At 39.9% G+C, this 121,896-nt stretch overlaps 1 protein-coding gene and 1 long non-coding RNA gene across 5 annotated transcripts; one reads left to right on the top strand and one right to left on the bottom strand.

Annotated features, from left to right (window-relative positions):
* The first annotated feature begins 555 nt into the window (after window positions 1-555).
* On the top strand, window positions 556-105,911 carry ttll7 (tubulin tyrosine ligase-like family, member 7). 4 transcript variants are annotated; one of them, XM_084723342.1, is made up of 23 exons: window positions 556-806; window positions 9,346-9,723; window positions 11,086-11,217; window positions 16,380-16,501; window positions 19,650-19,717; window positions 21,324-21,482; window positions 26,571-26,787; window positions 30,546-30,710; window positions 36,477-36,635; window positions 51,190-51,284; window positions 54,835-54,982; window positions 57,143-57,216; window positions 61,229-61,364; window positions 70,069-70,155; window positions 75,058-75,307; window positions 77,957-78,252; window positions 80,903-81,037; window positions 87,448-87,528; window positions 90,523-90,683; window positions 95,258-95,431; window positions 97,947-98,050; window positions 103,259-103,334; window positions 104,895-105,911. In XM_084723342.1, the coding sequence occupies exons 2-23, from the start codon at window positions 9,699-9,701 to the stop codon at window positions 105,013-105,015; spliced, it is 2,985 nt and encodes a 994-aa protein (XP_084579468.1). In that variant the 5' UTR covers window positions 556-806; window positions 9,346-9,698; the 3' UTR covers window positions 105,016-105,911. The 4 variants fall into 4 exon arrangements, with proteins under 4 accessions (XP_084579468.1, XP_084579464.1, XP_084579466.1 ...); XM_084723338.1 differs by having other exon boundaries at window positions 103,259-103,363; XM_084723340.1 differs by lacking the exon at window positions 97,947-98,050 and having other exon boundaries at window positions 103,259-103,363.
* Window positions 92,403-95,377, bottom strand: LOC146324078 (uncharacterized). Its single transcript, XR_014771214.1, has 3 exons — window positions 95,239-95,377; window positions 94,287-94,420; window positions 92,403-92,988 (listed from the first exon to the last, which is right to left on the bottom strand). It is a non-coding gene; the product is annotated as an uncharacterized LOC146324078 (long non-coding RNA).
* Window positions 105,912-121,896: the final 15,985 nt, after the last annotated feature.

Here is a 121,896-nt window from a genome sequence, read left to right as displayed (position 1 = left end):
ACAGAAATGCAATAAGCGTTGCAACAGTTCCGCAGTCTCCCTTAATATTATTATTTTTTTTAAATAAACGGGTTTATGCATATGTATATGTAGTTCACAAAATATAAGCAGGAAAACAAGAGTCTTTTGTGGAATTTTGAATCATATTAATTCTACGTTATTAAAGCGAGAAATAATTGAATAGCGAATGGCAAGTTTATGACCTCTGAGCGGGTCGCACCCATAATCGACAGGGTGTTCTTTAGCACCATGGTCAGCGACACAGTTGCTAGGTAGCTTCCGTGTGTTTGTATCAGCGACTTGTGGAGGAAGCGCTGCACCGAAACCTACGTTTAATAAAGACCCGAAGGTGTGCGAAATATAACTGGCAGCAGCGGTAAGACTTTTATCTTCAGTCACAACCAGTTTAGAGTTTGAAATGATATGTGCTGATTTAACAGGTACGCTCTACAGTACAGTAAACGTCACGTTGAGACCAGATTGAGAATGCAAACTTCAGCAGTTCTTCTGGGTTCCCCCCTCTCATAGCGCGAATGGTTTCGCCCATGGACTCGCTCCAGCACTCATAGCACACAAGAGGTCTTCAAGATACTGATTTTTTTTTGTGTCTGTCAACCAACGTCAGTCTTAAGTAGTAACGCCATTACATTCTATAAACACTGTTATAGTCTTGAAAATACTGTTGGGACTGGGCGGTTTCTCTGGAAAGACCCCAGTGTTAATAACGTTAATAACGTGTCGTGAATCTGTGTCGTTCGGATGAGACCAGCAGAAGAGCTGCACTGCCAGTGCCTGGAATAAATAAGGTAACGCTAACGGGCTACTTCGCTTTCGCCTCTCCATCCCTTGCTAGGTAGTGCGGCTAAGCTAACTGTAGAGTAGCCCAGGGTCATTGTGTTTCCCTTGAATTATAAGACGTTATCTCATTCAGGGACTTGTTATTTAATTTTGAAGCAACGTTGAATGAAAACGCCCTCATTCGCAGGGCAGTTTAATGTTAACGTTGCTGTAACTGTGCATTTGATGGTTGCAACTTAACGCTTATGGTAGCTCTAACTGAATAGCAACACAGATTGTTCCCCTGTTTGATCATTGCACCTGACCTGTACAAGTGGCTAGCAACCTTACGTTAGCTACTGTTTGCTAGCAACTAATAGCAATAATGCACCTGCTAAGGCTTTCTGACATAAATGTGTGAGCGCAACAATTTCCTGAAAAACCCTGATATCCAAGATATTACATGTGAGATTTAAGACCAGTTTATGCTAATCCTGAAAAGATCTGTAAAAGGGGATGGCCTGCTATCCTTCCAGTGATCTGGAAGATACCATATTGACTGCTATGCTGTGACATGCATAGGTCCCCTCGCTGCTCTTTTGATAGCATAGCATCTTAGCTCATTTTAGCTTTGCAAATACCCTTAAGAAATCTGTCTTGGCATGCAAGCTTTGGATGCTCAGAGCATGGTTAATTACATAAAGGATGTGGTGCTTGTTTGAAGAGCCATTTGATTTAGTGTAGTCTGTTTGTAGCCCAGTGTGCCACTTAGAGACCACATGCTGATAGAGCACCCTGTAGATGACCATTCCCAACAGAGCAGATGGATTACATAATAATAAAAGCATAACATATGAGTTCTGCATGGCATCCTGCCTTCTGGACATATCCCAGAGATAAGGCTATTAAGACGGATATGATATGTGTAATCTTTTACTTTCATGCAGGCTACAGTTGGCATCCTAAAGGTTTTGGATTAATACAGGATATTTGTTGCAGTATTGCACCTACAATATTTAAGTGATTAGGCTTGGTTGCTATTTGACACCTCTAAGGTGAGAAAAGACCATAAATGCAGGTTGGTTTCGTCTATTTGCACACTCCAAAGACTGGACTTTTACATTGTTTATCACATTTCCATTTTGAAAATTAAATGCAATATGTTCAACAGTTTTTGACAAAATACTGTAAGCCCTGAAGTCCTTTATAATGTGTTTAAATTCTCTTATATCTAAAGACCATTGCTCTGTTTTCTGACTGTATACAATATACTGAAACCCAGTCTTACCTGGCAAGGATTACATATGAATTTATAGCAAAGTGTCTGATTTACAGTTGAACTCATATTCAAAGGTGTTGATGATATACTTCTATACATAAAGCTGCAACAGTGCAGTGCTTTTGAACACTTTTGCACACATTGAAACAACTATCTAAGTTATTTGCCATTCTTTACCAAAAGTAAGGTCAGGCAAGATTGTAGTTAACATAAATGTTTAATAGCATTTTTAAGACAGTGACTGAATTGTACATCTGACATTTTGTATGTGTTTCTGTAGATTTTCTCCGATAAAGCTAAGCTTAACACTCAGCTGTTTGTTGGTGTATTTCAGTACCCCGTGGGCTGATGGCTCCCACACTTGTTCCTCCTCGTATCTGGAAGAAGGCACGAAGCCAGAGTTGGGTCACTGGTTCGAGCTAATTTTAGAACTGCTGGCAATTCTAAACCAACTACTTTCCTGTGAGAGAAGTCCGCAAACTCAGCTATCACTTTTCCCTGGGAAGACAATGTTGTGGTAGGGGCCAAATAGACAATGATAGAAGCAGAAACAGTTTTTACAAAAGGGATTTTGCAAGTGTACTATATGTTTTAGACCTTGAAGATGCGCAGAATTACTTTGTCATTGTGCCTTTTAAGTGTAAGAAAATATCCAGTGAAAAGGTTATACTATTTATATGACAAGAGGTCCATTTTCTAACAAAAACAAAAAAAACTCTTTTGTTTACATTTGCTTTTCAGTCAAGCATGTGTAATAGTAGGCCCACAACATGCCTCAATTCTTAGCCAGTGTCTCTGCCCTTTGAAATGGTTATACATTCCCTGAGGTCCCGGCAGTGCTGTAATGGCAAGACCGGGGATATTGCATACAGAAAAGAACTTGTGTCTGTAAATCCTGCACTTTCAGCACAATATGAAGCTAAGTGGTGATTCCCCAAGCCTCTCTATTGATTCTGTTTTTTGACGACTGCTTTCAAGTTTCATGTAAGGCAGGGAGAACATAAAACAAATCCCTCAGGGATGTACTGTTTGTTGTTGAAGGGACTGTAATAGGTGTGACACCACTTGTCATGAATAAACAGTCTACTGCTTTGGTTCAGTTTTTCCTTTGGCGCACTTCTTGTGAAAGTATTTTCGCTGTCTTTTTGGATTTGGTTTTGATATAAAAGGGGGTATCATATTTTTGAAGTGCCATTTCCTTATGATAGTTGGATAATATCTGTGTGAATATCTGTGAGTTTTGAACTAGGAACACTTTACGTCTTGACATTGTTTCACTAAATGTTTGTGATGTAGACTAAATGTTGCATACAAGATATATATGTTCTTGAGAAATATCGTACCATAACGTGACACACACACATTAACACACAAGGGGAAAACTGCATAACAATGCTCTGGAAGACAGACATGCATTTGTCATGCATTTAGAGCCTGTGAAACAGAGAGTGGTGCAGCTGAGCAGCATGAAGAGCTGACTTCTTACAATGAAGCCTTTCTGTGTGGTGTGTGGCAGAGGGGAAGTGCATGAGCTCAGCATCCATAGGAGTTCTCCCCATTCATTTCAGCTCTGTGGTGATGGCCCTCTGGCTCTCTCTGTTGGAGAAAAACTGTCATTGCATCAGAGGATTAACAGTACAGTCTAGTTTGTCGAGGGGATTTAGTTAAGATTTTGTTGTTAATACTTCACTGAGGGATTAGTGGTGATCATTCCAGCGGTAGAATGTATTGTTAAATAGAATGTATTGTTAAATAATGTAAGTAAAGTCTGAACCTAATTTTATTCAAATTTTGAGTTCCTTAAAATCAGACAAAAAGTAAACAGATGATTGATAGAAACTACAAAATGGGGAAAAAAACATCTAAGGGCACAGCTCAGAGATGCTGCAGAATAATACAGTATAGTATATATGACTGCAGTTAATGGAATAAATAGTACCTAACAGTGTTAAGCTTCTTTCATAACCATACCATTTTTTTACACATTCAACATTTGCAATAACTTTTAAATCACAATTTTCAACAACAAACATGTTTTCTTACATGGAGAACAAGACTTGTAGGCCAGAGCATCTGTGTAGCATGATAGTACTTCAGTATAATGCTGTTTATCACACATTTTTGCTTTATCCAAAAATTGCAGCTTCTGTGATTTGGATATTACACTGGGCCATATTGTGATTTCAACAATATTTTTAACAATATATTAATTGTGCACCCCTATTCCAGAGGATGGTAAAGTCCAAAAGTCATTATTAATTGAAAAATGATGGATGTAATACTTGCCAAAGTTCACAACATGTTTTTATCTAATGCAGTATTCTTCTTCAATCCATATTTGTTGATGTTTAGCCTTTGAAAAACATCATTTTCACTGTGGTAAAAAAATAATTTAAAAAATTCTGTTTTCACTTGCTGCACACAAAAGGAGGCATACCTGCATTAACAGGGTGGGTAAGCAACAATCACAGCACCGTAAATCACTCTATAAGTCACTTTATTCAAATTGTATTCAAAAGGACTCTTTTTTTAATTTCATGGTAATGACATCACAATATGTAGAGGCTTCAAATGTAAAAAAAATAACAAGTGGTATTCTACTAAGCATACATTATCTGGAGTGTCTCTTTTTAAAGTTGTTATCTTTTCCGACTGATTAGACAGGAAATCTTAAATGTACTGAAGCCATAGGAAGGATATAACATGTGACATTGGTCACTGAACTCAGTTCAAGCCTGTTTTACAACAGGATGTCCTGCTCACGTCCCTCTATCTGTCAATGATTACAGTCACTTTAATCTGTTGTCTGCTTACATTGAAGTCTCACTCTTATCATGTGAATGCAAGAAAAACTGGATCATCTTGTGGTTGATAACCACCACAAACACCAAGATAAAAAAGCAAAACACGACAGAGCCGTTTTTGCCAGTTCATCCATCATTGCAATAAATGCCTCAACTGTGACCTTATGGTGGTCAGTCAAACAAACATAGATAGAAATCTGTGTTGACATTTTACACTCAGAGGCATGAGGAAATACATTTAATCACATCATCAGATATTTGAAAACAGATTTTCTGTTTTTGAATGTGCATCTTTTTAGTTATTTTTGTAGCATGTAAGGCAAGGCCAGACAAGGCAAGTTTATTTGTATGGCAGATTTTAACATCAAGTCAATTCAAACATAAAATGCATCAAGACAAAAGCCACAGATGTGGGTTAATGAAAGGCAGAGAAAAACAGAAGGCTGCAACTAACAGTTATTTTCATTACTCATCAATCTGTTGATCATTTTCTCAATTAATTGATTAGTTGTTTGACCCATAAAATTTCAGAAAATTGTGAAAAATGCTGTCACTGTTTCCCAGAGCCCAACGTGATGTCCTCAAATGTCTTGTTCTGTCCACAACCAAAACATAATCACTTCACTGTCATAGAGGCATAAAGAAACCTAAAACATTCACATTTGAGAAGCTGAAATCAGAGTTGAGTTGGACAGAGTTGGAGATTTTTTCTTAAAAAAAAAAAAAACACTCAAAATTATTAGTCAATTATCAAAATAGTTGGAGATTAATTTAATAGCTGAAAACATATTGATTAACAGACTAATCGTACCAGCTCAGTGACTTAAAAGTTTTGAGTGCAAGTTTCACTGAAAAATATTAGCACTTTGAAATTGAAAGTAAGAAACAACGTGGGTGTTAACACTATTTAATATGGTTAATATTGGGATAAATAGCAACATTAAAACTTGTATTTAATTTAGACTGTGTACTGTTGCTGAAAACAATTAAGACACTGATACTCAGTGTTGATGAAACACAAAAAGAGCAATGAATAATTCTTTAAATTACGAAGATTAATTGTTCTGCAATACTGTGCAGAATAATTAGGAATAACATTGCAGCAATGTATTACGATTACGTATCAGTGATTACTTGCATTAGAGTATGCATGTGTGTTCTTGTTGTATGTGTGTGTGTTTGTAGGTGTTTAGTTGCTTCATATATGCCCAACCCCCTCACCCTGTTCTCCTGAGGGTTTACACGACACCAAGGTCCAGTGCTCCTCCTATAGAGACAGTGTGCCCTGGCTCCTGTACAGAGAACCAGTACACCACTGGGAGGAGGGGGCAGGTTGTCATCGGCACGGCTTGCCTCACTTTATCACTGTGACTCTTTGTTGTTGCTCTCCCTCCTCTGCACTGATCTCATTCCAGTCTCTGTCCTCCCCAGGATCAATGTCTTGTGCTTACCACAGGCAGACCAAGAGGCTGACAGTGAAGACTACTGAGTGATCAAGTAATGCGATTGGATTGTTTCCCCATTCTAATTTGTCCAGGGGATGCTGATCGAATCGATAGGATTGCTTTTCAAGTCAGCGTGTTTGCATATTTTCTGATGTGTGTACGTGTACACTAAAGATGTGTGTTTGTGTGTGTATAGTAAACCTTGGTAAATAGGAAAAGGGCTTTTCAGTGTATTCTCACCACTAGAGGCCACTGTTGATCTCTTTATGAAATACAAAAGATTCACCATAAGCCAGTGTACTGTAGATGTAGCTGGTGTGTATTACCCTGTGATTTATAGTTCTTGTGATTATATCTGTCACTATACTTCATGGACTTGATAACCTCAATTTTTGAAGTTTTTTGATCAGAATTTTCTTTTTCTTTTCAGCTATAGGAAGAGGCTGAGCAGGAAGTGATTTTGCATGCGTGCAATATCATGTATGTCATGAATCATTCCAAAAACGTTATTATAATTGTAAAGAGGAAGTCTTCGGAGGAAACTGTTCCTAAACTTTTTGGCTTATGGCACCTGAAATGGTTTCTTGCGACCTTAAGGGACCAGTGTGTAAAATTTAGTGGCATCTACCAAAGAGTGTTCAGATTGTAAGAATTGGCCTCACTCTTGTATTCCAAGTGTGTAGGAGAACCTATGGTCAGGGCTCAACAATACAGATTTCCCACTCTCCTGGGGCAAAGAAGTGAGTGGTAATAACAAACTTAAAACTATTAAAACTATTAAGCTACTTTAATTGTTACCGTAATTTGTCATGCAAAATGACAGAAAATGCTCTTTTCACTCTCTCAGATATGGAAATTTTCCACTTTTCTTTATCATATTAAACTGGATGTCTTTGGGTTTTAAAAAGACAAACTGAGCCTTTTTTTTTACCGTTTTCTGACATTTTAGTGATGATGCAGCACTAGATTCAATCTTAGTCTTTCTTATTTAATAACTGCTAATAAAACAGTATATACAGGGGCAAGTAAAAATTGGCTTTGGGCAAGTAGATTTCAGGCAAGAAGATTTCTAACCCACTTATCCAGTTGGGCAAGTGAAAAGTGAAACTCTGATGCTGGCTGCAAAACTCAGAAAAAACACAGAAGGCTGTATCTAGAGCCTCTGTTGACAACAACAGCTCATTTTAAGGAAACAGAAATTATTTTCAGGTGATTGTATATGAATGAAATCACACTTATGAATATTATGTTGCATTTCTGCTATATTCTGCCAGTAAATCCCTGTAAGTCTCACATGCTGGACCCTTAATGGGCTATTCATTTTCTTAACTTGGAAAATCATGAAATAAAGAGTTTTATGCCTGGAACCAAACACACCAACGATAAAATGAATTGTGACCAGAAAACATTTGATTCAGATTAAAAACCAGATTGGAAAACAGAATAAAAAGGCAAAGGTACACGACTCTGTACATAATTATTTTAAGAGTGAAAGAACTACTCACCCCATAAACCACAGAGAATGACAGTGCCTCTTTAATTTAAGTTTTGTCATCATTATAGGGTTTATATTGTTAACAACATTGCTGTAATATGTTGGAGTTTGTGTTGTGTGTATATAAATTATATTCAGTGCAGCACAATGGCATTATTAGTATGACATATGTTAGCTACCTAACTAGCCAGCCTGCAAGCAGAACTACCCAATCATGTGGGTGGTAAACATTTCCATGGTAAGAGGCTGTTACACTTCGATTGTGGGTAGTGTAGTGCTTCTCTGTTTATTGTGAATATAACATATTTTTCTTTAAACAAGGTTAATATCACACAGACCTGTGGCTTCTACTGGAACATATACCATTATTTCACAGTCTCATAGCTCATATTAAGTCTACACTGGATGGTTACGACATTATGACTAATTATCTAAATCCTCTGTTCAGAATATGAATGAGATCTATACTAGAATTTTATACTTTGATACAATACTTGTAGAGCCTATAAAATATACTAAGTACCTCTTTTGATACCATGGAAAAAATCCTTGGCACACAAAATAGGATATATTTATTTCTTTTTTAAAATTCACAACTTGCACACAGTGCTGGTACAGAAAAAAGTCTCCTATGCTGCAAGCCAAATTTCAGGCAGGAAAATAAAGACTAAACTGACTTGAGGTCTTAAATGAGCATGTCGATCTAATCTTTTGTCATCGCTTCAGTACTTTGGATACTATTGAGTGTTAGCATTGCATTGTTTTAAACGTGGTATTGAAAAAGTATTAGTATTAGTATTGATACTTTTGACAACTTTAGAGCCCACAGTGACAACTTGCAAACCTCACACAAAGAAGACAGACTCAACCACAGTCTGTTCTTGCTGTGAGGCAACAATGCTAACCACTGAGTCACTTAGTTGTCCCAGCCAACAAAAAATTAAATGCGACAGGACATCTCAACAATGGTGTGTTGCATCCAAAAGTGGTTTGAAGACACACTCTCAGACCACAGCCAGACAATAACAGGATTTGGCTGATGACTGGTGTTAATTTCCCACACTGTTCATAGCCCGCAGCATCCTTTTAACAAACCACTGTAAAGATGCCATCTGTTTGAATGAAGTGACCTCTCAGCCATACAGTGAAACCCAGCTGGCACAAACATGAGACACAACGAGATGCTGCAAACCCGTTACTCGACAGCCACATTAATATTTCACAGTGGTTTCATGGAATACCAATTAGTGCAGTGGACATCACATAGCTTTAGATTATTTCATTAGTAGTACTGCAATGTCAGAACTGAACAGAGTTCTCACTGGACTGGTAGGCTGAGTGTCAGGTTGACTGATGTAGCCTGTGATAGGCCTTTGTGCCGTGCTGTTTCTGCTGCTTTACATCAAAAGCATGTCCAATGCTCTCCAGTCCAGTGAGAAAATACACACCGATCCACAGCGTACTCTGTAGTCACCCTCTGAGCAGTCATCCCACTACTACTACTGTTTTGCAGCTGTAAAGTATCTTTTTTCTTCTCCTCCACAGGCATTCCTATCCATCCCTCTGTCCACCCCCCTCCCTTCCTATCTCCTCTTGGGGCTGTAAATAAGCTGGGGCTGTGTAGACCCTTGAGAGGCCTTCCCCCATCCCACTCTTCCCCCCTGCCTACTCAGACTCTGCTGCTGCTCTTTATGCTGCTGAAAAGCGCCGGGGAGATGCTCAGATGATCCATCGGGCCATCCTCAACCACATCGTCCACACTGCCCAAGACAGGGAAGACTAACTAGTGCGAGTGCGAGAGAGCCCTTGGAGGGTGCTGTGAGTACCCTGCGAGGCCCACCCGCCCGCCAAGCCTGGCAGAACGCTTGGCTTGCCCCTCCACTCCTCCAGCCCCTGAGATGCCCTCCCCTCCCAATGAAGGAGGTGAGTAAGAGAGGTCCAACTCTCTCAGGACTGACAGGGTTATTCTGTTAGATGCTGTAAACACACACAAACACACACACACGGCCACCTGCTAATATACACAGAGGTGGCAAAAGTACCCTGTTCTTTACTCTAACAGAAGTACAGATACTTGTGTAAAAAAGGACTAGTAAAAGTAGAAGTACTGATTCAACTTCTTTACTCAAGTAAAAGTAAAAAAGTACAAGCTCTGAAATGTACTCAAAGTATAAAAGTAAAAGGTGGCCCTCTGAAAAACATTTCTACCGGCTGTTTCTGTGCAAAGCTAACTGAACATCACCTATGCTCCGGTAGGTCCCCCCTCTTATGTCTGTTTCATCTTGTTATATCTTTTTTATCTTGATACGTTGTTTTTGTCCTGTTGTGTCTTTGACTGAATTTTTAGTGTTGTTATGTCTTCTCCGTCTTGTTACATGTAATACATTGTCTGTCATTTTGTCTTTTTTGTCTTTTATGAAGTTTTCTTTTTCTTTTTCATCTTGTTAATTGTATTACATTGTTTTTTATCTTTTATGTATTTCTCGCTTTTTTTTGTCTAGTTACTACTTTTTCACCTTGTTAAGTTGTTTTAAGTCATTGTTTTTTTTTTTTTGTCCTGTTATGTTTATCACATTGTTTTTCATCTTGTTGCATCTTTTTTGTCTCGTTATTGACTTTATTGTCTTGTTATGTAATTTTTGTCTTGTTACATCTGTTGTGCATGATATGCCCTAATAGATACACCAAGGAATTGTTTTCTCTATGTGTTGTCGTCCCATCCATTTAGGCTGAAATCAGTCTTGATGTTGTGAAGGCAGCGTGCATCACTCAAATGCATTAAACTAAAGTAACAGGTCTGTTTTGAAATTGCAAGGAGAAGAAAGTATAGATACTTGTGTTAAAATGTGAGGCGTAAAAAGTTGTCAGAAAAATAAATACACCAGTAAGGTACAAACACATGAAAAATCTACTAAAGTACAGTAGCAGAGTATTTGTACTTAGTTACTTCCTACCTCTGCTTATACAGCATGTACTTGCCTGCCTACTCATCAGTATTATTCTCTCCAGGATAGACCCACAGACCCACACTCTCGCTCTCTCTCTCTCTCACACACACACATACACACACACACACACAAATTATGATAAAAGGATCATGATGCATGCAGCTATAACAAACTAGACGCCTAATTCATTTACACCCTATAGCCCCATAAACAAACCCCACTAAATCCCCTGCAGAAATGGAAATGGAAAATATATTAGAGTGCTCCTGCTCTCTCACAGTCTGGAGCACAAGCTGTGACTGTATCTAGCTTTCTTATATGCTGTCTCCTCCTCCAGAGGATCAAGGAGCGTCCCCCGTGAACGGGCCATCTGTGGGCTCCTACCAGAGCAGTGGGAAGAGGAAGGTGCGCACCAAAAAGAAGAAAGGCACTATTACCGCCAATGTCGCTGGCACCAAATATGAGATTGGTACGGTAAACTATTATTAATGATATTAAAATACTTTTGAGATTACAGCAATGTCAGCAACACCTAACACTGTTCATTAAAGATTTTAGACACGATTAAAAACAGGCCTGAAAATAAGTTAAAACAGGCACATTCACTACAGAAATGTCAGTCTGCAAAGCTAAGATATCTTTTGATCAAAGAGTTCATCTTAATGGAGAAGCTAGTGTGGAGTGAAAAGCAGCTTTCTTTGAGGTGGCTGATGAAATCCTTTCATGATAAACATTATCCTAGTATTGATGTTTTTTGTTGGAACATATGCCTGAAATGGTTCAGTAGCATTGTATGTGGTTGTAGTTTCAGTTGTAGTATTGGTATAACTTCAGGCATTCCTTTTTTCTCACATATTACTTACATTGACATGCTGGATGCACTATTAACATTTAAGCTGGGAAAAGTAGGCAAAGTTCAATAATAACCTATAAAGGGTAACTTTTATTTTTCAACCTGGAGTCTATATTCCTGTGCCTTTGTGTGTAGGTGACAAATGAGCACAACAATTTGTGAAATTGGTCCGCTTTTGATGGCGATGCTGCAGCTGGCAGAAGCAAAACTGAGCTACAGCCTAATACCTTGGGCCAACTGCACTATGTCACATTAAGTCCACTAAAAGTTCTTGTTTTGCCACTGACAGACTCAGTTTGTTATTATAACTGTCTGACTACATTATTGAAAGGATCCATACAGAGATTATTTTAAGAGTAAGACATGATTTGCTTAACCACACACAGGTGTTTTATTTCTCTCACCAAAGTAACCAGATTCCTTTTGCAAGACTATCATTTTAACAGTGTTATCTTCATTCAAACTCAACAGAATCAAAATGAAACTTGCCAAAAATGTAATGGTTCCTCTTTCCACTATTCCCACAACCACCAAGTTTGGTTTGGTCCAAATAAACCCTTAATTCACAGAGTTAGGTGTGAAAATATTCTGGCTCTATAGGCCATTTCTCCCAGCTGCTTCTCTGATATCCGAGCTCCCTCTTGCTCCTCTCCATCTAAGGCTGTGAATTAATTAATAACAGTTTTGCAAAGGGAGTGTGGTTAGTGTAGCAAAAACAATAAAACAGCTGTTTGTAGTTAAACAAAGCATATCTTAATCTAAATGCACTCAAGGCATCTGACGCTTGCATTTTGAAGTGCGTCTATTGTTTTAACTGTCAGAAGATGTACTACAAGCATTATGAGGGTCATCAAACTGCCTTGACGCTCCCACTCAAACCTTGTTTCGATTTTGGAGTGTCAAATGAGGACCAAAGCTGCAGCTGTCTGTCTGTTTGTACAGAGCTGGAAGGAATGAAAAAGGCATTAACATGAGAAGTGGGTCCTGACAGGGCTGCAGCACCTAAAACCAGGTAAGGGAGAGAGAGGGAGGGACATATGTAAACTAAAGACAATTATTATTATTATTATTTTTTAACTCAAAAGCCCTTTTGTGTACTTTGAAATACTCCAAAGCCCTGTGCTAATTAATCAGAAATAATTACGAAGGAGGAGAGAAAGGCAGCAGACAGAGAGGGCGGAAGCGTGTGTGTGAAGTGTCAACATAAAATAAAAACTTTTTTCATCATGAATCTAAATGTTAATGTAGAGTTCTGTGGTTTATACACTGAAGACTGGAGTCAGAATTATATTGACACCCAGACAAACAGACCCCCTCCTCCTCCATGAAATGTTTGCCACTGGACTGCATTATTCTAAATTATAATGAACTGAGCTGTTCAGATGCTGTCTCTCCCTCTTCATCTCCTCTGTGTATGTTGCTGTCTGCTATAGTGTAAAGCATTCTCGCTGATCTAAATTGTCAGAGTGAAACTGATGTAAATTACCCTGGCTGCCATAATACAGAAACATGAATATTGTGCACCATTTAGTCTGGCCTCAAAAAAGGTGAGAATTTTTTTCCCCTCAGAGGACAATAGTTTATTAAGTAAATAAATTATTACTAATGATAGTACTAAAGAAACAGATATAGACGTATAAATAGCACCCTTTTCCCAAAATACTGCTGGTTCTGTCGTGTTGGCATTTCAAATGTGATGCCTGATCTGATGAGCTGCAGTGGGCCTTACCTCTATTTAAAAAAAGGGGTATCTCTGTAGCGTTCCTTTCTCTAAAATTGTCACACACTTATAATTACAATCAGAGCCTGTCAGTGGCAAAAACAAGCACTTTCAGGCTGGAGCCATATGTGTATTTTACATGGTGCACATCCGTAGAAATTAGTGCTGTGCATACACGAACCCATGATTGAACAGCATGCAGTATATCTCTGGCTGTAGTGGACTTAATGTGATGGTGCGTTTTAGCTCAGTTTTGCTTCTGTCCCCCAGTACTGGGCCAATTTCAAAAATTGTCGTCCCCATTAGTAACATTAGTAACACAAGAACATGGTAATAAAGATTCCAGATTAAAAAATACCAAAGTTACCCTTTAATCCTAATAAAATTCAAATGATCTGAGAAAAAACTAGGCTTCTGCTCCCTCTCTTGGCTCTTTTTTCAGGCTTTAGAAAATCTAGCCTGTGATGGGAGACTTTGGCCAATTGGAGGTCGGTAAGACAGCTGATTACTGAGTGTCACTCCCAAAACGGCAGTATTTGATGACCTGGGAATGAGACTCAATAATCAACCATCTTTCTCCAGAACCTTTAATGGACACACAGTAAAAGATTATTGGTCTTGTCTGGTAAGCTAACTTTATATCTGATATAGCTACATTGTTTATGTAGTAAAATACAGCCTCAGATTCCAATCTCTGTACACAGTGAACTGCATATTAATTTTGGATACAGCTCTCAGTGTGGCTCTGTTGGTCCCTCCAAAACACTACAAATCCAATCATACTGTCGTCTCAACAATAAAATCTAATTTGCTGTGGTGGATTGTTTGAAGGAGACTGTAGTTATTTAATGTCTTAAATTAAACCTAATAGAGTTGCTGTGCAGCCTAACAGTTCACACAGAGACAGCTCGAGCCTTACATACATACATAAATCTTTATTGAGGTAATTTAACTTGGCAGCGAGGCTTTTTTGAGAGGGGCCAAAAGAGCACAGTAAGCACTCCTCACATGTTCAGTATATTGTGTGGCAGCACAGCTCTCAGGGGTGAACTACAACCTATGAAACTAAGGAGTCAGCAGCAGCAAGTAGAAGTTGGGGGCTGGCGGGATCCTGTAGGTAGATGGGAGTCTAGCTGTGAGTCAGTTTGCTCGCTGTGACGAGACCCTCACAGTGGCCATTCTGAGGGTAGTGCAGGGGCTATTTTGAAGGGAAATTAACAGTAAGGACCAGATGGATGGCTCATTTTTGCTGTTACCTTTTTTGCAGCTGTCTTTTTTTGTTTCAGAATTGATAGTATTACAGGTAAAGGTTAAAGGTCAGGGAATATGCTGTTGGAAATTTGCTTTACACCCACTGAGAAGGGAATGTAAAGGCTGGCTGTTTGGTCAGATGTGTAAGAAAGGATTGATTATAGCTTTGCACTCTAGCTAGGTGTAAGCATAGGCCTGTTGTGTTATAAACCCTCCGTGTTCCAGTTAGCAAAACACTGTTAGCCTCCTCCAGTGTTAACCGATGGATGACGTTACATCGGAAACACCTTTTTCCCATTCAAGTGCCATCATGCAACATTAGGCAAGCCTTCTCCAGGTTTGTGAAGGCTTTCATAAAATTAATTAATACCTCTTTTCGTTAGGGCATATGAATTTTTCATTACTCACTGAATAATGAATTGTTGTCAGATTAATGTTCAAATGGACTTGCCACCTATCTCTCATACTGTGGGGTTTCCAGTGGGATTTGAATGCATTACAGACAATTAATTTATCTTTTTGAAGAGAGGCATTACGATTGGCTGCTCTGCAACCAGTCCATGAATGGTAAATATTGCTGTGGGCTTTTTGATCTATCATCTCCTGGACTCTCTCTTAATGTATGCAAAAACAGAATTTAAGCCTAGCAAAATGTCTTGCTCTCATATGTTGTTTTGTCATCATCAATATGGCTACTAAAAATCTGTGTTAACAGTTTATTTAAAAGTCCAGTCTGAAAGATTTTATGGAGATTTATTGGAAGAATATGGCATAAATTGAATAAAATATTCAGTATGTGTTCATTAGTGTTTAATCACCTGACTATAAGAATTGTTGTGTTTTTGTTACCTTAGAATGAGCTATTTATTTCTACAGAAGGTGTGGGGCCTCTTCCAGGGAGGCCAACATGTTGCACCCCCAAGTGTCTACAGTAGTCGGGTGACATGGTAGCTCAGGTGGGAGAGCATTTGCCTCATGTACTGAGCCTGAGTCCTCTGCAGCAGCTGTGGGTTTGAGTCCCACCTACAGTCTTTTGCTGCATTTCATCCTCCCTCTTTCCTATCCCCACTTAAGCTGTACTATCAAAGCCCATAAAGTATTTAAGAAAAAAAAAATTCTACAGTAGCCCAGAACCATTGACTGTAAATAAAGATGGACACCACGACACCACTTCCGTCCACTGTACAAAAATGGAGACAAAATAACCCAGAAACAGGTTCTGCTATCTTGAACTGATGATGTCATTTGGAGCCAGAGTCTGCACAGTAGTGATCAGGGATGGAGCCACTGTATCGAGGTCAAATGTCAAATGGCAGGACAGCTCAATTGCAAGCAGGTCTCAGCTTTCAATAATGATGTGAAACCCCCTCTTATAGCATCAAATAACAAATTAGAACAAAATGGATTTTAAAAAATGATCACTTGAACGTGCATTAGCAGGATAAGAACTATCTTAAATTAGAGAAACCGTCTTTGGGACAAAATGTATTTGATATCCTTTAGTTTGGGAGAGTTTATGACCTATAGTGCACTCACCAGAGGGCAATCAAGATTTTTGGGGAGCTATTTTGTTGTCTATCTTCATATACGCTACGTCAGTAGCCAGAACAGACAAACCAAACACTGGCTCTAGAGAAATCCTTTCACATTTTGGAACCCAAATGCTTGGAAGGGGCGAGTAAGATGAGGTGTTTACAATCTGCAAGCTCACTGCAGATGCCACCAAATTCTACACACTGGTCCTTTAAATGAATACATAGCTAACTCTGTTAATTAAATATCATCTAATGCGAGTGTTTTTCCCCAGTTCGTATAGTCATCAATGAGATGGACTTCATCAAGACCCGGGATGAAGACGAGACTGCCAACCTCATCTGGAATGACTCGGCCGTGCAGCATGAGAAAATCGCTGAGCTCAGGAATTATCAGGTACAGTGCATGGCTGCCATGTCAAGTCAGCACACCTTGTATGGTAGCCTAGAGGTTAGAGAAGAAAGCTTAAGAATGAGGGTGTCAGATCCAATTGCTGCAGTGAACAGGAAAATCTGGATCTTAACCTTTACAGTATGCTCCAATAAAGCCGCTCAGTGGCCAGCAGCCAGAGACCATGATACTGATTGGCTGCCAGTAGCGCTAACTGGAAATGAAAAGTCTTGAGGAGCAAATCTGAGAGAGATCATATGTGTTCAGCGGGCTTTGAAGGTAAACCGAATGTTAAAACCAAAATAACCTGCCTCTAATACTGTATTGGTAAGGTGAGGAGGGATTTACCCCAAGGATTCCTTAAAAGAAAAGGTGAAAGAGATGCCTCTGAAATTAAATAGTGCTGTGCAGCAGAAGAAAGGGATTTAAAGGATGAAATGAACATGACAGTTACTTTAACTCTCCTGTGCTCTGAGAATTTTTATTTAAATGATTTTCCTGTACAGAAAACCAAATCCCCTCCTTCGAATACTCCTTTAGCTTTAAACATGACATGGTTTTCTGCAGATTCTTTGAATTTATTAGAACACAAAGCATTATTAGATTGCTTTTACACTCTTACAGAGTGAACGAACCACAGAACCACAATGTTTCAAGGCCTTCTCCAAGCCTTTAAATATTTTGCACTTAAATGTGATTAAATCTCAATTGTAACAATTGTATTGGAAGAACAACAATTACACCCTAAATTAATCCCTGTTACCATTTATCACAGTTATTGTGGCATATACACAACGTGAGGACAACAAAGTAAGATTCAGCATTAACCATGGCCCTATGGCCTTTGGCAACAAAGAGTTGCTCAGTAAATAACGCAACAATATTATATATATTATAATAAATATTCCATGTCAGAGGCTCCCTGAGGCCACCAGTTTGATAGCAATAATGCAACCCTTCACCAGCACAATTTTACAATTTCACAAAGAAGAAAAAATGTAAAACGAAATAGAAAATAAAATTTAGGAGTGAATCAATTGAAGCAGGAGCGTAAGTGCCTACAATCAGACACATCTAAGGATGTAATGTGCTGCAGAAACAGTGCCTTCAGCAAACACCACATGACAATTAATAGAACAAGTGGATAACACAAGTGTCACAGTTAAGGAAGGCTGTGTTAAGTTGTATTAAATTGCCTTTTCTGTATTGTTTTTACATAAATTTACATTTGAGCCACCAAAAATGTACTTCGGCCACCAAATTAAGGAGTTTGATGGCCTGTAGGGCCAATGCTTAACAATATTAGCAACTATCCCTCCAAAGCCACACATATATTATTGCTGGCTAACCTCAGCAGTGAGCATGTGCCCTCTGCTTACAAAGTGGTTTGTCAATAATTAAGAAAATGAATTCCCTTTTTATAATTAAATAAATAAATAGCTGACTTTGTGACACTGCAGTTCAAATAAGAATAATTAAAACAACACAATGAAGAGTTTTTAAAGTTTCTTATTCTCATTGCCACAATACTTGTTTATTCCTTACTCACAGTTACATCAGTCTACAGGAAGTATCATATGTGCACACAGTTTTATATAAAATGGAACAGTTTTCATTAAAACTATGGCTTGTGCTTTTGAATGTTTGAACACCACCATGCCTTACAGTACAGTTTTTCTACCCATCACGTGTGGTAGCAGAGGAATAGGTAAAGGAAAAAATTAAGAAAAAAGAGATTAGAGCACATGGAAAGATGGCTGTATGTAGAGAAATTTGGAACAGATGGAGTCAGGAAAAGCCATGGAAATGGAGAAATATTCATATTAAATATAGTAAATATCAGACTGAAATAAAACAGAGCAGAAAGAAAGGAAAAAATGAAGATGGACAGAAGGCTGAATCTGCCCATTTGCTTTTCTGCAGACCCTGGGAGGTAAGAAAGAGACAGCAAATAGGATAGATGGATGGGCAGAGTGAGAGGAAACAGCAGAGCTTACATAGACACTGATGGGAAGATTGACAGGTAGACTGACAAGTTGTGAGCAGCGGGGGGTGGGGGGTCAGGTTTCAGATGTCACTGGTGATGTTGACAAGACGGGCCTAAACAACAAGGGTTGTTCTGAGCTCTGTGTACTAGTCTGAATGATCTTACCTCTGTTTGACCTCCCTGTCCTGCAGAGTGAACTTGCTGCTGCTGCTCTGAGCGTTACCCATCCATCTTCTGGCATGCTTATTTGATTAGACTGGGCACTAATGATTGATTAAATCACAAGCAAATAAGAGTATGGCTTGTTAGGACAGGGGCAGCAAGAGTTCAGCTAAATAGAGTGAATATTACAAGTACTGTAACAGCTTAACATGTAGCAATGCGGCTAATGTTTCACATGGAACTGGTGATTTGCTGTCAATTGTTTTCACTTGCTCTTGCGTGCTGCTGTGGTGTTTCATGAGATAATTTCTCAGTAGAAAAGTAGAAGTCCCTCAACAATTGGTTTTGATTTCCCCTCACAAGCCACGCCGTCTCGCGGCATTGGCATAATTGTGCAATCTCTTCCGAATCCCTAATTACGTCTGTCTCGTTTGGATAATAATCACGGGATCCTTTTACACTCTGCGTTCTTTTTCTCCCCCTCTCCTCTCTTTTTCTCCCTCTTTTAATTTTTCCTTTTTTCCGTTTAGTGATGTACTGTGAGAGTTTGCTGTCAAGTTTCAGTTCATACGAGCCTAATTAACGCCCCTGTTCAGGCTCATTTGGTCAAAGAATACAGAAAACCCAGAGTTTTTCCTGTACCCCCCACCCCCCTTTCGGCGCATTCAAAGCAATTCATTCAACTGTCACTGCAGGAGCTTGCGATGCAGAACCAATTACCTCGGCCCCTCGGAGTTGAGATTGATCGTTTTTTTTTTTTCTCGCCTCTTCCCTCCCCAACCTTTAAATAGTATAAAAAAACCCACGGTAAACTAAATAAGGGTTGAGAAAGGTCTCAGCGTCACCTTTTTGTTTTGAGTCCGTAATTGGGCATAAATGTCAGAACATTGTAAGCTCACTTCAGGTTGCTGCCTTTAATGTGCTCATTTTTATGAAGGGGTGGGGGTGGAATTGAGTGGCGTAATGGCCCTAACAACATTATTATGTCTGCCTGTCCCTCTGCAGAGAATTAACCATTTCCCTGGCATGGGCGAAATCTGCCGGAAAGACTGCCTAGCAAGAAACATGTCCAAGTAAGTTTTCTGTCTGTCTTAACAGATAAAATGACAGGACTTTGGTTCGGTTGCAGATGTGCAAAAACAGTATTTCAAAGTTTAGTGTTGAGCCAGCTGGCACTCTGTGAAGTTACAACTGGGTACACACAAGCCAAGTAAGTAGAAGACACTGCTGTGAAAGCACAAACTTATTTTAACTGTAATAAAGTACTTTATACTTTGAAAAAATACGAGTACAAGACTCCACATGAATGTAAAAGCAGGATGTAAAATTAACAGTTTTGTCCACTGGCCAAATGATGAGTGAATGTTAAATTTTGACCAAGCACACAAATTACTATTATTTTTAAGGCTGGTGAGTGAAGCAAATCTACCAGCCACTTCCTTATTATCACCAATTACCAGCATTTGGCAGGTGGTAATTTTGAGCCCTGTCTAAAAGTGTAAATTTTTGTGACTATGGCTGTTCCGTTACTAACACCAGAATAGAAAAATGCCTCCAGTACAGCCTAAAATGCAGAATCAGGTATCTGTAAGTATGCAAGTCAATGTCAATCCCACCTAATGTATGAACCCCCACATGGCGACCTGCTACTTCCCAGTAATGTCCCGTATGCCACATTTTATGGTCAGTGGACAAGAGAAACACCTGCTTCATCTCAGCATCAGATCGTGTTGCAAAGTCTGTGTTATTGCTGCCTGCTCGTGGTAAGCAGAATTTCTCTGGCGTCTGTGTCAGGAGGAGGAAGAATCCGGTAGATCCTGTAGTTCCCAGCCAGACTTTCTCAAGGAGATGCTGGCCAGAGTTTACACTAGACTTCTTTATTGATGGCCAGTATGGCTGTAAATATTCCAATATTCCAGCCATATAGAACAACTTCTGGACGTATGTTTTCTGTAGCCATATAAGCTCATTTCTTTGTCCGTTCCTCATATGGACATATAGGGAATGTGATCTTATCACAAAATAAGAGGTCAATTCAAAAATGTTTCATTCATTTTTATGTGCAGCATACAGCAATCCTCAGAGATTTACTTGGGTAATTTTTATATATACTATTTTTATTTGAGATATTTTGTATGATCCATTTGGCATATTTACCGCTGGCCATTTTAGCAGTTTATATTTTCATCTGCCAGACAACTTCATGTGACACAAGCAAAAAGCTGGCATATAGCAGCTAAGGTAAACCCTGCTGCTGGTGCTGTCTTGGTGGAGTGAAGGCAGATGCCATAAACCTGACTGACTGATCAATGGTACCATGAGTAGAAAGTGTATATATTGTACATAATCTCTGTTATTGAACTGTGACCATAGACGCTCTTATTTCAGTCTTAATGTCCTATTTGGTTTGTTTGCGTGGGGATCTGCAGTAAAAGCCGGAGCAGATCTTTTTAGTTGTCTTTCTTTTGTGATTGTGAACTGAATTGGACTGAACTATTTTAGGGTTTTGGGGAAAACAAAATGGAGTCTTTACTGAGTGGATTGACTTCTGATTTTTATTTAATGTATTGGTATCTGATTGGTGCTCTGTATCAGTCAATAAAAAAAGTTCAGGTACTGGAAAGGAAAAAAAAAATCCAGCTGTCACCTTTCACACACACCCTTTCTTTGTTTCTCCAGAATGATCAAATGCCAGCCTCAAGAGTACAGCTTCATACCCAAAACCTGGATCTTCCCCGCCGAGTACACTCAGTTCCAGAACTATGTCAAGGAGCTACGCAGAAAACGCAAGCAGAAGACCTTTATCGTCAAACCTGCCAATGGCGCCATGGGTCACGGGTAGGTGAAAGGCTAGCAATTGCCCAGACCAATCGTGACGCACTGTCTATTTGAGTGAGAGAGGGCAAGAATGAGAAGGAGAGAGTGACTGAAGCTGAGGACAGGAAGCAGGAGAGAGTGAGTGAGTGAGTGGAGGAGGAAATTAGTAGTAGAGCAAATAGAGGACAAGCACAACAAAACAAGGCAATAAGAGGTTTGTGACCCTGACACAGGTGTCTATGGAAATAGTATTATAGCTTGGACCAGATTGAGTATTTGAGCTGAGAGGGTGTGGTGAATCTCATTGTTGGCCTCATTGTCCTCGATGGTCACACTCTCCATAAATCAGAGGTTATCGCTGCCAGTGGAGGACACACACACGCTCAGACATACACATGCACACATGGTCCCTGGCAGTTACTGTAGTTCCTTCCCTGAAGGTCTCTGCATGTGATTATTGGATTCCTTTATGAGGCACCATCAGCAGACACCAGTTAGACTAGAAAATGGACCAAGATGGCTGCTGCAGGGGGGGACTCTGTCTCTCAATAGCATCTCTTTATCAAAAGATGAGCAGGCTGTGGTACCTGAATACATATTTCATACTGTTGGGTGAAAACCTATCTCATGTTGTGTTGTCACATCTGTGGTATGTTTTCACTGTTATGAAGTATTTAGAGAATCAGCACCAAACCCTGTTTTTTATTGAACTGCAAGCATGGTGACTCTTCCTCTCTACATTGACCATTTTTTTAGGTACACTTGTGGTTTCTTAAGTAATCAAATGTAAAATTCCTGCTTTGCTGACGCTCTTGCAGCCATTTCAGAGAAGTGTTGATTTGTGAGTAATTTTTGAGTCCGTAGTGAGCAGTAGTGCTGCAACTATTATTTTCATTATCAATTAAACTGCTGATATTTTAACAATTAATGGACTAATCATGTGGTCTATAAATGTCATAAAATTATGAAAAAATCCGCTTCACAACTTCCCAGAGCCCAAAGTGACTGCTTTTTCCAAAACCCAAAGACTCTTCATTTACTATCATCATTAAATCTTTACATTTCAGACGCTGAAACCAGCAAATTGGTTATAAAAATAATTGGCAACTAATTTTCTTTCGACTGATTAATTGACTTATCGTTGCAGCTCTAGTGAGAAGTGTTGTATTTGGCATTCTCTTATAATGTAGCACCAATATTCTGTTTCCCCAGTGTGTGTAAATAGGAACTGACAAAACATTTCAAACCAAAATTTACTAAAGAGACAGTGTCAGAAAAAAACGGAACATTATAAGCCTGGGTGAGCGTGGGGCTGGTATTGATTTCAAAGCTTCTTTCCTTTGGGAAGAGCCTGTTGAGCTGATTTGGTCATCTAGTAGGAAAGCTCCCTGGCTTTAGGAGGAGGTCCAGGTACCACTGACTGTCTGGGAGGAGATCCTGGGGCAGAGCCAGAACACCCTGGAGGAACGACATCTCCATCCCAAGGGGAGTTGATGTAAATTAGGAAGCTCCCTGGGGACATTTTGGCTTCTCTACTCAGTCATTTACCATCACAACACTGAAGGATAAATGGCTCAAAATGAATGGAAGCAACGATCCAGTTAATATTCCAGCAGTGTTCACCAATACCATTATCCTAAGTTTTGTCTAAAGCTGATTTTAATGTTCTGTGTGTAAGCCAGGCCAACTTATTTGGCACCCAGAACAGATTTATCTTCAGCTATGATGTGCCCTGTGTGGAGGTCAAAGATAAGTGAAAATGCCAAGTGGTTCAAGTTCAAAGATCCCAGTGTAGTTGGTTTTACAAATAATGCAGTTTCATAAGATAAAATATAAGCTAGAAGAAAGGCCAAACCAAACTTAAAATTATGATTTGGCTAAAATACAGGGTTCACTGAAAATAATTTGTTTTTGCTTTGCACATTGCACACGGCTCTCTTGAGTACTTAAAACCACTCAGATTGCTAAACATTTATTAATTATTCTTTTTGACTTCTCATTCTATGAAAATGTGATCCCTGAAATGCATATGTGAAGAAATACTTCAGAGTGCATTCATCACTGGCACCAATAGGTGGGGATATTGAAGTACAAATAGCTCAGTGTGCTTCACCTCTCCCTCTAATTCTCTTTGAATTTGTCCTTTCTGGTATAATGTGAGCATTACTTATAACTCCATGCTGCACTAAGCCCTTATTTATTAAAGAATAAAAGGCAGCAAAGGCTGAATTATTACAATACATTAAGAATATGAAAGATGATGAGTTTAGCTCGTCCACTCAACGGCGGGCGGCTCACGAGATTAGATTTTTCTGTATTTTTTGTGCATGGTGTGACGCGGCAGGAAATTAAGTTATATCTACCCCCTGTAATTTATTTTTCCGTCGGCCGACTAAATGAAGTTATTGTTTGTGTCTGAAGCGCAGCTTGTTATAAGGGAAACAAAATAAAAGCGCGTGCAGGGCTTAAAAAGGCGAGATCCCCTCCGGTGCCAAATTAAATAGGCAGGGGAGAGTGGGCCGTGATTATCTGACACCACAGCTCATCAATCATGTCGTCTTCTCCTCAGCTACTCCTCCTCGACTAACTAACACCGTTAACCCTGTCCTCATCATTCAGCTTGCTGTCTGCCTGTTAGATGGGCCCCTCACATCGTCGGTCAGGCTCTCATCAACTTCTCCCTGTTCTTTTCTGTTCAAGCACTGTGATAAGGAGGCCAAAGCGGTGCTCGTCTGTAATACGGCGGTATTTTAGTTGGCATGAGCATGAGGTGATGAGGAGTGATTAATAACTTGAAAGTAACAATAACATTATGTTAAAGCTGATCTATAAGCTCTGAAGTGAGGACAGCTGAACTAAGACCTTATTTCATCATAACGTGAAAGGCAGTAAAAGGATCCGAGTCTAGATTCACACTGTGTTTTTGCTCCATTAGCTGAGCAGGTGGATGATCAGGTTCAAGTCTAAACAACAGTGAATGCACTGTTCCCAAGACACTGTATGTTGTGCATATGGATGTTAATCATAAATCATTAATTGATTAATTGTTGCTAAGAATTTAACCAGTTAACCGGTTATTCCATTAATTAATCAATAATTAATTTGATAATCTAGAAATGGCAATAATTGCATCTCATTTGATATTGTGTTGTCTGATGGATGCATTTGTTGATTAAGGAAACTTGAACTTAAAATGAAAGTAAAAAATGATAAAGGAGCGTGCATTTTCTCTCTTATTAATTACTAATGATTAAATGATTAATGGATTGTTTTCATTACTATTGTATAGTCAGCTTCATGTAGTAAAAGTATCAGTAGTAAGAGCACAGTAGTATTGTCAGTTTCATGTAACAGTATCAGTAGTGTTGTCAGTTTTATGTAGTAAAAGTATCAGTAGTGTGTTAATTGTTAATTATTAATCAATTAATTGTTAAGAATTTACCTGATTAAAAAATGCATCAATTAATAATTAATTGATAGTCTTTAAATGGCAGTAATTGTGCCTCATTTCATATTTTTTGCCTGGCAGAGGCATTGCTGAATAAGGAAACTTACACTTGAAATTGAAATGAACAAGAAAAAAGAAGAAAAAGGAGGAGGAGGAAATGAGAAAAAAAAAATATATATATATATGTATTTCGTATCTGATTAATTATTTCTGATTAATCAGTTGTTAGCATTTTTGACGATTGTTTAAGGTAAATGCATGAAACTTGCAACCCTAGTTGTAGGTGTGATTACAGAAGCCACAAAGCAGAACCATGTTTGCCCTCTGGGGGCTCAGTGCCACGATATCTCAATACTTCAAAATATACTTTTTGAACAATCAGGTCTTTACGTCTTGGCTAAATATAGTGTTTGTGTGTGTGGTACACCTACCTACATGTGTATAATGGAGCCTTCCAGCCTGTGCATGTAAGCAATTTAGGCTAAGTCTACCTTAACTATGAGTGATGGTGATATAGGTCAGTTGTGTTGCTTGTACATAGTGGGAGATTGTTTAACCATGACCCCTCACCCTCCCTGCACACACACACCCACATACACACTCACATTCAGACATACACACTTTCACATTCACAAAGTTTTGAAATTATTGCCCCTCACCCATATGTGCACAGTCAAGTGGACGCACACAAACTAACACAGCTCATTCTGGAGTCCAGCTAGCAACGGTCTGCGTACTATAAGGTCTGAGTGCCAGTGACATGAGACCAAAGCAAATGATTTAGAGTGGAGGTTGAAACGGAGTACAATGTCTGTTCCTATTAACCTGCCCACAGCTAACAGACCCTGCTACAGCATTTGATGTACTATGCCACTCAAAGCGGAGTTGGGCTTCAGAAAATCACAATATTCTCCAGATGCTTGCAGAGTTTTGCTCAGACAAACCAGCGTTTGTCTTGTACCTGCCTGTTTTTTTGTACATTTGTTTTTCAACTGTTTTATTTAGATGAACAGAGTAACAAAATCTCTGGAATATTTGATGCCCCACAGAGCCGAACAGCTTGCCCTGCTCAAACTAGACCTGAGACATGCTGAGCGCACTCATTTACATACAATTTCAGGGAACGTTCTGTAGCAGTGGAAGGTCACATGAATACCATCAGGGCACCATGGCTCTGACCCTTTCACTCTGAAGGGCTAAACGTCTTCAATGTAAATGTAAGCGTCATTCAATGCACAGTAAGGTGCATCTCCTCCCTCTGATTGCATCCAGTGCTTCTGTAGAACATTATACGTTTTATCCATCGCTTTGAAAAACAGAAGCAGGGCAGAGTTAATCTCAGGATGTGAAGATTGAAAGTATCAGCATAAGAGACAGATGTGGCACCCCAGAAATATGCCCCAAACTTTTCCCAGTGACTTTGAAATGAAATATTGTGTTGAAACCCATAAAATCTGTATACTGTTTGGCTCAATTTTTTTGTGCTTCAACACGTATATAAGACTGTGCCAATGTCATCAGTCATGTTCACGGTCCCTGCTATGCTCCCATCTATCATTTTTTTAATTATCTTTTTTGTCTTTACTATGCCATATTTTATTATGCTGCTGACGACACCCCAATTTCCCCCCCGAGGATTAATAAAGTTTCTGTCTATCCAGGATCTCGCTTATCCGTAACTGTGAGAAGCTGCCAGCCCAGGAGCACTTTATCGTTCAGGAGTACCTGGACAAGCCCTTCCTGATGGAGGGGTACAAGTTTGACCTGCGCATCTACATCCTCGTCACTTCCTGTGACCCACTTCGCATTTTTCTCTACAATGACGGCCTGGTTCGCATGGGCACAGAGAAGTACCACGCACCCAGTGAAGCCAACTTGGTGAGTCACAGACTGTAATACTATGCTTAATAATGATAATAGTATCCTCTATTTGTGTAGCAGTTTTCAAGGCAAAGTGGCAGAGACAGAGCAATTGTGCCCCTCCCACATCGGAGGGTAAAACAGTGCATCACAATAGACAATTCAATTTACTTATATTGCATTAAGGTGCCTCTTGTCACCTTCTGTCTGCTATCTAACAACAGGTGATTTAATCAAATAGTTGTAAATAGGGATTATTGGGGTTTGCCAATATTTGATATTTAAAAATACATCCACACTGAAGGCATATTTGCGCCATGTGTGCTTAATTAAAGCACCATGTTATTGGCTTTTCATATCAGCAGAAATAATGCTATATTTCATTTTAAGGCCTTAATCTGCCAATACTGATGATGCACTGATAATATCAATATGCATCCCTTGCTGTAAATATCAAAGCATTTCACTTCTGGCCATTCAGTGGGACGATTTCTCAGAGAAGAGCAAAGTAAGAGAATACAGACCAACTGAGATAGACTTACATTATTGAGTTTGTCAATATATCCTTCCTCTCTGCTAGACAAGGGGTCCCTAAAATAATTCTTTGACATGCTAAAATGTAACATTTTTAGCTGGGTACAGGCATTTTGTTAGTGTTTCAGCCCTTGGTTGCATATTGTGACGCCAATTATTTTCCTTTCCAGTGGGTATGGCTTTCAGAGTATGATGCGTTGTGCTCTGTCTCTATACACTTGGAAACACATGGCTGTAGACACATAACAGTGTAACTAATAACAGTACATGCATCTTTATCTATGAAGCATCTGTGCACAAGGCCAGTTTGATGCGTTGTAGACAAAGACACAGCTGTTCATTGATTTATATTAGAAAGTACATACAGTACCTGGTGTGTGGCCAATCAGGTGGATCAGAAATGCACTATGGACACATAGTAGAAGTAGATTCAATAAACAATGTATTTGCAATGCACTCCCATGAACCAGAGCCACGGGCTTGTGCGGCTCAACATAATCAAATTGGACACACAAACACACAGAAGGACAGAGGTTGGGAAACACAGTGTAATCTCTGTATGATCACAAAAACATGCTAATACTTGTATACACAGTCAATAGTGCCCAAATACAGACAACTGTAAGGCTGATATTGTTCTACACACACACACACACACACACACACACACACACACACACAGGCTGTGCAGGCATACTGTATGAACACAGCTGAGCGTAAATGTCCACATGCCAGATGTCTCCTGTAATATCAAACCGCTCATATTTGCCTTGAGGTTCTGCACCTGCTGAAGCACAGTCTGTTGCTGATGATGGGATGCACACACACACATACACACACAGACACACAGTTTCCTATTGAGCATGATGCTTATCTAGAATATGAACACACGCACACATAGACAAGCTGGACCCCTCCTGTGACACAAGTGTGTATTGTCTTACCCGGTCTGTGACACATGATGGAGTGAGTCATGCCACAGAGATGGATGTTCAATCCCACAGAGAGTGACTCCCAGACAGCCATCAGAGGCTGGAGTGGCCTGCAGCCACAGCATTATTGCCATGCAGGTTAAGGACAAGGATGTATTGTCTTAAACTGTGAGGGATAGTGTTTAAAGAGGGGGATACAACAAGAATTACACAATGGACAGTTATAGTCAATCACTCATTGATGCATTTGTGGGAACTGTGTGTCTAAAAACCAAGTTTTATCATAATACAATATTATATAGATTATTTGGACAACAATCTTATATTTGCCGATATCACAAAGTCTGCCACAATAACAATTGATTAAATTTGATTTAGGTGCCTGAGATTGATATGAGACAATATCATATGCTCTTTTAAAAACATTTAAGTGTAACATTCGGCTCAATAATAGCTGTCAAGGTTCACAGACACAGACATGCCAGGGGAATTTCAAAAATAAAGGCCTGAAGATGATGATATGGATCAATGTTTTCACTTTGCATCAGTGATATTGGATCATTGATCATTTAATCAATATATCGATCCAGACTGACGGATCATTAGACCCCTAGAGGGAACTGTGGGGCACTATGGCTCTGACGCCTCTTTTCACCGCATGCTTGAGATTTTGGTGATCTATGACTGTGAGCTTGCTCTGCTGTTGCACTAATTATCAGTCAATCCCATGAGAGCATCACCCGAGAACCATTTTTAACATATAGCAAGAACAGTTCACACTGCTGTATAGGAATTACACTCATATAGCACAGTCAGCTGCACTTTACTCTTTTCTGCTGCACCATTCCTTACCATCTTTAGTCATTGCCAGGGGACTCGTTTGTGATGTTTTTGCTTTCTCCTTTATTCTTGTCTACCCATATTGCTTTGGAGAAAATGTATTACATTAAAACGTGGTATGTGCTCTATGGGGATAAAAGCATGAACACCCTTGAGGATGTTTTTTGCTGTGATGATTATCATTGCTGACAAAGATATAATTACACTAAAGAGCAACGTCACAGACACCATAGCTTTTTAAATGCAATATACAGTACACTGTATTAAAATAACATGTTATTGTATCTTCTGTAATATTACACTGCCAAAGCTTTACTTCATTGGAGTTATTTGTAACCATCAGGATTAGATTGTGGTTGTACTGGACAAGTGTCAGGTATGAATGCATCTAAGTAGGAGTAGGAAGTAGGTGAAAAGGAGTTTGATTTCTTCTTCATGAGCTCAGCAAATAAAGGAATTCAGGGGAACGAAGAGGAGAATGATTTTTATGCAACAGCAAACAAAACATGCCATCTGGTGCAAATATGATCTGCTGTTGCTATGACATTAGATTTTTAATGTTGTCAGCGCTCATGAAAAGAAGTTGTTTTACAAGTACACCACAAACCTGAAAGGGATAGTTAAGATTATTTGAAATGGTACTAATCCATAGTCAGTGCATTACTATAGAGGATGGCTTTTGGGACGCCCTCAATTTGGAGAGAACCAGCATGGAAGCTCAAAAGTGTACTGCTGTGGACGAGGTCAGCAAGAAAATGTGTTTTAGCCACCTTAAAAAAGCTCCACCTAAAAAATCGATATCAGTTTAAGTGTGCGCTAACAGACTAACAGATTGAGGCAGTAGACCAGCAATCCTGTGCTTTGTGAGGTGAAACTACTGATTTTGCCTGTTGAGTTTGGTTGACTTGGAGAGAGCAATATTTGGCATGTGTAATGCAGTTTTTCTGTCGGGTGACAGCCAAGTAAAGCAGTGAAAATATTTTACATATAGCATACACTTATTTACTATAATTGATTATGTTGATTAATTAATATAGATTTTTTTAAGTGGCTAAAGTACCTTTTGTTGCTGACTCTGTTCACAGCAGGTCATTGCTTAGCTTCTGCACTGGTTCTCCTCTCTTCCTCTCCAAACTGGGGGTGTGCAAACCACCATCTACTGGAGTTAATACATTGACTATTGATAAATACCTCATACAACTCGTTTTCCAATAATCCAAACTATCCCCTTCACCTCAGCAATCTACCATCTGGTCAAATTGGCATTATATATTCTGCACTGTATTAAAAAAAGGTATAAGTATCAGTATATTCAGTCTTTAATTGTGCTTCATTCTATCAAATCTGTGTTCCTTTGTAGTTTATTCACTGTTACCACATAAAACAAAGCTAGAAAACCTTAGAGACAGAGACAGGTGTGAACATGCATGTATAATGCTTAAAGCCACTCCCTCCCTTTTGTCTCCACAGAGCCAGCTCTACATGCATCTGACCAACTACTCAGTCAACAAACACAATGAGAACTTTGAGCGGGACGAGACAGTGGACAAAGGCAGCAAGAGGTCCATCAGCTGGTTCACAGAGTTCCTCCGCACCAACGACTACGACGTGGCCAAGTTTTGGGGAGACGTTTCGGTACGTGGGTAGTCCACCCAACCAGACACAAACACAGAAACACAGTTACATGTGGACGTATTGCGGCGGATGTGTATAGTTCTCCCACAAAAGCAAGGATGTCCGGTATGATAACAAAACACACCACAAATGGATACAACACATGCATTCAGCCGTAAGTGTAATCTGTAGGCATACACTCATATATACAAATGCTCTTGCTACTAACCAACACAGGTTGCACACAAAACATAAGTGGACCAGCGATGGTTTGATATGATTTGTTATGACAGTAATTCAGTGAGCTTCAGAGCTTTGTTTAACTCCAGGAAGAGCTCAATGAAAACACCATTCCTGGAGGGTGAGCTTTCCCTATCTGGCACTACTCCCAGTTCATCCAGACACCTTTACCTTGTTCATTTGGAAGATTCTTTTACCTCCTGTACATGATTTATTATTTTTTCATACTAAATGCATACATCCCATCATATGCTCCTTTCTTTTCTACCCATTTCTTTATCCCTTGTTCTATTAATGATCTACAAGCAATTCCAAAAAAAGTTGGGATGTTGTGTAAAACAAAGAAAAGATATTTATTGCTCAAACTGATTATCTTAATTGTTTTTTTACAATTCAAAGTGAAAGACATACCTCATCAACATCCAGAAATGCTGCAGACTTCTTTGGGGCCTGAGTCTTGGCACGGCTACCTGTCACATCTGTGAAGGCATCATCATTGCTGAAAGGCACATACCGGTTTCAGAGCAACATATGCTCAAAGGAAACACTTTTCACATCTATTAGACAAGACAGGTGCATTGGAGAGAGTAGGCCAAAAATTTGCAAAAGGACGCCACACGTTTTGGTTTTAGACTTTCATCAGGCAAACCCTGATGAAGATGTAGTACTGAAATGTCACAAATAAATGATATATTGCAAGTTAGACAGTGTGTGGGAGTCCTTTTACAACTTAAGAGCAACATATGCTGCCATCTAGACGTCTTTTTCAGGGACGTCCCTGTTTATTTCAGTGAGACAGTGCCAAGACACATCCTGCATTTGTTACAACAGCATGGCTATATAGTAAAAAAGGCTGGGTATTATGATGGCCCATCTGCAGTCCTGACCTGTCTCCCACTGAAAATGTGCGGTGCATTATGAAGCACAAAATACGACAACAGACCCCAGACTGCTGAGCCCCTGAAACTGTATATAAAGCAAGTATTTAATTTGAATAGGTTGGATTTTGTTTTGCAAATCATTGTATTCTGTTTTTATTTATGTTTTAGACAATATCTTACCTCTTGTGGAATTAGGGTTGTATTTCTATTCATGTTTTCTGTTTCATTCTTGACCTCGACTTTTTGTCCCTCTGTAGTCATTTGGGTTGTATTGTCCCTCTGCGCCTTTTCTGTGTTTTACTGTCTGTTCTCATACCTTACGCTACCAGTATCCAACCTCAAAATCAAATCCCATTGGTTATTATACTCTCCTCGAGGCAATCTTTTATTTCTTCTGTCCGTCAGCTTTCACTTTTCTTCATGCTGTTCTTCATGTTTCTTCAAGTGTCTTCTGAGACTACTGTAGGTCTTGTGACCTGTGCTTTAACTGTTCTTGTTTAGGTAATGTTTCCTTTTCTTTGTTATCCTGTCTTATCAATCTTGTGTAGTCTCTTCATGTGCTCCCTTTTGTCAAAGACTTTAAGTTTTGGTTCTTTTGTCCCTTTTTCTTTACTTGTTTCTTTTTCTCTCATCTTTCTTCTCCCTCTGTGACACACCAGAGTGTCGCCCTCTGACTCAGCCAGACCATCCTACTCTTCTCCTGCTCTCTCACCATTTTTTTTCCCTCTGCTCTTTCTTCAGAAGTTGAACCACTTTGGTGTTAGTGCTGTCCGTTCGTACTTGCACACTGTGTTTTGTTTCAACTCTGTATTTATGCTCTCCGCACACTCTCTGCTCTCCTTCTCTTTTCATCTCTCCTCTTACATTTTGTTCTCATACAGACCTAGCAGGCTGCCCTGACTCTTCCCGCCAACGGTCACGGTCAGAGAGTCAGAGAGTTTGTTTGCCAAAAGATTGTCTGTGGGGGTTAAGAATATCGTGTAGCTTTTTTTTTCATGTGAAACACTGACATCTCTTTCATATTGAGGTATTATTGATGTGTGCATGGGGCAGAGTGTCCAAGGTTTGACCAGCTTTTTTATGTGGATGTAATTTTGAGAGCAGTATCTGACTACAAATAGGCTTGTTATGGAGTCCAGGGCCAGAACGCTATACATACCCCACTCCTGCACCCCGCAGTCAGACTGGACTGAGTAAACTACAGACCAGCAGCACTGCATGAGGCTTTGCTGGTAAAGGGAAGCTTTGTACAGTATGTGTTAGAGTGAGCATGCAGTAGTCAGTACAATGAAATAGTTACATATTTTCCTCTCATATGGTACAATTAGAGCAGCAGGCTTGCCTAAAGTGTGGCCTGTGTGCCAAAGCTGGCTTCCCATTAGGTTCGATTTGGCCCACCAGATGTTTCAGAGAAAAAAATAAATCAATTAAAGGCAGACTATGCAAGTTTTCCCCCCATATACATATAAAATTGTCCCTCTCAATCTTCACCGATGACACACAAGAAATGTGTGGTGGCAGACCCCACCCTCTGCCCATACCTTCCTATTATCTCATTACTTAGCTGTGCTCTGGATAATTTTCTAACCCAAAACGTTGGTATTTGACTTCCTGGGAATGGAGTCAACAATCAACTGCATTTCTGGAATGACTGAAAAATTCTACTTATTCTACATTTAACTGAAAATATGTGTATTATAGATCATTGTTAATGTGTTTCATTTTTGTGAGGTACACATGCATTTCAATTACATAGCATCACTAATTGTTAGTAATTATTTTTCAGATTCTGAGCACTGCTGGTAGAGTGACACTTTATGCAAGAAGTCAGTTAAGGAAACTTGGAATCCTACTAGCATTATGCATTTAAAGAAATACAGAACAAAGTTTCACTTTTAGCCTTCAAAGTGAAATAGTTTGGGCACCCCCACATTAGTCCTCCTTGTCTGATCCATTATGGTCTATTGATTTTTTTTTTTGGTGGACATTCAAAAACATTAACATTGCTTAATTCTGCCTAGTTGTAGTTTAAATATCTTTTTCAGGTTTATCATACTATCAGTTGAACAGTGGAACCTACAGTTAGGAGAAAACCTCATTAACCACTAGGACATCCTAATGTCTCTACTGTGCTGAGATAGACAGAGCAGGGACACTCTTTAAACAGAGATTAAATAAATTAATTATACATGCACACGTAAAATAGCTAAAATAACGTTTATGCAGGTGATATTAAAAAAAATCAAGCGATCAAAGAGGCTTATAAAACCATTTAAACCCAACAAAACACATGCGCACATGCCAGTGTGTTAGTGGCCAGTGCTGGGGGCTCAGGATAAGGAGGGAGGTGATGGGGGCAGGGAGAAAGACACACACCAGCCAGTACGGGGGACTTCGGGCATAAACGGTGGGAGCAGGTGTTTGTGCTGGGCAGCCTATGGGTCAGACGGGTGGATGGATGGACAGATGGATGGAGGTGTGTGAGCGACAGACAGATAGAAAAGGGAGGGGGGCTGCCGCCTTATCAGGCTGGGGCCAGACCATCGTACCCCCTCTCCTGCACCCAGCAGTCAGACTGGACTGAGCAAACTGCAGGCCAGCAGCACTGCGTGGGGCTTGACTGGTGAGGGGAAGCTTTGTGCAAAGTGTGTGTGTGTGTGCATGTGTGTGTGTGTGTGTGTGTGTCAGTCAGAGTGAGCATGTTTACCCCAGCTGCACAGTGGGAGTAGACAGGCAGGTAGCAGCCAGCAAACATACGTGCAAACACACACACACACACACACACACACACACACACACACACATGGACACAGGTTGGGAGCCACTACCCACACACATGGACCACCACCAACATGTTGAAAGTCTTTGAGTGAAATTAAAAAGGTTCTGTGCCAGTAACACTTTCTGTTTCTCCTCAGTTTTTAAACTGTTTCTTGACACAGGAGAATTCAGAATCAATCTGTATTGTAGTCTTACCGACGGCTCAATACCTTTTAGGTATCAACCAAAATAATTCAGTTCCAAGGAGTATTGAAAACTTCTCCAGTAAAATGATACTTGCACTTGATCCTTTTTGTACCCAGATCAAGGAAAAAAGGCTATTTGTATGTATTTGCTTGTAGCCAATCACCACAAGTGACTGATGAAGCTGAGCTTGATACATTTGAGAGAGTTGGTAGTTTAGTGTGCCAAGGTATCACCAAATATGGCTATACTACACACTTGTTGTTTCTGATAAAAATAAGTGCATAAAATACAAAAAGATTATTTAAGGAATGCTTTCATTCACATGATGGATATCAAAAGAAAGAGAGATGTCACAATACTAGAATTTTAAACTTTAATACAATACAATTCAAAGACAGTGAGAGAAACTCCCACACATTGTCTCACTTTCTGCTGGCATATTTATTAAATATCGACGTTTCGGTCTAACCGACCTTCATCAGGTATGCTGCATACCTGAGCATACGGGCATGCCTGATGAAGGTCATTAAGACCGAAATGTCAATATTTAATAATCAGCAGAAAGCGAGACAATGTGCAGGAGTTTCTCTAATTCTCTGATTTGTATCTTCCTCCGGATGCACACGTCACACATTCAGGTGTGCAGAGATTTTCAATAAACTTTGATACAATATCAGTATTAAAAAATGATACTCAATACCTCTTTTCAATACCAATCAAAAAAGTCTGAGGCATACAAAATATGTTTTTTTCCTTTTTTTAAATTAACAACCCGCACAAAGTGGTGGCAAAGAAAAAGTAACTCATCACTACTGAGATGAGCACTTGATGATCATTTTTTTCAATACATTTGGTACTTTTGCCTGTATCAAATGTTAGTATTGTATTGTTTTTAAACTCAGTGTTGAAAAAGTATTTATACTTAAATACTTTTGATAATCTTTGAACTGAGTTTACATTGGCTGGCATATACCAGCTTTTTGCCGTTATCATGTGTAGCTGTCCAGCAGATAAAAATATCAATGGCCAAAATCCAGTGGAAATATACCATTATTTAGACACTGGCAAATATCTAAAATAAAAACAGAACAAAATGTAAGATAATTCATTATTATCGTTAACTGTGTACAGCTGAATTAAACAGTGACTTGCAAGAATGACATTAATTGCCATGTTTGACCACATTACACATGTTAATTGTAATGTTAGTTTTGCATTTTGTTTTGTTATATATGACCATGTCCCCTTTGTGTCTGGATATGGCTATTTAAAACATATGTCAACAGAAAAATCTGTCAAATGAAGTACTCTATTGGTATTGGTATCACTTTAAGGGTACTTGTATTAGTACTGGTATCGTAATTTTTTTTAAAACAATATTCAGCCCCAGTCCTACCTCTTTAAAGGGGTTCTGTAGGTTACAGGTCTAGTATGCATTTTGATTACTCCATTGTCAGACTTTATTCCTAAATCTAAAGATTCAAGCATTTTTCTGCAGTTGCAACCTGCAGTTAAAGCAGGAGTCCTAATTGCACCATTTTCAGTTTAAGAAGAACTTTAATCAGGTGTCATAAAAACTTCCACCAGTGTCTCTTTAGGATGAACGAAACTGACTGAAAAGAAAAAGTAAGGTTTGTGTTCTCTTTGTCAGCTTGGTGATTCTCTCTTTCTCTCTGTGTTTGTGTGTGTGTCCTGCCAGGAGCTTGTGGTGAAGACGTTAATAGTGGCTGAGCCCCATGTGCTGCACGCCTATCGCATGTGTCGCCCCGGCCAGCCACCAGGGAGCGACAGCGTCTGCTTTGAGGTCCTGGGCTTTGACATCATCCTGGACCGCAAACTCAAACCCTGGCTACTAGAGGTACACCTCAGTCTCTGTGTGTGTGTGTGTTTATAGATGTAAAAATGTGAGGGTGGTTTCACTTTTTCACTTAATTTCTTCTTGATATATCTGTCAGAAGTTGCATTTTCACATTTTATGGCTATGAAACTTTCCCTTTAAATGAGGTGGTAAATGCTTTTTCATCATGAATTTGGGATTTTTAAATTCAGAAGTAATTCTTATTCATTTGTAATTTGTATGTGGTTCTTATTAGAGCTGCAAGAATGAGTTGATTAACTGATTAGTTATCAGTGTAGTGAAATTCTTAGTTTGCTATGTCTCTCTACCTGGTGCCGTCAATTACTCTAGTAGAGTAATCTCTAGTAGTTTAGAATCTAAAAATCTACCAGAAACTTTAGTTTAATTTAAAAAAAGAAAGAAAGAAGGAAAAGAAAGAAGAAACTAGATCAAGATGACTGAGGCAGACAAGGTGATAAAAATATTAAATTACTATGTGCAGTTTAAGACTGTGAGTGTGTGCAGTATATAAAGTGCTATCAAAATTGTGATAAACGATTAATCGTTATGAGTAGCATCTTATGAAAAAAATGCTCATATTCTGTCATTTCAGCTTTTCAAATGTGAATATTTCGTGGTTTCTTAAATCCTCGATGACAGTAAATGGAATATCTTAGGGTTGTGGACAAAACAAGACATTTCAAGATGATAACTTGGACTTTGGGAAACGCTGATCAACATTTTTCACTGTTTTCTGACATTTTATGGACCAAACAATTAACTGATTAATCAACAATGAAAATAATTATTAGTTGCAGCCCTATATATTATGCCAAATATAACAGGGGTTTTAAATTTAAAAATATGATGAAAAATAATGAAAATACAGGAGATTTTTATAATTTTTTTTTTCTTGAGGGCGTGTGTATGTGTGTGTGTCAGTCAGGAAGAGGAGGGCTGCAGTCTGTGGAGACTCACCTGTCTATGCTGCTACTAATGTGACAGCAGCTCCTAAACTGAAGTAATGTGGCATCAGCAGGAGAGAGGGAGACGTTGGCCCACTCTGACAGAAAGCATAAACACGCACTGATTTTGCTTACACACTCTTGTCCCTGGTGCACGGAAACACACACAAACACCCACACAGTCTCAAGTATGTATTTATGCACCTCTGAACACAAGGAGAGACACATTCCCATGTAAAATGAAAGCGTCGTACACAACCACAAACACGCACGCACAATTACATGCATGTGTGCATTCATACACACCCACACATACAAATAGAACACGCAGCAGCATGTAAGACAAGACAAAGACTCCTCTTTCCTATACAAAGGCACACACACACACATGCAGGGTGTGAAAATATAGGTCAGGATGGCAGGTTGACTAGCAAGACACCCGCCTCTCATTCTCTCAGTGTCAGTCTCTCAAGTGTCAGTCATTCAGGAGGTGGATTCAATCTCAGATTCCACTCCAGGATTTCTGCCTCACCAGTCTGATGTCAGCCAGTCAGTTAAAGCGTGACCTAAATCCTTTAACCCAAAGTGGCTGCGTGCCTCTTCCCCCCCTCTTTCCCACAAATTGACTCAAGGATGGGAAATGCCTCTGGGATAATTGTTTGTTTTTCCTCCATCATGCCAACCAAAAATAAATCTTGCGATTTACAAAAGTGTTTGATTTGGAAAAAAAGAGTGACATTTTATAGTTGGTTGGTGTTTTCAGAGGAGTCATCGTGGAATTAGGGTGTTATAATTACCCTACCTGACTCTTTTTGTGTGGCTGAGCAGTTGCACTTTATGACAAAAGAAGAGAACAAGTGGATGGTGTTCCTTTTGACTGCTGGTGCACTGTGACAGTATGTGTGTAAATGTGTATGAGACATGGCAAACAGCCGTGAATGCAGTTGTTCCACTCCAGCAGTAATGATCCCCCCTGTGCTACTAGCAGCTCTCTATAACTCTCATCAATTAACATCCCACACGCACACACACACACACATACGCACACACGCACACATACAACCCTGCTTCTCTTTCACGCAACATTTACAGCAACAATCATTTATTTCCAAAATTCAACTGATTAGTCAGGGGATAGTTGCAAGCATAGAGACCCCCTCTCAAATCCTCACTGCGTACGCTGTCAAGCCTGAAAATAACTTTATTACCACTTTTTAGCCCGTCGACATTCATTCCTATTCAGCAGGGACGCAACGCACAGCCGGCCCCATCGGCTGGTTGCCACAAACGGTACCCTATGGCAAGCCCTCAGGTCCAAATTTAATTTTTCAGGAGATCACTTTGCAACATTTTGTGGCAAATTGAATCTATTTCACTCCATTTCACCATTTTTTATTTATTTATTTTTTTTTTAGTTTTGTCACCCCCCTGGGTCCCAAAACAGTAAAAATTGTGTCAGAATTCGAAACACAATCTGGGTCTACACAGGTTTGTTTTGAATTTGTGGACTTCACCTCTCAGGTTTCCTTATTGGTGTCACTGTGAATTATACGTGCCATGCCTCGTTGGGGCTTTACCCAGACCGCTGTTCCGACACTGTCTTCCTCTCTTACTCTTTAAAACGTCAAAGTTGGTTGTTGGACATGCAAACTCACCGCCAGGAAATGAAAGTTCAACCTGTGTAAACTCAAAGCCAGTCGGATACCTGAAAGCTCGATGGTATCATATATAAGAAGCTGCCAAATTACATTAGTCTTGCCCTTTGTATTTGTATTTTTGTCTTCTGTTTTCTGACTAAATGCAGGAGGCTGACTGCAGAGGGAAAAGGAACACGATTGCCTTTCACATCCTCCAATTACACCTCCAGAAAATAGACAGTTTTTTTTCTTTTTTAGACAAGGTATTCAAAATAGTGCAACTCCAAACTCCTTTGATTAGAGGACACGTTCGCCTCTGTCTTGCCAGTGCAAGAATACCTCTGCGCAAGATACAATACAGCGGCTCTTTCTAAGCAGATGAGCACAAAGAGAAATCATTGCAAATATACTGATAACGAATACAGATACTCAAGAGGAACAACCCAAGGACCAGCGCACACCTGCTAAATAGCTTGTCACAGGGGTGAAAACAGAGAAGGCAACAGTGATGCTTCTCAAACCAAGGCCAGGCATCAAACAGGCGCATTGTGCTCAGAGCAAGTATCGAAAGGGGAGAAGAGGAGGTAAAAAAGAGAGAGACAGGCTTTTGTGTGATCCTTATCTTAATTCAGTCGGGTTTTCAACACAAGTTTTACCTCCTATTGACATTCAAAACATCAGTGCTACATAGGCACACACATACACACACACACACACTTGCTCAAATGGCGTAACCCGAGACGTTCACTTTCATTAAACCAGCCCAGACAGCATCTGTGTCTCGTATAGGAAAGGCGTTTCATTGAGCCGTGATCTTCACTTCACACACACTCGAGTGCACACGCACACACAAACTCTCATACACACACACACACACACACACACACACACACACACACACACACACACACACACACACACACACACACACACACATATTGACACACACAGTCTGCTTAGACTGTGGTTTGTATTGTCAGTGCCAAGGCTTTGGCTTTAAGGGCTTCATTGAGCGTTTTCTTTGTCTTTTGAAAGCGAAAAACAAAAAACAAGAACGCAAAGGAAAACATAATCGATGCAGAAATGCAGATACGCTCAGTTTAGCTCAGGAGCCGCCTCATGACACAGGCTTTACTCATAAATTCTACTAGGAAGTGGTGCTGTCTTAAAAATTGGGGTGCGCGGGTCAAAGAGAACAGCAGGCGTTTCCAAATCCAGTGTGAGTCATAAAGAGTGCATTTACTCAATGGCAAAATATAGCAATGGGACGGCATTATCACCCCTGCATGCCCCCCACCTCTCTCAAGTTTATCCAGGGCCCATGTGCTGTAAGCCAGCATGACAAATAATGTCAACTGAAGTGAGGAAAATGGGAAAAAATATTACTCGTAGTTTGGTGGGTGATAGGCGAGGACAAGAGGAATATAAAAAACTATTTCTTAAATGCTCCGCCCCTGATATTTGAAACAGAACTCGAGAAGGAGCACAATTTATTGTTCACATGAGGTCCTGACTGGTGTCCAGGGACCCTAATGCAAGAGTGGGTGAATTGAGCCTCATTACAGGCTCTGGCTTATTTCATATTTTTTTAAGTTCTTCTCCACATGCATAGGAAAAAAAACTTCAGCTGGTCAACTCTAAATAAGAAGAAACAAGTGTTTTGTAGTGAGTGTGAATAATTAGAAACCTGCTTGGTCTGTGCTAAGCTGTCTTTCCAGTGTCAGGCTCCAGGCACCTCAAAAACTGCTCAGCCTGCTTGTTAGGGCCACGGTCAGTGTGTGTAAATTAATGTGTGTTAGTGTGTGTGTGTGTGAATTTGATTTGTGGTGTGTGTATGTTTGGTGTTTGAATTGTTGCATACTGTAGGTGATGCATGTGTGTTTGCCTGCACTATAAACACACATATGTGCGCACTGTGAAAGCCACTGCATGGAACTGAGGGTGTTTCTGTGTTTCTTGTGAATGTATCTACTCCCTTATGTGCATGAATATCTGGATGTGTGGTCGTTGTGCCTCCGGGAATAGTCCTCTGAAGTGTGTGCGTGTGTGGCTGGCCATTCTGATCTGCCTACCAAACCAACTCCAGCCCACAGCCTGTCTTTTTATCCAGCTGGAGAGGCAGGGAAGAATTCTTCTTAAAGGGGTAGTTTGGATTATTTGAAGTGGGGTTGTATGAGGTACTTATCAATAGTCACTGTACTACCTACAGTGTATTTCCTAACCTTTATATCAGTACCCTCTCCAAACCAACTAAACTCCATAGGCAAAATCAGCAATTTTACCTTCCATAACACAGGGGTTGCTGATCTAATGCTGCCCTGATCTGTAAAAAAGGCTGCAACTCTTATGTTCTGTGAAGTAAAATAGCCGATTTTTCCTATGGAGTTTGCTTGGTTTTGAGAGAGAAATATTTGAGAAAGCAGTAACAATAATTTAAATATAGCATAAACTTAAACCCATACTGATTTATTTAGGTGGGTAATTTTTAAAGGGACACTTGACACCTGTGGTGTTGTTTGTCCATCTAGATTTGAGATACCAGCCATATAGATGTCTGCCTTTTCTCAAATATAATGGGACTAGATGGCACTCAGCTTGTTGGGCTCAAAACACCAAAAAATACATTTGAAAAAAATCAACAGTAATGTATCCTTCAAGAAAACATGACCTGGTTAGTCAAGATAATCCACAGACCGTGTGGTTTGTAGTTTCATGTAGTTTCATTAGATTCTACCGCCAGAAAAAAAGTAGCATTGGTAGACGAGAAAAAAGTAGACATAAAACTGCTCACAATAAGGTCTGTGGATTATTATTATTGTTGTTTAGCTTCCATGCTTCATCAACTGTTGGTAATACACTATCAATATCTGACCATCAATAAGTGCCTCATACAACCCTCACATCAAATAAAACATAAAAAGACCAGTCCAAGTAAGAAACAAGATAAGGAGAGGAACAGGAAACTTTTTAATTCTTCAGTACGTAGATGCCATTGCACACAGGAGCTTAGGCAGCTTGATTATTGATGGCTGCAACTTAAGCACCACCTCCTCATCTGTCTCTTTGCCTTTTTCTACCCCTTCTGGATGGGGTGTGCAGAGTGATTGGCAGCTAATGAGGCGGGCACGGTTAGGTCAACTGTGGCACGGGTTTGTTTGTGTCTCGGTGTATGTGTGTGGGTCTGTGAATGGGCATTACGACAACAGACTGCAGCTGGACCACTACCCCAAGGGCGTCGATTCTTCACCCCTCTCCTCCCTCCCTTCACCCCCTCCTGCAACTTTCTGTGCTCTGTCTCCGATTGTTTCAAGATGAGTTTGGTTTGCCTGTCCATCCCTCAGAGCCAACATAATCCAGACTTCCTTTTCTTTTGAGTCCAAGTGTATACGTGTGTGCGTGTGTTTGTGTTGGGGGTGTGTTTGTGGGGAGTAATCTGCGCTGGCAAGTGTAAACAGATGCCACAATACACACATGAGCTAACAAACACACGGGTATTTTATTTTACCCTCCCACATCCGCAACACACACAAACACACGCACACACACTTCAAATGAATTACGACTGCTGAAAATACTGTTAATTTCCTGTGTGGAATAAATAGTGCCTCACACTTAAATAAGCTTTCAATTTAAATTCTGTTTCATCCATGCAGAATAAGATGAAAATTGTATGTTCTTATAGCACTTCATAAAAGTCTAAAGAGTAGCCATTTAAAGCTGTAGCTGCTTCCCTGGGAGTTTTAGAAGAAGGATTTAGAGGTTAGTCTGCCTTTCAGATATTTCCTCAGGAAATTCGAGAAGTGTTTTCTAACCCCTACAACAGCTGGGTCGAACATTATTGTGTATTCAGGGTGATTAAGGAGGAATTTACTTGCTACCTGTGCTCTCCAAATAATTTTCATCCCCTCGTGATTGAATTTTCTAGGGTGAAAAATGATAGAGGAGAATACATACAGTGTGCTTTACTCAATTATCTCTCAGAGTCTCTCCTGCACCCTTCCACCTTTCTTTCTCCTTTTTGCCTTTGATTAATCTTTGGCACTTAGTAGGATTCATTCTTATTTAAATGTACATGGATGTCGTCCTGAGCTCTGAGGGGGCGTCTTTCTCTCTGCGAACCCTAGGTGGCAGTAGCTACCTGCGAGCCGCTCTTTGGCTTATAAGAGGTTTATTAAAGAATAATTAGAATGATGTATGGGACTGTCTGTCTCTATCCACATCCATTTTCCCCCAACATGACTATTTCATGGAATAAGTATCAAATTAGGAGCGTGCAGGCCTCGTATGTGGGGCAGTTGAAAACACACCCCAACATTTAGTCATTTATCATCAGGCATGTATGGCAGCACCAGTGACTGTGTGTATGTGTGTGTGTGTTTGTGTGCATGCATGTGATTGAGAAGGAAGATATATATTGCATGTTTATGAGTGACATATGGAACTGTGGTGTGTTTGGCTGAGTGTGCAAGGAAGATATATATTCTTGCATATTTATGAGCTTAGGTGTGTTTTGTTTATACATTCTTGCATGTTTGTGTGTACGTACAGGGGAATTAGGTTTATGTGTGCAAACTATGTCCACTCTTCCCTTTTTGTGCACTTTCAAAGCACTTTTTGTGGCTGTGTCTGATTGTATCTCTGTGTTTCTAAAGAAAAAAAAAAAAAAAAAAGCAGCACTCCCTGCACCCTGCCAGCCAGCCAGTCAGGCAGGTCAGGCTGACTGGTGGCTAAGCTAAGCGCTGGCCGGCTCACTCCCAGGACCTTTACCAGCAGCTCAGCATGCTCAGCTAGAGTTTCCCCACGTCCACTAAAAACGCCACAAAAAGAACAAAACAGTGATTGATAAGACGGCTGAAACAAGAGAACGACTTAACATGGCGGCCTGTCTGTCTTTCTGTCGCTCCGCTACTCATGCTCTCTCCCTCTCTGCCTCCCTCTCTGCCTGCCTTTCTTATTCCACCATTGTGCAGCAACAAACACTCTATTCTGACAGCGGTTGAACTGTGCCGATACCCTCGAGTGTGCGGGGCTTGTCAAAGCAGTGGTTGTTTACACTCTGCCAGGAATAATAAGAGGGGGTCGTTTTTCTGAACCGATTAATCACGAGCAGCCCCTTGCACTTGTTTGACGAATATTCCAGACACAGAATAGACGTCGATGGGGGGAAGCAATTTGTTGTGGAAAGAAAGCAGCTGATTGTTGTTGATCCATTGCCGTTGCTGTGTTATTAGGATTGGTGTGACATAGAAGAGGCCACAGGCACACAAACTGTTTGATGCCCACGTTTTAAACAATGAGTTAGTCATTGTAAGGATTTTTAATGGGTTTATTCATAATTGAAATGATAATAATGAATTGTTAGACAGAGTTGGACAGAGTAATTGTTATAACACAGTATGTGAGTGAGGTGTGCAGAATGGCCTATGGCTACTTTAATAATAGTGTTATTGTTAGGGTTTGATTTTGTTATATGGCCATTACTTGAACAACACACTTCCAAGGAGGGGAGCGAACACTGTGAGACTGACCCTATGTCCAAACCAGAAAGTAAAGAGAATTTCTCACTTTGAAATTAATCAACTGTACAGAATACAGTAAAATAAAACATTTAAAAATTTTCTGGTTGCACTTCTACCTCTCTGTACTTTAAGAGCTACAATAAAGTTCAGTAGACAAGCATGTAGGGCTGGGCAATACAGTGATATTGTTTTGATATTGTAAAATGAGACATCATCTTAGATGTTTGTTATTGTTACAATGTCACATGGCATTAGTGGGGATTGTTAGGATTTTATTGATGCTGATACTTAGTGATACTCTTAATAATACTACCCACCATAATTTGATGCAGAAAATCGAGACTACATGAAAAGATGTGATTATTTTTTTGAAATAGCAAGTAAAATTGTTCCCTGAGTTGCTGCATTTAGCTGCATTTTCATCACATTTAATAAAGTTAGCTCACATTTCAACATTTTACTCCATCAGCTGTTTATGTAACATTATATAAATATTGAAAGCAATGTTGTTTGTCCAAGAGCTGATTGATATATTACTGACCAATCGGGAGCCAATAGTGGTTTAGTGTCGGTTTTTGATACTTAAGCTTACTGAAGCGTGTGTTGTCTTTTCCTTGTTTCAAGATTGCATTTAAGTAAAGTCATGGAATTTTCTGAACTTACCATACTGTTCGAGCTGTTCTATTATTTGCCTTTACACATTTAGGCATTGCAGCCACATTACTGATGGTTTTTATCAAAAATATCATAATGTTAATATTTTGTTAAAGTACCAATAGTCATCTCTATATTACTGTTGCAATATTCATATCAGGGTATTTTGTCAAAAATATGGTGATATTTGATTTTGTCCATACTGCCAAGCCCTGCAAGCATGCAGTTCAGACAATTCAAACCAAATGGATAGTTGGAAAAAAATGTAATAAGGCCACCCATGCCCCAACCACAAGCTTTATTTCGTAACTGCTTTCATAAACACTGGTTTCTTATGTGTCTCAGTCACACACCTCCAGGTGCAGAAAATAAAAGAGCTACATGTTCTGTACAGAGTCCGTTAATGGTTTGCAGCTCCTGCTCTGATCTTTGTATGTTTAATTGGATGATCAGATGAAGATAAATCCGTCCTGTGAAAAATTACACACTGATATGTTCTTCTCCTACATGCTCATTCTGCTGTTTGACCGAGTGATATTCGGGGCTGCATTGATGCGATGCCGATGCTGAAGCGAATCAAAGCACGAGTAAAAAGGAGTTTCTAATCTTTTCATCTGACATTTTTATTGAATGCGTCTTGGAGCAACCGAGGGCTCCTTTAAGACCCTGCCAGAGTCACTTAAGGAAATCAGAGTGGGGGTTTTGGGAGCCTGCAGGGGTTCATTAGGACCAGACTGGTCCAACTTCCTCTGCCAGGGAGGAAAGGGAGAACACAGAAAACACGGCGAGAGAAATGAATAAGAGAGGTAACGACCAGAGAGGGGCGAATGAGTGACCAGACAGAAAATGGGGGCGAAAGACAGCAAGAAACAGAGCGAGGGAAGGGAAAGTAGCCAGAAGAAGCATGCGACAGGCGGAGAGTAGAATGAGAGAGACGAAAGATTGAGAGGAGAGCAAAGAGAGACAGCGAGTGCCGCGATGCCAGTCTACTCTGTGACAGCTTGACACCACAAATCAAACTAAGAAATGAAGACAAGTAACGAGACAACCGTCGCCAGGATCACTGCCAGTCTGGCTGTTACCTATAGGCTACGGCGCTCTAAAGCCATACTCTTTTCATTGTGGCTGTCATATCGGGGAGTGCTCTAAATGAAAACAGACCTCTTCTCTCTTTTTCTTTTGTAGAGTTTTTTTCCTTAGGTAAGGTACTGTAGGTTGAAGTGGAGCTCTGTCCCTCTCAGCACACAGAGGGATGTATTGTAGACTTCATTCTATTGAGTGAAAGAGTTGGATAGGGTCTCTGTTCCTTTTTTCCTCTTTTTGCGCTCAGAGACATTCATCACTTACCCCCCCCCCCCCCCTTCTGATAAATGGTTGCTGTGTAGAAAAACGCACACGTGGGTGCGCGCACACACACCGATGAAGGCACGCCCATACAAACCCACATCATGTTGGTGCAGATTTAGTGGCTCACTTGTGGTATTTGTGGATCTATCCTCTGAACTAGCCGAAGAGACTCGGGCAGTCACGGCCCAGCAGGCTCAGAGAAGGTATAGAGTTGCTTCGGGTTAACAACTTGGGATAAGTTTTCTTATCCTCGTGTGCTCCTGTTCACCTCAGCTATGTACATTTCAGCACGGAAGCTTCTTAGTACAGCCATATTCATATGCTTTGTAGGAATTGTGGGTTTAGATGTCTTGCTGAAGGACAATTTTTTTAGTGGCTGTTAATGTAAGGGGAAGCTTTACTGATTCACTAAAGCCTGCCCAGATCTTTTCTTTTATCAACTGACTGAGGTTGTCAAAAGTATCATAGTATTGATACATTTTCAATACCATGTGTTTAAAAACAATACAATACTAACTAGAGTCTAACAGATACTGGAGTTTTGGGATTAAAAAAAAATCAAATATTGCTGATATTCCTCTTAAAATATCCAAAATAGAGAATAAGTACATAAACTCTAATTTTCTCCAACGATCTCTCAAATAAGGTTATCGTACATGTGTGACAAAGATATTTAAGCAGGATATTTTACTTGACTTAACATGAACTAAGAAAAAGGATCAGGTATATATAAAATGCTGCCTATAATGAATGAAAACAATCTGCATTAAGTTTTGTGAAAGAAAAAATTAATATCAGTGCACGCAGGACAACATATATACTGATACTGATATAGGGTCATTAAGATATAGGGCTGTCCAATATATTGATTGGACTAACATGTATGTGCTCATTCAAGATCTCAGTTGAGTTCAGTCTTTATTGTCCTGCCTGAAATTTAATTTTTTTTTTTTTTTCCTATTTTGTGTGCTAAGGACTTTTTTGGTTTTTACATTGATATCATTAGATGTATTGAGTATTTTTTTTAATACTCGTATTATACTGAAGTTTAAAATTTTGGTATTGTGACAACCAGGGCTCAGAAATAAGGAAAAAATAATTAACATTTTAAACTATTTTAACAGTTGTTTAATGTTTAAAGTGTTTATTTGTTTTCAGTCTCTCAGATATGGAGATTTCCTGCTTTTGTCTGTTTATTGTTGTACTGACTGTATATCATTGAGTCTTGGATAGACAAACAAAACATTTACAGACATCACCTTGGACTTTTGAGAAACTCGGATGGACATCTTTGACTGTAGTCTGACATTTTATGTTGATGTTGCAGCCCTAGATTAAACATGACAATAACTGAAGTATTTGTTAGTATTTCATAACTGTTAATAAATAAAACAAGTAGATTTCTGACCCACTTTTCCTGTGAGCAAGTGAGAAAAAACACATTAACATTGAACCCTAACAATTCTACAGCTGGCTCATGATCCAAATGGACGATCTTTCAGTAGTTACTGCTCTTTTTTTTGGGCTACCTGCCCCACGGCTGGCGACACAGTCACTGCTCTGGCTCTCTCTGCTGGAGCCTGGTTGTGATGTAAATATTATCTTACAGCAGAGTTCCCAAATCTGCCACACAGCAGTAAGCACCTTTGTGTCTGGATTAGTAATGGCTAGTTCAGAAGAGGAGAACAGAAGGAGGGATGGAGTTTCTGAGTGCTACCCCCGCAACCCTCAAGACGCTTTGTACATCTCTGTAAAGGAGCTTTTGCTCGTTTTCAGCCAAAAATCTTTATGGCTCCAAATGGCCTGATGTCGCACAGCGATCTGTTTTCTCATTGGCCGCTTTCACTATTTTTTACCCAAGTTTCTGATTGGTGGATAGAACGGAACTATAATGCGCTCTAAAACATCTGCGTTGATCCACTGCCAAAATCACAATTTGTGATTGGGTGCTATGTCACTTTTTTTTTTTTTTTTAAAGGAAGATAGTAACAGGATGAGTAATGTTTCTGACACAAATACTCACTCTGACTGCAGATTACGACTGCTGGGAACCATGAATTTCCAACTAACTATTAGCAGTGATTGATTGTAAGATCATTGATTTTCAGATACAGATGCAGCCACGTTGGGTCATGGTACAGCAGTAGCCCTAACATATATGTTTAAATAATTGATAATGAAAACTTAAAGCAGCTTGTTAAAAAATCTCTTACCCAACTCCTATATACTGCACTACACAGATATCAGGGTTCCTTCTAAATTTCATACTTTTTCCAGACTTCTCAGTTGACACCAAACCCAGACAAGTTCACTACACCACATTTTAGTCAAGCTGCAATGCTAAAATGGTCTGTTATTCAGTTTTTGTCATATATATATTTAAATGACTGTATACCTTCAATCCCTACAGTAACAGAAGAAATGTTCAATTCATGTACAATTTACCAGAGAACTAGAAAACAGAACTCAAGTCCAGTGTCCTTGCGTCATTGGATGTTATATGGAGGACAACATAAAAAATAGTTGTAAACACTGTTTATAGTTCCCACTCAATACCATTTCAAAATGCCACGTTAATCCCACATTTTTAGTCTTTACTATAAATAAGAACTGAAAATGAGTTGGAACATGTTAAATAATTGAATATTCTCATTGTCTGTGCAGCCTTGTTTATTCACTCTGTCCATGAAAATGACAATGAATACAGCCATAAAAGATTGGTTCCTGACACAGACAAGCTTAATGCTTTATTATTTGTGATGCTATGTTCTTTATATATGTAATTCAAAGATATCGCTGCATTTTCTTTCCAAAAAAAGCTATTTAAAAATCTGTGTGGTCATCACAATGTAAAGTCTGTGGGCCAAGCAGGAACTCGGGGCGGCTTTAAAAGGGGGAGACACTATTGTGCATATTAAGTGGGCCATATAACCAGGAAGTAAAGCTGGCAGCTAGGAAAGTTTGTTGGCTTACACACCAGGTGAGCAGCTGTCATTGGACTGAATGGGCACCATCTTTGCATCTAGTTCATTATAATAATGTATGGCATAGAGGCATCTCGTTGGAGTGTGCGGTCAGCCTTTCCTTGCTTTGGATGACATCAAGCTCGATCTGGCCTGTGCTTTCTCGCACAGTGATAAACATTTTGGCTGTACTTGCTGCTGTAAATGCCATGAAAACATGGATCAGTTTATTTTTTAGAAAACAGAATAAGGGCAACAATCTGGAAACAAATATTTTCCATACTCTTTTTTTATTTTCCATACTTTTCCATACTGTGTAGGAACCATGAGACATGACTGGGTGAGGTTCTGTCTAGTGATTCATTGTACAACACCTGTTAAGTCAGATATCCCTTTGTGTTGAGGGAGTTCATTCACAATTTTCACCTGTACTACTTCCATTCATCAATTTACACCTTTATTAAAGCTTTTACAAATCTAATAACATCAAAAGGTACCCATCACTGTATTGTTCCCACATTAAAAAGAAAAATAGGCTACGTCAGGAGGAGACCTGACTTATCTCAACAATCAGGGTTTATCAGCCGCAGCCAGCCTTTCGGTGGGCATCTGTTGCATTGTCATTTGAAGTCACCTCATAGGAAGACGCCATTCCAATCACGGTCGCCAGTTCATTCACCCTCCCTCTGCACTTCTCTCCATTTGCTGGTCCTTTTGTTGTCTCAAACAATCTCTTTCTCACCTTGGGAGAGAGACAGAGGGAACACAACAAAGATTAAAAGGGAAGAATTGATTTGTTGTGTCAGGTATAATAACTGATATCTGAATACCTTGCACCAGTGCCGAAAATTGTTCTGTTAAGAAAGGTAAGCTGCTCTTGAATTTTTTTCCCTGGGTGATACTGGCTTTTGTACCTCAAATCACAGGTGGCTTATTCTGTTCTCGCTCAGTTGACTCTCTCTGAGCGCTCCCCTGATTGTATATGATGGCACTGAGCTGAGTGGTTGTAATTCGCTGATGCTCACAAAGAGATTATTGGTGCCACTGGTACAGAGAGGTTTCACAGAGCCTGGCACGCTTAGGATACAGACTCATGGACCGCTTGCTGTGGTGGCTGAAAAGGGCAGGGTCACTAATCTGGTGACAGTTTAACCTACACAATCTGTTCGTATGCACACACACATCAGTGTCAGACATCAGTGTCAGGATTTATGCCAAGGCAAAGGCTAAAAGTTCCAAAGTGTCCTTGAAAGAGAATAATACCCTCCCTTACCGTCTCTTTCTCCTTTCTTCTCCTCTCCTCTTTCCTCTCCTTCTTGTGGGAACAGATCTCTTTCTTTCCAAAGATGCCCTAAATCCACTCCTGTAATTGCATAGCATTTCTGTCTGTTGAATTGAGAAGAAAGGGGGAAAAATGAGATGAAGTAGAAAAAAAAAAAAGAAAAACCCAGAATGTTCTTTGAGTGTTTCTCTCCTCTCCTTTCTGGCAGATCAATCGAGCTCCGAGCTTTGGGACCGATCAGAAGATTGATTACGACGTGAAGAAAGGGGTGCTGCTCAATGCGCTTAAACTCCTCAACATTCGGTACTGTTCTTCGCCACAATCACACACACACTCACGCACACACACGCTCATGCTTGCAGACAGACACACATCAGTTGCATTGAGGGGCCCATTAAGTTTCATGTGCACAGACAGACGAAGCTCAAGTCAAACTTTATTTTATTATTTCTTATTTATTCATGTATTTCTCTGAATGTTTAAGGAATTGATTCTTTCAGTTTTACTTATTTGGCAAGCCAGAAAACTTTTGGAATTATTTTGATTCACGGCACAATTCATCCTTTATCTTGTTTTGTTTTCAAACTGATGACACAGTGGTGACGTTAGGCTGAAACTAACAGGAGGTTTGAGCTGTGGACAAAAACAAAAATGCTGTACTTGTAAATTTGTGTGTTGGTGCTGCGGTGGATACAAAGACAGATAATGGCCAAGGTGCAAAGCTGTGCCTCTATTGTGCGCTTTGTGCACCCTTCAATCAGACACGCTGTGTGAGTGTGTGTGCGTGTGTGTGATAGGAACAGGATAACAGTTATGCTATCTGTATTTCAGAGTCTACATTGTTTACTCTTCACTGTGTATTTACATAAGCTTCTTGTGTTGCTCTTTTACTTTGCTTTGCAGGTGTATTTGTTTTTGCCTGTTAAGGTTAAATATACTGTCATGCTGTGTGGTATATTTTTTGCACATATATGGTGTGTGTGTGTGTGTTTGTCAGGCTTGGGGAGTAATGGATTACATGTAACCAGATTATGTAATTAAGGTACAACAAAAGTAAGTGTGAGGTGTGAGTGAAATTACTTGAAAAAATACATTTAAATGTGCATAATTACCATTATTAATCTAAACATGCGTAACAAAGTCAGGAATACCTGGACAGAGATTAAAGAACAATCATAAAACATTACATTAGGTTAAACAGTTTCATCATATTTGGTACTGAGGTTATCCAAAAGTACTGGAAAGTAACCAAATCAATCAAGTTACTTTAATGTTGTGATTAGATTGCTGACAAAATTTTTAACAGGTAATTAGTAATTGTATCAGAATACATATCAGAAGTAACCCTCCCCTGTGTGTTTATGTGTGTGTTTGCTAGCATGCTTTTTTGTCCCCTGGCGGAGTCCGTCCACTGATTGATCATCGTACAGCAGACCTCTGGATCTCTGCTCTCTTTTTCTCCTCCTCTCTCTGTGCTTGTCCTCCTCTTACTGCTCTAAATATAGTCTCAACTCAACTAGTAACACACACACACAAACACACACACAATGAATGGATCAATTACACACAGCACCATAGATCTCGTTTGGCCAAGTGTGGAGCGTGGTGCAGCCATCCCACATAAAAACTCACTCCATCCTCCCGCCCGGCTTCAGTCGGCACAAACAAATCTCTTATCAAAATGATTTGTTTCATGGCGGTTGTTTGCTGTGTTCCCACAGATTAAAAGGGGAGATTTGATTATTTCATGACAAATAAATCGTAGGAGGCCCCCGAAAAGCGGTGGGGAGCTCTTTCCACTGGACAAACTGCTTATGTTCATGCTGGAGTGAATGAGGGCTTTGTTCTACCTCACTCACTTTTGCCTTATATAGTAATGGCTTTGCTTCCCAAAAGGGAGGGGCTGCTGGTGTGTAGAGGTAGGGTCGGCTCTCGACTTGGCTCGCAACACCAACTGTATCAACGTAGGATCAATTCAGACCCGGCCGGGCATGGACATTGATAAACCTCAGCCCCCCAACAGCACTCAATATCCAATTTAAAGGGCCAGCGATTGACTAAAATGAATTGCCCTTTCTCTAGACTGCAATGGCCCACTTGTTCAGAATTAGCTGTCTGGTCCTGTTCATCCTGGGTTTGTCGGTTTGTTTGTGTCGCAGCTCCATCTTTTTATCTCTGCATTGTTGAATGATTTGTGAGGGATTTTCTTTTTTGTTTTGTTAACAACTACAATGATGTGATTAAAAGGCAAATTCAGGTCAGTCCAGCAATTTGGGATGCTGTCAAACTTCATCATAGTTTACATCATTCAAGAAACATTATTTCTGCCGATAACATCTGTTCTTAATCAAGTATGTAGTGATAAAATAATGTCAGTCTTGCTTATTTTTAAAGAACTATCACAGAATGTGGTCTCAAAATAGAAATGAGATAGGGAAACAAAACTTAAATGGTTTAAGACAATAGCATTTCAGTCATTGTGCATTTGTTTCTCAACAACAGCAAGGCCTTTTTAAAATTACTTTATTGCAATGATTAAAAGTTCATCATTCCAGACAATTGTTTCTTTAAGATATTGTATTTTTTAAAATTGATAAATAAACAGACAAAAGATAAATGTGTTAGCGAGGTATGTTGAGTATTAAGCCAGAGTTTTCAGTGTGACGAAGGTGGCTGTTTTTCAACCTGACTAGATTACCATGGTAATTTAAACTGAACTAACTCATTTCAGATCGGCAGTAAAGTAGCCACTCTTCAGACAGTTATTTTCCTAACAAAGTTTTTTATGAGCAACATAGATTATAAACTGAAGGAAGATGTTAAAAATGAAAAGTTGTTCAGCTGTATGTTTGTAATATCACTGAACCAAGTCATATGATGTAGAAATGTAACATAAAGTAATATAACAGCAGCACAAACTGTATGCCTCGCCCTGTCAAGGGAACCCCGGTTTGGTGATGCAGAGTTATTACGCTTAAACTTTTAACAATATATCATTCACACACTCAAAGAACAATAGAACAACTACATACCACTTTGAGTAGTACTACTATTTACTATTTAAAGATTTAGTTGTCACTTGTCATGTTAGAAATAAACGACAGCATTAATGTTCATTCTAACTCTAACTCTAAGCCTAACTGTGTTGAGCTCCCTTTGTAGTACAGGTCTCTGAAGGAAGAAGGCAAAACAAACCAAAAAACAACCAAACAAACCAAAAAATCAAAACACAAGAAAGGGGGTTGGAAGAATAGAAAAGGGTGGCACTGGGACAGGGAATAAGTGCCTATCTGCTGCAAGTCTTTACCAAGTCTGTCTTTAGTGGAGATCTTACTCAATTTTTTTATGTCATTGCTCAATGTAAAGGCTAATTTTTCCATATCCATATTTTGTTCTGTTGCTATTAGCTGTGAATTTAGTTTTGGTGGATTTAACTGTTTCCATGTACATGCAGTATATTACGGAGATGCATGTCAACAGACTTTATCTTGCCTCGTAGTTAATAGCCCAAAAATATTCACATATCAGAGGATCTTTTAAGTCAAAGATATACTTTTCTCAACCTCTTCTCAAAAGGGTATCAATACTAGGCACATAAAAAAGTTATTGTATACTTTGCTGCACCTTCTTTTCCAGAAGCTGCTCCCTGCAAGGGGGTAACATTTGCCATATTTGAACAGCAGCCAAACCTTTGGAAAAAAAATCAAAGATGCAAGCAAAAACAGAAAATATGGTCAGAGCTGAAAATGCACTGTAACATTTGTTTTCTTAGATAATGTACTTAAATGGTGCTGCACTCGTTACTGATGTCTCAAATGTGCATTGACCGTGTACTTGTTTTATGTTGATTCAGAGCCAGTGATAAGAAACGCAACCTGGCCCAGCAAAAGGCCGAGGCTCAGAGACGGCTGTACGGACACGGCTCCATGAAGAAACTCTCGGCTGCTTCCTCTGACTGGGAGAAACAACGTCACACGCTGGAGAGACGGAAAGAAGAGCTGGTAAAGCACAAACAAATTATTAAACTATTGCTTTTGGTTTAAACCTCATTATTCACTTTCGAAAAGATTTGCTGAGCAAGACTGTGCTTCACATTTATAAAGTTACACATACTCCCACCAGGGATCTGCTTAGTAAAAACACAATTCTCTCTGCTGGCAACTGACCAACTGCAGTTGAGCATCTGGGATGCTAAGCACCTGCACAAGGTGGTGCACCTTGACTGTGGTCAAGGGAGTGAAGAGCGAAACTCATTCATTTCCCCGCCCAGACTCTCTAAACCAGCCTGGGGACTAAAACAATGGCTGCACAGTCATAAGCCCCGATCATAAGTCATGAGATACCCTTTAAGCTTTTTAGACCACACCAGAATGAGCACAAATGGTGGTTCAGCTTCAGGGTCAGGTGTTCATTAGAAATGTGTGTATAGACATCATTTATTTAAACACATCAATAGCTATGGGGACTGCAAATTTTCGAACATTGAAAATGTTAACAATTGATTAATCATTAATAATTAATAAGATCCAAAAGGCAAGTCTTTATCTCATTTTCAGCAGCACATTAGTTATGTGAAACATTAATGAAACAGAATAATAGAACAATAAAACTCAGCTGCTCTTGTCTGTCAACACAAACAACAACAAATGGCTCTGTCAATGTCACTGTCATTTCTCAACTAACAAGTCAGACCAAACCAAACTGAAAGAAAACCTGCGAGCTCCAGGGAAATTGTTCACAAAACATACATTATCGGTTAACACATTTTTAATCGTTTAAATTCATTAATTGATCAATGATTAAAATCATAACATCCATCCCTAATTACATGGACAATATTTCTTCAATCCAACGCTCCGACGCTCAATAAAGTGATCTGAAGAAATGAGTGTTTACATGCCCTGAAGCATTAATCGGATATAATTTTTCTGACATAAGCAAACTGGTTCCATCCGCTGTGTAGCTTTAAAAATCTACTGGAAATAGAAGTATTCCAACATCATTTTCAAGATGACCCACATCGTATCCTGAGAACAATATTAGCATCTTGAAATCTTTTAAGGTTTCTATCAAAAAAATTGTTTGGCTACTGACCCGTTTTGTTTTGCTACCGCAATTTTTCTGTCCCTTCCAGAAACTCATCTGTGGTATGTCACCTACACCCACATAGAGACGACAAGTGCAGGAAGAATATATTTACTCCAATCAGAGAGAAACGATCGGAATAAGTGTTTACATGGTTATTACTGTCCTATGGAACGAATGATCAAACATTTACGCCTCCCGCAGTTTATCATCCCTCTCAACCTTACTGGAAATTTCTTCCAATCCAGCGGGATCAGATCAGTTCTGATTGAGGTGTTTACACGAAACACTTTTATTCTTACAGGGCTATTATTCTGATTATTTATGGAATATTAAAGTCCATATAAACACAGTTAATCAATTTTTATAGAAAAAACAAAAATGAGACATTCTTATTTTACAGTACACTTCAGTAACCAAACAAACAAGACACCAGTGTGTTCCCAATGGACTGAAACAAGAGAGGTTGAAAGCCTGAGCAGAAACTCAGTTTTACTTACTTCTTACTCTACGTCAAAAGAGTCAAAGTTTCCCGAGACAAGCATACCATTTAATTATTTTCTCTTTGAAATGAAGGAGTCAGGGGAGCTTTTCTCATATATATGGGGAAAAGTGGCAGCTACACTAGTACTTTACGCCTCCCTCCCTCTTTGATTAGCCTTTTGATCAGCCACGGCAGTAATCAGCGGGAATAAGGAAAGATGGCGCAGAGGCACTATTTTAAAAAGGGCACTACCTCATCTTTAAGTGCTGTTATGGCTGAAGTGCGAGACCAGTTTCAGGTCTATTGAAGGCACATATCGCTCAGAGCTCAATGATACTGCAGAGCCGGTGGTGGAGTGAACCCCTCCCCTGTACTTTACACCAAAGTGGCCAAAGCTCCACAATTATACCTTTGTAACATATTAATGAGACAGTAGATGGAAAAATTCCTCTTTGTTGGGTGAGACCACTTTTTCTTACCTTTCTAAACTCTCTTGCCTATTCTTTATTCTTTCTTTATTTAATAGAAAATGAGGTGGGGGTGGCAGTGACTTTCACCTGAGAGATTTCCTTTGCTTTTCTCACATTTCTAGAAAGAGCGACTGGCACAGGTCCGCAAGCAGATCTCGAGGGAGGAGCATGAAAAGCAACATCTGGGGAACTACAGGTAAGACAGAGTCAAAGAGCCGGGGAGAGGGGGCTCTACCTCCAGGAACTCAACCCGGTATACCGGTGCCAGCTCCGCTTGCATTTATGGGGTCATCTGCAGAGCGCCGAGCTCTCAGGAGAATAAATAATGCTGTTGCAGAGAGAACAAACAAAAGAGAACACCCAGTGTTTTGTGAGCGGGGGACAGAAGAATTAAGACTGAGTGAATATGTAAAATAGAAGGGGAATCAGAGGTAGTGGGTAATGGCAAGGTTCAAGTTGTTACTCCTGTGCATGATGTTACCTTTTTGGCATTTCAGAAATGCAAATGAGCATGTATACTTTGCCCGCCTGTTGCAAGCCATTCTACATCTTTTCACCCACACCTCTGTTCTCGTCTCCACATCGAGCATGTCAATTTTTAATAGTCACCTCACAGACGGAGCAGACCCAACCTCAGACCATGACTCAGCAACAACAAGTTTTGATTTGCCGCTTATGCCTTGTAAATTGTTAATGCACCTTCAACCCCTCACTTTCTTCTCCTGCCTCTGTCTCTTTATCCATCACGTACACACATATTTCCAGGTTTGATTTTGTATCTTGGACACTAGGGGTAGGAGAAAAAATTCTTAGGTATTGTGACTGTTCTTTTTTTGTTTTGTTTTTTTTACAATTCCTGTATCGATTTTTTTCATTGCTGAATCAAGTTTTTATATGTAGAAATAACTAGCGCTTGGTAAGTTAGCTCAAAGCTAACACATAATGTGAATTAATATTAGAACGCTAATGGAAATTAGCATCACAATCACAGTAATATTATCTCAAAGGAGCAATATGTAGCAATTTCATATCCAAAAATTAGGACTGCGGTCCAAATAGTGAGTTGGAGCCATAGACTCTATATTAAATAGGTTGAATCTGTAATCCCCCCCAGACTCGAGGAAGTTCAGGCAGGCTGCAGGAACACTGCAAGAGTGCTAGACAAGTGCAACATTATAATTTGACAATAACAAGTGATGATGAGACCTACACTGTAAGTTTATCAGCTGTTTATAATTGTCAGTTGTCTGTCAATGTAAAGCTGAGCCTGTTATCCTGAAAATAACAGCCCACTGCTCTGAAAATACACACTCTGGAATTGGAATTAGAAGGCTGCTTGTCTCACTGCCTGCCAGACTTCATTGATGTGTTGCTCAATTCAACTGTTATAAAAATCTACTGCTTCTAAAAGATTATTAATGATTTCTTACAACTCATAAACAGACACTCATTTGGCGAAATATTCAGGATTAATTGTAGCTCTCAAATGAAAACAGTATATTGCAGCACAGAAAGGAAATTTCAAAGGACATGGCAGCTGTAGTGTTGTTGTCAGAGAATTTACTCTTTCAGCTTAGCATTTAATGATAACTTACAGTAAATATATTGAATATGTCTCCTTTAAATGTAGCATTTTACCTCAAAAGGTATTTTATTTACTATTTTTATATGCAGTATAGAAATTATGAAATAAAACTCAGAAAGACTGACTAATATGATATGCATTGTTTATGACTCATCTGTAGTATGATTGAGTATTTGAATATGACTTAACTTTTTTCCATGGTCTAGTGTTAAAAGACAAACAAAAATCACAAAAGAATTTTATATTGAATCGTAGTACATATTGAATCAAGTGTTGTGATAGTTTCAAAGTGGAGATAAGTGCATCACCCCAACCCTACTGGACACAATTTTTTGCGCTCGCAGACAGACAGACACACGCCCACACAATTATCTCATACACACACACTTGCCCTTCTTACTGTCTCCCCGAGTGTAAGTGACTTCTTGACTCATCACTTGACTGAATGGCTAGTCAGAATGCTGATCCCAGCCCGCATGAAGTGCTGTCACCTCTTTCCTCTTTTCCGACACGCAGCCAGACAGTCAATCAGACAGGCTGAGGTCTGTCTGGAGCACCCCTAATAAAGACCTCTTAGCATTCAAATAGTGTCCCGGCGCAGCACTGGAGTCTGATTAACACACTGCTTCTCATTAGATGAGTTCGGGTAATGAACTTACTTACATTGGGCTATTAGATGAAACTTGCATCAGGTACAGACGAGCCAGGACCCTGTGGCATCGGAGGGGAACCCAGCTGGTCGATGCCATTGTTGATGTTCATTTAACATCATTTAAGCAGCTGGAATCAGGAGGCTTGAGAGACACTGTAAAACAAAGATGGTTTTAGACTGATGTAAGTGGAATATGAATATTAGTTTCCCAATTGGAAACACGTGGGAGGAAAATAAGCCCCAGCAGGAACGTTTTATTTAAAATATATTGTGGGGTCACCCTCAAATAAAATGTCCATATGTTCAGATACAGAGGGTGCCAAAGGGAGGGAGCCGTTAACACCCACTATTAAATTGTTGACCTTATGCTTTCCAGTCAGGTGATTTATGTTGCTCTTAGAGGACTGACAAGTTCTGGCTCTCTTCATATATTATCATTTCAATTCAGTTTATCTGCTTGTTATGAAGAGACTTTTTCTACATTTCTCTGAGTGTCTCTCAACAGGAGGAAAAAAAATCTGGTCCATGTAACTTAAAGATGGTAAAAAACATGGCAGTTGCAAAATCTCATATAGGATAATGCCAAGGGGAAGGAAATAAAGTGACTGGTTCATCTCAGGTCTCTCTACATTCAGTAGTTGGTTGATTTGAACTGCAGCAACTAAAGTAATGCATAGAATTGGGTCAACTTCTCAACAATATGGAAATCGTGTAGTCAGAACAGCATGTCTGCATAAAACTGTTAAATGGCAGATGGGGGGCAGTAAAAGTTTTAATGGCGAAACTGTACAATGTTAAACTTTGTTTGACATTGCACTAAAATCTACAATTCAGATGCTGGTATGTGGATAGCTTAGCAGTAATAGTTTAGTGATCAATATTTACAAGAATCTGCCTGCTATCTTGGTAATTAGGGCAGACAATTTTCCAGCTGCGTAAACATTATGTCCAACTTAAAATCTTTGTGTTTTTTAAAAAGGAGGTCTGTGCCTTAACTCTCTTTAACTTGAGCTCCCTGTTGATTCAAAAAGGCCAACTTGGGAGGAGCCTGGCTCAAAATATGTCTGTGTGAACGCCAAACTATTTTCCTGCTTTTAAACTCCACACGGGCCAGTGCGTATTTTGATTAAAACACTGTCATTGTTTTGATTTGATGACTAAAGCGATGAATTAGGGGGAGTTTGGAGATGTATTATGAGGATAACCAGGCAGGGGTTTATACATTTTCCTAATCCCCTCAGGCTGAAGATAAACACTGAGCACTGTTAAAACTAAGCAGAACTGTATGGAACGTGTGAAGAGGCACATTAGCAAAGACTGCGACAAAGTGCACATATCAGTGCATGTGTGTGTGACGCATTAATGTGTTATGCTTTGTGAAAAGACTGAAGTTTCTTAACTCAAGGTCTACATTAGTACGTCTTTCTTACTGTCTTTTCTACTTGCTCCCTCCTCCTTGATTCTTCTCCCTCGTTCCTGCCACTCACCTTTCTTTTGTCTCCATCATTTCACCCCTCTCATTGAAATACTTATAATTCTCCCCGTCTGGGTTTCTCCACCTGCTGTGCCTCGACCTCTCTATGACTCACTCCATCCACTCCTCCCTCTTCTTTTGCCAATCTCTCCATCTTTATATTCCTTTTCTTTTTCTTTCTCACCCTACTTCTCCACTCTTTTCTTCTGTCTTATTATCCATCCTTGCTCCCTCCCTCCCTCCCTCCCTCCAAATTCTGCCACTGTTCCTCCTCTCACCTCGTATCCCTCCTTTGCTCAACCCCAATTCCCCTCTTCTCTTTCCTTTTTCTCCACCCCATCACTCCCACACTTTGTCTCTGTTTCATCATTTCTTCCCTGTGCCCTCTCATCCCCTTTCTCCCTGCATTGATGACCCTCCTCCCTTCTTTCGCCTTTTCTTTCTCCTCTCCTCCCTCACTCTCCATGCCTTTCTCTCTGTGTCTCCGCGGCCTACAGACGTATTTACCCCCCAGACGACAAGCTGCTGTTGGAGAAGTATGAAAGCCTGCTCTCGGCTGCCTTTCAGACCTTCCTCGCCGGGCGAGCTGCCTCACTTCAAAAGGAAATGAATAATCCTCTGAAACGAATGAAGGCACGTACGTCAGTGGCAGACTGTCACGCACACACACGCACTCACACACACACATCATAGAAACCTGCAGAGACCCACACACAAACATATACACACAATATGCAGACACTTGTGGACATGCGCATGCCAAAGAAAAGAAACACACATGAATTTCTATTAAGATGCTGCCCACAGAGACAGAAAAGGATGCGCAAATAATGCGGAAAGTGTGCCGCAGTCCTTCGTATTTGTTAGAATGTCTGACAGAATGTCCTTCTTCTCCTCTATCTGCCTCGCTTTCCCACTGCCATTCACAACGTCTCTCCACAAATATTTATTGTGCCGTGTACATGAGCTTTTAAAAGCAAATCAAATCCCACACAACAATGTCATTTTTGTTTCTTTGCAGTTAGTCGCTCTTCAGTTTCCTCTCTGTATCTTCTTTCTGTCAAAGTCAGTTGTGAAGAGGCTTCAAAGTTGATTACAGCTGCTGTCTACTTATTTGAATACACTTTTCCGACAGGTTAATTATTTATTTTTTTGACAAAGATTCAGGGATACGCATTCGAACATACAGATGTGAATGCATGCGCACTTTCTTACACAAACTTGTGTGGCCATGTTATAAGATATGTGCATGTTTGTACACGGGTAGAAGTCATTGTATGCATATAAATGCCAAAGCCACTCTGGTATCAGGAGGAATGCAGCTTCAGCTAAACTTTGATGGTAAAGGTATCAAAAGACTTTGAAGAGAAGTTGATTTTCATACCACACAACCTTACGGGAGAGACAGAGAGAATGAAGAATAGAGAGGTATGTGGAGTGTCTAAATGGTGACGAGAGGATGAAAAAAATAGTCATGAAGTAAAAGGATGTTGAGATGCTCATGAGATAGTTGTTTTGTCACTTTTGTTTTTTGTAAAATACTTTTTGAAGTATTGTGACAGACTCCTATTATGAATACACTCTGTGAATCAGGATGACTTGAGTAGAGTACAAAAAATAAGGACAGAACAGAAAGAGGCAATTTTCTGTTTTCAAGTCTGGTTATGTATTCAAAAAGAACAAATCAATGAAACAAAAAGACACAGAAGAAAGCATTGTGGGATATTAAAATACATGCAGGGAAGAACCATTGATGAGAAGGAAAGATGCAGATGAAACACAAAAACTTAACTGCTTTTGGCAACTGAATAGTAATACTGAATACTGAATATGGATATTTCTGACAGAAGTATTGACTTTACAAATTCGTATGAAAGCAGTGTGTGGAGATGTCATATGCAACTATTGCAGCTATTGTAGAAACAAACCTACCTCAACAGCCTCTAGCCCTCCGCAGTTTGTTTTTTCATGAAGTTATTGTGTGTCCTTTCAAGAGCGGAGAATTTTCATAGAGATGTCAATCAAAGATCAGGCTGAGTCGAAACACCAGGCCGAGGTAAGTTTAATTTAGTCAACACGCAGAGATGTGGCTCTCGTTCAAAGCAGGATGGAAGATAATGAGAACAAAGGATGCTCTAGAGTTTGCTATCTAATAACATGATCATGAGTGACAATTGGACAAAGGGACAGAGAGAGAGATACTAATCTTAGCAATTTATAGTAAAGAAAGGATGTCGAATGGATGAATTTGAATTTGATATTCAGCAGAACACAACTAATGCATTTAAAGGGACAGTTCACCTCAAAATCACACAAACATATTTTTCTGCTTACCTGTAGTACATTTTATCCATGTAGATTGTTTTGGTGTGAGTTGCAGAGTATTGGAGATATTGGCTTCTTTTGAATATAATGGAACTAGATGGAACTTGACTTGTGGTGCTCAAAGCAGTGAAAAAAACCCCCTCAAATAAACAATATCTGAAAAAGTCAACAGCTACATCTCTTTCCAGAAACCATGACCTGGTTACTCAAAATAATCCACAGACCTTGTTGTGAGCAGTTTCACGTAGGACGTATTTTCTTTCCTCTGAACTACACCTGCCAACCTGCCTGTATCACTGTGCGGACGGAAGCGTGCATCTACTTGTGGATGAGAGGTTACATTTCAGCTGAGGTGTACAACATTAATGTTTATATCTTGCGCTGTCACAAGCCTCTTGTCCATGATTGATGCATGCTTCCTTCTGATCGGTGATGTGGTTGGCAGGTCTCTGGATTATCTTGAGTAACCGGGTCAGTATTTCTGAAAAGAAACATTGCTGTTGAGTTAAATGTTGTTTTTTGAGTTTTTAAACAATAATTTATTGAGATAAAAATTATTTTACATTTACAACAAAGCTGCAAGAAAGACGATTACAGACCGAAAATAGATTAATTTAATAAATGAAATTAAAATAACACCTCTGCAAAGACTCCAAATCATTTAAAGGAAAAAAATATTCCTTTATAATTCCAAACCTTTTGAAAGCAGTTTTACCGTAAATTTATATTTTAACAACACTCATGCTCTAAGTAGACTCTTAAAAACTTAGAAACAATTACACCCCTGTCCTCTACCCATTTTTTCTTTCCTACTTAAATAAATTGCCAATTTTGCTTTTGATTTCTGGAAAGAGACATTACTCGTTTTTTCAGATGTACTTTTGGCACTACACTGTAAAATCTAATAAGTTGGGTGTACAAAAAAATATGCAAATTCATTGCTAAACTTGAGATTTTCAAGTAAAAATAACAACAACAATACTTATTAATTTTGAGTCTACAGTAGTTGAACTAATTTAATTGTGAGTGCACACTAGTTTTACTAATTTGTGTATTTTAAGTTCACAATAGTTCGACTAATTGTTTGTTGTGAATGCACAAAAGTTCGACTAACTTGTTAACTTGAGTGTGCAAAACTTGTCTTTAAGAGTAAAGTCATACACCAAGAGGCAAAATGATCTGCGCAAGTATGAATGTTGAAAAAAGCAGTGCCACACAGTGGCAGAGGAAGCAGATCCTTCACCGTTCTTTTTGCTTAAAAGATGTCCACTGAAAATGTTCTAAAACAACCCAAAGAAAACTGACCATTCATGATACAATCACTTTTTATATCAGACTGTAAAATAAAAGGGCAAAAGTGGATGCCAAATCTTTCTGATTAATTAATGAACTGATTGTTTTAGCTACACTTCGTTTAGTTTATGACAAAACACTATTGCCTACTTAAAAATTAAATTTTCCCATGAAGTGTGGTGGAGTAGGCTACAAGTGGAAAGTGACAAACAGATAATAGGCTACTCATGTAAAGTGCCTCTAATTTGTGGGATACTTAAGTACAAGAGTAATGTACTTAGTTACATTTTACCACTGAAAAAAAACAACTTCTAAGCACTTGGTTTGTTTAAGTGAACTCAACTCAAGTACACTGAGTTTGGCAGCTTTTTTCGACCCCAAAGTACAAGTAGCTTATTTAAAATGAGTGTTAATAACAAGTTGATAAAGTTAGTATTTACAGTGTATAAGCACCAGTGAGTGTCATTATTTTCAAGAGAAGGCAGACATCTATATGGCCAGTGTCTCCAAAACTCGACAACTCACCCCAAAACACGATCTACATGGATAAATAGCTCTAACAGCAGAAGAAAAATGTGCACATTTTACTTTTTGGTTTGAACTGTCCCTTTAATTCAAAGATTTTTTCATCCTTTTTTAAGATTTACAAACCTATCTACTGTTCAGAAAAAAAAGATTTACTTTTCATGACAGACTTCAGATGGCTTTGTTTGTGCTCCTCTGCTTTGCTTTTGCTTGGACATAATCTAGTCTAACTGCACACATTGAATGGTGGAATTAGTTTGAGTGCTGCTGTTGCCTATTCAAGTTGTTCAAGTTGCCTCTTCAAGTACCAGCACTTGTTTTTCCTTTGTCATCCCCTATTTGCTCTGCCCTCAAAGCACAGCTTCTTTAGACTTCTTACATAATTAGCACTAGCTAATGTTGGTATTAGCTGTCTAGCACTTGACCTTTGGTACGCAGCTGTACTTGCTACATTAATATATTAACTGCACAAGTTGCATCTAGTTATGATAAACTAAAGCCTCTGACTTTGTGCATCAGTCACAGTGCTTTGGCCTTTGATCCCGTTGGATCCATAATTCATCACCTGACGTACAGTGCCTGTTTGGCTAGTTTTTCCTCTTGCAATGGGCCAGAGGTCGGTTGCCAATGTGCCATCAACATATCTGTCAAGTCTGACAGACACTGTGCCCGCAGGACTCATGTTTGCTGCCTTTGTGGCCTTCTCAGGGCCATGAATTGAAAAATGTCATGGATTGTCACACTATCAAAGAAAATAAAACGTGTGTTGTAATCCTAGTGATAACATGCTGATGCACTGCAGAGCTCCCTTCCCAGCTTCATTGCTGCGCTACAGACAAGGCAGCCACGGGTTACACTGCTTTCAGCGGGGTTTGCATCACCCTTCTCCCCACTTCCATTACAGTTAGGTTGACAGGTATGCATCACATTGTTAGTTCTGTTGTTAGTGATCTGTTTTCCCGCCTGCACAGCTGATGTTTTCCCATTCCTCCATTTTTCTCCCATGAATACTGAAAGTAAAAAATAAGAAAAATTGTTTACCAGGTGCATGCTCACCTGGCCTGTAGCGCTCTGCCACTAACATAAAATATCACAAGTACACAGACTGAAAGTATTGACAGGGAGCACATCACAGTCGGTCTGTCTGTAAGTGCTGTAAATGTACATTAAAGGTCCACTGTGTAATATTTACAGGGATTTATTAGCAGTATATGGCAGGGATTGAATATAATATTCCTAAGTATGTTTTCATTAGTGTATAATCAACTGGAAATAGTTGTGTTGTTGTTACCTCAGAATAAGCCATTTTATCTACAGAGGGCTTCAAAATTTCAGTGAGAAATATTTGAAGCACAAATATTTGGAGCTGTAATGGTGGGGGTCATTGTTGTCTTGGAGTCATTTACTCTACGTACTTTATTACTTTATTATTATTGTAATTATGAGTGTAATGACGCATGAGATAGACACGAGACAACCACTGTCTATTCCATCCCTGCCTTCAAAGTCTAAAAAGTCAACTTGACGAACAAGTGAGTAAGTGTTGAGTAGCTGCTAGCATGCAGGGAGGGACAGGCTCATGCTCATCATAGCCTTGTGCTCCTGGGACTAGGTTTGTGCATGTGGAGTAGATATGCTCCCTCGCGAGGATGCTTTTCCACTTGCTAATACTTTTCTGTGTGCTTGTGTCATATGCACACACCTGTTTTTTATGAGCCATATCCATTTCTCTCTCTTCATCAGTCTTTTGCCTCTTTTTTGGTGGAGCTGATGCAACATCTCCTTCCTCTCTTTAAAGAAAAACAAAAACAAAAGAACAACCAAGCATTTGAATACTGATTTGAATGGTGATTACAATGACAACAGTAGAAGATTCAAAGCATTTGGGTCTTGGTGAGGTGTCTCAAAATTTACTTCAAGTAATAGACAATAAACAGGAAAATAGAAAAAAAATACACCAAAGAATTGCTGATTATGTTGCACATCAGGCAAAAATAATCACTGATGCAAAGCACCTGAAAGCAGCACCTGCCCTGCAGCTCCAGTCCAACCATCGCCACCTAGAGGCAAAAAAGTAGCAGCAGCAGTTCAGAACTGCAGATTTGCACCATCTTAAGGCAACCAAAGCAAAGAGTATTACAGCTTACAGCTGATAGTTGTTATGTAAGAGTCCTTTAGAACCTGGAACATGTTGTATTTTCTGCTAAACAGTTTGTGTGGTCTATCCTCTCTACACCAAGATGATCTTCATTGCTCTGAAAAAAAATGAGGAGGGTCCTGACCAGGTTTTATTCGTCTAAAGAAATAAGCCTACTCTAAGAAGTTTTCTGCTGGCTCAGGGGTATGCTTTTTTTCTTACCATGGAGGAAATAAATTCCTAAACCAGTGGAAAGCGTCTTCTGACTACATTACCACAGAAATGGACGAGACAGGGTCATCTGTCAAACAGCCAAGAAATATGGAGTCAGAGAAGGGCATAGTAGAAGCTGCCAGCAATAGAAAAAAAATGACTGCGTTTTCAACAAAAATGGATAAAAATACAACATGAGCCTGCTCTGAAGACCTCTGGAAAGAACTACACACTTCTCTCCTTTGGTGCCAAAAAAAGTACTTTGTTTGGAATATGAGCTGACATGTACAGACATCATTGGCGATAGCAAGGTACTGTAATAGGCAGCTACATATTATGCGGGCTGACACACAAGGAGGGTATAAAGTATTTAATTCCTAAAGTGATCGTAAAAAAACATCATCTGAGCAAGTTTGGAAATACTTATTAGTGCCAGCGCAGCCAGTGATTGCTAAATAGAAGCTCTCTCCAATCTATGGAGCTACATCACTTGATGTAGACTCATAAACACTTTTACTTAAGAGAAAGTAAATAGCTTTCAGCTCATGTGTAATTTCTCTATACGTGTCAAGTTTGGTTTTCTCCCATGCTGTAAAACATGTCAAAACATCCATGTAATCTGCTTTGGTGCAATTTAGCAAGGTAATGGGCCTCCAGTGGTTTTAAAACCACTGTGGGAGGGGAAGCCTTCACCTCATGAAAGGTTATTGAGTTGGCAGACTTTTACTTTAGTAAAAATGCTTCTAATTTCTAAATAAAGTCTTTAAAGCAAGGCAAAGTACTGTTTTCTTACGACTTTTAATGATCACATTAAATAAACATAAAAATGTCTCATTTCGGTTGTTAGCTCCTCAGGACCACTTATACAAGCCATTTAGTCTATAACATGTTACAGCATCCTATCCCACCCTAATGAATGACTGCACACAATGTGGTAGTTTTTTTCAAATAGTACTGGCAGGCAGCTGCAATGTCAGGGATGAACGCTGTAGAAGACAGCTGGCACACTAATTTTCAACACATAGTCCACATTACTGAATACTGCATTTATGAAATATTTAAATATCCATATAGATAATGTGGGTTTTGAATTGATACAGCCAATTAACTCACACAGTAATGACCTGTTAAAGGTCCAGCGTGGAAGATTTACAGGGATTTATGGCAGAATGTGGCAGAAATGGAATATAATATTCATAAGTATGTTTTCATAAGTGTATAATCACCTAAGAATGAGAATCATTGTGTTTTTCTTTCCTTAAAAAGAGCAGTTTATTTACAGAGGGTGCGGATCCTCTTCCACAAGGTCGTGTTTAGAAGACAACACTTCATTTGCCAAAACTCTTGCGCATGCACACTTCAGCACGATTCAGCGAGGTAGTGCTAGATTAAGCAATGGCAGATATAGCGGAAGACACTCCTGGAGCCACTTCTAAATATTCTTGTCTACTATTAAATACTTAACTCTAAACACTTAACATGTTGTTAGACTGTACATAAAGACAAAATAAGCAATAGTTGGCTATATGACTATAAAAACAAACTAAAGAGAACAATAACAGAAATCAGTTGTAGACAGTCCTGAAGTGACAAATCAAGCTGTTGAAGGCTACTTGGCTATTTATCATTTTACAATACTGATTATATAATGAGATGCTAGCTGTACTCCTACTACTACTTCTAAACAGAAATTATGAAATTAATAAATTCAGAAAGCCTGACAGAAAGGCATGCACAATGACAAAACAGCATGTACATATCTCAAAAGAGTTTTGCAAATCTAGGGTTCCCTTCTAGACACAACCTTTCCATAGGCGCTGCCATGTTGCTCCTCCATGTTTCTATAGTAGCCCAAAATGGGCAAACAAAACAGTAGCTCTTGAGGCACTTTGGGTTTTTGGCAAATTTCACGGCTACTATAGTTTCTCCTACATGTGTGATAGGGGTCAGTGAGATGACGTGTTTACAAGCTGCAAGCTCACTGCTAGATGCCGCTAAATCCTATACAACCCTACACACTCGTCCTTTAACTCTGCTTGTAATATTTTTTATTTCTTTTACTGGTCATTTTAAAATATGAGGTCACAGTAGAGAATTTACAAGTTTACACTCCTACATGTGACACAAACCTCAAGTGTCGTGAGGTATATTAACTAAAAACAAAACTAAACTAAAAAGGCACCCAACAAAAAATGTCTGCGCCCATGCATGCATAACTTTAAGACAGAGGTACAAAGACTTCCAGAAATGGAAATATGCCACTGTGCACATACAGTATGTACACACATGCACATATTCATGCACACATTAACACAGTGAACCAGGGGCACAGTGACCTTTCCACGGACCCCAAAAAGCAGCTTGATGGCAAATCTGAGAGAAAACAATCACTTTTCATCTGTGTTTGAGCGGCAAGTGGGAGCTTTTTAGGTCCCAGACATGAAGCAACATTAATCACCTTTGCCTGCATTTCAGCTACGGCCAAATGGCCAAGGCCCCAGCATTTTGGCGGTGGCCGTGACGCCGCCTTTTCCAAATCCAGCCTCTATAACCGCTGCCAAATAGCAATGCTATGTTCAGCCAGGGCCTTTTTTTCTAACCCCCAGATAAGGCACATATGCCTGTGAAGTCAAACTTTTTCTTATTTTCTCACACCTCATTTTGACTTCAAAGTAATTAGAGATCTGAAACATCAAAGAAGTTTAATTATTCTTTATCAGTGTATCATCAAGATTTAACTACTCTATTAGACTTTGCTTACACTGCACGCTCCTTGTGTAACAAAAAGTCACCACTTTTGGCTGATCTACCTTGTGTTTTCCGTTGCGTTGTGTTGGTGTGTAGGAGGAAGACATCTTGGACCTGCTGGAGCAGTGTGAACTGGACGACGAGAAGCTGATGGGCAAATCCTCCAGGCAACGAGGCCCTAAGGTGGGTGAGAGTAGAAACCCAGAGAGAGGAGGGGGAATAAGGGCCACATGCCTCAAGGGGCCTAAGAAAAAGTGCATAGGAGAGTGTCAGAGAGAGAGTGAATGGGTGAGGGAAGGGGGAGGCAGGTAGGCAGATGCCTGGAGCTAACGCCCACAGAAAGCACATAGGACGTGATTCAGAAAAATAAAGAGGGGGGTAGCGGGTTAGGCGAGAAAGAAAAGAATCAGAAAGAGACCCAAAGAAAAGACCCAACTCCCCTAGGGGACAGCTGTCAGGCTGTCTCTCTCGGTCTCTCCGTGCTATCTTTCTTTCTGTCTATCTCCCTCTCTTTCTTTCTCTCTCTCTGTCACATACACCTATACGCCCCCTCGATTTCCCACGACAGCACATTACTCCCTCCATCACCTTGCTTCACTCCCCTCCCTTCACCTCTCCATCCCTTTTTCTCTCCTTGCACATCTACATCCATCCCTCACTCGAGGGCTAAATTGGCTGGAACACTCAAAGAGTATGTTAGGGACTCGACAGGGCAGTTCAGCGCTGCATTAGAGGGGCCTTAGCTGGAATGAGGACTTGTTCAGACGCAATCACTGTTGTCCAAATTAATTTGGACCCCGTCAGTTTCGATGTTGCTGAGCGTGCGGCGAGAGACATTGAGAGCAGGGGGAAAGAAAGAGCTGTGACGGATAGATTCACTCCTCGGGGTGCAGTGCTCACAAGCCATCTGGTGAAACTGAACCAACGAGTGTGCGAAAGCTAGAAGAGAGGAGTGAGGCAAAGGGATTAGAGACAGGATTTCGAGGGAAGGAAGCGCTGCTATGGTTTGTCATCACTGAGGAAATGTTCAGACGGAGAGGACCAGAGGTAGAAAGCAAGGAAGTGAAATGGTGGCAGGAGGCAGAGCTAGCAAGTGTCTTCTCTTTTTCCTAATTTAGTTGTTTATTTTATTGTTTCAGTCTTTTTGACTCTACCAAGGGTGCTCCAATCAGGATTTTTGTGGCAGATCACAATCACTGGTCTCTAGAAGCACTACTGGACAACACAGATCACATATTCTATTCTTTTGTTTTTGAGTAGACGTATAAAACAACTTCAACATTTTCACTGAGGTACTTAGGGACTGACTTTTGTACTAGAGTATGGCTTAACTTACTGATAACAATTTGATTTTTTATATAGAAGTTTAAAAATGTGCCTGTGTAGAAATGAATGGGATATTTTTGTGATTTTAGCATTTAAATATTGGGATAAGTAGGAAGGAGAAAAGCAAACCAACACTGGAGAGGTGCTGACCATGAAAAAATACAGGTGTGGAAGAAAACAGTTGCACACTTGTAACCACGAGGCAAAAAAGTTTTTTTCAGCCCCGTGCTCTCAGGGGTTTTACTGTTATAGCCTTAATTAATGCTGCAGCATTTTGGATTTTTTTCGTATGTCAGGGTTTTCAGTGGTCAGTTTGCGATCAGACGGTCTTTTTGGCTACAAACAAGCAGATGAAAGGTTTGGATATTAATTCAAGTTGTACTCAGTACTCAATTATGATTTTAAAAGTAGTCAAGTAGATTACATAGTAAAATGCATAAGAGTTGTTTTTGCCAACTCTTTTACAATTAAAGTACCTAGCACTAGCTCTAGAAAAGACTTTTTAGACATAAATCAGTCAATTAAATGTGCATTTACACTTAATGTGGTCACACATGGTTCGTCGACCATCTCCAGAGGTGGTTTAGCTGATTGGATCACAATCCATCTACAAGGCGTCTTGGGATACACCTTTTTTTTCTATGTGGTCAAGCACTACACAGTGGCAACCTGATTACCCAAAACACATTTTAATTCAAGGTTTAAAAGGGGTAAGTGATAGCTTTCAGAGATTTACTCGACAAACAGAAAATCTACCCACATTTAACACTTAAATGTGGGTGGAACACAAATCAAACTATTTAGAACAAATATTAGCCAATAACCTTTGGTGGCCGATCAATTGGAGCACATTTTACTCCAACCTTTCTAATTATGCTGTGCACCTCATCACATTTATTCCTCGTGGTGTCGGCCTCTTCCATCACCTTTCTCCTCAGCTCTCCATTTAGCTTGATTTCATCCAATCACTCTCACTCTGTCTGCACTCTCCCCCCTCATCTGTTCAGTGTCTGGCCTTCTCTCTTTGCCGAGCTCTCCACTGTTTATCCTCTGTCTGTTCCCATCTCCTTTTCTCTCCACACTCTTATGGTCAGTGTCCTTTTCTCTGTCTCCCTGTTCATTTCCGTTCTCCTCGTCTATTCAATGCCTCCTCTCTTTTTCTCTCTACTGTCATACTCAAGACTCACCTTGTCCTCCTCTTTATTTCTCTCCCCATCAATCTGATGTTCCCATCTTCCCTTTTATTTTCCTCTCATGTATTTAATCTCTCTCTGTCTCTGTCCTCCTCTATCACTCACCCACACAGCTACCCAGCGGTGACTGTGTAAGCCCTGTGATCACTTCCTGCCCATTAATTTGGGTGGTCTGACAGTGCTGCCCGAGCTAACCGTTGAATAACAGATGTATAAATGCTTTATTAATGCTATCAGTGTGTCCCCTTCCAGGATGTAAAAGAGACACTCAAGTTAATGAGCTCCTACTTTGAAAATGTGTTTGTGTTTTAGGGATGAAGCAGATGTACTTAGCTGAGATTAAAAAGTTTTGATTATTATCTTACAAAATTTGGGATAAAAAAATACTAATGATGAGGGTGATGACAAAAAACTATAAACACCAACACTTTTGTTTTTGCTCTCATTTTTCATGAGTTGAAATAAGATCCAATACATTTTCAAAGCACACAAAAGGCTTATTTTTCTCAAATTTTGCACAAATTTGTTTAAATCCTAAATAGAGAACACTCATTCTATTTCCAAGATAATCCATCCACTTGACAGGTTTGGCATATTAAGATACTGATTAAAAAGCATTATTATTTCACAGGTGTGACTGGAAACATCACACACTCTATAATGTGCAGTTTTATCTCAAAGCACAATGCCACAAATCAGCCACAAGTTTGGAGGGAGAATGCAATTGGCATGCTGACTGCAGGAATGTCGACCAAAGCTGTATGTGGCCATACCATACCTACCATAGGCAGTCACCCAATGTCTTTTCCAAGAAGTCAGCCGTACATCCAAACCATGACAGCCCAGTCCCTCCACATCCTGCTTCTTCACCAGCTGATGCAACACTTGGTTTGCAAAACCAAAGAATTTCTGCACAAACTGTCAGAAGCTCATTCGAGTGCTTGTTGTCCTCACTGGGGCCTTGACCTTGACCTTGACCTTGCTGAACTTTGATGCCGTCTGGCACTTTGGTGAAGTGTTCTGAATCCCAGTTTTTTTTCCCAGTGTGTATGACATTGTGTGGGTGAGCTGTTTGCTAGTGTTGTGAACAGAGTGCCCCATCGGGGCATGAGTTACGGACAGTGAAAACAGTTAATAGCAATTTGAATGCACAGAGATATGGTGATGATATCCTGAGGCCCGCTGTCGTGCCAGCCACCTGCCTCCATCACCTCATGTTGCAGCATAATAATGTACATCCCCACATTGCAGGAAGCTGTACACAATTCCTGGAATGCATAAAACATCCCAGTTTTTCCATGGCCTGCATTCTCACCAGACATGTCAGCTATTGATCATGTTTGTGATGCTCTGGATCGGAATGTATGACACCGTGTTCAAAGTCCTGCCAATATTAAACAACTTTGAACAGCCACTGAAGAGGAGTGGGCCAACATCCCACAGGCCACAATCAACAACCTGGTCAACCCTAACCAAAGGAGATGCATTGCAATTCATGAGGCAAATGGTGGACCAGATAATGAGTAGTTTTCAGTGCCTAATAATTGTCATTTTTAAAATAAAGCTGCACATTTTAGAGTGGCCTTTTACTGTGGCCAGTCCAAGGCACACCAGTGCAATAATCAGGCCGTTTAATCAGCATCTCCATATGCCACATCAATCAGGTAAATGGATTATCTTGGCAAAGGAGAAGTGCTCACTAACACAGATTTTAATAAATTTGTGAACAAAAGAGAGCAAAATAAACCTTTTGGTTACACAGAAAACGATCTGAGATAGAAGTACTTCAACCCATGAAAAATGGAAGCAAAAACAAAAGTATATTTAACATTTATATTTTTGTACACACATTTTGAATTTCACAATTCAAGAGTCACCATTGCACTTACATGACACAAGTCTTACTTACTTCATTTTAGTAGAAATACAACAGTAGGTTTATGTATGACAAGAGCAGTATCGTGTACACAGGCCCTCAGATATGTATAACATTAGATATCTGAATAAACTTTTACTTTGAATTTAACCTTTACACATTCAATCACATCCAATTAGTTCAAAGCATGAAGCAGCTCATGTTCCTTTTCATAGTTAACAACAAGGCTTATAAAGGAGTGCATGTGTAATTGTGTATCTGTGCATAATGAGACTTCAGGCAAACATACACACATGTGGGCTAGTTGTGTCACCTCCAGGTCTCCCAGTGACAGATGGTAATGGGCTGAGGGTGAGGGGAGGCTGAGCGAGGTTGACAACATCTCAGTGTCTTTATGTATAAGAGTGTGTGTGTTTATTCTTGTACTTATGTCCTTGTGAGAGGCTGTTTGACTTTTAGACCTTTGGAAGGAGGACATTTTTCCAAAATGAGGTAATTTTAGACAGTTTAGGGTTAGGAAGTGAATGCAGGGAGTGGAAGGTCCCATGAGGATAAAGAAGAAGAAGGGAAAAAGCAAACGTGTATTTTCACGTCTGTTTCGTCCGTGTATCTGTCTACTATCTATGGGTGCACATTCTGCTCTTAATTATGTGTTTGTCTTATGTTTGTGTTTGTGTTTGTCTCTGCCAGCCCTTGACTGCCATGCCAGAAAGTAGTCAGACGCCGAGACGTCAACGCCCTGACTACCTGGCTGACTTCACCAGTGGTAGCAGCGCCGATAATTCCTGCTCCTCCTCGGACGAAGAAGAGGAGGAGAGGAGGAAAGCAGGAGGAGGAGGAGGAGGAATAGGAGGAGGAGGAAGAAGTGGAGAGAAGAGGGAGAAGAAAGTTTCCTACGACCTTGGGGAGAGCAAGGAGAAGAACTTGGCGGAGCGCTCAGGTAAAGCAGCAGGATGTATAAAAGTATGTCTTTATTAGGAAGCCAGAGCGTTGGGGTTTGACAGGGACCTTGTGTCCTGCGCTCTTTCTTCTTTCTCACTTGCTTTTGTGTTTACTTTGTTGTTTGCTTGCTTGCTTTCACCTCATTTTGCTTGTTCTCGCTTCCCCCTGCCCTCTTTTATGGTTTCTCACTTTTTAAGTTTAATTAGCTTATTTGTTAAACCCCTCACCTTGTTTTCCAATCAATGGTGTCAGTGTGACACCTACACATTTTTAGGATTTCTGTTCTTGCATTTTTGTCTCCATTTACATTTTATCTGACTTGGACAGAGAACAGACAGGAGAGATAGCCAGTGTGAATGTACTGTATTTAATGATGCAATAAGGAAATTGGAATTGATCCTGTGATGCTCCAAGTACATGACATACACTCCACTCTGATACACTTTCCACACTTATACAGTTTGAAAAATATTCATAGTTGTTACAGAATATATTTCCATATACATGCACATGCACACACACTTTAAAATATTAATGCTGAGAGTTTTGAGTTTTGCTTTGATCAGTACCTACCTTGCATGCACGTACACACTCTCCAGCAGCAGCGTGGGACAGCTTGTGATGGTGTGAGCCAGCAGGTACTACATAGTCTTAATTTCGGGGACTTAAAATTTCCATCATAGTTTTCACCAACAGCATTTTTTTTCACAAAAACCAATAACTAAATAAAAAGTAATTGATGATGACAAAAACTATGACAAAATCTATTGATACTTTTGACAGCAAATAAAAATGAGACAAAAATCTTGGCAAGAGATCAGCAGAATATGATATGACTTTGGCTGCCAGCTCCCTCCTTCAGAGCTCTTCAGAGCTGCTGTCTCGGTGTGAGCGTCCTTCTGCTCTCCGTGGTCCTCACCTGACATTTTCGCTGAATATTTTCAGCTTGCACTTTCAGCTTGCGCTTAATACAGTAGTGCCAACAAAATTAAATTAAACTACAGTGATTTCAGTTCAATTTATTCAATTTAAATTTAAATATTCATAGAAATATCACATGGGCATCATGCAGAGCAGGTCTATAATACATCATATATTAAAATTTCAGAATGTACGTTTAAAAATGTACATTTAGTGTAAAATTTTATGATATTTACATGTTGCTGACTAAAACTACAATTCAGATGGGTAAAATATGACTGAAACTAAATGCCATTTTAGTCAAAAGACTACAAGTACAACTACATAATACTGGTGCTACATTACAGATGTTCAGCAGCCTGCCAGTAGTTATATACTTAATTGATGTGATGGAATGGTAGTAGATCCTTGGATTTTAATTCAAGTGTAAACAGGGTGATCATAGTCTGTGACCTGTGGGAGGCTCTTTGTCTCTAAGTTCCTAAATAAAGGAGAGTCTTAGCTTCACACACGATCTAGATACACACACAGACACACATGCCAAAGCACTGAAAGGCACTTGAGGGAAGAAAAGTGTCCTGAGCAGTACAGTTTGAGTGAATGGAAAGTGAAGAGAAGATGGAATTTGATTGAAAGAGAAAAGGAGAAGAAAAAAGACCTCTTTGGTTGTTTACCTTGAAAACACCTTGAGTTTAATGCTGAAATATTTCCTGTTTATAGTGAGAGTGATAAGTGTCAAGCATTCTCACAGATTCACATAAGTCACATACATCAACTCACTTTCAGCTCTCTGAAGTGAGAAAGAGGGCACCCTTCACAGCGGCCGACCTTGGAAAGAAAAAATTCTCCGGCTGCATTGTGGGCCGCCGGTTTTACTGCTCAATAGAGAGGACCCTTGCATGAGCTCATTCCATTTGTCACAAAAAAGGGACAAAACCATGAAAAAGCTCAACTTTTGGACTCCCTATTTGTGTGTGTGTGTGTGTGTGTGTGTGTGTGTGTGTGTGTGTGTGTGTGTGTGTGTGTGTGTGTGTGTGTGTGTGTGTGTATGCGTGTGTGCAGAGAGAGGGACAGCAACCCTGCCAAGCCCTACTCCATACCAAGCCACCAAAGAGCTGCTCGGACTAAGCCCCATAATGCTCTCATTTGGCATTGGCCAAACCTCGGAAGGTTCAGCAGGCACACACGCACACACATACACAGACTGACACATATAATCATTTGTGTGCACACTTGATGTCAGACACACACACACTGCACAAATAGAAAACACACTAATACACTGGCTGGTAGACAAACTGGAGGAGAGTCAAGGGTGATGGAGAGTGTCACTGTGGGTTTTCAGCTTCATTTTCTGTGTATTTGTGTGTGTTTTTCTACCATGTGTGTGTCTATGTGTGTGTGAGACTGCTCTTTAATCCATCCCCAAACCAGACAGGACTACTGTTTAGTTTCTGGTTTTGACTACACATGCTGCGGCCGTTAATAACATACACACACTGGGCCACTGGGCCAGTGTGCCAGAGTGTGCAGCAATGGGAGTTTTAATGCCAGACTTCATCTCTAAAGCCACCCGGCAACGGTTGGAAAGCAGAGAGGAGAGCTTGACAGTGACTGGGGCGCTGAGACAGGATCAGGGAAGAAAAGAAATTGAAGTGTGACAGTAAGTCAGTGTTCCTCCTCCTCCCGCTCACCTCCCCTCTTCCTCTCTTCTGTTTCTCTGCAGGTCGCATGCACTGGAAACCTCCAATCAAGCCTCTCAAAACCAGCCCCGCCCCCTCCGCTTCCCCAACTCTTTCCGGTCCAATCAGGCGCTCCATCTCCTGCCCTCGCTCAATTGCCTCCCTCTCGTCGCCCAGTGAGGTGCGGGCGCTGTCCAGCCGACCCTCTCCTACGGTTCCCGTGGCCACTCCTCTCGTCAGGCCGAGCTCTGCCACGCTGCGCTCTCACTCGCTGAGTCGCAGCGGCTCCGCCCACCGCGTGCCTCACAGCAACAGCCTGGGGACCATCCACTCCCACATAGTAAGAGCACACACACAACTCTTTACAATTCAGAGTGTGTCAGAAGAGATGTCAGTCACAGAGGCAGAGAGAGTATGCTAAATTCATTTTCAATAGTCAAGCTGTCATATTGCTCAACGTGGCAATCCTCTGCTGATCCACTACTCCAACTAGGTTTAAAGTAAACAATCAAGAATTACTTTCCAATTCTATTTCACCAAATGCACAAATTTACTTTGTCTGCCATCGGAGCTTTTACCTTTCCCCTTTGCTTTTCTCCTCCTGTGGCGTATATTGTATTGAATCTCTTATGCAGCTCCTTCAATACTCTATAGGCCTACTGTAGCCCACCACAATGATCTTCTATTATGTTGCCATCTGTTGCTTTCTGCCTGCCTCTTCCATTCCCCTTCCTTCTTTACAAGTACTCCGGTAACCTTTGGATACAGTGGAACAAAATGAAATGGAGCAGAATAGTTTTAACACTGAGAATAGAACTAGGTGCAAAACCTTTATATTGAAAAAGGCCATAGAGTGCACCAGTTGTATGCTTGTATTCTGACACACATGTATACAAAATGACAATTTCCCTTTTTTTCTTTTTTTTCCTTCTCATTTTTTTTTTACCCTCTTGCATTCCCTGTGGGATTCACACACGTGTGGATAAGCTGGCACAGAAAACCTCAGATTGAATATAAGTTCACCAGAGAGTGCAGTGCAATAAGAAATGGTATTTTGAAGAGGTTATTTTTATACAAAGCATGAAGCATGTTACTGATACTGCTCTGTGCTAAATGCTATGTAAAAAAAAATAATGATCTGTGACTACAACAAGTGGCAGCAAGATCATAAATTAATGAGCCTGTGAAATTAATATGCCCCCAATAATTTCAAATAATAATGACTAATAAACACAATACAGTAATAAAACATGACACCCTGCCAGCTCACTCTTTTCTAGAATTCATTTTCCAGGACTTTTCCAGTGATGATCTAGCTCAGGGACTCCCTAACTTTTCTATGGCAGGGCCCCCGGCACAGCATTAGCTTATGGTTGGGTCCCCCACTGCTTTAAAAAACATGTCTACAATACTTTGACAAATAGTGACGGGCAAGTCGACCCACAGCAGGGCCCCATGGGTTGATCCACGATACACACTCGTAGCCATTCTTACATGCAGCGTTAAATCCATACTCCATGTATGTTGCATCATACTTCAAAGTTTTACTTGGTCTGGAGTTTTTCAGATTTTTTTGCAGCTGAATTTTTGTCAGTTGGGCAACTGGTCTTCTTTTCCGTTTTTTTTTTTCCTTTTTAAAAACATGTCCATTTGCTGCAATTAACACTGGCTAACTGCTAGCTAGATACATTTCAGGTGCTGAGCAGTGTTGTGCCAGGCGCAGAGAGGTCCAGGTCAAGACTGACCGCTTATGATGTGATGAATAATGTTTTGACTGGCAATCAAGTAGACAGATGATCATGTTATACAATATTTAAAATATATTTTACAATAATACATATAATTCAGTTTTATTTTAGTTTTTCAGCACTTTGCTGAGTGCCCCCTGGAAACTCCCAAGGGGGCCTGTGTCCCCACTTTGAAAATCTGGTAGAGAGACAGGGATCACACCATACACTAATATATTCCCTCTGTAGAAGTTCCCAGCTTTACCTTGGCTTGCCATATTATCCAACTGTCTCAACAATGGCCAATACACAGTTAAAACCATTGCTCCGTGCCAAACTTAACTGAACCATTATTCAACTCTTTAAAACAAATTAAGAAGAAAGCAAGATTAATCTGTAAACCTAATAAAAACTACTACAGATACCATCCAGTAGTGACTATTATTAATATTTGAAGGATATTGTAACTTATAGCATTCAGGTTTTCAGCCACTTAAATTGTAATGTCATCCAGTTGCACGTTTTTGCAGCTTTTCCATAACATAGCCCAGAACAATCTATTAAAAATGCTCTCATCCATAAACTACCATTTAAACATTAATATAATCCTGAACATAACTAAGCTCTTTCAGATGACAGTCATCAGTTTTGTGGACCTCTGATAGATAGTCTAGTAGCTCATTCTGAGCTTAAAAAAAAAGAAAATGTTTTAATAATTTTCTAGGACCGCACAAGATTTTCCAGGACATTTTTCTTTTTCTCTCATTTTCCATGTGTTTTCCATGACTGGAAAAAAACAGTTTTTCTGGGACGTGTGGGAGCCTTGCCTGCTCACATTGTTTTGACATGTGTAACACTCATGTGTGAATACGACTCTGTACTCTCTTGTGCTGAGGTGATTTAGGAGAAGCTCCCTGAAAAACTGGGATTGATAGAATGTTCTTTGGAAAGTTAATTTGCCTTGATTGTCAGGGGAAACTATCATTAATTGATGGGTAATAATTAATAATGAAAATAATCGTTAATTGCAGCTCTTTGGGTAATTACATTTACTTCCTCCAAAACCCTGAATTGTCCTGATAACTAAATGATGGTGGTGAAGTGTACAAGTGTGATATGATACTGTAGTGTTGAATGAAACCTTTTCCCTAATATTACTGTAATATGCACTGTATTGGTTTCTTTCTATTTGTGTGTGTGTGTGTGTGTGTGTCTGTCTGTGTGTGTGTGTGTGTGTGTGTGTGTGTGTGTGTGTGTGTGTAGGGTGATCCGCTGATAAACCTGAGGAGTAAAGAGCAGGAAGCTGAACTGGTGCGTCAGACTTTGGCTGCGCTCACGGCCATGAGGATCAGGTTTCCAGGCAAAACCGAGGAAGAGGCTGAGTCTGTGCTGGATGAGGTGAGTGCACTATTTCTGTTGTATTTGTTTGTGCATTACCTTTTACAGTAAACTAATGTGTATTTGTGTGTGTATCAGAATGATTTAGAGGCTGGAAAAGTGTAAAAATGTAACAAAATAACATGAGAAAAAGACTGTGATAAACAAAGAAAAGGAAGTGCGACTACACAAGTACAAGTGTTGAAGAGAAAGCCAAACCCACCGTATTCCCAGAGCCAGGTGCGGTCACTCTGCAGCCTAACTAAATGAGACCTCCTCGCCTCCCTCCACAATAGCCTGTCCGCTCTGGCTTGGCTCCCATTGTCTTTCAAACGACCCCAGTGACAACCTGACGGTCAGTTTGCAGCCCCGTGCAATTCCCCACTGCTCCTTTGTATTAATCAGTGCCTCTTTTATTTCTGGTCAGATCATCTGTGTCCTTTCATTTGGTGTGTGTATGTGTGTTTGTACTGTTTGTCGCTGGAGTCTATGGATGAAAGTAATGTTTATTATGTATGTGCTGTTGGAAACAAGCTCCAAAATAGTTCAACAATGGCTAACACCCCCTATTTGTTGTGTTGCGGCTCATACAGAAACACAGGAGTTTAGGTTAAATACATGCATTCTCCAAACCTCTTTATTTAGTTAATGGAAATTTGAAAATAACAGAATTATCTGAAATGGATGTTGAATTTTGTCAAAGCAAGAAAAGAAAAAAAGCTCAGAAAGAGGCAGAGGCTCACCTTGACTTTACACCTGAAGCCACACATCAGCGGCACAGAAGTACTATGAAAGCGTCCATCCGTTCAATCCACACTGACTCTGACCTCCGTTACGGCCGCCACTGCCCTCAGAACCAGCTGTCCTTTCAGCACCACAGCTCCCGCGGTGCTGAAAGGACAGCAGCCAGCCAGACTGTCTTCACCAGGGTGACTAATGACAGAAATACCACCAAAACAACATTCAGTGGACAAAAAATGCTTTCAGTAAGCTATGAGAACTATACAGGAGTAAAGTAGTAGTTGTAGTAGTTGTTTATTTTAGTTTTAATGTTACATTGGAGTCAAGGTTGAAGTCCTCTCTTATGAGGCTGTTTCACTTGAAAAAGCCAGTGGGTAAAGTATCTGGCAGGTGAGTGGCCTTCAAAGGTTTTGACTCTGCAGTGTAACATGTAATAGCAACAAGTAGATGGTTGATACCATCTAAAATGAGCATTTGGTGGTAGATTTCAGCAGCACTCTGAGCCGTTAGCAGCAGGAGGCAACTATTGAATCACCAGATGCAAGCTGCTCAAGGTGGTCCTGGTGGTCTGAGAAACCCAGAAGTCTGGTAAACATCAGTTTTTGAATTTATAAGTAAGACTCATGTTTTAATGCTGTGTGAAAAATATGTAGTTGGAACCAGTCCGATCCAGTATTGGTATCAGTACTGACATACTTTCCTTATTGGATATCACATTGATCCAAAACTGATCCACATATCAATCCAGATTTGATAGTGTGATGTTTTAATTAATTATAAATATGCAATAATGTGATTTAAATCTCATAGCCAAAATGTTGTAGCATAAATGAATTAACTGGTTGTACTGAACATAAAGTCTTTACCCCACCAGAGTGTTTTGTTGGCCTAATTTTATTTATCTGCTCAGATTTTGTTGATTTGGTGCTCTTTCTCTTTTGTACTAGTACAATGGATAAGTAGGCCATGAAGTTAAATGTTCTCTTTTTTATGGTTTAGAGTCTGCATGGGGTCTTTTATTTTGAAAACTGACTGGATTCTCTATGCTGTGCGGCTGAGCACTTTAATCAGGCCTGAAAATTTGAGCCCATCGAGGCCCAGTGCTGACAAAATTCTGTCTGAAAGGGACCAAACCCGACACTCATCAGCATTATTCAGCCCGAACTCGACCACAGCCCGACATTTTTCTTAAGAAGCTTCCCTCTATGTGATGACTAAACAGTAGGAGTTTTCAGTGACATGGACAACACATGCAGGGAATTGGATGTGGAAATGACTAAATTGTGGAGGAAAAAAAAAAAAATAAATAAAAAAATAAATATAGTACACCCCAAACCCAATGTTAGCCCATGAAATGTGTAACAAATAAGGCCCGACCCGACACGACCAGAACCTGTCGGGTCCTGTCGGGTCCTGTCAGGTTCGGCCACAGATCTCAACCTCTAATGCAGTTGCAGTTGCAGTGCTGCTGGTGAAATTACAAGCATTGTCTAGAATGGCCAGGATCAGCTCTGGCAGACATGGTGCAGGTGGAACGCAATGCAGCTGTGTCCAGTGGAATCAAGTCGTGAGAGCAGTGAACAGAAACAAGTCCTGCTGTCCTGTGTAGTTCTGTAGTCAGTGCATCATCCAGAAGCTGCAATTTTTTAATATCATTGCGCAATCACAATCTGTCAGAATAATCACGGTATGATTTTTTTTTTGCCATAATGTGCCACCTTAGTTGCTAGGTAATTTTGAGACAGGAGAGAAAAAAATATTGCAGCTTGTTATCCTGTGTTAAACTGTGTACAATGATGCATCTAAAAAAAGGGATTCAAGTCACAAAATGAGAGCTGATTCAGTTGCTTCTCAGCCTAAAAATCTTAACTCACAAAATTTTGCACCCAACCATTGTAACCTTTCCAAGATAATTTGTTCCAATTGTAATTTATCCTTGGTATTGATTTGATTGTGAACATTTCATAAAATTCTGGTCAGTTAAAGGTTATGTAAGGATTAGGGTAGAGCATGTAGTTGTTATGACTGAGGTTAAGTTAGGGCAAGCCACCAAGTAATTAATGTAAGCCCATACAACATCCTCACAAGAACAGCAAAAACAGTTACTGTGTGTGCATGGCATCTGGGTGTGTCGGGGTCGTGAGAGACAATTACCACCACACCTGTACAGTTAACAAACCCTAATGAGAGCACCATGGAAACACAGATGAGCAACTGCACCTGTACTGTTCAGTCTTTGCCTCAGGAGAAAAGGAGCGTTCACTTGGCATGAAAACAATCTTTGGCAATTTATGTTTTTCGTGATTTAAAGTTGAGGTCTAATTGGGCTAATGATGTGTTTGTATCAGACTAATTGTCCCCTTTATCTTTCACTCAAAACCTACTCTTTTTGTTGCAGTTGGAGACAGTGAAAGGTGAAATGCATCAAGAGTGTTTTGTTGTGCTTTAATTGAGGGTAATCTGTGTACGTCTGAAACAAATGTGACAAATGAGCGTGCATCTTACCAGACAAGGTTCATAAGGTTCTTATTGAGAGTGAATGCTGAACAAGCAAACATGTAACTTTCTGGAAAGTAAATGAAAGTGTTCTCTGTATACCTTAGCTCTGTATCTACGAATCCTTGTGGATTGTTTTTTTGTGCATGCATGTGTGTCTGTGTGTATGTGTGTGTGAGTAAACATAAAGTTTACACTGGAGCTTCCCAGTGGGAGCACTGTTTGCAGGGGATCTAGCATGCTACGTGAGAGGTTTATGTGCACCAGTGGGGAGATGTAGACAAAGTCAACAGAGCAACAATAACAGTGCCTGTAGGTACACAGCGATGTTGGCACTAGGAGCAAGTGCATGGGAATATCCAGCACAGCTTTTGAGCATTACAACACATGCCCCAAGGATTTTTGACACACCTGCAAAACATGGGGGTTTTCTGCTAAAGAATCAAAGATCATGACACAATTTTTCTATTATCCCTGAGTTGTGCTGCTTTTAAATTCACCACACAAAAATCGATTACAGACAAACACTGTGTTGTGTAAACACCACATTTTACAAGTTCATATCATATCATACATTGTTTTAAATGTACCTTAAGTCATTTTGACATAGAAGACTCTTTATTGATTCTGTGTAACTTTATTAAATAAAATACATTAACCATAAACAGTGACAAATATTGTCTAGAAACCCTTAAAGACACTACATTTGGCATTTAAAAATATGCTCAAATTATAACATGACAAACCAAAGTCCATCAGGCACAGATGAGCATATTGACCCGCTCAATTTAACATTAAGGCCACTGCACTAAAAAAAGTCAAATGAAACTCAGCTATGGCACACAGCAGGCTTCAGATTTAAAATTCAAACACCACAGAACCAGCAGTATTTTAGGAAATGGTTACTATTTATATGCACTTATTTATTTAGTATTATTATTGTTAATAATAGTTTATTTCTTTAAAAAAAAATATTGTCCTCTGAGGGGAAAAATCCTCACCTTTATTCAGCTGAGTCTATATAATGATGAAACGATGCATGATATTCATGTTTTTGTATTAATGCAGCAGGACCATTTACATCAGTGTCACTGACAGTTTACATCAGTGAGGATGTTTTAGACAACAGCAGACAGAAAACTGCACACCGACACACACCGAGGAGATGAAGAGGAGAGACAGAGTCTGGACTCTTCATCATGACTTACAATAATGCAGCGCAGTTACAAATGATTTTTGGAGGAGACGAGTGTCTGTCAGTTTGGCCTTTGCAGCAACAGATATTTTTATCTGTAGAGTTTAGGCCACAGAACTGTACAGTAACATCAGGATTCATCATCAATAAAGTTTTTATATCGGTTGGTACTTCACACACTCACTCCCCCTCCCTCCCTCCTCTGCAGCTCGTCTCTCCTCCTTCGCAGTCATGATCGATCGTCACGAAGTAATTAAGTATTTAAAAGTAAACAACAGTAAAAAAAATCACACCACAGAAGTGTACGGTAACTTTATGATTCATGAGCATAAAAAGTTTTTTATATCAAGTCGACACATCTGTCCATATTCATACGGTTTCTCAGCTCTCTCTGCTGTGGGTCAGCCTTATTTTTACTTTTACCTGGTTTCAGGTGAAGCTGCAGGTCGATCATCACTTTATTATCTCCTTCCTCATGTACTTCTGTTTCTTTGTGTTGAACCAGTTGCCTAAACAGACAAGCCTGTTTACATTGTCGGGTGACTGGGAGGCTTCTGATTCAAACTATTGGTCAGGCCAATATAACAGAACGTGCCTTAATTGCGTGTCAGAAAAATTAGTGACATTAAAAGGAATTTGCGTTAACGCCTTAGTTATGCGCTAACTTTGACATATATGTGTGTGTGTTTGTGTGTGCGCAAGATAAAGGCTACACTATTTTTGTAAAACTGGCTTTAAATTAGTCTGATGCCCACATTGCCGAACAACTTTACTTACACTCTGAGGACCAAATAACCACACAGTGTAGCGATGTCCCTCTCACACGTACAGTGTGACTTTTGTCTAGACATTAACCAGAGGTGCTGTATGTGTGAATGCAGATGTCTGGATCAGTTAGGCTGGTCAGTAAACATATTCAACCCTCCGAGCTGCTTTGTCCAAAGTCAGCATGAGCCCATGTGTGAATAGAGCAGGTCATTGTTCAGAGTCCATTGATGTTGTGTAGCTGCTTTGTACTATTTTCTGCTAGCCTGTATATTGCTTTATTTACTTATATTTCCACACTGTGAAAGTGAAAGTGTACACTCTTCTACACTGTTCATAATTCAGTTAGAAAGTCCCAGCATCTCTCCTGCTGGGCTGAGATGTAAAGTGTACAGCCTTTGATGCTGTTGCCGTTGCACATGCATTTCTCTGATGACTCGAATCACTGACTATTAGGGGTCAGCTTGAAGGTAGGATTAATATCAGCACAAAAAGAGTCTCCATTACGGATTCTTCTCCTCCTCCTGCACACACCCAGGCATATGTACTACATGTGTGAATGGACAAACTCAGACAAAATCGAGTTCTTATGTAAAATTGGCTTTACATTGTATTTCCTCTGTTTCTTAGAATCATCTGCCAGCTGCCAAATATTGCACATGCATTGCACGTCGCAATGGTTCTGTCATGTTCAAACATGGAACTTCTCCATAATGGAGACGAATGTGTGAAAGCTAGAAACCCATTACATTAACAGATAGATGAACCCAGCAACGTTACAGATCCCATGTCTGGGCAGAAGTGTGAAAGAAAGGATGAGTGTGTGAGGGTGGAAATGAGCTCTAGACTTTATCTGTATGTTCTTAGTCTTTTTTCTGCCACATGCCATGATCTATATAGGAAATCTCTTTGGAATCTCTTTGACCAAGAGCTATCCTGAAGTTTAAAATGTGTATATTGTATGTATATTTGTATTTGTCCTTGGAAATGTCTTTTTAACTTGATCCATTGACTTTATTCTTGCACAGGACAATGCGAGACTGCCTGATAAGCATGCTATAGTAACCCTGTGTTTTGACAGAGGATTGCTGGGAAACAGCAGTGGAATCGGCTTGAAGTGTTCTTTTTGATCAAAGTGACATCTATAAAATGCTCTGAGGATGTTTTTAAATGTTTTTGCTCAGAATAGTGGTCTGTATTACAGCTAGGATTAATTTTCCCTTTTCGTCCGCAGATCCTCGACAACTGGAAATACCATAAATCAAAGGTGGCCTCCTATTGGCTAGTGAAGCTGGACTCTACTAAACAAAGGAAGGTGAGTCTTATGCTGGAATCAGATCGCACAATCTGAGCCAACCAACATTCAGCGGAATATCTGTCTAAATACACATCAATACACATCCTGAGAGATACATTTAGGAATACCTTGTCATTTCAAGCCTCTTGGATATTTGGAAGAATCTAGATCAGAACTCACTGCTTCCTATTAGATCATAACACTAACAGATAATAAGAGACAGTTATAGGATTTAAATAGCCACCGTTGGAGTCTATTGGTCTGAATGACAGCTGTCAGGCTTGGAATTAAGTCATTTTTAGGGCAAGGCCAATACTGGCCTTTGATTGATAAAGATTTATAGGGGCATTGTGGCCAAAATACAGGGCATCAAGGCCAAAACCAATGGTGCAATGACAATAAGTTATAATTACATTGTATTAAGACAAAACAATATTAGTACTAGTAGATGATAATTAGCCTGATCATCCATCATCGGTTATCAGCGCAAGCATACATTATTAAACTATAAACCATTAATCAAACCAATAACTAACCACAGTCAGCATCAGAAAACCAGATCATACTTTCGCAGTTAACTAGTGTTTCTGTAGTGGTGACACATCTAAATGTACAGACAGTTTTGGCAGTTTGAATTAAATGGAAGCACCCTGTTCTCTCTAGGGAAAATATTACATCCAACTCCCTTTAAGAAATATTAACATACGCCTTACATGTCTTTAAAACATATAGGCCTAAATCTAGACAAAAGGTGTCCCCATGTCAACAATCCTCTTGTCTTCAACATCATAGTCCATAAAGATAAGCTATATTTCTGTGCAAAAATGTCACCTCGACTCCCTACCAGCCTTCGTTGGTTGTTTAAGTGGGAGGAGACGGTGCAGTACACACCAAATTAAACAAAGACTCATGACACTGTTAACTTGCCATATATCATGTGTGCATGTGTGAGAGAGCCGTTCTTTGACTTAATTTTGTTTTTTTAAGCTGTTTCCAAAGTACCTAATTGGTTTCCTGCTATGCAGCAATATTCTAGTAAACTTTAAAACACAAGTGCATTAATACTTACTTACTTATGTACAGTCCAGTATTTAGCTGCTTGTGCTTATCTCATAACAGTAACTGTTAGCTAATATTATCTAGTGGGTTAGCTCTTGATGTTTATGTAACACGTATATTTGCAGGAGTGGGAGAAATCTTGTGCTGGTAATTATGTTCAGCGTGGTGGTGGAGACTGGGAAATTTGAGTTTTTGTATTTGGTGTAGTGTATGTAGTTTTAAATGAGGAAATACGCAACTTTCTTTTAAGAGTTCAATGGCCAGTTAAAAGCAGGCTGTTCCGAACTGGCCATGTGGGTAGTTAGTTTTTGAAGGGGCAGTGGGGGCACGCTCAGGGACATCTACAGCACTGGCCGCCATAGTATAAATCCTGCCTTGACTTTTAGGGAAAACGCTAGTGGAAATGTGGCCTTGAACTGCAGAGATTAACATGTCTTTAACTGTACAAAGAAAAGAGTTTTGAAGGTCTGGCAGGTATCTGTGAGAATCTGGGCTTTGTATTACTATTATTAACACTTTATTAGCTTGATAACAATTAGTAACAGTTAAGTTCTCAGACACTGTTGTCAGAGATGATGCTTAATTTTTAGATGTATTAATTGTAAAAGTCTTAAACATGGACCACACCTGTATAAATGACCTGTTTTTGTACTTACTGCCACACAGTCTAGACAGTCAGCCTCTATTGAATCGACATTGTTAAAACCAGTGAATATAGCAAAATGTCACCACTCCTACCTGTTTCCTCACATGCTTTTGAACAACTTTTAAAACCCGAAAAATAATCCCCCAATCAAACATCAGAATAGAAAAAACAAAAATAAGACAAGCATGAAGATCCTTCTCATGTCAGACAGGGAGAGGAAGAGATACCAAATAGGATGTAAACAAAAGAGGGGACAAGACGTGAAATGGCATCCAGTAGGCGTGTCAGTAATGATGTGATCTCTCAGCTGCCGCTTTCTGCACAACAGTGCTCGGCTGGGTTGTGGGCTGTGGTGGTGCGAGCCGATGTTTTATTTGGAGTGGAACAGCCTAATGAGCAGCAGGCAGAGGTCAGGAATGTGGCGCCCACCGCTCTGCCATCTGATTACCATACCAAAACATATCTGTGTGTGTGTTTACTCATCTATCAGTTTGTCTGAGTGTGTATGCGCGTCTCGCTCGCCTCACATTGCTGTAGGGAAATCTTGCCTCATCGCATCGCAAACACACACAGACACACACACACACACACACAGACACACACACAGTCAGAGAGGCACGTCAGTAATGAGGAGCAAGGAATCAAAGTCAAAAGGGCCACAGCGCTGCACTCTGAGCAGGGTGAAAAGAGAGAGAAAAAGGGAGGAAGAGGAGGCAGTGGGGTGGGGAGGGATGGGAAAACAAAGAAGAGAGATGGAAGGCTGGTGCAGGTATCCTCAGACCGCCTGGGAACTTCTGACACCTTCTCTCTAAGACTGACGTCGGTGCAGCAATTAGTCCTCTCCCATGCTCTTCGCTGTCTGCCCCAGTGCTTTTTGTCCTGCCACACACACGCGCAAACACACAGCTAAACTTAGGCTGTATGTGTGTGCATGCTTTAACATGCATGCAAAGATAAACCTGCTTATATGTGTGCCTGGTCTGATTACATTTTTCTGGACGTGTTTGTGCATATACTGTATGTGTTGCTTGGTTGTGTGTGTATGGGATCTGTCTGTTTATTCATGTATGCAAGCTTGCTCTCTGTTACTGAATGAATGCATTAGCCTCTGTGATTGCTAATTTTATGGTAAGATAAAAAAAAAAGAGAAAGAAATCTTACAGTTGGAACAAATGCCACCTCGCGCATATCAATTAGAAATGCTGTCACCTTTTGTCTTGCAGCATTAATTTCCTTGATTATCACATGCTTCATTTAAACCTGTGTTGTTCTCTTTTTTTCTCCTTTTCACTTTCTCTGTCACTCAGGTGTTGGATATCGTACGTACAAACGTGCGCTTGGCGCTGCAGCGGCTCTGGAGGGAGCCGGACGTAGAGAGTCTCCACCTGTACCGGCTCTTTAACCGCGTCTTCAACCGGCTGCTCTGGAGCCACGGCCAGGGCTTGTGGAACTGCTTCTCCAACACCGGGTAGGCCAGTCTGAGCAAGGCTGTAGGTTGAGGAAGTAATGGCTGCAGTATGCTTGAAACTAAGTAGTTGGTATTATTGTTGTCTGACCACGTCACAGTCCAAGCTGGGGCAAAAAGGCTCAAGAAAGTGATACCACACAATTGTAGATCGCTTGGGGATTTCTAACTGAAAGGCAGTTGCTTGAAGCACCCCTAGCATTTTTTCAAGGACACGCCTTCCTGGAAACAAGGCTCTCCTCCATTTTCCCCAATAGCAAGCACACAATGTCACAGCCCCAATATGAAGGGTCGCCCTAAAGACTTTAGATCAGTTCGGCAATGCAGGTTTTTTTTTTTTTAAACTCTCTAATTGTTTCCACCCAGTTTTAGCAACAAAAGCTGGGAAATTATACTCTCTACTGAGCAATGTGTTAAGAGACTGACTTGTGTGTCTAGCCATCACAGAGAGAGGACAGACGTGATGGATCGTATAGGGATAAGGGCACAGACTTTCAGACAGATTCTCCTCAAAGTCATTCATGCTGTTGCACTCAGTTGTAAACACAAATGTGACAGAAGTATCTAAAGATAGTTTGAGAGAAAAGTTCAAACTCTGCTTTATTTCTCACCTACACACACCTGGCCATTGAGCATTAGGTGGGAGTGATTGTCAGATTGTTGGTTTCATAAAGTCACAAAAATTGTTGCACCGATTAGGGTGGGACAAATTACACCTTTATCATTCTTATCGGTGGATAAGAATGAAGTTTGTGACCTAATTAATTCCCATCAAAGCTGTGGCCCACCTTCAACCTGAGCAGAGGTTTAATCAGCCAGAATAACTGAAAACACCTGTGTGGGTGTTCAGAGGCTTTCATACCTATAATATATCTGGACATCTGTATCACTGTTTCTTCTTTTGGAGAAAAAATTGTGTTGAGTTTGTTTAATACTGATGCAATAGCAGATTCAACAGAAAGAGCTGCACATCACTGGCAGCCACCTTGGTTGTTTATGAAAACGCTTCTCCAGCCAATAAGGTCTCAAACCTCTGTGCAGTCATAGTATCATACCTGTCCGATATTAGGTAAATGGTCGTGTTTGGCTCAACCAGATCCAGGACGGGAGGAAATCTGTCTGAACAGGAGGGAGGCCAGATGAATGTGCCAGTGCAAATAAAACATGAGCTTGCAATTTCGTCTGGTTTCCAGGCTGCTATAATGCAAGCTGGATTTGTTGTAATTGAAGACCAACGAACCAACAAAGAGCAAAGAAAAGAGACATTGGAAAGTTGCCCAGAATATCACAAAAAACACCCTGATGCTCAACTAATTCTTCTAAATCAGCAAACAAATAATCACACTGCAGGCCACTGCATGCCACTCTTTGGTGTGTGAACTATGGAGAGGTCTCTGCACTATGCCATCTCTCCATGTCCTTAAGCCCAGTATTCATCAATATATCAATTCCAGTGACAGCAGGGACAATTTGCTATTTTTATTCAGTATAACTGGGGAAGCAACAGCGGCTGAATGACAGAGAATGAGTGACAGACCGAGCAGACCCGGCTGCACTTTCCTGAAAGCTCTCGGGGATGAAAGAAACATGTTACTCTGTGGAGACAGGGTGCAAATTAAGGTCACAAATCTGGGCTGTTAATCAGGGCTTTTTCACAGGTGAGAGTAAGGAAAAGAGAGAGGAGGGATGGAAGCAGGAAGAAGGTGAATGAAGGCTTCTTAGTTCTTTTGCTTTGGTTTGTTATCAGATACTTTGAAGTTTTCATTCGAGTTTTTTTTTTCTACTTTTTTGATGCAGCAAAAAGTGACTTCCTACAAGATGAGTCACTGCAGTGACAGCCCACTTGATCATGTCCCTATAGAAACCCCCAAACAGCAGACAAGACACGCAACCACACATACACACACCAACACACAAAACTAGTGTTTTCCATCAGCGGTTCACATCGGCTTTCATAAACACGTATTTTGCTTCCGTCAAAGACAGACGACAGACACAGCGAGACATCTTCAGATGCGTGAAGTTGGTTTCCACACATTTATTTCTTCACACATTAGTGCCCTCAAACAGAGCCACACATGCAGCAGAACTCACACTTGTACACACAGACATACAACCCTGACATGCAGACAGCTGCTGTGCTGGTAGCTTTTCATCTGGGCTGTGATAAAGGTGTGACCTTCTTGAATCTCCTCCCCTCCATATTCTTTACAGTTCAGTTGTTCAGTGGTCGTGTTTCCCTCGACACAGAGGGCTCAGAGGGTGTAACTGAAGTCCACAGCTCTCCATTGTCCTCCTCCCGCACTTCCTTGGCAGTCGTAATTGAGGGAGAGTGAGGAAGGGAGTGATGAAGATGAAGGGGATGATAAGCAGAAGGAGAGAAGGGGTGACAGAGAGAAAGCGGCAAAGAGAGTGACTGAAAATGAGACATTGTATAAAGAACGGTAGAGAACAAAGTGAGAGTAGGCAGGGCTGTAGCCAGGATTTTAGAAGTACTCAGGTCATGAGTCCCAGCAGCAAGGAGGATTTGGGAGGTAACCTTCAGTCCTCAAAGATTCTTCCAGTAGAGCATTCATTTTTTTTTGTCAGACAGCTTGTATTACCATAACAGGATAAAACAGATGGCTTACAAAATGCACAGGGAGAACAATTCAATAAAAAAGGTGAATCATTAATATATATATGTATTAGCTTTTTTTCAGCTACATTTATTAAAAAGTCCTTGGGAAAACATGTACTGGTGATAGAAGGTAAAACAAGTGATTGGTAAACAAGTTTCAGCTCTCCTTTTTTTTTTTTTTTTTTGCTGGGGCATTGCACAGAGCAATGCAACAGCATGACAGGCTGTAAACTTCACAAAACGAGTCCCTAAATTAAGCCCAAATGACAAAATGAACTGTGATGTAAGCAGAGATCAGTGATATGTTGTTTTTATATCACAGATGATAATGAAAGGTATTAAAATGCAAGTCTTGCGGGTAAAACATACTCATGTGTGCTGATGATGGAATCTTGTCATTCCAAAACCTTTAGCAATTTGCTACTTTACTGTAACATTTTAAGAAATGTATTTTAAAAAAAATACAGAGGTCTTCAGTGTCCTCAATAGTAGATACAGGCCTGGTTGTAAAGGTAAAGGCCCAGGAGGATTAGCCTAGCCTAGCCTCATCTACCACCAGCACGCTGTGCCCCATGCAGCCTTTGTCTGAACACAGCCTGCCCTGATGATCCAGCTAGCTTGCTAGCCTATCGCACAGCCCCTCCCTATAACAGGCCATGGCTCCAAACATGGATGAACCCTACAGGGGGCCCCGATGTCACGCAGCTACAGAGAAGCAGTGCACCTCGAAAAGCACACTCCAAACCCAGGCTCCCCTCCCCTCGCCCCCTCTACTCCTCTCTGCCTCTTGTTTGATATTTTATCTAAGGGACTTAACAACAATCAAACGGCCTAGCAGCTATTGTGGGTGATGAATTCAACAGGCTTTGAAAACGACTTAGAGGAAGAGAATGGAAACACACACAGTTTTGAACCCTTTCAGGGGAAGCACCACCCCCCACCCCCCCACCTCCCAAGGAGTGAAAGGGGGAAGACATCAAACGTACCCCCTGGAGTTGTGTGTCTCAGTTGTTGAAGCTCTCTCACAGTCAGGGGCATGTCCGGGGTTGTAAAGGGGGTTAACTGTACTTGGATTTGTTTCATCCTTCCTCTCTGTGCGTCTGTCCGTCTTCCTGCCTGTCTGTGTGTGAGAGGGTGTGTATGTAAATGTACAGTAAAGGCCACACATTAGCGGAGGTGGCAAAAGTACACATTCTTTAGCCGTTGATTCGACTGGGCACGGCAAATCTATGCCACGGTTTTAAACCATCCTACACACAGCTGCATGTCCCACCAGCAGCATTCAGCAGCAGAGTATTTTGCTCACCTAAAAATGTTGACTTGCACAGATTATATTGATTTTGTGCTTTTTCTTTGCTCTTTGTGCTTCTTCCATTGATAAGTAGGCTACCTAGTTAAACAATTTCTTTTTTTGTTTGTTTTTGTGATCGTGAGTCTGCACTGGGTCTTTTATTTTGAAAACTGACTGGATTCTGTATGGTTTTTCTGTGTTTGATCTGCTCTGACGTGACATCTGTCAAAAATAGTTCAACAAGTTCAAAGTACTACTGTCTACTGTACCGTCTACTGTTCAACTGTCTGTTACTGTGTAAACCTAACTGAACCTCATGTCTTTTACGTTTTTTTTTTTTTTTAACAAGCCTGTTTTGAAAATGTAAGGAGTAGAAAGCGTAGATATTTGTGATGAAATGTAGGGAGTAAAATTAAAAAGTTGTCAGAATATAAACACTGAAGTACAGTATGAAGCATTTGTACTGAGTTACTTCCCACCTCAGCGCATTAGAAAACATACTTCTATGTCTATAAATGTATCTACCTTAATCTATAATATGTACATGTACTGTATAGTATGTGTGTATGTGTATATGGATGACTTCATGGTGATTCTAATCTATAACTGCCAATTCTGTGTGTTTGTGTGTGTGCGCGCGCATGTACCGTCTCATTTGCTCTCCAGATCATCGTGGGAGACCATCTTCAGTAAGAGCAGCGAGGTAGTGTCACCCCAGGAGCTGCAGTGCTGCCGCCGGCTGGTTCAGCTGTGTCGAGACTGCCTGTTGGTCGTCTACAAGTTCGTCTCAGAGTCCCGCGGCTCTTTGACCGGACTCAGCCCCGAATGGGATGACACCAGGTGAGAAGGATACCCGACCCTTTGATGTCTTCCCACTGAGCTCTTTGTTTTTGAAAGATTCTTATAGCATTCCTGCTGCAATAGATAGTTCATTATGCCGTATGGTGGCTGGATAAGATTCAAGGATATGATGGGAGTCAAGAGTCTACTGGTAGGTCTCAACAGTGCTCGGTGTTCTTGCGCGAGATGGTGAGCTCTTGCTCTGGGAAGAGCATTAACTAAATGCCTTGAAAGCAAAGGTAAACTGTTGTTAAAGGAAGCCCAGGACAGTGAGGGAGAGTTTGTACAGCAAATGTCACAGAAAACCATAAATAGATAGTTATAACACTTGTCCAACTTTACACATTCAAGTTGCAATGTGTAAGATATGGCCAGAAATTTAAAAGACATCAAATGTCAAAGACATCTATGTATTGTGCTGCAGAAATATCTAGTGAGGTTAGCATGATACCAGTTAGCCTCAGCCCATCCTGTCTATTAATACCACTTTATGCCCCTGTAGATTCTGCTGGGAGATGTATTTGAGCAATGAATTTGCAACATTCACAAGCTCTCTTAGCTTATTTTAGTATAAATGATCAACAAAATAAATCTCAAAATATCAAGATAGGAAATATTCTTTCACTTATTGTCTTTAATAAACTATACATGCCTCTGGTCCTGGTCCAGTGGCTGGAGCTTGGTTCTGTTCTGTAAATACTCTGTTGGTAAGATTCAAGTCATAGCAGGCCTTTTAGCTAGAGGTCTAACTGAGCTAACAGCAGCTAGTGGGCTAGCCAAAGACAGTTACAGTAAAGAGCATAGTTACTTAGACAGGGTTTCCCCCTGTGTACTGCAAGCTGGGCAGTAATTGGGCCAAAGCATCAGGGAATTTTATTTTCAGGGGATATAATTTTAAGATGCTTTTGTAAAAAGCAGTTACGGTGGTGCAGCTTGGTTGGGAAAGTAGATATAGTGGTTGGAAAGCTCACCAGCGATAGATTTGGTTCAAATTTTACAAGTCAAGAAAGTAGCAATTCATTTTTTGTTGATGTGAAAAACACAGAAATCCAATATTATACATTGTCTCTAGCTGTTGATTTTTTAAAGTGCGTGTTGAATAAATTACTTATTTGCAATAACACATTATGTAGTAATATTTTACAGTCAGCTTTTAGCATCAGCTTAATGTAGGCCCTATGACATCTATTATGACTTTTTTAAATTCTCAATTTCATGATTCCAGCCATTATTATGTTGTCACAAAAAACCATAGGGACCGACCTTAATGTTACCATCAGTGTATCGCTGGCCCACGCTGGGTCCCCATCAAAAGATACTGAGCCTAACAACTTTGCTCAGGCTTACTGGTGTTACTCTGGTGATATACTGCCTTCTATTTGGTTATGTTTGACAGGTGGCCATATTTTACACATGGCTTCTTTAAACTAGTGCATTATGTAATACATATGGTCATAACAGTATCAAAACACAACATGCATTACATATCAGGAGAAGGAAAATAAGCCCACCAGGATACCGAACCTGAGTTAACATTAACAGGAGAGATCCTTGGCGTTCAAAATATTTATTTTGGTGTCTTTTTCCTTTAGGTCCAGATGGAAATGGGTTAAAGCTGAGTTTTTTAAGCAGTATGAACCACAGCCTACTTATGAACTTAGCTAAAACTCCCTTTAGAAAAAAGAACTAATAACACGCTTTGACTTAAAGACAAGACAACTTTGATTTGAAAATTTCAACAGCTATCATCATTAAACCTCTCTAAGGAACATTTCCCCTCTCTCCTCCATTGAGCCTTAGAGCCATCATCTTCATCACACAACTCAGATAAAACAAACAAATAAAAAAAATCAGCCTCATTCTATTTTTAAGGTTGATCCCCGCAGGAGACAGCAGCTCAGGTTTGGAGTGAGCGAACTTTTAAAAAGCACATATGCTTTGGGCTGGCAGACAGTGAGGGAGGGGGGAGGGTGGGGGTAGAGGGAGAGGGAGAGGAGGAGTGTGCTGTTAACAGGAAATAATGGCCCACAGATTAGTGCTCAGGTTAGCCCGGGGCCCCCCGAGGCCTGCTTAATTCAATTAGAGCCCAGATGAGCCTGTGCAGCAAATGACCTTACGAGAGAGAGAGCTCCTTTTTTCCCGGGGCCTCGCTTTACATGATTCATAACTCTTGCGCATATTTTAACAGGCTATCACTTTGCGCCTACAGTATAAAAACCTCAGCTGTTGAAAAAAGTATGTAGGGTTTGTGTACAGTTGTAGAGCCACTTATGTTTGGACTTGTTGCTATTGATAGTTTTGTCTTTACTCTTGACTCAGGAATATAAATATATCACTGAACTATGTGAGGATTCAAAGATATAACTGTAATTGGATTTAATAATTCGAGCATGCACAAAATGACACACTAGTGTATCCCTATTTCTGCAGTAGGTATCCTTGAGAGTCCATTTAAGCATGCATTGGTGTGTCTCTCCTTATTTCTTCTGTGTCTATATATGTCTGTGTAAAAAAGCTTACCATTTGCTGCTGGACCAGCCTCTACCCATGGCTCCACCCCTGCTGCTGTCGCTGCCGCTTCTTCTTCCTCTTCCTCCGTCTCTTCGCCCCTCGACGCAGGTCTCTGCTCGGTTTAGTTCTGCTAAACCCTCCCCCATCTTCCAGCACCGTCCCTGTTCCCTGCTTTCTCACAGCTGTAACTAAGGCTTGGTTCCACCTGCCCAGTGATGGTTGCTTAGGCTGCACAACCAACAGTCTGGCATGGTCTCCTCTCCTGTCCCTCACTAATAGTTAATTAAGTGATGTTTGGATTGACTAATGCAGCATGAGAATTCAATATATTTCAAATTATCTGATTATGCTTGGCCAAAAACTTTTTTGACATTGTGTAAATCATAAATGAAAACAGACTGCAATGATTTGCAAAAATATTTGACATATATTTGACTAAATACAATACAAAGACAAAATATTTGTTCAAACTGATTAACTTTTTTGTTTTTTGTAAATATACACTCATTCTGAATTTGATTCCTGCAACATGTTACACAACATTTGGGTCAGGGACATGTTCACCACTGTGTTACATCACATTTTCTTTTAACAACACTAAGTAAGCATTTTGGAACTGAGGACACTAATTGTTGAAGTTTTCAAAGTGAAATTCTTTTTCATTCTTGCTTTATACACAACTTCAGGTGCTAAACAGTCTGGGGTCTCTGTTGCCATATTTTTTGCTTGATAATGCACCACAAGTTTTCAGTGGTACTCAAGCTCTTTTACTATGAAGCCAGACTGAAGTAACACATGTAGAATGTCTTGTGTTGTCTTGCTGAAATAAACAGGGACATTTCTGGACAAGATATTGTCTGGATGGCAGCATATGTTGCTCCAAAAGCTACATTTTTAAAAACACGTTGCAGACATCAAATTCAGAATTCAGAGTGTATATTTACTTTGCACTGTATTCAATTGAATACAAGTCGAAAATTATTTACAAATCATTGCTTTCTGTTTTTATTTATGTTTTACAGAATGTAGAATAGTGTAGAATTGTGATTGTATGAACAAAATTATTGTAAAGGAAGAAAATGGGAGAAGGCAGCATATTCAGACTGTTTGGAAAACTGTTTGTCAACACTGCAACCATTTGCAACCAGCTTGCTGTACATCACCAGCCAATCACACTGCTGCTACATGCTAAACTACGCCTTTCACTCAATGCTTTTCTCAAGAGCATCTTACCCCGAGTGCATTTTCAGTACAAGTGGCCTTAGTGGGAGCTGAGCGCCTGCCTCACCTGCACCGCATCAGTGCCGTGATCAATCCAAGCACTGCTCTCTTCTTGTCTCAAGAAGACAGAAAATGGCTCAGCTTTGCATTGTGTGGTTTGCAGTTTCACAACACAATCGGTTCACATCTTTCCATCAGGCATGCAGGGAACAGTCGCAACCCGCCTCCCCTTCAGATAGCTAAGAAGCAATTAGGATTATTTTCTCATTGATGCATAAGCTTTATAAGAGATGGTAAACTGTGTGTGTGAATGAGAGCGTGTGTGCGCGTGTGCATGCACATGTCATGCGACTGTTATGCAACGATCATCCGTCCCTTCTCAGTGTCTCACACTCAGCTAACCTCAAACTATTTCTCTCGAGCTGTGTCCACATCCAACTGACAAGTTAATCTGAAGGATAGGTTCACATTTTTTATGTCTGTTTTGAAAAAATACTTTACATTCAAACAGTTTTCTGGTTGTCCACACTGGCTTTGAGGACATCCTTTCCTAACACTTCTAGGGTAAGAGATGAGGGACAAAATCCAGTCTTTGTTCCCTAAAAAAAAGAATTCTTATTCTGTCTCTTCCTATTGTCTAGGGAAACACAAAGAGGGAATTTCACACTAAAAGACGAGCTTTGGAAGACATCAGCTTGATTTGCCTGTCTCAGACTGCAGACGCCATATAATGCATTGTAATGCATTTTTGCATGGAGAGAGGATTGTGGATTTTGTCTTCCATCTTGTCCATTAGAATAGTAATAACAGAGTAATAATTACTACAACCAGTAACCTTCAATGTTCATATCCGGGCAATATGTTAAAATTTCCCTCCCAGCCACTGTCAACCCAGCAACCAGAGACTGCATATATATTCACACAGGTGTGTGTAGTTTCAGCTGGAAGATATGTGCAAGTGACAAGTTTGCTATGTTCCACAAGCTCTCTTCGCTTTTTTTTGGTCTAAAATAAGTAAACAAAACAAACTCACACAATGTCAAGAAAGAAAATATTCTTACATCTATTTATGCCTCTGCCTGGTATTAAAATTTTGGATTTTTCTGTCCACCCGGTTCATGTGAATGCAATATCTCAAGAACGCCTTGAGAGAATTTCTTCAAACTTGTCACAAACATCCGCTTAGACTCAAGGGTGAATAATTAGATTTTGGTGACTAAAAGTCAAAGGTTAAGGTTACAGTGACCTAAAGTCCCTCCCTTTCTTGTGAATGTAAAATCTCTAGAACACCTTGACAGAATTTTGTTGAAGCACAAACATCCACGTGGACAAGAGGATGAACTGAGGTCAAAGGTCAAAATCACTTTGAACTCACAGAACGTGTTTTTGGCCATAGTTCAAGAATTCGTATGCTAATTCTGACAAAATTCCACACAAATGTGTAATGGGTTAAAATGATGATGTGATGATGTTTTATATCCAAACAGTCAGAGGTCAACTTCACTGCAACATCATGATGTTCAGCAAAAACATTTAAATCTCAGTCTATGCTATTCCTCTGTAAAAATAGTTTCTGAGTGAAGACACCATGTTTTTCACTGGATCACTTATTAAACTCCCTCAAAGTCACTACGTAAGTGAGTGGGCAGTAGCCATTATATATCTGTCCAGTCGCCCAGCCCTAACACATAATGGAATTGTGAGTAACATTTTGAGAAGAAAAATGTGAACCTATCCTCTACTGCAAACTTGTAAATAAATAATTTACAAGTAAAAAATAATTGGGTTCATTTTATCAAGTCAACACCAGAGAAATAGTGGGTCAAGAATTGATTCCTGTTATATGAGTTGTTTTAAATGTGAACTATCCTAATGCTCCAGCTGGGACATTTCCATTCAGCTTTTGCAGTTCAGTATGTAATCAAACGCAAAATGACTGTCTGGAAGCCCAGTCTGGCAGACATCCACATTCTGACTACTTCAGCTACTTCACGCATTGAAATCGAAGATCATATATGCAGGCAGATTTGGCTCCACACTGTCTCTTGTGCATGCACACACAGATACATAACACATACACTCACAGAGCCCTTGGTTGCCTTTGGCACACGTCAAAGTGGGTCTGTTAGACGGGGTCTTCGGGGCCTCCATTGTTGACCACACCTGCCCGCTCTTGTTCAAGCATCCTTCCTGTGTGGAGTGGCCTGATCAGGTGTGTCAACAACCTCAGGGGTCTTAGAAAAGTCCTTCAGTCTGTGTGGGCAGATGAGAGGAAGTAGCCAAATAGCTTCACTAATGACTTTCTTGTTAAGCCTGGAATTACTGTCACTACCCAAAGACAATTTTCCCATGATGACAAAAGTTTCAGATTCTATTAACTTTCATCTGTCTGAAAAGTGTGGCAGTAATTAGGGTTAATTGGGGTGTTGAGCCGAATGTGGGCTGCAGATAACCTTCAAGCCTCTTTGTACCTCTTGGTTTAGGATTGCGTCAGCTATCGCGGCAGTCTTCCCCTCCATCCTTAGTCATGGCGTTTCGTCTTGTCGGGCCTCCGCTTAATTCGCAGTGGCAGTTGCATCTCGATGGAGGACTTAAGATTAGCGTGGAAGGCCTGTCAGCAGGAACAGTGGTAGATTGTAGCTTTGCATGTAAGGAACAGAGTGGGAGAGTATCTTTCTGTCTCCCCGTCAACTGATGGATTGAAGCAAAGCACAAGTGCATGAACGAGCCTCCCCCTGGCTTTCAAGCATGCATGCTGTTGCCAAGACCTTCTTCATGATCAAAAGGAGGACGAACCTGGAAGATGCCGAATGAGGGTCCAATTAAATATAGCCTGCAGAGACAGCGGCCGCTTGGACGTGAGGAGCCCCCCGTACCCCGCCCCTTGCCACTACCACCACCGTGATTCTTTCTATGAGCAGAATATTCTCAAAGTGAATAGCAGAGGATCTCTGAAGAACACACACTCGGCCCCCAATGAATGTTCAATATTTGATTTTCTTTCCTTTTTTTCTGCCATTTCCATGCCTGGGCTTGGAGTTTTTCAGTGAAAACCTTATGGAAATGGAGGAGAGAAAGGAGAAATCGCACCACACATCCATGAGCAGAATACCAATGGACGTATAGTGAATCTTATAGAGGAAGGTGATGGAATAAGTTGCTGAAACACAAGAGATGAATCCAAGGGTGACACAGAATCATGGTATGAAATCTAGTAAATCACTTTGAGGACTGCACTTTGAGCGGTTTAAAGCAAACCAGATCCTGCCCTTCTGTTCTCTGGGGTTTGCATTTAAGGAGAAGTGCCGGACTGAGCCCTCACCAAGTCCGAAGAAGATGTGCTGGAGGGATACCTACGGCCCACTTGAAGCTGTTTCAAGGACACTCTCGTCAGACTAAATGAAGTTAATTTGAATCCCTCGTAACTCTCCTGGGTCTGGGGCTGTGTTGAAGCGGACGCCCTCAGCGACATGCGCCTTTTTTTTTTTTTTTCTTCTTCTTCTTTTCCGGTCGACTTTAGAAGAAGCCGCTCTGCTAATTTGTCCAAGAGCTATTTCACAAGGAGAGAGAGCTGTCAGAGAAAAAAAAAGTATGCTATCTCTGCACCGGCTTAAAAGAAGATATTATTTCCTCACTCTGTAATCCTCAGCCCCAGTGGCTCTCTTTTGATTAGATTGTCACATCTTAAACACTTCCACAGGGACTATTTCTTTTGACCATTGTACTCGTTTAACTAAACGAGTATTAGATGTATTTTTTATTAGCTAAAGATCCTTGCTGCAGACGTGGCAAGAAGGTCACGTAATGTACAATATCACGATATGACAAGTGTGCCGTGAAAGCCCATAAATGTAAGTCATTCTTCCAACTGATCAGTCTGGAAGAATTCAAACTTCCCCTGTCTCATGTTTTCTGAACAGTATCCCACCCCCAACATTTGCATAACCTTCAGTTAACCTTGTCCAGGATTTGATCATCTCATCTGACATTGCTCTGACAACCATATCTTACTCATTTCCAGTAACTAAGGAAGATGGGAGCAGGGTTCAGCCCCTCCTAACTCTTATCTCAACCTGACGCTGGTCTCATTCTCAGGTACTGGAACGCTGTTAGCAGGAGCTGCCTCACTGCTCTGTCTCGGTGGAAGGTGTCATAGAAAAGTCTTAGAAAGGTTCTGACGTCTATGCCTCGGAATGATAGGTGAGGACTTCACGTTCATGATACCAAAAATTTAAAGGTCAAAGTTGAAACTTAAGGTCTGCCTCTGACATTATAAGTCCCAGAATTTATTACTCTTTGAGCCGATACATAACTGCAGCACATAACCTAATTACACGACTGTAAACTGATGGCACTGTGTATATGACATTTAAGCTTAGGCACATCACACACATCTGTAGCTGCAACAATTAATCAATTAGTCAGTCAACAGAAGGTTTGTTTTCTTTTGTAATCAAATAATCACTTTAGTCATTTTTTGAGCAAAAACACCAAACATTTGCTGTTTCCAGCTCCTCAAATACAAGAATTTGATATTTTTCTTCATCTTTATTGATAGAAAACTGAATATATTTGAGTTTTGGACTGTTCAGTCAGACAAAACAAGATATTTGAAGTTGTCATCTTTGTCTGTTGGGAATTGTAACAAATATAATTTTACTATTTCCTGGCATTTTAAAGACAAAGTGATTAATTGATTAATCAGGGAAAAACTGCATATTAATCAAGAATGAAAATATTCATTAGTTGCAGCCCTACACAAAATATCCAAGATCATATGGATTTTAAGACACAGACTTTTTCTTGCTTTTCTCTCATTTTCTTATGTATATGGCATTTTAGATTTGCTACATTATGCAAACTTAAAGCTGCAAAGAATAATCAATTAGTCAACTGACAGAAAATGAATCATTTTTTATAAAATCACTTTACTTTTGAGTAGTAGTGCTTCCTGGACTCAAATTGAGTGGGTTTGAGGTCTTTTTTTGGATAAGGACACGTGTACACAAACATCACAAAAAAAAAACTCCATGGCACTCTTTTCTTTTAAAAAAACAATTAAATTGCCTTTGTCAGAGACTCAAACGAGGATGTTCTGTTTGTTTGTTAGACTCCCTAACAAAGGCTTTATGCCAAATATTAATTTTTTTGTTTAAAGGCCTAACGTGACCATGATGGGACAATGAAGGCAATTTAATTGTTTTAAAAGAGAGTGCCTTGGCATTTTTTGTAATTTTTGAATATATTTGGGTTTTGGACTGTTAGTTAGACAAAACAAGACGTGAAGATGTCACCTTCCTCTGTGGGGAACAAATATTTCTTCTTTTCTTATTTCCTGGCATTTTGTAAGTAAAGTGATTAATTTAAAATCTGCATATTAATTGAAAATAAAAAAAGAACCATTAGTTGCAGCCTTACACAAAATACTGCAAACCATGAATTTCATGATTAAAGCCACAGCCTTTTTCTTTTTCTTTTTCTCATTTTTTAAGGAGAGGGTGATGTCATAATATCTTGCAATAACCAGTCCTTTATTAAAGTTGAAATGTGCAAATGGAGACGGCCATAAATGGTAGAGTCAATATATGAAAAGTGGGCAATATGTGGTCTCAGTGCTGAGCACTAATGCCGCCCTGACCTCTAAATTGTGACCTTTGCATATCTAATCCTCTCATTATGTTCATCCTCTCCCCCTAATCCCTCCGTCCCTCGCTCTTGTCCGTCTGTCCAGGTATCTGCTGCCAGTGACCTCCCAGTTCATCATGAAGTGGCCTTCGTCCAGCTTTGGCCGCATCTCCTCGGCCGTGCCGCGCTCACGCAGCCTTTTCGCCGCCAGGATGGGCCACTTCTGAGGTCACCGTGGCAACCCTGGCTTCTGACACCTCGCCTTTTGACCTCGACACCTTCCCCTCCCTTCTGAATCTCACCCAGCCAAAACTCCGATCTCAGCAAGTCCGGTATGGATCTGACTTTGGGGGGGGCAGCTCTGGACGCCGGATGGAGCCTCAGCCTCAGCCAAATCCCCTCGTGGAAGACCAACAAAGACAGGCCGGGTGATTTGGGTTTGCTAAAGGACCTTGTTTAGATTAGTTTGGACCTGCCTGCCTCAACCAGCGGACCACCAGTACACTCGACCTCCACCTTTACCCCCAGTAACACCAGACAATGGGTTTACCCTTCTTTTCTCATTGTAATTGCTGTATTATACCTACTCACTGTACAGTTACAAGTCATGGTACTGTAAAAGAAAGGAATAACAAATACTTAACAATGCAAGGATTATTTATTTATGTACTTACTTATTTTGTAAGGTATTCCATGAATGCAGTGAATGCTGACGCAGAATGCAGATATGGAATTATATCAACAAAGCTATCCATTGTTTGAGAAAGTGGATGTAAAAAAAAAAAAACAACAAAAAGCTTATTTTTGCTGGCTGTAATTTTATTTCTGAATTTAATTTATTTCATAACTTATATCAGAAGCTTTATGTTTATTATAAATGTTTTAACAGTCACTTTATGTTCTAGTTTTTACAGACGAGCGGTGGTGCCCAGAGAACTCAACATGTTTAACTTTTGAATGCTAATGCTTCATGTTTTACCTGTGTGATATTAAGTGCAGCACTATTAATAAGCAACACGATGTTTAGAATGTCAATGTAGTAAAAAGCCAAGCCTCTTTGCCTCGTAGACAACGAGCTGACTTTGATGCCACATCGTAAAAAGAGCCAAACATAAGTCTCAGAGAGCTCAGTAATATGCACTTTGCAGTTTGTCACAGGAAGAGAAATTGGGTGCACATTAAAAGTAGTGTTTGCATGCTTAGATTTTAGCCCCTCACCCAGATGTAGAGGTTAGACAGAGGAGCTGCGTTTGGAATATACTTGAAGTTTGTGTTGTCATTAATTATTGTGTCTTTGTGTCGGCTGCACCCAGAAGAAGACACTTCACTTGTAGATCTGTCGTCTTGATGTGTTCAGGATAATAAGGATGTGTTGCATCGCTTACAGATTGTGCAGCGCGTTTGAATGACTCGGCTCATCAGCTCTAATGTACTGCAGTAACAGCGGAGATTTTCCTGGGACGAGCAGCTGCAGCCTTTTCCCCAGTGCCAGGGATATCATGGATGTGCCAATAATAAGCACGTCTACGTCATGTGTTCAGTTCAGGTTTTATTTAAGGTTAATATGTCTACTGTAGGACCTCAGTTAAATACAGTATTAAATGTTGATAGGGAGAAATGCAGTGTTATATGTTCAGTAGTTTACTCAGCTCCGTGTAGTTCCCCATGAGATGATGATACTAGACCTTTAAAGATGGTAGTCTGACTGTACACTACAGTGCAGTTCACAGCATTTTATAACATTAATTCTGACTGTGCTAAATCTGCTCAAACTGAACTCTCCCCATACACTGAACATCAAGTCACAATGCCAAATATTTTTATTTTGCCTGATTTTATTTGTGTTATTTAAGAGTAGTACTTTTTCATCGGAGGTATGAGATTTTTAATTTTACATAGCAATAAAAAGTTTAAACAAACACTTTTCCTCTTTTTGTCATTTGTTTTCTCAAGGTAGTAACCACTTTTCCCAAACTAATTTTTTAACACCGCAGGCTGTTTTCAAATTGTCAGTTTTCTCTTTATTTATCCTCGGAACAGATGAATAAGCCTCAGCTCTGGGTTAGAAAATTACAGAAAAAGAGAAGAGAGAATATATTAATGAAAGGGCAGGAACAATTTAGTCAGTATTTTATTGTAGTTAAATTAGACATAATACAGGTACTTTTTCTGTTCAGCAGTTTTGAAGTATTTGGCCAACCACGGTTTAAAGAAGTAAATACAATATAGTACACTGGTTAAGAATAAATTAAGAAGTAGCAGTACAACAGAAAAAAGGGAGTGAAGAAAGAAAATAGATGAATAAAAATAAAGTAATGTTTGTAATAATAAAGGATATATGGGGGGTGTCACTGATATTCTAGTCATCTGTATTTAATGTAGGGCTCTGTGGAGTAATGTAGAGTACTGCATAGTTTGCAAGAAGCCTTTAAAGACTTATTTAAAAAAAAAAAAGATTTAGGGGTTGGTGGACAGCTGATAATGTAGAGACAGAAAACAAGGACTTAGAGAGCCGTATCAAAATCAGGTTTATTGCCAAGAAGGTTTACGAGGAATCTGACTTGCTGATTTTGGTGCATAACAATAAACAAAGCAAATAGAGAAAAGAAAGAAAAATAAAAAGATTTTTAAAAAAGCAAGCACTGTACATCAAGAGGCATAAATAGAAAATTTACAATAAGATATGGAAAATGTGAAAAATAAGTTATTCACATGAAAGAGGTGTATACATTAAGAGGTATAAGAATATTTGAAATGTAGTAATCCAACAACTTAAGTATAGTCTCTGACTGGAACTGAACCAGATATGATGTTTAGAGGTTTAAATTGCAGTATTTGTTGATATCACAATGTCTACCACGATTTGATTCAGTTAAGCGATCAATATCAGACAATTTAACAAATTATGTAATATTCATGTTATCTCACAAAAAGCAGCTAAACTCTGACTGAACTCTTGCAAACATTTGTGACACAGACATGCGATGGGAATTTCAAAATAACAGTGTATATTAAAAATGATGATATAGATTTATGTTTGCACTTTGTATCAATTATATTGCATCATTGAATTGATATATCAATCCAGATCGATGTATTGTTGCAGCCCTAATTGTTGGCATATAGCATTTGCCTTAATCATTCAGCTACCAGCATGTTATTAAAATATTAACAGATTTATTTATTTTTTTTATTTATTAAGATTGATTGTAATATATTGCATTAATAAGGTCTGTAAGGGGTAAAGATGAGGTAAAATTCAGCACAGACAGACCCATGTTCAAAGCGTAAAATAACCTATAAACTTATAGAATTATTATTCAGGCTTTTTACAGGCTTGTGAACCTCATATTTCATTTCATGACTGCAAAAATGCCAGCAGTTACATTACAATTCAGCAAGTAGCTCCTTGATGGGACACTTTTAATATTTTTCATAGTGTTATTTTTTTTAAACAATTAATTACCTGAGATAATATCAATGGAAGAAGGAGCTGTGAAACAAATAAATAGGAAAAATCAAGCGGAACTAATTATAAACATTGAATTTAAGTGCTGCAGAACTCTAATGGGTTTGAAAACTTCCTGTCCAGCTGATATCAATTACTGGAGCAGCTCTCGGGGCGCGTGGGTCAGCATCTGAGCGATATCTCGTTTCACACCAGATGCCCCATGTGGACAGGTGACACTTCTGAACTGTCACTCGCCGCAGAAATGAGAGTGCGTACCCAGCAGCCCCTTCCTTGTTCCGTCTTGACCTGAAAGCCGCCCTGCACAGATGTGTGTATGTGTGTGCGTCTCAAAAAGAACGGATGTAGTTTTATTTAGACCTGTAACAGCAGCGTGGCATCCAGCTTCTTGCGACCTTTCCACCCCTCCATCGCTCTCTCCCTCCCTCTTTCTGTCAGCACAAGAGGTGCGGGGCGTGACCTTGAGGCTCTCCGGCCTCCCTGCCTTGGCCGCGGCAGAGCAGAGGCTGACAGTCTGGCGCTGTGACCCCGGCATGCTGTCCAAAAATATCTCCCCCAGCAACGGGGCTGCGCTGTTCCCGTCCTGACCTTTCCACTCGTCACTCTCCTCCTCGGCCCCATCAGTCGCTCCATCCCTTCCTCCCCTACCTGCACGTTCGTCCAGCCAGCTCTACAGCCAGTGTCCAGCCTTTTTTTTTTTTTTTTTTTTTAAAACCAACACCCAGATGACCCAGTTTCAGGGCCCTGAGCCGACCTCTCCTCTCGGCTTGGAGAGTAAAAAAGCGGCTGGGAGCTGTGTGAGAGGTGGATGGTTCAGATGAGATAAGGAAGCAGACAAACACAGATGGCCGAGCTTCAAAAATCTGCTCTTTTTTTTTTGCTCTTAATCCACTATTTCAAATAACATGGAGGGAAAAGAGCAGTGTGATTTGTTCTGTAATTATGAGTGAGGTGTCCAGAGGCTCGCCTGCCCTCCTTTTCCTCTCTGCTGAAGCTTTAAAAGTGGAGCCTGTAGTGGTTTGTGCGCTTTCAAATGACAAAAGTGACCTTTCTTATCAGACATATACTGCCTGTGTATGGAAAAGTGTGTGTGTGTGTGTGTGTGTGTGTGTGTGTGTGCAGATTATGTATCTCTCCTGCCTGCTGTGTGTGTAATGGCAGCATGTACTGGATTGTATATGTGTGTGTGGATAGCATGTTTCACATATGTTCACTGCTGTGTTTTATTAGTTTTTCAGGCCTCACACCCACCTGCCTCTGTGTCCTGACATTTGTGTGTGTGTGTGTGTTTTATGTGTATTCTCAAAGGCACACATTCAATGACACCCGCTGCAGTACATTATCCGTGATGCCTCGTTTACAACATGTTTGCTCTCAGCAGGGGTCCTGCCTGTAACTGACACATAAACCAACAGATAAACACATGCACACTGAGGAGCCTGGATGGTCTTCACTCAGCCTGTCCCACTGGCTGCATCACCATACACAAACACACACACACACACACACACACACACACACACACACACACACACACACACACACACACACACACACACTGATCTCTCTTTCTCTGCAACACATTTACATTTTCAGAGCAAAGTCAACTAAAAATGAACTAAATTATGTGAGTCAACATTTCAGGCAGGATGTAAAATAATTAAAATCTAATTTTGTGTGTTTATGTATTAATTCACCTGTTGGCCATATTTGATTTAAATTTTACTCTTAAGAAAGCAACATAATCAGAGGATTAGTTAATATTTAGTTTTATTTAAAAATGTAGCTTTTAGTTGAACCCAACCAACGACTAATTCATTAGTAGATCGTTATTAAAAAAAGTGGTTAGATCCTTTATCGAGCAAAAATATTATCTGGTTTCAGCTTCTCACATATGCTGGATTTTGTTTTGAGTGAATATATTTTGGTGTTGGGCTCTTCTCTTGTGCACATGGAGGGTTAGTTGCATGAAAAAAACAAATCACTACAAAGGGGTGCTGTGGTTTAAAAAATAGGCTAAATAAGAAATTTAAAGGTGTCACCTTTGGCTTTGGGAACTGGTGATGGGGATCTATTTTTCTTCATATGTTGTAGAACAGGTGCTCCAAAGTGAGGACCAGAAGCCAAAGCTGGGTCATCAATTTTGCCCAGCCAGATGTTTCTAGGGGGAAAAAAAACAAGAATTATTAGTATTTTAATTATAATATAAATAGCTGTTTATGTAGTTTTGTTTTTGTGGAGAAATGTGCTTTAACTATGTAGGATCCCTAATTCTTAATTATTTTTCATAGTCTGAACATTGCAGGGTGACTCTCATGTAAGACGTCAGTCAATTAAAGGAACTTGGGATCCTAGCAGCATTTTGCATCTAAAAATTCAATACAATACATCAGGTGTTTGCATTTGGCCGATGGCCCACCAGTAAGTTTCAATTTTAGCTCTCCAAGAGAAAAAGTGTGGGCACCCTTGTTAGAGACTAAACAATAGATCACTCATAGAGCTGAAAAAAGTAATCAACAATAAAAACATTTGTTAATTGCAGCCTAATTTGACTTTGCAGCATAACTTGGCCTCCGACACTGATCATCTTTCAAATATTCTGATTTGTTTATTCTGATAAATCAATAAGTTGACTGACAGAAAATTAATCTGCAACTATTTTAATCAGTTAAGTCAGATAGTTTTCATTTCTTCTCAGATATGAGGACTGTAACCTTTCCCATACATGATCGTAACCAGACAAGACAATTGAGTAGAGCTGCAGTGATTGGTCAATTAATCCGTAAAAAGAAAATTTACATTTTTGCATGAAAAGGGGACTGAAATGATCAGTGATCAGAATAGTTGGTAAACATTTGCTGGTTCCAGTTTCTCAAATATGATAATTTTTTTTTACTTTTCTGTTTTATTCATGATAGTAAATGAAGAGTCTCTGTGTTTTTGACTGTTGGTTGGACAAAAGAATTCTGAAGATGTTGAGACATTACTTGTAAAATGTGGTGTGCATTTTTCTGAATATTTTGACACTTTATAGACTGAACAGTTAATTGATTGATTGTTGAAATAATCAAAAGACTAATCAATAGTGATAATTGTTAGTTGCAGTCTTAAATTTTAACATCCCACCTATAAAGAGCATTTTTCAATATTATCTAATATTTAACAGACAAATTAATTAATCAATAAAACTGCAGTTTTTCTAAGTGGTGTTCTGTTTCCTCAGAGTCAGACCAAGATCCCCGAAGAAATTATCATCATTTTGAAAATAAGAAAAGAAAGAACCACGTTCTCTGAAGAGGTAAACTGAAATCACAGTTTTATATTGAATTTGGGAACAGGTAAACACTAATGTAATGATGTGCACTGCATAATAATAACTTAGTTTGAGCAACTTTATTGCATCATACAAACTACAACAGGGGTTGGCATCAGAGTGGACGTGTTGAAGTAACATTAGAAGGAACATTAAAACATTAACAAAACATTAGAAAACATGTGAACTTGTTCATTAATTTAGCCTATAAACCAAACATTATCCCAGGAAATATTGTGACAAATTTGAATAATGAAAGTGAGACTTATAGGTAACTGGTCTAAACACGGATAGATTTATTCTATAGTCACTGTACTGTACAATTAACATATATCTCATAATGATAAGTTAAAGTTAAAAAAAAGTTGTGCATTTCCACTTTAAAACAATAATGAAAAGAATAATTTGTTGCAGCCCAGTAATGTTTCAGTAAGACCTGAATAAATGATTTTATCTGATCCAAACACTGAAGGCATAATTGAAAAAACAAAACAAAACAAATTTTCCTGATGAAACAAGTCAGTTGTGAAACACACCTACAACTCATCACAACCCTGGTGACACCATTTGTCTCAGTGACTTAATTTCTAGCTTTGCGTGCACACACATACACGTGCGCACACACAAAAAGCTGGATATGGAGCTCATTCAAGGTGATGCTGTGTGTGTGTGTGTGTGTGTGTGTGTGTGTGTGTGTGTATGTGTGTTTATTCATGCAGAGGTCACTATGTTTTTGTCTTTCTTCAACAAGCACAAAAGGCTACATTAATCAACAAACTAACCAGGAAATATTGCATCCTGTGTAATGGAAAAGAATAATCTTCCATTATTTTGTTTCATGGCCAAACACACACACAAACACACACACACACACACACACACACACGCAGCAATCATTGTGCATCACTCTCCATACCCTTGGTTCGCCCTGTTTGAATTTTAATGGTAAGCTGGTGTTGGTTTGGTGTGTCTGGGCGTGCGTCCTCCAGTGTTTTCTTCTTTGATCCACCCATCAGCTACCTTGTTTTTTATTTTTTTATTTTTTGTTTTTTTACCTCTGTTTATCAGGGGGAAGGGTTGTGCTGAGCGTGCACGCTGTTCCAGCTCTGCTTTGTTTCACATTCACATATTAACACACTTTCACACCTGGGAGCTGTGCAGTGACCGCTGGCTGCTGTTGGCTGCAGAGCAGTCACATGACGTTAACTCGTTCACCTTCCCTGCCAGATTTTTACACGCACACACTCACACATTTAAATTTAAACCGCTGACCTTCTACCCATAAACCCACTCCACTAACCTTTATGGACCCGTCGGCCCCGGCTACTTCTCTGCAGAGCGGCTGAATCAGACCGCACTGCACCACTTCCAAATGTTCACCTTGGTTTCAACACTCAAGGAGTCTACTGTACTTTGTTCCAGCCACAGGGGGTTATAGATGAGCACAGTTCTGCATATGGCCATCATTCACCGCCCCGGGCTCCCCCTGAGTGTGTGTCTTGAGTGTGTGTAACAAATGGAGGCGAGCAGTAAAGGTATTAATGTGAGGGAACGAGCCCTGTGGTGGAAGTACAGCAGGAAGTCACTTTCTCTCCCATCTGGCCCTCTAACAAGATGGAGAGGAGCAGGCAGGTGTGAGCGGTGGTCTGCACCTCCGCCGGCTGGATTAGCACTTCTGATGGGAGAGAAGAAGAGAGGAGGACGCTCCTCGGCGTACGCTGTCATTCTCTCCATCCCCTCCCTCATACATCTCCTCGCCTCCTCTGTGATCACTGCTCTCTGGCCCTCTCTCTGCAGCGAGCGTGAGAGGGGAGACTCAAAATGAGAATAAATGAGGTGTGGGGAAGGCGTTCGGGCAGCGTGCCTGTTTGTGTGCATGTGTGTGTCTCTGTGTGTGTGTGTGTGTGTGTGTGTGTGCGTGTACCTGCCTTCTATCATGTTCAGATCTCTTCCTCTGCTGCAGTGTTGAGCTGTGGAGCCAAAAGACCGTCCGGGGACTCTTCATCCACTTGCCGCTGAGCGCCCCAGGGGATGGATTGAGCCTTGCAGGCTGGGATATTATCAATACAGCCCCTCCAGGCAGCCTGGGAGACAGGAGACGGAGCCACTGACTCACTCTGCCTATTAGTCTACTGCTGAGCATCGGTGTTAGGGGGGAACAGCTGGTTTGACTGGAGCCTGTGCCAAACAGTCCTCCATCTTTGCCTCATCTTCACCTGCTCAAAGTCTCTCTAACTCTCCACATGGATCTGCCTCAGACTCGCTTTTCACTTTGGCTGTGAAATTTACCTGTAAATGACCTGTCTAAGTATGACATCAAATTGAGTATGTAGTGTGTCCAAACTGCTCAGGATGTAGATTTTTTGTGTGTGATGTATACTAGATTAACAAGAATTTGTGCCATGATCTTACTACACACACCCAACCACAACACCACACATTGCATCCCTTCATCCCTTTAGCACCACACTGTAGTTTTGTGCACAATTTTTGTATGCTATTTCTTTTCAAAATTTTAGCGATGCACTGATACCAGCATGGGGTAGTGGTTCGATAGTGTGCTCGTGTGCTAGTACTAATAAAACCTTTCTGATACACCACGCCTGATACAATACCAAGCAGTTGCATCAACTCAAGCAAAGCGATAGAACTTCTAAAGAAACAACACAATGTAGAGTTGAAAGACTTGTCCTCAACATCTTCCATTAATGACTGAGGTGACCTGCTGTAAAATACTGTCCAACCTAAACTGGCAGGGGGGTAAAACTTTGGCCTGCGTCCCTCTTTGCCAGCTGTCTGTTAAACTGAAACAAACTCACAGACTGCACCTGTAGACCAGGAAGTCCCACTGGGAATAAGCTAGTTGAATGCCTCGGCTAATTAATCTGAAGACAAAGAAAAAAAAAACATCACTGCCACAAGTGTGCGACCCTCTTTTCTTGGCTGTTAGCATTTCCCAGTCCTCCTAACTGTGAGTAATAAGCAGACTACCACTTGTGAACACTTCTTTATTCTCCTGTTAATCTTCATCAAAAAAGAAGTACAGTACACCAAATAGATATATATAGATATAAATACATATTCTCAGTTTCACAGCAGAGTAAACGCTACTGCTGCACATGGCACCGCACTTATACCTGTCCCTCTTAAACAATGGCAGATAGGAACACTTAGCTCTTAGGCAAGGGGAGCATGAAGAGGCAACTTAAATACTACACATGTATATGTATAATTAAAATAATTAAACATTATATAATAAAGTGTGATAAATGATAAGGAAATAATTACCATATGTAGCAGTAAACTTAATTCTGCAAGTTTATAATAATGTTGAGGAATTATTCCTACTGAAATATACAATGCACACAGTAAACTACTCAGCTTAACAAAGAACACAAAATTAGCCTAGAAACTAGAGATGCACTGATTCCAATATTCTTGGCCGATTCCGATTTCTGATTTTTTTTTTTTTTTTTTAAGGGTCTGATCTACCGATTCTGATTTTGGCTGATTCTGATTTTCAGTCTTTCTAAGAACTATAATTAACGACATTCACAAACATTTTTGCAACTTATCTTGTAAAAATTAAGTTGGATGTTCATAATAAAATACTGACTATTAAATATTAATTAAATACTATTTTACATTTTCTCCAGAGTCCTCCAGGTTACAGCCAGGCCTTATTACATTTTTCTATTAAGATTATGAATAAGGGGAACGTGACCTCGCGAGATCATAGAATCTCGTGGGATTTCGCCAGACGCAATTTCACGTGATCACCTGTGGAAGCAGATGTAAACAAACTGGAGACAGACGCGGTGCAACAGTTTGCTGCAGTAAAACTTTGCCATGAGAAAATCAGACGCAGAAGTTAAACAAGTCTGGATGAGAAAACGTTTTAGGAGACACATCAACACAGGTTGTTTATTCTTCAGCCGAAACAGGTAAGATTTTAACTGTCTCTCTGTGAACAGCAGTCTGCTGCTGGCTAACATTAGCCTGAGGAGGTACAAAGTTTACGGGTGTTCTGCGACATTGTCAGCTGCTCTGTCTCGTTGTAGACTGTCTGTCTTCTCTTTCTTCTGTTCTTGAAATCTGTTGCTGACACCAACTTAATGCAAGCATGTGTCTGAGTGTGTAGCTGTTATCAGCGCTGTGGTGATATCATGATCAGTTTGTCTGTTGCGCGCATGACGTGACCATCGTGCAGAACACGTGTGTGACAATGACGGGCACAGAATTGGATATGTGATGCTGACCAGCCGGTGACCGGTCAGGGCCGGTCACGCTGAAAACCGTCTGGTTCCGGTCTCTGGCCGGTCGATCACTGCATCCCTACTAGTAACTTAATACAAATGACCCAAAATGTGTCATGTGTTCAGTAACCACAGTTACACTAGCAGAGGGAAATTCAAGCTCTACAGTGACTATGTTGGTATCTAGCTGGCCAGTTCACTCATAGAGCTCTCCTGTCGCCCAGTCACACAGAGCAATGAAGGCACCACAGACTTCAACCGCATCTCGCGACTGTATCTGAATAATTCTGTTAAGTTAAGAACTGCTTTAGGTAAACTTTATAAGATTACAAATCATAAACTGGTTGTATCACCCAGTGTATTTAGACCCCTTTTCTTTTGGTTCTTGTGGGCAGAGCTTAACTGGAGGCAGAAAAAAATCCTTAAACACATTAACTGACACTAGCTAGCAAGTTTTTTGGCTTCTTTTTTAACAATAGCTGAAGAAAGTCTGAATATGTACACTATGTGTGACTGTATTTTTATGTCAGTGGGCCAGATTGGCTGACCCACATATGCTCAATGGATGGGTGATCTTTCTACAATTCTCATAGGGTGGGGAGAGTGGAGTCCAAAAGAGATTAACTTCAATTCAAAGGGTGGTTGGTTGTGTTTTTCTGTTTAACAAGGAGTTCATTTTGTTTATTTGGTCACAGCTCACACGTCTCTCAGCTTTCACCTTTTGCCTCGTTTAACCATAGTTGTTTTGGTGTTTTTTGACTGGCAGTGGCAGCTGGTATGCAATAAAACTTCAGTTTTGAGCCAACAACAAATCAAGATGACATTTTAGCTTGGTTGTGTGACCTACTACTCAATGCTTGTTTCCAGTTTTTCCTTCGTTTTGCCTCCAGCTAACACCATAACATAATCGTGATGTCTAACCAAAAGGGATCTTTACAGCAGTCTACAGTACGGCAGTTTTTATCTGGATGAAACAGTCATAAAGTGCACATACACTTAAATTTATGTCTGTGGTAACAGCAACGTTTTTGTGAAACGTTTCCTGGAGCTGAATAATCACAACTGTCGCCAAAGAAGTGTTAGCAGTTTATAGAAAAACATTAATCTGGCATGACATTTATGTGTTTACAGACAATACTATAGTATTGTTTCTGATGTTTATATCAGTTCAGCATGTTTCTTTTCCTTGTTGAGGATGATTTAGAAACTAGACTGTGTTTAACATGGATAGATGGACTGGATGAGTTCTCATATTACAGGCAATAAAATAAAGCAATGATTTATCTATACATTGTTTTACCTGTTCTGTGCCTTGGATCAATCAATTAATCCTCTTTTGTTTAGTTTTTTTTAGTCACATATTGCTTGAATATACTTGAACATTCTGCTGTAAGTGCATAATTAATTCATTTAGTAGGCAGTGTGCAGTATGTGCTGATTGAGTTTGCTAGTAGTCATTATGTTAGCAAGTGATTCCAAACACACCAAAAGTCCCTGACTCTCCTCATGGATCTGCCTCAGTCTGTCTCTTCACTTTGTTTGTTTCCCTCTTCTTCAACCTCCCAATTTACAGTCCCCTCCTCTGGCCTTGCTCTGACTCTCTCACAGATCTCTCCATAATCTTCACACCATTATTCCGCTTTTTTTCTTGTTCGCTCCCCTGCCTTCGACTGTGCCAAGGTGCGCCCACACTCGCGACGTGCTGCCCACTCCTGTAATTACACGTGCCCTGCTCTTTTTAAGAGCTTTTCGTGCTTTCTGCCCAGAACTCACGTCAGTGTCACTCCTCTGAATTTTAAATCTCCATCTCCACTTTGTTTCAGAATTGTTTGATATTCCATTTGTGTAATGAGGAGGCTGACCTTGTATTTGCATTTCTGAAAATTGCAAATAGTTGAAACATCCTCGTGTTGAACGGAAGCCAAAGAACTGAACATTTCTGCGGAAAACGGTTTACTGTGATTTTTTTTTATACTCTCATTGTGAATTCACTACACTATCTACTACAAAATCTTCAACAAAACAGGCAGATTCAGATATAAATGGTCGAGCATACATATTTCAGCATGCAGTAATATATAAAATATGGACTCAATGAAGATTTGAGGGTAATAGATGCATCACTCACTGAGATACTGTCTAATGTTCAATCTCTGGTCATTTTTTAGCGTTCCCCCTCACTGCTGCCAACTACACAAATGCCAAATCATTCCCAATCTCCACTTTAACCTTGATGATTCACAGGGACAGATCTCTGGACGATCTGCTCTCAGCTCCCGCACGAAGGAAACTGGAGAACCCCCCGAACAAAAACCACAGCTCAGTCTCTGGAGCCAGCAGCCATGCTGAATCCTTCTTAGATGGCTTAAACAGCCATCGCCGTGACCTCATCTTTGTTAAAAAACAAGAGGAATTTAAAAATGGTGACCCCGCAAACCTCTTAAAAATGCATGCTTTTGTTCCCCTCCCACATCTGCAATCCCTCTTCCTTTCTGACTGTCTTTGCTTCGGCTAGTTTCATTTGATCCAGAAATCTGACGCACAAAAATATGAAGACAAAAGTTTTGCTTGAGGTCTTTCTCAAATATTGTTCATAAAATTTGCTAATCCCCGTTAGAGAGATTCTGATTAAACAGCAGGATTACACACAGGTGTGACCTGATCTGGTCACAACAAAAAGCCTCTCTAAAATGTCCACTTTTATCTAAAATAAAAATAATACATCTGTTAGGAACTGAACTATGGCTCTTTCACATAAAGTTGCAGATACCTTTTTTCCCCAAGGAAAAAGCCATGTCAAGCTCTACTCTGCCTCTGATTGGCTAGTACTTGTTGCCTTCGTTGGCTGAGTTGGTTTGGTTTAAGGGTGAGGAGCGAATGGATAGGGTTAGCTCTGGGCATCCTTCAAAATATTTTTATACCAGTATCTGTGCTTCGATACCGGTTCCTGAATGATAACTTTTTTCGCTACCAAATCCATTTTAAGCAAAAAGAAAATTAGATTAAACACACGGGAAACAGCTGTTCAAAGACCTGGTGGAAAAAAAAAAAACAATGCTCCCTGTCTCTGGGTTCAGTGTTTTTCCTGAAAGCCTCTATGACGTATAACATTAGACAGCCAATCACAAGCATTATTAGATCTTGCTATAAGCATGCTGCTGCCTTAATAGTTCACTGATGGTGATGAGATTTACTACTTATAGTAGGTGCTGAGATTTATTATAGAATGACAAGGCGTTTTTTGATACTTGGTAGTATTGTTGCAGTACCTATGATGCCAGTAAAAGTTCAGTACCCAGTCCTTGTTAGCGTAAGAATACCATGGTAAGTCATTCAGCGGCAGGACAGGGCGGGTCATGACTTTGCCCTCCTGGGAAATAAATGGTATTTGTAGCCCAATGTGAAATAGCCATAGTTCACTACCTAATAAATGTCTTTTTCAAGATCAAACTGCACATTTTTAAGTGACCTTTTATTGTGACCAGTCCAAGGCACACCTGTGCATCACGCTGTTTAATCACCATCTCTATATGGCACACCTGGCAGATGGATGGGTTATCTTGGCAAAGAGGAAGTGCTCGCTAACATGGATTTGAAAAAATTCGTGAACAAAATTTGAGAGAAACAAACCTTTTGTGTGTACAGAGGAAGTTAAACCTTTTACTTTAACACATGAAAAATGGGAGCAAAAACAAGTGTTGCATTTATGTTCTTGTTGAGTGTGTATGTCTGCAGTTGCCTTATGTGTTAGTGTGTAAATTCAGAGTATTTTGTGTGAGTCCTCTGTGTTCTCCTCTCACAGAGTAGACATGTTGTAAAGTTCTGCCTCACAGCATTTTGCTTACTTAGACTGAATGCAGGACTTTAAAAAAAAAAAAAAAAACTGGAGAGGCTAAATAGCATGGTTAGGTGAGATTAGACTTCCCAGATTTAGTGAGAGATTTGTGTGTCAGATGTGGTGTGTGTGCATTTATGTTTTGGAGTGTTTATATGTGCGTGTATGTGTGGTTGCTCGCTGTGTGTATTGTGTGTTTAGGCAAATCAGTGTTTGTGTTTCACTGGCAGTGTGGTAATTTTGCATGAAATCACTTTAGTAAATATAGCTGTTATCTTGCTCCCATTATGTCTCAGAAAGCCGGTCTTTTGAAGCTGACATTTCAAATATATACGTACCCACAGGAAGATGCGCGCCACTCAAGGTCCCTCAAACTTCTGTTTCCTTTCAGCGGCGGCAAAACTCATGTCGCAGCTGCTCAAAATACTTCTGAAGTTAAGGTGGTACATCAAAGTGGCTTATGTAAATGGATGACTAAAAAACAAACTTTCTTTCAAATGTAAGGCTGACGTTAATTAGCCTAGGTACTCAATGGGAGCAAATTGTTCTAGAGTATCTGCAGCTTTTCAGCAACTGAACAAGCTCAGTTTTCGATAATTAGTGGAGCATTCTCACAGCCTCTGAAACTGGAAATAATTGGCTTCTCAGACTGCTGGTGTGTCTGCAGCTCTCAGCTTGTACAGCTCCATCCTTGAACCCGATGCCTTTCCTTTGCTATGTTATGCCGATGTTAATTGACATTATCAATGTGAAACGGCATGTACGTCCGCCGCCTAAAGAGATCTATACAGCTACATAAAGCCTTGGAGAAACCATCCATATGAAGCATTCTTATAATTCCATCCCTGACACATACAGTATCTACTTTTGTTGTCTCTGCTCGGTGACTCTTGACTATTTCCATTTAATGTTAATTTATGCTTCTACTCACCAGGGCTGGGAGGGTTACTTTAAAAATATATTCTCATACACTTACTAACTGCCTATTAAAAATGTAGTCAGTGATGTAATCCAAGTATCACTGTATTAAAGTAATGTAACTTGATTACATTCTGGTGACAGTGTTTAGCCTAATATAGTGTTTTTAGGGCTCTAACTAACAATTATTTTTAATAATTGATTAATCAGTTGATTATTTTCTTAATTAATCGATTAGTTGTTTGGTCCATGAAATGTCAGAAAATGGTGAAAAAAAAGATGATGTTCTCAAATGTCTTGTTTTGTCCACAACCCATAGATACTCAGTGTACTGTCAGAGAGCAGTAAATAAATCAGAAAATGTCAAATTTCTGTTCAAAATGACTCAAAATGATTAAATGATTCGCAAAATAGCAGATTAATTTAATAGTTCATTAGATTAGATTAGATTAGATTAGATTAATCATTGCAGCAAACTGTTTTTGTTGGTTGTTACGTTTATTAGTTTGTCCAGCTATTCCTTCCTTTGTTGTGCATTATTTACTTATTAATTTAATGACAAAATTGCACCCAGTGAGGTATTTTTCCACTAGATGCCATGATGATGGCAAGTGTTAGTAAATCATTCTTTATTTTAAAACTGTAATTCTACTAATAATGCTCATTTTTGTTGAAATGTATCTGTAATCTGATTATGTCTTTATCTGTAACCATAATGCAATACAGGGACCTTTTCTGTATTCAGATTATGTAATCCCATTACATGTAATCCATTACTTCCCCAAGCCTGCTGCTCAGATGCATTTTTAAGGGACTGCATTTTTTACATTCACATTCATTTTAACAGTTGCAGTTACGAGTTACTTTACACATGATTTGAAATGCAAAAACCTCTGATCAGCTTGTAGAATATTAAGCTGAAATACCCAGTAGTCTATATTAAGTAATTAAAATGACTCTATCTCAACCAACTACAACATTAAAGTACTGCCAAGTGGCAACCAGGCTGAAAAACGAAGCCAACACAGAGGTGCCAAACACTGCAGTTGAATGACCTCGCGTGACTACCTGAGGCTCCAAAAGCGAGTCAATCTCCATAGACTCCTGAGTTAAAATGTCAATATTTACAATAAAAATAAACACGTTTACAGGCTGGTACACAAACAACAACAACAACAACAACAACAAAAAAACCCAGTTCTGGTCTCTGTAGCCATTTCCTTCCTTCATGACAACTGTACAGGAGGCAAATTTTTATGTAACTCACCAGTTTAAATTATAATAAGGCTTTATGTTAGTTAAACATAATTAAGGTCA

The sequence above is a fragment of the Lutjanus erythropterus genome, chromosome 7, assembly GCF_056507025.1.
Source record: "Lutjanus erythropterus isolate fLutEry1 chromosome 7, fLutEry1.hap2, whole genome shotgun sequence".
NCBI classification, from domain to species: Eukaryota; Metazoa; Chordata; class Actinopteri; order Lutjaniformes; family Lutjanidae; genus Lutjanus; species Lutjanus erythropterus.
This window is presented reverse-complemented; position numbering and strand designations above follow the sequence as displayed.

Coding starts and splice junctions, on each gene's coding strand:
- ttll7 (XM_084723342.1), top strand. CDS start 9,699: ATGCCCTCCCCTCCCAATGAAGGAG. Junction 9,724..11,085: donor CTCCCCTCCCAATGAAGGAG/GTGAGTAAGAGA, acceptor CTCCTCCTCCAG/AGGATCAAGGAGCGTCCCCC. Junction 36,636..51,189: donor TCAAACCCTGGCTACTAGAG/GTACACCTCAGT, acceptor CCTTTCTGGCAG/ATCAATCGAGCTCCGAGCTT.